Source organism: Nuphar pumila, chromosome 6, assembly GCF_984573655.1.
Source record: "Nuphar pumila chromosome 6, dmNupPumi1.hap1.1, whole genome shotgun sequence".
NCBI lineage: Eukaryota > Viridiplantae > Streptophyta > Magnoliopsida > Nymphaeales > Nymphaeaceae > Nuphar > Nuphar pumila.
The window spans coordinates 109,448,138-109,592,316 of NC_143254.1; the positions used below are offsets into that span (position 1 = coordinate 109,448,138).

The window sequence follows — 144,179 nt, forward strand, 5'->3', positions numbered from 1 at the left end:
TGATGTAGGCATCATTATTCTTCTTCTCTATGTGGACGATATGATCATCACCGGAGGCGACAAACAGGGAGTTGCAAATATCAAATCTCTTCTTAAAACTCACTTTGAAATGACTGACTTAGGTTTATTAAGATATTTTTTAGGCATTGAAGTTGCTTATTCCCCTCGGGGGTATTTGATATCTCAATCTAAATTTGCTCTTGATATCGTTTCCAGGTCTGGAATTACAGATGATAAGAAAATAGACACTCCAGAAGTTGTCAATGTTAAAATGAAAATTGATGATGAAGAACTTCTTGATGATCCTACTCCTTATAGACAACTTGTTGGAGCTCTTTCTTATCTTTCCATTACTAGGCCAGATATAACTCATGCGGTTCATACAGTCAGTCAGTTTCAGCATGCTCCCACCTCCGTGCACATGGGAGCGATTTTGCTTATTATTAGATACTTAAAATCCTCTCTTTCACAAGGACTCTTCTTGTCAGCTTCATCTTCATTAAATTTAATTGCATATACTGATGCTGACTGGGAAGGTGATAGACACTCAACTACTGGTTTTTGTGTGTTCCTAGGTGAAACCTTAATTTCGTGGAGGTGCAAGAAGCAGCAGAAAGTCTCTCTTTCCTCCACCGAAGCTGAATACAGAGCCATGGCAACCACCACTATGGAGGTTGTTTGGCTCAGACGATTGCTAGCGGATATGGGAGCTAAAGCAACGCAAGCTTCAAAGATGTGTTGTGACAACAAAAGTGCGATCTACATTGCAAGCAACCGGACATTCCATGAGCGCACTAAACACATTGAGATGGACTGTCACTATGTCAGAGAGGAATACTTACATGGAACCATTGATCTGCCATATGTTACATCAGAATATCAATTAGCAGACTTCTTCACCAAGCCTCTCGCTGCTCCCATATTTCACTTCCTCTTAGACAAACTTTCGCTCATTGTACCGTAAGTTTGAAGGGGAGTGTTAAAATGTAAACTGCAATATATATATATATATATATATATTATTTAATATTATTATATTTTCTTTTATTATTTTCTTTTTCTATTTTTTATTTTCTTTTTTAGCATCTAGTTCAATAGAAACTAGATATTTTGATCCAGTCAAGTTCCTGTTGGAACTTGACTGTGCAAGTAGCTGTTGGACTGTAGTCCAACAGCTATAATAAATGCTGTTGGACTGTAGTCCAACAGCTATAATAAATGCTGTTGGACTGTAGTCCAACAGCTATATTAAGAGACGTTGGAATCCAACGTCTCTTTTTGGAGAGCTCAAAATGAGCTCTCCTCTCTCTCTCATTTTTTTGTATATATAGGGGTGAACCCCTTCAATGTAAAGAACGATGCTTCTTAAGCATTTTGTTCATGAATAAAGTATTATTTATTTTTCAAGTGTTCTTCCCTTTATACCCTTTCAAGGGTCATGCTTGTAGTGTCTCCAATAGACACTTGTTTGTGAGTTATTTGTGCATTTGTTGAAGACCACCATTTTATTACAGTGTACACGATGGCTTTTATTTTTATTTCCTGACCTTCCTATACATCACTACTTTAGATTTATTCTCTTCAGACTATGCATGTAAGTTTGTCAAAATTTTCTGCATCATGTCTTCATACTGTTGTTTCAAATAGTTCTTCAACATGAAGTTCTATGATAAACGACTAGACTACTCAGTGCTTTCATGCCACATGTTTTCCATTTCCTTGGTGTTCTGATTTTGCTTTGAACATTTCACTGCAAAGGACTTATAATAGGAAAGTGAACACTAAAATCTCAAAATCTGGCATTTAAAGAGAAAACCCAAATTTTCTTGTGATTGTAGAATTGCAAAGGACCTTGAGTGAACATGAAGTAGCAAAGGCAAAAACATGCTAAGAAATAGAGGGAAAAAAGAAAACCAGTTCATTGCAAATCTATCTGAAATTAAATCTTGAAATATTTCTGTAACAATTGGTTTTAAAATTGTGGGGAAGGTATGAAGACATAATCTGTGGTTTAGTTTCAAATTTTCTCTCAAAACATTAACTTCATTAATCTTTTTTTAAGGGGTGTTACGTATTTATGTACATGTTTTCCTTGTTCACTTAAAAACACACCGTTGTTAAAGAGGCAAACCAATTGGAGGATGTCTTGGTCAAGTGTCTACTATCCACCACTTAATGAGCAGCGTAAGCTTGCTATGTGATTCATTCAGATGCTAAGCCTCTTCTTAGCCTTTGGGCTTAATCATTACAATCACTGATGAATCAAGTGTGTCTTGAAAATTGGACCTTTATCTGGAAAATGTTGCAATCTAGAGAAGCTAGTCAGTATCTTCCATTAGTGCATTATGTGAAGATCTTAACATAGTTAAAGCCATGAAGACTGTAGTTCTTAGGCCAAGTGGAAAGGTGGTATGTGATGATTCATCAAAAATTCAATATTACACTGATGATACTATAGAAAGAGTAAAAACTCACTTTTGTCTTCTAGTTTCAAGCAGTAATATGGACAAACTGTGGTCTAACAGTTGGTGCAATGGTGAATATTATGCTTGTTTTATCATTCTTTCTGCTTTAGAAATGATAACTTAGATGGGTTTAAATTGCATTCATTATCAGTTTCTCAAGGAAGAAGCCCAAATAAATAAATTGTCAAGATCTGTTAAAGCCAATTGTTGTAGTATGTCTGCAAAACTTTTTCTTTGAAGTGGAGTTAACCAATATTGTCCTTGACAATATCATGGCAAGGGTCTTTTTCAGGAGAATTAAAAAAGTTGTTTTTCTTGAAAAAATATTGTTTTTCTTGAAAAAATATTGTTTTTTTTAAAGATACTGAAAATTAAAATGCAAAAAGCCTATACTTCTTGAAAATATCTTGATATTACTGCAATAATATCATGATATTTCCAGTATAGAAATATTTTGAAAATATTATGACATTTTCCTTTTTTCAGAATATCAGAGACCTCGGTAACTATGCTTTGAAGCAAGCATCAGTAACATAGTTTTGAAAAGTTGGCAACACATCATTTGTTTGATGTCTGATATGATGAGTCTGTTTGAGCCTTTTCTTTCTCCTAGATTGGCAATGTAGAAGACCGATGATTCCATCTTCTTCCTGCAACACATATGTGATGGATGTACTTTCAAGATGTGAATAGATCATTGCAAGCCTCTCATGAGTCCAGCAGTTAAGGTGAATGAGCACTGTGTTTCAGATACCAAACGAAAAGTTTAGTGCTTTATTAAATGCTAAAGAAATTGAATAAAATCTAATGAATCCAATCTTGTGGTTGGCTTTGATGGTCTATGGACTTTTTCATTGATATGATGTTTATACTATGACATTAACATAGAGTTACCAGTGTATAATAGAAAGACCCTTTACTAAGTGATGTTTAAATTACAACCCTGAGCATCATGCTTAGTGCAGAATTGAAATACCATCCTAGCTGTCTTGGTTTGCTTGACTTTGTTAATTATTTCTTCATTAATGGTGCTGCTTTTCACCCTTGTATATTTCATAGTGCTGCACTATGTCCCAGAACATGCTTCTCTTCTGTACAGGTGTATCAAAGCAATTCTTAATTGCGTGTGAAAGTCCCTTATGATCTTTAAAGTTCTGATTTTGATGGATTCATCTGTGCAAAAAAGATTGACTTACATCTGATTTTCTCCTTATATAGATGAAAGGAGGATAAAAATTGTAGAAATGGGAGGAGTTCAAAGGCTTGTAAACATGCTAGAGGGAGCTAAAGATGACCGCACACGCAAAGAGTCACTTAAAGCACTCAATGCCCTTTCACATTCTGGTAAGATGTCTAGGCAGTACCATATTATCAAAGATAATTCTGGACTTAAATATCTTCTACATGGTTCATGTCATCCATGTAGTTTATTCCAATTTAAAGCATGAAAAATACAATTAGGACAGTTGCCGTGGTTTACCTGAGATTAATATGTTGCCCCTTAACTGATGCAGATGTAGCCATGAAAGCTTTGCACCATGCTGGTGCTATAACTGTCATCAATTCCACACCAAATTCTTCTGATGGTGAAGTTGCAAAATACAAATCCAACCTGTTAAAAAGATTCCAAGATCTGAAATATGAGACATCTGTGCTAGAGATGGAATAGGTAAGATAGCATCCATAAACACCGGTGGTGGCTGCCCAATCTCTTGATGTATTTATTAGTCTATTTAAACAGAAGTCTTTGTATCATGAACTAAAATCCCCCAACTCATCTGCAAATTTGCAGGCTTGAGCAATCATGTGACATCAAAATTCTGTACTGTATCCAGCAACCACATGGCTGAAGGCTGTTGTGCAATGGCACATAAACATTTCGAGCGAAGTCAATAACGAAGCTGTGTATTTGAATGATTACCATATGGTATTTGATAACGAGGCTGTTTATGTGAATGATTATCTCCAAACCTGTTCTTGTTTGTCTCACTTTATTAGAGACCTTATTTGGCTATATGCTTCCCACTGTTTTGAGGCAAAGATATTTAGTTGAGGCTATAATTGCATGGAATGATTTTAGTTGGGCCTTAAGTTAAACCTTGGAGACTTGGAAATACATGAGTATGAAGTTGCTGCAATTTGATGGCATGATAATTAAGAAATGAGTTTCAAATTATGCAGGAAAATATTACACAAGTGACGAGTTTAAAGATGCTTCAAATTACTCTTACTGAGCCTATGATCCTGAAGAGAGCATGATTAATGGTCATCTAATGCATGATAATCCATCAGAGCTTGAATACCTTGATATGACTCACAGATGGTTTCATGTCTCCCAACTTTCTGAGTAGTAATCTGATTGCTTTAAAATGGATGAACTTTGAGACAATAGTGTCTTGTTAAGAGAGACTTGGATTTCATCACCTTGATGTCATGTTTGAAAACCTGCGGCGCACAGTTCAGTGAAGAATCTGGTCCGTGTTTGATGTTCACTCGAACAAAGGATCTCAAATTGAGATCCCTATTTGCCCTTCTAAATCCTGTTTTTTGTCCAACCTGGGCGGATCGGGGCAGAGATGCACAATCTGGTAACTGTGATTTCAAATTGTTAGGGCTGCTAAACGAGCATGGAGTGTTGAAGCTTGGCTCATTCTTGTGGCAAGCAAAGTCGAGTTCAAGCTCATGGCGTTTAAGTTAAACAATCCAGGCTGGCTTGTTTACAAAAAATATACATTGTTTTTGGAGCTGGAAGTAATAAGATTAAAAAAAAATCATTGTCTTTGAAGCAATAAGATTCTATCTCTAAACTTATTGCTTGCCAACCAGATATTTCAATCATATGCTATATGATGTAAAATATAAAAAAATAACTGTATTGTCCTTGCAAAATAGCCTACTTTCTCAAAATACCTACTAGTTTGATAAAATCCTCTTCATATCCAAATAATTGATGCCTGACTTTTTAGGACATTTTGCCCTTTTCCCATGCAAACTTGCTAAGGTTCGCACGATATATAGGTATGTTGTACGAAGTTTGCAACCTTTGAATAAAAAGAAGATTTTAAGAACATTCACAAATACAGTAGGATATTCATGAATATAACATGCAAACCTCACTCAAGTAAATACTTCTCAAGGAGCTTCATAAATGTCTGTGATATTCACAAATACCTATTTCAGATGTTCTCGACATTCGCATTCTGATGAGACCTTCCCAACAAATACAGTACGACCTTCAAGAATATAACCTGTGAACTTCTTTTAACTAAATACTCATCAAGGTAGCTGAATCATCAAAATTCAATATGTGAACATGCTTTTTCGGCAATTAAAAATAGATTCTCATAGCATGCTCAATTTAAAAAAAAACAAAAAAAAAAAAGATAAGAAAAAACATATTCATTGAAGAAACACATTCCAAAGGCCAATTCCAATCAAATCGACCATATTGAATATATATATTTATGATGTTAGATTGAATCAGACCTATGAGACCCCGAAGCCACAATCATGTTCCAGTTTGTTTACCAAGGGGGCCCCACTTGTCTGGTAGAAACAGCTACTGCACGTCACCTTGTGTTGGGTCGTTGCAGGTTCAAACCCCAATGATATAGTTGTATAACTGGTAGGGGTCAGCCTAACCCCAGCTAGTTTTTTTTTTTTAAAAAAAGTCTCAGTGTTTGCGTCGTGTGCATGCGTGTATTTATATAAGAGTGCAGATGAGGTCAGAGGTACACTAATCTGTCAGAGGTCACCCTAATGCTGTCCATCCATGCGATGGACGGCATCCAAAACATCATGATTGGACTCGGCATCTCTTACATGTGTCCCATAGTTTTTTATAACTGTTGATGCCATAGATGAACGGCCTATAGAATTTGCAAAATGAATAGCTGAAAACATAGTGCAACCATGGCATTTTGGATGCCGTTCATTGCATGACTGATACATACTCTTTATATATAGGCCACTAGTGGTCATAGAAAAAACAAGACAATTATAGGCATTTATGTAATTTTCCTTACAAGATATTTCCATGCAAAACTTGTACAAATATCTTACTCTATCCCCCTCATGACCAAGGAAAAGAGGATGTGTGTAAGAACGGGCATCCTTGTTAATGGCTTTTCTTTCTCCTCTAACACACTGGGAAAAACCAGGCAATTCGGATCGGGTTCGATCCGAAAACTGCCAGGTTGCATTTCCTTTCGGAGTTCCAGAGTGACCAGCAACTCATGGAACAGTGTCGATTACGATCTCTGCGAGTTGCTTAGTGTGGATCCAAACTCAGACCAATCCATGATCCGGCAAGCGTACAGGTCACTGCAGAAGCGGTGCCATACCGACATCGCCGGGCCGGCGGGGCCATACCGACATCGCCGGGCCGGCGGGGCATGACATGGCCATAATTCTGAACCAAGTCTACTTTCGCCTCTCTGATCCAATTTCACGGTCTCTCTATGATCAGGTTGGTGTGTGGCTATCCTGATCTTTCTCCCTATTCATTGCACTTGTTGATGTTTCACACTCTTTGTTAGTGACCAAAGGTCAAGCTGTTTCACCATGAACTCATACTAGACTGGGTCAAAGACACCAAATGAACCTAATCACATTAACACATATAAATGATATTTTGAAAATATTGCACTTTTTTCACAATATTTTTTTAGAGCCGATACAATCCAAAAAAAAAAGGTGATACTTTCAAATATCATTTCACTAAAATAGCATGATATCGTGATAATAACTATTCTAGTCGATATATTTTCATATAAAAATATTTGTGGGGGTGTGCGTAACACTCTTTTATATATATATATATTCTTCAGATTTTTTCCGTGGAACAATTTTCTTTAATCTAATATATATGTGTGCACCTGTTTGCTAATCAACAAAATATATACAGATACTGAAGTTAATGCCTTATATATCTATATATGATCCATAGTGACAAATATCGTGAGATTTATGAAAAATTTTCGAGAAAATATCAAGAGAAATTCCCTGAAAGTTAAAAACAGAAATTTCTCACGATATTTTCAAACATAAATATCACGTTTTAAAATGTGATATTTATGTTTTTATTGTCTATTTATAGTAAAATAACATGTCTTTTTATTTCTTTATAAAAATTTATTTTTCTATTTTTATTTATTTTTTTTGCCAAAAAAACATGAAATTTACATTTTTTAATTTTTTGAGAGTTTTTGGGTGCCAAATATTGTGAGATTTATGAAAATCTTGTGAAAATTACCTGAAAGTTAAAAACAGCAATTTCACACGATATTTTCAATTTCTCACAAATTTTTCATCAAAAGCAAATATCTCATTTTAAATGCAATATTTATGTTTTTATCAGATATTTATCATAAAAAACATGTCTTTTCTATTTTTATTTCTTTATAAAAAATATTTTTATATTTTTATTGCAAAAAAACATGAGATTTACAAAAAAAATTATTTTTCATAAAAAACACGAGATTTACAATTTTTTTTTATTTTTCATGAGTTTTTGGATGCCAAGATTTTGCCATTTTTTTACTTTTGTTACTATGATATGAGCTGAGCTTCATTGGGTGAATCGAGCCTAACCAAGGTTGATTGCTTAATCGAGCTCTGCTCCTTTATGTATAAACATGCATGTATGTATATATATATATATGTGTGTGTGTGTGTGTGTGTGTGTGTGTTTTAGTACCTTTTTATGCATTTTTTGAATTTTTTTGTATAACCATTTTTCTAATTTATCAAAAGATTTTTCCTTTCTGAAAAAATGCCAATTCCAGTATTTATCACATTGGACTGAACCCCACTTCAAGGACCTGGGTTGAGTGTAACTTCACATCTGGGTACACGAACAAGCAAAGATGGAGTTCAGAGAGTACACCGGGAAGCCAATCTATTCGGTCTGGATGGGCTCAGAGAAGGAAGACCGAGCCGTGTTTGTTGACGAAGTCAAATGCGTCAGGTGCCTGAAATGTGCACTCCTTGCTGAACGGACTTTTGGGATTGAATCAGTATATGGACGAGCCTGTGCCGTGGCGATCTGGCCGACATAATAGAAGATGCTATTCGGGCATGTCCAGTCGACTGCATTTCGTAAGAACTGCACCCTTCATCCAGTAGAGAGCATAAAAGTGTGTGTTTGGATTCATGGAATCAGGTGGAATTGGAATACAGTTTCTTCAAAAAAAATTCTTTTGCTATAATAAAAAAGGATAAAATTGGATTCCAAAACCCCACAATTCACAAATCCAAACACACTCAAGCAAGCATTGAATTCCAAGAATGCAGAATTTCCTGCATTTATGAACTTAGTAGTATCAAACCAACTAAAAATTTACAAATCCAGGGCATTTGGATTCTAAGATCACCTGACTTTATGCTTTCCATTGCCATGCAAAATCCAGAAATTTCTGGGTTTCTGTATTTACAAGTAGGGGTGTCAATGGGTCGGATTTGACTTAGACCCAAGCCGTACCAAACCCTATAGGGACAGTGTTTGGTGATAAATAAGAAGACCTGATTAAAATCTGGGTCGGACTTGAAGGGTCCGATTAATACATGGATCCGGGTATGGTTTGTGAAATTTTATACCAGACCCGGGCCCAGCCCAAGTTCCATTTAAGATTCACAATTTATCAATGTAAAAATGATAAAAAATATTATTTTATGGTTCATGTAGTCCTTATAGGATCCGGGTATGGTTTCTCTTATGGTGGGTCTGATTAGACCCAACCCAATACCATCATCTCAAATCTGGTTTGAGTCTGGTTTCACTTGGGTCCTAACCAAACCCAACCCAACCCAACCCAACCCATTGACACCCCTTATTAGAAGGCAGAAAATGAAATATCAATGAAATCTTGAAAGCCTATCAGGTATGTCTATCATGCCTAATCAGTACTGACCTAAATGTCCCTCATTTGTATTATTACAGTATATTGTGAAAAGGTCAGACTTGTTGCCCTCGAATTCCTCATGTCCAAACAGCCACGAGAGTTGGTGCAAGCGGCACTGCAGGGACACGTGTTGCAAACATATTCGTGGATGTAAAAAAGTTCCAAAGCAGGTTCCAAGAGATGAAAAACGAGGCTTGGAAAGCGCACTCGCAGGTATTCTGGAAAATTAACATAACTGCCCTCATCAAAGAAAAGTAGCGAGGTAAAGGGATTAGATTCGGTTCAGATCTGGACTTACTGAATCCAATCTAATCTGGTTTGGTCTCATCGGATTCATTGAGAGTTGGATGAGAAACAATAATAATTTATCCAGATCCAATTAGATAATTACATATATTTCTATATGTAATTGGAGCTGATTACCCTGTGGGTTTTGGATTCAGTTTGGACTTGGATTTGGATGTAAAAATGCTCACTAAATCTGAGTCAAATCATGAATCGGATGCTATTTTGTATACTGAATCCGACATTACATTAGGATTCAGTGTGCAGCGAGGCAAAAAGAGAAGATAATTAAGAAATTGCTCAGCAGAGAAGACAGATAAGATCTAGTGTTATGTCAAACCAACGAGATGACTGATTTTCTGAATAGACTGATCGGAGATCTATAAGCTCCTTGGAAGAAAATTCATTCATCAAATACATCATAAGCATCCTAAAACGCAAATGATTCTTTCGTCTTCTTTAACCGATTGATTCGCCATGCCATGTTGCTTTTCCAACTCCCTAACTAATACATTTTGGAGATCTACCTTCAGTCAAATATGGGATCCAAACCTGATTCATTGACATCCTAGGAGAAAAGTCTAACAACATAGTGACCCAAAAGAAAAGGGGCCATGAATTCTGGAATGTTTTAAAAAAAAAATCACTTTCTTAGGTTTTTCAGGAAAACCTTGGCAAAAATAAGCATATTTCAAAATTTCAATAATAGCCCATTGAAGAAATAGTTCAAAAATATAAAAAAAGAATAAAACTGAAAAGCATGTGAAAACAGCAAATAAGAAAAATCCCCAAGATGCTGCAATAAAAAAATGAAAATATTGCTACAAATTTATTTAAATGATAAAATCACAATGCTTAAAAAACGTTGCCTTTTTTCTTTGACTGGCTACACTCTGGAAAGAAGCCATCCCTGCAACTATCTGGAACAAATCAAATAATCAATCTAGAAGTGCAGAGATGAGGTTAGTCCATATTTCGTCAAGAATGGATTTGATTCGGATAGAAAAAATGAAAAACAAAGAACGGATTTTGGAGACTAACCCTTGATTTGTCAATGGAAGTCTCTGATGTCAAAGGAATGGTGTTGCTTCTGTGATTTGGAAAAACCTAAAATCCCATTTGCCCTAATGTGAGTGAAACTTCGTTGTTTGGGTATACAGAAAATTTCAATCCCCAGCGGCCATGCTGCCGGCTACATTCCCTCTGCTCACTGCTATGAGGCGTAGAAGTGAGTAGTCCCTTAGATCACAAGAAAATTCAATAGGTATAAACTAAATAACTCCACAATAAACAAGGACAGATTTTTTTACATGCAATTTGGGCATCCCAAACATTTAAATACCAATGGGAAGATGGGTTCCAAATCTGAATCGTATCATGGTCATTTTCAACCATCATAAGTCATCGTCATATCTTCGCACCAAAATAGCCAGGAAGTAGCAGCAAAAGATGTTAGATTGAATTCAAATTTTTCATTTTCAATAAACTAGGGCGAGTTTCATGAGATTCATTTTTCCACCGAGGCGACATGGCAGCAAACTAGTTCTGTGGAGTTTTGCTACCGTGTTGGTGGAATTTAAACAAACTGTTCCACCTCAATTAGAATGGAGGTAGTGTTGACACATTTTTCTCCCAGGGGAGTTCATTTTCACCAACAAACACTGCCAAAATGAAGCGACAATAAACATAAATAGGATGCAGAAAAGGAAGAGAAGGAAAACATAAGGGAAGATAAGAAAAATGGTGTCCAATGCATTGTAAACAATCCAACATCATTTAACACGAGTTAGGAAATGAAGGAAAAAAACAGGGTAAGAATAAAAAAACATAACAGATGACAAATTAGTATTAGAGGTTTCTGATAGCATATGAGGGAAAAAGGATTAGAAACAGTAATTTTTACAAAAATGCTATATGGCCACTATGGTGCTTTGCCATGGACTGAAATGAGTTCGCACAAATGCCAAACAGCAACCTGATCCCCAAAGAGAAGCTAGAATGGCAGCCATACAAGCAATCAGACCAATCTCAGGCTGGTGGTGATGGCAATACTTCAAAACTGCTACAACGAAGAAATGGGACAACCACCAGAAACCTCAGGGTGGCATGGTAAGCAACTACCAGGAATCGACAGGCTCAGAGAAGCTGCAGTGAGGCGCCATGCTGGAGAGGATATAGGAGGAACCCACTGCACGAATCCAATATTGTCAAAAGATGAGTACTGGACTCCGATGCACACTCTTTCAGCACCATCACAGAGTTGTAAGTCTACTCAGAGTAACAAATCGATGAACTTCATAATGGAGACAAGCAAATTGAACAATCTTGCAGAGAAGAAAGAATTGGAAAAGTGAGAGAAAAGTATATAGACTACAGGATCACAAAGATTCCATTTGCAGTAGCTGGAATAGCAGCCGCTGTTACTGGATTAAATGGAGGAAGCAGAATGAGCAGTGGCCTAGAAGAGCATCTAGCTGGTCCTATGGCATTGGAGATCGTAAATAGCTTCTGGTTGCAAGTTCTCTTAGCTGCATCAACCTGGTATGTTATTGCGCTAATGGGGGCATCTGTGTCAGCAGTGTTGCAGAATCATGGGAGGAGAACAGAATAACAAGCCCACAAAATGATCACAAAGATACAAATACACAGAGAGAAATACATGGACATATAATGTACACTTATGGGCATGCAGAACAAGCATCTACAAGCTGGTCTTAGTAATGGGCCTGAACGAGCAAAATTCAGATAATATCATGTTTAAATTCACAGCATTCAGCTCTTTACTTCAAGGACCAAAAATTGTAACAATGGGCGCATCAATATGATTTCAAACAGAGGAAAGAACTTGAGTGCATGTATATATAAGCGATTTATAAGGCTATAGATTTTGACTACATGAAGCTCTAATAGAAAATCTGCAAGCACAAGTACCCATATACCATATATTTTGCTGAAAAGATAAAATACCAAAAAAGAGATCGGAACATATAGCACAAGCCATAGATGCAGATTTCAGGAACTAGTCATTCCAAGAAAAACAATGTTCTTATTAATAATGATTCCATGGCATAAAAAGAAAAAAGATGCACTATGAAAAAACATTGACATGCATGTGTAAACACATGCTCTATGGGCCTTAAAATTTTCATTAATCAGGCTCGAATAGTATGACTGCTCAGAAGTGCATAGCTAAACCACCTTCTGGCTTATGTAGCTTAAAATATAAGTCCCAAAAAGAGAGATCATAGCAAAATGGCATGTCCCATGGCCTCGAGTTTTCCATCAAGCAGTCATTCCAAGCCCATGAAATTTGTAATACAAAATCATCCCGGCAAGTATAACCATGAAAACATGTGGGAGTAATTTCTAATGCCCATAATTAGCAAGCAAGATTATGTTATAATATACTTGAAAGACAGAACAATACCAAAACATGGAGCACAAATTGTGGAAGATACTCAGTAGTCATGAATATTTTCATCTTCACATGTTTACCCATGTTGAATGCATGTTACACTAATTGGCAAGCATGTCACTAAAATTTTGCAACAGAATCTCCTGAGAAGGCCTTGTAGCAAATGATCAGTGTTTCCTGCAATGGCATATAAGTTAATAGCCATCTAAGAGAATGAGATCAGAGTCACATTTCCTGCAATGGCATATAAGTTACACAGTTACACTGTTGCAAAATTCCTCTAGCTCAACATATTTTTTGGACCACATCGTTCCCGCAAGAACCAGATTCAAAATTTTCACTTGCTTCACCACCTATTACTTGGTGGCTTAACTTTATAAATCCTCACAATCCAGTTTGACGTTGTGAAGGCTTCGTCAAGATATTCAAGCTTGACATCTTTATTTCCAATTTCCACTCCCCGGGCCCGGTCCCAGCTGCATGGCAATGCAAAGCAACTTGGAAATTTTGTACTAAATTGGAGTATTTTGCTAAAACAGGTCATGAGAATGACATAAGCAATAACAAGATAAGAAATTACCCTGCAGGTCTTCCATACTCTGTACTCACCTCCCCAAACCGATAGTAAGAAAGCTTATACCTGTTCCATAATTCAAATACAGTTGATTAAAGAAAAATAGGCTTACAAGATATGAAGTAGCAAGACTAATTTGACTGCAAACAATACTAGTGGCCTACAAACCTTCTGTAAATGCATATAGAAACAATTAAACCCTATTATCTGCATAGATAAGCATTTACTTGACATGCACATCTCAGAGATTGCACTATAGGAGATCGTACTATTTGTGAGATGATGTTGATAGTAGCACTATTTGACATTAAGCAATAAGTTAATAAACATCTAATTTGAATACCATGAGCATCATGACCTCATATATACACAAAGATGGAAGCCTCTAAAGCACAGAAGCTCATAAACATTTAGAGACAAGTCTAAGAAAAAATTTCTTAACAAAGAAATTTTAACAAAGTGCAAGACAGAATGCACAGAATCCTATCATCACGACTAGAAGCCAGAATGGTAAACATCCAGCAGAACAGATATAGCCAGGCTAGTCAATTTAGACACTTACAAACACCACCTAAGTGGTATGTAGAAATCCATAATACCGTATAAGCCATGAAAGTGGTACCAGATTACCAGATTCATTGTACAAACAAAATTGGCTCCTAATATCATAACAATAGAAGAGCTACATAGGCATCTCTCAAACATGATGTAACAGAAAGAATATTGGAACTGGCGGCATAAAAACCATTGGAAAATCATAACAAACAGAACTTATTTTTAGATGAGTAACAAAACAGAACTTATTGAGGTCCATGAAGTTGGATATAGACAACAAAACTTTTTTCAATGGCAAAAACACATGCACCATGACCATAACACTAATCAGTATCAAATAATTTAATGTTTAGACAGCAATGTCAGACACATCCCAGGTCCAATTTATAGCAAAAAATAAAAATGGACAGAAATAATCGCTAAAAACATAAAGGCAATTGGGTAAATAAATGAGAAAACTATATAAGGAGCTAAGTGTGCCTAAACTTCCAAGATGAGACAATCATCAGTAACAGATGGAGCAACAATCTAACAATTTCAAGCCAAGCTCCATTAAAAAACAAACAAAACATATAATATAACAACTGAAATGCCTAGAAAATGAGGTCCAAAACCACATATATCACCATATGGTATAAGTCAAATTATCACCAACAAAATTCACATGCAAAGAAGCAATAAGCCAAAAGATTAGTGGAAATCTAATTACTGTCAAGATAGGCTACAAAAGAAATCAGAATCTTTCATCAGCTCAACCATACATGAAGCAGGAATTCACAGGGATCACCATCAAAAGAAAATAGCAGGAGAAATTCTCAATTTAACTACATGCATAAAACTAATTTAACTGAAAAGAAACAAACTAGTTGATCTTATTTAAAACACTTGATCTTAATCAAAACACTAAGTTATCACATTGGTGAAGGGCAAATTAAAAAGTAGAAAATGCATTTTAATGTTATGAATTAAAAATATATAATAATGCAAACCATATTTAGTAATTCCATTTTGATAAGCTTAGGAAAAAATCTGAAAGTCACCTTCAATAAGAAAATTTGAAAGCCTAAAAAACCACATTTATAGGAACATAAAATCATCAAAGTAAAGCACAACCCAAATAGGTCCTGCAACAAAAAATACTGATGGGCATCAAGCTTACACAGGAGATAAATGAGAAGAGAATAACCCAAGAACTTGTTTCATGTGAGGATGCTGATGCATAAGCTGCTGCGTCAATGAGAAATTCAAACTACTTCCTGACAGAGTTTTCACTTAACTGCACATACTACATGAAGTGGTTTGCTTAAGTCAACAATGAAAAACTGATGCAACATGAACCATTGAGCATGGTAGAGTAAAAAACACATAACAAACACCTTTATAACTTTTAATATAAAATTCTGAGAGCATATCATAGAACAGACAAGGTCAGCCATATGCCTTCATTTCTTTTCGTAGGCAGACACCTTACAGCAATACTTCATGGTTTGCATGTTTCATCATCACATATTGATCATTGCCCTGTATGTGAGTGCCTTTATCCTATAGATGGTGTCTTAAGAAACTTAATGAAGATCCTATATGAGACGAACAAATTTTACAACAAGCAAATTACGGTAAGCAGCTTCTTCACTCAATGTTCCATTTATAAAATATAAAGAAGAAACCAAAGCTAATTACAAGCATTAGTGGAAGGCTACTTATATATCTAAGCTGCATGCATCTTCAGCTAAGCATGTCCATCAGCATTCAGTAAAAACCAGCAACTATCAAGCCTAATAAACACACACACATTTTAAAAAACGAAAAAGCCAACACTTTACTCATCATTCATGCAATTAAAAAGGATATATATAAAATAGGAAAAGGTCACAGAAGGGATATCGATGACTCCAAAAATTATATGGCAATCAGATATTGAAAAACCAAATCTACTACTATTTGATTAAGTCAGCCAGCAGTTGACATAAAGCAAAGAACCTTACATGAGACAATTCAACATCTTTGGAGCTGCCCCCTTGTCAATCCGATATTCACCATTCACAAGATAATCGGATTCCTTTATGACTGGAAAAACTCCTCCTCCAATTCGTACCATCCACAAAAATCTAATTTTCAATATAATGCAGTCTAGGTTAAAAGTTGCAGCAAGAATACAAAAATTTGTGGCATCTAACAGATAATAAAACAAGTGAACAAGTCAAAATTCATGAAAATCATCAACTGACTTACTTGTTTATATCATCGGAAGAATACCCGGTTACACCTCCAAACACAACAAGCACATAATCTACATCCAGTGATTGCATTATCTCATATGCCTCATCTTCGTATGATGACATCGCACGTCCAACAGTTGCAATGTGTGTATTGTTCCACGTGTTGTTATCTACGATTACAGTTCGATTGCCCATGGCAGTTATCTGGTACCCATAATCCCACCACGACATCACTTTAGCATCTGCTGGAGTATTCTGACGTAGCCAAAAGTAGGCCTCACGATAGTCATCAAAGATAACTCTGCCGCCATGGGCACCCCTGGCAGCCAAGACTATGGAAGGTGAAGAATATGCCTCTGACGTGACCCACGTGCAGTGTATAACATATCTAGACAGTAAGAAAAAAGCAGCCACAAGCAGAGCAATAGCACCATCTCTTTGGAAGGGGAGAGATGGATCAAGTGAAGCCTGTCACAAAAACAAAGTTCAATTTCTAATGTGATAATACATGTAACTTAGAATGAGACAATCATGCAAAACATAGAAGCAAAAAAGGGCAGAATTAGAAGCAACCAAGTTACATGGTTCCATAGAATAAAAAGCGCATATATGCAGCAGGCAAAAGATTTTGGTTCAGAAACGAAGCCTCGAAAGATTGTGAAGCACTTTAAATTGTCAAAAATAAAGTATCAAATAAATGGCAGCTGCAAAAGCCAAATTTGGATCAGGTGAAATCACATTGCACAAAGTGCATGTGCCACTGCACCTGACCACCACCCATCAGCTGTTGGGCCCCACAGCTCAGAGGCTGTGTCAGAAAAATGAATGGTGGCCAGATGCAGCGACACATGCACTTTGTGCAATGTGATTGCACCTGATCCAGCCTCCATCAATTTTTACATAGATAGGATCTAGATTCTAGATAGGATCTAGATTCTAGAGTACAAAAGACTCAAGTTGGAAACAGAACTTTTAAGAATTTCATCAGAGCGTCTGGAAAACATTATGATATAGCAAGTACAAAAAATAGAAAGCATAACTCTTAAAGCAGGCAATTACTGAACAAGCCTACTACATAGATTAGTGAAGCATGCAGCTTAGTCACCAGTCAAATTTCTCTAGTGTTGCCATAGATATGTTGAAAGGATTTAAGCTGTTTTTCATAACTTCAAAATATCAGAAATCTGAATTTTCCCACAAAAGAAATTGTAGAAATATCATTATAAAACTGTAAAAAAAACACATTTCCTTGAGACATCACAAGAAAATCATTAAAATTTTACATATTTGTCAACATTTTCTTTTTCTTCATCTTTTTGCTATTTTCTGAGAAGAACCCATGGTCTTTTCCCCAAGAAATTCCATGCTAATATTATCCCAGTAAAATATTGGTGGCTAACTGGCTATCAGTATAGCAAATTTGAAGGTAAGTAAATATATTATATACAATAAATGTGCACAAGGATTCACCAATCATGAATTAAAATGAATTTTTAGCATATTTGAAATTCAACCTACTTAAAAAGGCAAGTAAAATAAATGACAAAAATCTGTTTAAGAATATAAAATTATGATACTTGCCTTAGTTGAGGCTTTCTGGCTGACTGCTCCCTTGCTGGGACCAGAATGTAGAGACTTGGCTTTTGTCCGGATCAAAGATGTTAAATTTTTTAAAGTAGCAGACACTGCAATAGAACTGATAAGACAGACCGCAGGGGTAGCTACAAGAATCAACCGAACCATCACACCAGCAAAATACATGCTTGTGAGACCATATAAAACAATAAATATGGTGGCATCTGACAAGCGTTTAAAGCAGTAGTAAAGTCCAGCTGGGAACAGAATCAGCAGAATGTGAAAATCAAACATAAAAGATGACCAAGCTGTCGGCTGATGCTCAGACACTGAGGCAATAATAGGAATATGATCCTTTGCATATGTTGGATCGAGTAGGGAATAGAAGCGCCCTGTCCATGGGGAGATATAGCCTGATGCCATGCCAACTCCAAGTGCAAGAACACCCACTGCTACTGCACATGTTACCGTGAATCTCAAAAAGGCTTGAAATAACTTAGCATCATTTATAAGATGCTTGACCCAATCTAGGAAGTAAAATACCTGAATAAGGAAAAAGAAAATACATTCAAATCAGATACAATATCCAGTTTCCATTCATTTCTCCTCTAGACTTTCCTGTGGGCAAAATTGAATGAAAGAAAAAGGCCTATCTAGAGAGATAAAGTTCTTGCGAAAGCATGGATGAATTAAGAAATACAAGGTACATTTATAAAACATAAAATAAATAGATGGCACATGCCAATAAAGCAATGAGTAGTTTATCACTAAATATGACGAAAGCAGCTACTTGAGAAGTGAGATCTGAGTACAAACCCCCTTTCATCCATTCTCAGAATCAGGATCGCATTCTCACTCCCCTTCATATGAGGAATCTCAGATCCACAAACAATCTCATGATCTGAGATCCCACATTTGAGAAGCCTCAGATTTTGACATGAGACCAGCACCACAGCATGCCCATGCCACATCAAATCCTTGGACATGAGATCCGAGGCTCTCAAGTGACCCTTTAGTGTTTCTCAGTTATTGACAACTAGAAATACTCGAAGTGAGTGCACAATCAGTACATTAAATGCAGAAAATATATATTAACATTGTACAACATGGAGGCAGCAGATGATGAAGTGAATTTATTTCGGATGTGTGCATTCACGTGTGAATATTTGAGTGTAGTGCATGATGTGTGTGAACATGTGCATGTTTTTGTCGATCATAGCAATGAATAGAACAAGATATTTGAAAATATTTTGAAAAAACAAATGGTTTGCAGTCCCTGAAAACTGAACAGAAAACATTGTAAAATCAATGAAAGATAATGTCCATGAAACATACTGTATACACAATTTACAGCTCAAACTGGATTACATGAAACAGAAAACTGACATTGTAAGGCCATCAAAATAACAACACATTTATGAAACAAAAAGGACCATATGAATACCTTGAGGACATATTTGTGACTAGACTGCATGAGACAACATGGGGGTGTTTTGGTCATTTCAATCAGTTTGTATGTATATATATATATATAATTTATTTATTTGTTAGATCCCAATGTGAGTCCTAACCAGTTTGCAGTTTCTTTTTCTTTTTCTTTTTCTTTTTTAGGCTTAATCTGAACCCAAAAATGTGTTTGTCATTGCTTTATCTGCCAGAAAACATGCTTTGGATAATTTATAGAAAAAACTTGAATCTTTTAACATAAAGTTCTACTGCAATACAAATGTTTAACCTCTCATTGCTATAAAAATACATGTGAACATGTGAGCTATAGAGAGTAGCTATGCAAGTCAGATTAACCAAACACCTACAACTATGCCTTTTGAAACTGTTTAGGACAGTTAGGAGATAAAATTGGTTAGGACCCTATATATATATATATATATATATATATATATATATATATATATATATATATATATATAGAGAGAGAGAGAGAGAGAGAGAGAGAGAGAGAGGCCCGTAACAGTGGACACACAAAGTGTCCATTGTTAGTGGACGCTTCTCCGCCACTGATCCTGCACGGATCAGTGGCTACACTTTTTTTAACGTGTATAAGTCATTAACAGCGGTCGCAACCGTCGCTAATGACTGAAAATCACCCAAGATGAACAAACGAGCATCGTTTATAAATATTAGTAATGATAGAGTACTCCCGGAGCACCTACTCCCACCTAATAGAAACTAGAAATTTTCAAAATTTGAGTGTTTTTTCGTTGACCCTATAGATATGATCTACAAACATTATTTAGTGGAAAACAAATTTTAGATCATGTCATTATGGCACACATGTAGGTTTTTAAGATCTTAAAAAATCAATGGCTCACAATGTACCAAAATTTCATGTCTTAAAAAAACTTATTTTGATGTCCAAAAAAACATGATCCAAAACATGATTCCTATCAAATAAACTGTGTTAAGTACATCTATAAGGTCTGATTGAGAAGATGCAACCTCCAACTATGATTTCTAGTAGGTGGGAGTAGGTGCTCTAGGAGAACCGTAGCATTATTTAGTATCTCTTATTTTCCTCGGAGACTTCAAAGAAAACTGGAAAACAAATATTCTGAAATCTTTCAAAAACAGGTCCAACCCGTTCAGCTCCGCTAAATAATTGCTCATTATCATTGAAGTACAAGTGGAACATAGAAGTGTCCATAAAAGTGGAAGAAAAAGACCAATACAAAATTTAAACTTCCAAGATATGCTATTTTAGCACCAGCAATGATAACATTAAACAAACAATTAATCACAAAAAACTCAAGATAACACGAAACCCAACAGTGAGGTAAAGCAATAAAGCAGCAATGCCGGTTTACCTGCATCAAGAAGAAAACGCCCATCGCAGCCATATGCTCCCCTGACTGAACATGTTGAAACCCGACGAACCGAATCTGCATTGCAAGCAGCATCCCCAGAATATACATACAATTGTACGCAATGTACAACCTCATCGAATACCTCCCGGTGACAAGAATCACAAGAACGTAAAGAGGGATCAAATTGATTATGAAGATGTACCCTCCCCAAGCAGAAACCATGTAGAAATAGGCGAATGCCGCTGCCAAAGACCACGCCAATGACCCTGTATTCACTGCCTTCACAAACAGGAAGAACGTCAGCAGAAGGGCGAAGATTGCCACGCCCTCGTTATCGTATGAACCTGCAACCGATCTAGAGATGTAACCAGGGCAAATTGCGATGAGTGCTGCTGCCACAAGCCCAGCCCCCGAGTCCCATAGCTCCTTCCCCAAGAAGTAGGCGACCAAAGTGGTGTTCGAAGCGAAGAATGGCGCAGTCAGCACGCAGACTTCGCGGATATGAACCGCGAAGCTAAGGAACCGCAGCAGTCGGTAGATCGAGGCAGCGGTGACCATGAGGCCGGGGTAGAGGGTTCCACCGATGATCCGTCCGAGAGGGTACCAGCTCTCCGAATCGAACCAGTTCCAGAACTCGTAGAAACCGTTCTCGGTGAGGAAGACGGTGGTTCTGTAATTGAAATAGGGATCGAACTCGTGGATCATGCTCTCGTAGCGGAGGACGCTGAAGAGACGGACGACGAACGCGAGGACGTAAACCGACAAGAGGATCGCGAAGCGCGCGAGAAGCTCTTGCTGCTTGGTCTTGAGCTTCAAGTTCCTCATCGAGAATTTGAAGAAATCTGATTTCAGAATCGAAGAAGACGCGGTTTCCGCCATGGTAGGAATCCAATTTCCCGGAACCTCTAGGATCTTCCCAGTTCCGTATAAACCCTAGTTCGCGAAATTAGGGTTTGAAATCATGAAGTTACACCATTGTTTCAGCGATCACATGGAGAAAAGAACAATGTTTCCTTTGCTAAACCGGGGAAGAGATAGAAAGCCTGGTTTCTGGAATTAGGGTTTATCGAAACGATAGATTTTGCAAAATTAGGGTTTTGCGAGACTAGGGTTTTGGGGAAGGAGAAGGGCGAGAGCTCGAATCTTGATAACGGTCAATCTCGGGAGATCGACGGCGATCGGACGTCCTTCCCTTTTACGTTTCCCTACGGGGAAGGGAAGAGATGAACGGTGAAGAAGGGGTTTAGTGAGGGTTTTGGAGGTATCTTAAGGGTAGTTTTGGCATTTTTGTAATGTTGGGGCTTGAACCGGATAAAATGACTAATCCGTTTACCATAGACTCGGAAATCAATTCCTTTAGTCCCGAGTCTTATTCGAACCGGAATGGTATCTGGGTTAGGGTATGAATGGATCGGACTCGGTCGGGAACTCCGATTCGGATCCGATGCATTTTCTCTAATATGGGTCTTAAATGAGATCCGAAATGCGCAATACCATATTCAACTAATCAGATGTCGGTTAAACGGATTCAAATTCAAATGGTGAAAAGCTCGTATCAAATCTGTTTTTTTTTTTTTGCATGTAAACGGATTTATATCCATCGGATATTTGTCGGATTCTGTAGCAAAAAATCAAAACCATATCCACATACAATGTTAATCGGATATAGTTTTGGCTAAACAAATGCAGCTAAATGGAATTGAATTTAGTCAGATGTCAGATAAAATCCGATTCATTGACATCCCTAATTTAGATCAAATTCGGACTCATCTGTTTGGATCCTTGTGGATTCTGATAGGATTTGGACTAGACTTGTTTGTTGGATCTAAATTTGGATGCACATCAAATCTATTTATATTTATATATGTAAAAATGCTTGTTTTTAAACTATTTTTACATGATCAAGTATTGCCCAGTTATAATTGGATCTGGATTTAACTCAACTCCATCCGATCTTATTCAGATCCAGATCAGGTTGAAATCGTTGGTTATTATTCTGTTCAGATTTGGATCTACCATGACCCAACACATATCTGATTTGTTTACAACACTAGTTGTGAGTAGGGGGCATAAACGGGTCAGATTCAGTTCAAATGTATCTTACATAATGTGGCCTAATGGGTTCTGATGGAAAAAACTACTAAACCTGGTTTTGATTAGCGTGTATAACTAATTAGATATGCCTTTTGCGATTAATCAGATTCGGATTTGGATTTTATACATCTAAATCCAATTCAGTCGTTAATGTTTCATTGTTGAATATGAAAATCTGAATAAATGGATTTTGATTTAGTCAGATATCCAACCAAAATCCGTCTTGACAACTACAACTAGGACATCGGGCCAAAGATGAAATATCACACAAATGAGGACCGTATCCACTATTCCCCAGGTGGGTCCTGTACAAGGATGTAGGCCCCATCACAGCTCATCCCAAAGAGCTCTACGGGAAGTGAGTGTTAAGTAGAGTGAGATTCGTTTTGGAAGGAATTGTGGAAGCGTGTGAGAAGCGAAAAAGAAAACATGAAAGAAAAATATTGAAAAGCAAGAGAAAAGTTAAAAAATAATAACAATATGAAAAACGCCAAAGAAAATGAAAGAGAGGGAAAATGTGAGAGAGAAGCGATTTGAAAAGCGAGTGGGAATCACACTTCTCACAAATGAGATGCGAGTTTTCCCTTTTGGGGGAAGCGCGGTGCTTTACGCTTTGGAAGCACACTTCTTTCTTTAGGGAGGGGATTTTGGCAACCATGGTTTGGAGGATTTGAAAATTCCTCCAGATTATTTTAAAACTTTTTAAGGTCCATGACATGAAATCTAAGCCTAGTGACTAATGGATCGATAGTTTAGATCCTAAGCTTCTTTTTTTTTTTTCGACAGAGAAATCTGAGGTTAGGCAGACCCCTACTAGTTATACAACCATACCATTTAGGGTTCCAACTTGCAACGTCCCGACACAAGGTGAATAGAGGTCATCCACCATTGATACAAATTATAGTCCATATTTGCAGCGGTGTGAAAGTGGAATCCACTCAACTTGTGGTGTCTATGGAATGTAAGCGCGGAAAGCCCACGCGATGCAATGAAAGATAAGAAAGCAATCAAGCACACAAAGACACCAATTTCCGAGAAAAGCACAAGACAAATTTTATTATGTCAAGTATAAGAAAATGATAGAGCTCTTAAAAACAAAAAAGCCTAAGCCTGCACCTCTTTTTTTCTCCCTTATTGCAATCTAAACAAACAGGCATTCACAACTTGTGCATAGAACCCTAGTTAATATGTGCAAGAGACTCAATATACACAAAACATCAATCTCTCTAACCCTAGTTAATATGTGCCTCAGCCCAAGCCTTGGCGACTCACTGAGGGCTAAGGTATGCGTCATGGGTTTACACCATCAGAACAACTATCATATGTACGGCAGACTTAGCCAGTATGACTAGGGCTCTGATTGGGATGGTGGTTTCTCCGTCAGGCAAGGGAAAAAAACCTGGTGACGCTACCAATGTTATTTTCACCCTACCGGAAAACATCAGGACATCTTCATGAAGTGAAAAATCAGAGAAGATTTGTAATATTTTAAAATATCATGATTTTATTGCAATATATTAATATGTTTTTAATAGAGATGGCAGTGGACCGCAGGGGGGCGGGGACAAGGTCTCCACTCTCGCCCGGACTCAAAATCCTGCCCTCCATCCCTGCATGGGTTTTGATTTTAACCTCCATCCCTATTTCATGTCCTCCATTCCCAATCCAAACGGGGTGAGGTGGGGCAGGGCCCATTTCCCTTTGGTCCACTACCATCCCTAAAGAAGGATTGGAAATGAGGTGGGTGGGTGGGTGGGTGGGGGGGGGGGGGGGGGGAGCATAAATCCATCCCCGGTCCAAACGATGCCCATTTCCCCTTGGACCACTGCCATATCCAGTGTTGTGAGAGGCGTGCGCCTCACAGGCGAGGCGCACACTCAATACCTGAAGCGTTCTGGAATTGCTTTGAATACATAATTATCTAAAATAGTTTCAAATGTAACACTGTTTGGATTGCCCTCGCTATGATTTCAGCTAAATGTTTGATGAAAGTTTCAATAGCATTAATAGCTCCCGATTAATTGCATGGTGGTAAACCACTAAAAAACATATACCTGTATATAAGAGATGTGTGCAAAAGTGCATTGCTGAAAAACTATAGTTTCATGATAGTTCTATTGCATGTATGCATTTGATATGTCCAAGAAAAAAATATTTATATGCATCACTAAGATTTTTTTTTTTTTGTTTAGGCCGTTTATGATGGAAACAAATTCAAGGTTATAATTTAAAAAATTGGGAGCTATTTATTTTTCAAGTCCTTCAAAAACCTTATATTTACTAAATCAACCATCAAACAAACTCATATATGCATATTTATATTAAAAAACCATTTACCAGTGCTATTTTATTAATATTATATATTTTATTATTTTGATCATGAAGCTTACGCTTCAACGCCTCGAGGCGTACTTCATAACATGCTCGCTTCGCCTCACCGCATTTAACAGCCTTGGCCATATCTACTTTTTAATCCTTATGTTCTTCAAAATTCTTCATAAATGAGATATTTTTTAATGTATCATGAACTGCATGAAAGTCCCGATAACCATCTTTGTAGCATTGATGTTGACCCATCACAAGAGTAAAGCCCTTCAAGATGAGAAACTTTATTTTCCTTGCCGGCTTCAGATACAATAGCTACATTAAAAATAGTTGGATAATTTTATTCTAAGAATATATTTTCCAAAAAAAAGAACAATTTTTGGAAAATAAAATAACCAACATATAGAAAACACGCCGTTGCCGGGGATCGAACCCGGGTCACCCGCGTGACAGGCGGGAATACTCACCACTATACTACAACGACTTGGTTGAAATTATCTTCTTTTTTAATTTACTTACACATTTATTTCATTCCTTTACTTAAACATTTATTTCATTCCTTGAATTCTTTTATTAATTTATGCTTTGACAATTAACACGTCCCTCTGGCATTCGTGCATGGTTCAAAGAGAGACCACTAGACCCGTGTCCAGGCACGCTTGAATTGATCCATTCTAGCTTTTACATCAAGTTTGTAACTTAGTCGCGTCATTTTTGGCCGTGCTTGGGGACATGGCCGATGATACACTCATGACATATTACGGAAAATATTTTATTATTTTTAATAGTTTTAGTAATATTAATTTTCAATCATAAATAATATATGTTTGTATATTAAAATATCAAACAACATTTTTAATTAATTAAAATAATGAAAAATTGCGTGTCCTCGTCTCTTATTTTTCAAGAAGCTTGTAAACTCATGTCTAATATGGTTCATGTCCGTGCCTTTTGTGACATATATAGATAATAATAGCACGCCCGTGCATGGACCATTTATAAAGAATTGTTGAGGATTCGGTTGCATCATCCTTCTTGAACAATGGGAAACAAAATGAAATATGCCAAACAATCATGGTAGATGCACATTGTGACTTTTTTTTTTTACTAAATATAGATTTCATAAGGATGGGTGAATAGGCTTTTATATGGTGTGAAAAATCAATGGTTTAAAATTTTCATAAAATTTAAATGCTCAAAAAATCATTTTCTAAATTAAAAAACATGATCCAGGTGTCTAATCCCTAGCAACTTGACCATGTTCAACACATTTACTGTCATAATTGTAAAAAAAAGAAGACAAAAAAACTATTAAAACCCATTTTATAAATTTCATTTTGCATGTTTGTATTATTAGTTCATCCTTGGATTTGACCGAGGCAAGGAAGAGAAATGAGTAGGCACGTGATCAGCAATTCAAAAAATTTGATGAACAATAACAAATGGGCCAAGTACATCACTAGCTTATGGATTCCATGGCTATTCCTACAATAACTTTTGAAAAGGATATCAAACACTGTTTGGAAAATGGTAGTCTAAAGGAATTTATGCATAAACCGCCATCCTAGCTATCAATTCCCAAAGGTGACAGTTTTAAAACTTAGAAGATCGTTAACCAATATGTCAAAACAAGGTGAAGAACACAAATCAATCTTATACACGATTCAATCCATTTGTGGGGATCATTACCCCGGGGTATATTCCAATTAGAATGATGCAGGAGCATGAACTAAGCGGGTGCAGGATCCACTTGTGGATCCAATTTTATTTTATTTTAGTTTGTTTTTATTAGTTGCTTATAAATATTTGCTATGTGGATTTGTTGATGAATAAATTTGGAGTATTTTCTTTCAATTTAATTGCTTATTTTCCATTAAGTTTGAGTTTTCATAGTTTAGTTACTTAGTAATTGGTAGAAGTAGAGTTTCTCCTAACCTCAAATTTGAGCTTACATCAAAGAATCATTCAACCATAATTATCATTAGGTTAAGTTTTCTATGAGTAGAAAGAGAATATATCTCTTGGCCCAACACAGGCCTGCTCACACAGTTCGGTCCATGTATGATTGTTTGTTCTCGTTTGGTTATTCCATTAATGATTCTCCATATGGGCAGTCATGTTAAAAGTAACGTGAGCATCTTCCATGTGGGTAGGGGTGTCAACGGGTCGGGTTTGGTTCAGACCCAGGTGAAACTAGACCTGGACTTTGGGTATGGTATCAGGTCTGGACCTGGTTCTACTATAAGAGAAACTATACCCAGATCTGATGAGAACAACATGAACCAAACTCGGAACATACCCAGTAAAATGATATTTTATATCATTTTTACATTACAAAATTTCATATTAGCCTCACAAGCTCAACAAGTTTATTATACTTCATATTCGAATACAAGAAAGACAGATAGAAATTAATGATGGCCAGTTTGCAAGATGAAGTCTAAACTATACCCCGAGTATGATCAGTTACAGGAAAACAAGATTGCTGAAGAGAGTGATTACTATCAATCAGATAATAAGTATGACTTCTCTTATGGTCACGATGTCACACATGATCTGCATGTCACATCTCCATTGTCCGATGACACACGTATGGAAGAATGTGATCCAAATGATATACCAAGTGGATGAGCACCCAATGGAGAAGAAGACAAAGATGACGAAGAGGAGGAGGAGGAAGAAGAAGAATATGAAAGTCAAACAAATGATGAGAAAGCATACTCGAGCTAGTGAAATACATCTTGTAATAGATACCACATCACTTTCTCATATGCGCTTATGTTTGTATTTCGGAGACCATGCTATTCATGGTTGTAGTTAGCGGAATATTGGAGTTGAATGTATTGTAATGCTTGATGTGTCTCTATGCATGAAGTTATTTTCGATTTAATTATGTATCCATGAAGATATAGAGTTGTGTAGCTGATCCAAATAAAAGTTTTATTTGTTAGAATATAGTTCATGGAGGTCACAGTGGTCGAGCACCCAGTGATAGCTAGTCTCAGTCTTCATCTTCACGGGCTTCTTCGATAGGTATATCATTTAACTAATTGTATACTTGATTAGTTTAAATGTTCATTGTATGAATTTCTAACTCACTTTTTTATAGATAATGTTTTGTCTGCACATGACCCACCTACACCAGCTATTCATACACGTCACGAGACAACACCAGATGCAGGGTCTTCTTAGTCTGACACACGATGACTCATTCAAATAATGTATATCGATAGTCGACCGTAAGTATTTTATTTTCACTTATCCAATACTTATCTTATAAATGGTGTATATCGATAGTCGATTGTTAATGTGTACTAATTCATATGCAGCGTGAGGTTCGAGCCACAAGTAATACGAGAAATTAGGCAGTCACTAGTTCAACATCTTTCAGGATCGACCGCTCAATGAAAAGAGTACCCAAATGAGGTGTTTGACAGATTGTGATCCTCATTCATGGTATACAATCATTTATCATAGCTAATATGTTTTGTATTTAATTTTTTTATTATAGTCATGTATACTAACTTTTTGAAATTATTTATAGGCTTTGAATCGCTTCGCAACTGCAAATGAGGAGCAAGATGCAAGGCGGGTGTGGCAGAATGTGACTGTCAGTCGATTTGCAGACATGCTGCACAATATGAAGACTGCAACAATAAAAGCATCTGGTGGGATAGATGTTCCACTGCAGTGGAAGGGCCATGACCCTCCTACTATCAAGTTAGATTATTGGGATATAATGTGCGACAAGTGGGCGGGCCATGAATTTTAAAACCGCTCAGCAAAGCCTGCACAAAACTGAGTGAAGATGTCTGATGTCCATATACACACAGGTGGATCTAGGACTTTTGAGAGCCACCAGAAGAAAATGGTAACTCATCAATATATATTATCAAATTTATAAGTATTGTTGTATACTTTTTAATTAATTTTTTTTATCATGTAACCTCGCAAGAAGAAAAAAAAAAAGGCATTGTGCCTCACAAGGATGTATTTGTTGAAACACATAAACGTAAGAGCACGGGAGAGTTCGTATCAGAGAAGGTGAGAGTGACAACAATATGTATTTATTGTATTAATAAACATTGTAATAGACAAGTTACCATGAACATTATAATTCTTAATTATTAATCTATACTGTAATCATTACTTTGTAGGAGTCATATGTGCAACAGATGGTAGAGCGATATGACGATGACTCCAATCAGCATCCGCCTTTTGATCCTGGAGCATGAGTAACTACAACCGGTGAACCAAAAAAGACTCGTGTGTTCGGGTTTAAGAGTAATATAAACACCACACAAGTCGTTGCCTCCTCTAGCCAGGGCTCTCAAAGTTCTTCCGCCAGCATCAACTCCCAATGTTCGATTGACCCTGCTAATTCTTGGGATGGTGTCTGCCAGCTTGTTAAGGATACAGTGTGTGAATATTTATATGAAGCCATTTTCTATGTTATATGTAATGAGTTGTGCAACTTTTTCTGGGACAGGGAAACTTCGTCTGCAGGTGCCTGTCAGGTATGAAAGTTGCATGTCATTAGATTTCAAGCTAGTATATGCATGATTTCATCACATATGAACATGATTTCATCATTATGAAAGTTTTTTCACTGCCTTATAACACATATATGCATGATTGAATCACTCTGAAAGTTTTTTGACAACCTTAAAACACATATTAGCATAATTTCATCATTATAAAAGTTTTTTGACTGTCTTAAAACACATATATGCATGCTTGAATCATTATGAAAGTTTTTTGACAATCTTAGAACACACATATGCATGAATTCATCACTATGAAAGTTTTTTGACAACCTAGGAACACATATATTCATGATTTCATCACTATGAAATTTTTTGACTGCCTTATAACATATATATGTATGATTGAATCACTATGAGAGTTTTTTTGACAACCTTAGAACACATATAAGCATGAATTCATCACTATAAAAGTTTTTTGACTACCTTATAACACATATATGCATGATTGAATCACTATAAAAGTTTTTTGACAACCTTAGAACACATATAAGCATGATTTCATTATTATGAAAGTTTTTTTATTGCCTTATAACACATATATGCATGATTGAATCACTATAAAAGTTTTTTGACAACCTTAGAACACATATATGCATGATTGAATCACAATGAAAGTTTTGTGACAACCTTGAAACATATATATAAGCATAATTTCATCACTATGAAATTGTTTGACTGCCTTATAACACATATATGCATGATTGAATCACTATGAAAGTTTTTTGACAACATTAGAGCACATATAAACATGATTTCATCACTATGAAAGTTTTTTTACTATTTTATAACACATATATGCATGATTGAATCACTATGAAAGTTTTTTGACAACCTTAGAACACATATATGCATGGTTGAATCACTATGAGAGTTTTTTGGCAACATTAGAACACATATAATCATGATTTCATCACTATGAAAGTTTTTTGACTGCCTTATAACACATATATGCATGATTGAATCACTATGAAAGTTTTTTGACAACATTAGAACACATAAAAGCATGATTTCATCACTCTGAAAGTTTTTTGATTGCCTTATAACACATATATGCATGATTGAATCACTATGAAAGTTTTTTGACAACCTTAGAACACATATATAAGCATGATTTCATCACTATAAAATTATTTGACTGTCTTATAACACATATATGCGTGATTGAATCACTATAAAAGTTTTTTCACAACCTTAGAACACATATTTGCATAATTGAATCACTATGATTTTTTTACTGCCTTATAACACATATATGCATGATTGTGATACAAAACACATTTATTTGACAACCTTATAAACCATATATGCATGCTTGAATCACTATGACATTTTTTTGACAACCTTAGAACACATATTTGCATGATTGAATCACTATGATTTTTTTTTGTCAGCCTTAGAACACATCTGAATTTTGTTAACGTCCTTCACTTTATTGCTAGCTAGTCTATATGTAATTCATTCATGTTACTTTGATTGCCTTAGATTAGGTGCATTACATATAAATTATTTTATTATATTTTGTTTATCAATACTATTTTTTCGGTTCTCTTTTAAGATGATGAAGATAATCAGCGTAGAGGAGTTGATGGAGGCATGGATGAAGGGATAAATCGAGACAATGAAGAGGATGATGCTCAAAATCTTGGTGATGATTAGATTCATGTGTTGAATTCATTGCATCTTCTTGTTGTTTCAAGTGAAACTCTTTGTATATGTTCACTTGTAAATAATTAGAACTTGGCGAGGATTATAGTGGATCGATAAATTTTTTCACCTTGTATCTTGTGTTAAATTTGTTTCACCTGCTTTGTATATGTTTTTTTTAGGTGTACTTTATTTTTTATAGACATGATATATAAATTATATAACGAGAATTTTTTTCTCGATATTTATATTTCAAACAAATATTTTTTATTTTTTATGACAGATTAACGACAGATAATATCCGTCGCTAATTAATATTGAGCTTCAACTTAGCAATGGATTAGGGACAGATATTTATCCATCGCAAAACTGAATCGGTTGATGTTTTGCGATGGATTATAATCCATCACAATTCTGTCACTACAATAGCGACAAATGTGTATCTATCGCAAAACCAAATCTCTACAGATTAACGACAGCCTCGCGATGAATCATGACATTCACTAATCTGTCATAAATTAGCGATGAAAGTAGCGATATATATATGTTCTGACGCTAATTAACGACTAGAAAATTATGATAAAAGTTATCTGTCGCTAAATTGTTCAACGATGGATTTGCGATGAATTAGTGATGGATTATGACTGTCGCTAATACACAAATTTCTTGTAGTATGTGGCATAAAAGCTAGGGGTATTTTCATAATTTTTTACAAAGATGAAACTCTAAATGATAATACAAGATTTTTGTCTATTTTATATCAAAATTTGCGAGAAGGCTAAGGTTATTCCTTAGAATTAGAATTTAAGTGTTCCAGGTAAGTGAACATTTACAAATTCTTCCTTAGTTAAATAAAATACATGTTTGTTATTTAGGCATCTTGCAATGTAATTCCATATGTTATAAGTATGCTAATGTTATCCTGTTTTGAATAGAATAATTGAGTAGTGTGCTTAGGAATCCATAATTTTGATGTTTAGTATGATGCTTAAAAATGTTGACACATATTACATGTTCTTTGACTTGTGAATGTTCTTTGACTTGTGACGTGATTTCAATTATGAATGTATCTTGCATGGAGAAAATCATGACATGGATACATGTAACATGTTGCTAAGTATGGATGTTTGAGAGTAGAGTTCTAGAGTTTCAAGATAAAAATTGTCCTGAGAATGTCACACTTATGCCTTAGGAGGTGCATTGTAAGTGTCGTGACATAATGAGCTAGCTCTGTTGGGTTATTATCGTTAGATATATGACATGTATTGACATGTTAAAAGTAGTTAGTGAACATGCATTGGTTATTGTATAATGCACTAATGCCAATAAATGAAAGTTGGAAGAATAATGTGTATATGATAACAATAGAGGGGATGATAAAGAACTCTACTAGGAGAGACATGGTTTAGGGCATTATTTGAGGTGTGTGTACCTCATTCGTACCTTAAGATTTGCTAAAAAAATCTTAAGTAACCCTTAAAGGTTAAAAACAATGCTTAATAGACACATGTAGGATGTAACATGAACCACAAACTTTGAGGGCAAGTATACATCCTCGTGCACCTTGGGGTAGGTATAGCTTCTAGTGCACCTTGGGGGCTAGTATAGATTCTTGAGCTCTTCGGCTAGTTATCGATGAACATTTTGTAGCTCCTGACTTGCAACCAGTAAAGAAGCTGCAACGATTGTGAGTCCATAGTCTGGGCTGATTTAAACTATGTTATTGTGAGTGCATATGTCTGGCCATCACCGTAGACTCTAAGTTGTCTACATGGATTGCTACACCCAAGGCAGTTACTTTCAAAATATCCAATTAGAGTAGAATATGAATGTCTACTTTGAGAATGAGGATAGAGAAATAGTAAAGGGGGATAAAATCCATAAATACCATGTATGTTTAGTTAGTAAACTAAACTAAGATTAAGAGATTAGAATTCACTACAGTTGTAACAGTTGTGTCCAATTTGTAAATATAAACTTACTACGTTGTAGACTCACCCCTTCTCTTAATTACAACTGTAGGAGGTATTGCTGCCAATCGAAGGACGTTATCTTGGACTCAGACTCAGCTACTATCAGTTATCATAGTACTTAAAGTAATTTTCATCTTTGCATTTTCTTATCATTCAGAATGTGTAATTTAAATACTGTTATTTAAGATGATAATCATTGTGAATGATGAATGTATGGACCTTATAATCATTATGAAAGAAAAAAATATGGCATGATTTTTTAGGTTATTTTGGTAATTTCTCTTTGAGAACTAACATCCACAAACTTGGGTTCGAGAGGCCCCAATTTGGGTTGTTACAATTTCTTTGTTCTTTGGGTTGTTTAGACAAAGAGGTTTTTCAATTTCAAACACTTAAATCGGGATCAAAATACCAAATTCATGAATGATGTCATTGGTGATCACCCATGTTTTAAATTCTGTTGATTTCTTCTAAATTTCGTACATGGCTGCTCCATATATTCTCAATTGGAATTGTATGCTTCTGAATCAATATGTTCTTGTGTTTTATGATCCATTCCTCTGCTTTCCTATTCCTTTAAAGTCCATCCTTGATTTACTTTCTTGCCCATGACAGAACTTGGCATTCTTGGGGTGTTAATTCGAGGGTAGCATCCTTGATGACTTGGGACCATTCAAAATTTGTAACTCAATGGTCTTGACCAACTAGTCTCTTTATCAGGATGGAGATTTATATGGTTTAGAGTTGCTACCTAATTTTTACTTGAATCCTGAATTTTTTATGTGATTCATTTCTTCATTGTCAGTAATAGACCTAGAATTCTCCCTAGATTATGGGTTCAATGAAGGGGTGGCACTATGTTAGAGAGAGGGTGTGTATGTGCCAACCCTAACTTCCTGATCGCATGGGCAATGCCCAACCCAAAGGGGGTCGAGCCCCCTTTGGTTACACATTTCCCCAATTCTGCACCCCCCCTATTTTGCCCTTTCTCTCTATCTTTAGCACTCCACTCTCTATGCGAGCATGTGAGGCTCCGCTGGTGTCGATCGTCCACCTCTCTCTATCTGTAAGCCTGCGAGGCTCTACTGGCGCTGGTCGTCTGCCTCTGATGTGGTCCTCTCTCTCTCTCTCTCTTCCTCCGGTCGCCTGCCCCTGATAGGGTTTTGCATGTGTATTTTATTTTTTTAATTAACATTAATCATGAATAATGAATGTTTTTTTGTTAGAATATTAGAGCTTTTATTTGTTTTTTTTAATTAGCATAAATCTATGATTTCTATTAGGATTTTTGGTTATTGATTTTTTTTAATTATATGATTATATAATAAAGGTTTTAGGGTTTTTATAACATCCCTAAAAAAAATCAACCTTTTAAAAACTTTTCCAAACCTAAAATTTTGAAAAAAAATTAAAGCTTTTTATTCGATATAAAGTTTTATATGATTCTCTAGAGTAATATGTCAACGAGTTTATCTATGACCACATTTCAACCATTCTAAATACTGTATCAGATTCAGTACAAAATCACCCATAAACACAACTCAGTTGAGGTTATTACTCTAGGGATCCTCACACATAGGAAAATGCGAAAGACAAAACTCATTTAAGGTTTAAGACAATTGAGGAGTTATGTAAAGATTTACATTTTAAAATCATATGCACAACTATTGCATAAATAAAAAGACATAATTCATAAGTATTATCATTCTAAAATATTACAAGTCTTTAAACCTAAAGATCAATAAATAACAAGGTCAAATCGTTACAAGTTTATAACTATCAAAACTATCTGAATCCCTTAGAAATCGTAATAGGTAAGAGTAGAGCCTTCAACTGTGCAACAACCTGCACTTTGCCTCAGTCTTCTAAAAGGTTATTTGTAATATTATAAGGCATTAACCACTGGTCCATAAAAACCCAAAATTAAACTTGAAGGATACATATCAAGTTTATAATGGTATAATTAGAGGGTGATTCTCATCAATTATAAAAGGAGGGTCAATAAAATTCACATCCAAACATGCATTCATTTGCATTTACAATCATTCATTCTATAACATTCATAATTGCGTAAATTACATCCATAACATTCAAATTTTCATTCATTTTCATCCATGACATTAAACATTACATTCATTCATATTCATAACAAATATTTGTATAAAAGAATGACAATACACAATTAGAATATATTTGCACAAACATAATTAGGCCAAATTTTATTTGACCATGTCCAGCGTAAAATACACGCACATGCTTCTTAAATAATTCAGGATATGAGAGTCCCTTACCAACATAGCATATGCATATAAAAGAATGTATATGACCAATAGATTAAAGTTTCATTCAACCATCCCAGCGTACTTGATACACACATGCTTTTGACTGTAATGAGACATAATAATCTATAAAAATATAAGCATTCACATTTTGTTTTCTCTGAAGATGCATACTCATGTTCAACTCATGACTATGATATGCATTTATTTAATTATCAAATTATCATATCCATTCTTAGGATATCAATGCACTCTTATATTTCAAGTGATATAAGGAACATACCCTAACTCAACCTTTCTCGTGTGTCTCACACACACAAGCACTTCACGTGCATAAACAAGCACGTGACTTGCATCAACAAGTCTATTATCTGACCATAACATGCATTTTTTATTCACATGTGAAATTCATATGCAATGACATATGAAAACCTTAGTATTATATACATATTCACATCTATATGTTTTTGCATACGATAACAATGATTCTAAATATTAATGTATTGTTTGTCTTATTTATTCATACTCATCTAGTATAAAAGAGGGTATAAACATCCAGAAATGACCATAGAAGTATTTATTATTTTATATATTTTATTTACCCTCATATGACTTAGTTGGTTATTTCTCGAGCGATTCAACCCTACAATGCAACAGTGGGATAACAGACCCATGGTTTTTGGTTTTGGCCAATGTCAAACCAATATCACCGACAAAAATTGGGCATACATCCCTAACTCTGTAGAGTTGTAGTACTATCATCTAGGGACTCATTGGTAGACATGTCCCCTAACCTCCGTGAGACGGGGATAAGAAACACTTTCAACCCTCTAAAACTCAAAATATCCCATGAGACTTGTATTGTCCTTCTCTCTTCTGAAACGACAAAGAGATTGAGTATACACCATAGTATTAGGGCACTCCTCATTAACGCAGACACATATATGCATTAGGGGCTTCACTTTGCTACTGTATACATAGTCCAGAACCGACACCATAGTATCATAACCCACATCAAAGTCCTTGGCAAGATTCTTCATTTTATACTTATTCTTCTCCTTCTCAATGAAAACCTGTATGAAAAATGGGTTTCTCACTGCGAGTATACATCGGTGGACATGGACTTTCAGGCCAGCATCAACCATGATCTTCACGTCGTTGCAGAAATTGAAATACGATGATTGAAACAATGATTCAAGGTTCTCACTGAGCTTCTTGAATGATGAAATCTCAGGTGAGGTGAAATTTGAGAAAATGACATCATTGTTTTAGCTTGTATTTGGTGAAGAATAGGCAGGACAAGGTGGGTTTCTCATAATCCTCCATGGCAGCTAAAGAGAAAGAAAAAATATATGCGTGAAGGGGGTTGCTGGGGTGAGAAAGAAAGAGAAGAGGTAAAAAGAAGAAGAAGGACCTCGACTGTGTAGAGATGGGAAAGAAGAGGGAGAAATCGAGTTCCCTAGGTGGGCCCCACTCTTTCTCCTTTCTCCCCTTTAGGCGCAAATCAAAACAATTGGATCCCATTTAGATCCAAATAGCCTAAAAAACAAACAAAAACAATCAATCCTAAAAAAACTTTAAACTAAAATACATATAAATGTCATATTTAAATAATATTTGCTTAGACATTCCAATTAGGATTAAAGGTAATATTTGTTTAGTTGTTTAAAATCTCTAAAAGTTTATGTTTGGGTCGATCCCTTTGGGTCCAACCCGTATAGAGTTCGGGTTCATTCTAAATTCCATATTTTTTCTAAAATAATTTCTTACATTTTATTCACATTAAATGATTATACAAACTCTAACTAATTCATGGTTTTGGTATTTTCTAAACTATTAATTTATTTGATTAAAATATTTCTCACATATTATTTTATGATGAAAATGCCCTTTATGAGAAATTTTTTAAAAACCATCGTAATGCATCTAGTTAAGTTCAAAACACCTCGAAAACACAAGACACCTAGATGAGTTTGTGACCCATTAAAACAATTTGTTTTCATGATAATTTAAATATTTTAACAATATTTTGTCTGAAGTAATTATTAAAATAACTATTTTACCCTTACTGTTTAGAAAAGAATAGTTGAGCATGAAACATACCCATAATTGACATTTAAAAGATACAAACATATTTCTAACTCAAGAATAAAGTTAATCTCTTTAATTATTTATAATATAAAAAAAATTATAAGTTTTAAAAGTTTTTATCTAGTATTTTCTTTTTAATTATCATTATGCATGATTCTACTAATAAATGCTTGATTTTGGTTATCAAACCTTTAAATCTTTGATTTTTGTTAGGATTTATGTCTCTATTTTGGTTTTTTGAATGATATAATATTTAATTAGGATTTTATTTTTTTATTAGCATATCTATAATTTGATGTTTGTTAGGATTTAAGGTTTTTATTTGCTTTTTTTAGATTGAAGTAAATGTTTAGTTTATGGTTTTAAGGTGTGTATGTGTGTTTAATTACCATTAGGCATGAATCTATGAATATTATGTGGTTTGATTTTGGTTAGAATATTAAGGATTTTTTATTAATTAATCATAAAAGCATAATTTATAATGTTTGTAGGGATTAGGGTTTTGTTTTTTTTAATGACATAAATATTTAGTTATGGTTTAAGGGTGTTTTTATACTTTTTTTCAATTATCATTAGGCATGGATATATGAATATTGCAAGTTGTTATTTTGGTTAGAATATTAGTATTTTTTATTACTTAGCATAAATGCATAATTTATGTTGTTTGTAATGATTAGTTTTGATTTGTCTTTTTAGAATGATATAAATGTTTAGTTTATGATTTTAAGGTTGTGTTTTTTTTAATTACCATTTGACATGAATTCATGAATATTGAGTGATTTGATTTTGGTTAGAATATTAGTTTTTTTTTTTTATCTAGCATAAATTAACCATTTTTGTTGTTTGTAGAAAATAGGGTTTTGATTTGGTTTTTTGAAATATACTGTTAGTAATTACTTTTTTTACTTTGTATTTGTGCCCATCCTAAGTTAAAATCTTGGCTTCGCCCTTAGTTCAGTGGCTGATGATGAACCCCATGAACTGAACTGCTGTATATAGACTTTTTTTGTTTGTTTTGAAAGGCAAGTTTGGGTTAGACAGACCCCCACCAGTTATTATTCATCACACCACACTGGGTTTTGAACATGCAACGTTCCACCACAAGGAGATGTGCAGGGAAAGCAGGTTTCCCATATTTCAGAAGTAAATTACCTAATGATTTCTCCATTTTTTTTTAAAGGCATGCGCCCTAAAGAGAGATTATTCTGAGGTTATTATTTTGATTTTCCAATGGGCTTTGAACTTGCAACGTTCCAAGACATGGTGACGTGCACTAACAACTTTTACCAAACAAGCGGAGCCCCCCCTTGGTGTTCTGAGGTTATTTCCATTACAATGGCACGCATGCCGGGGCCGGGGCCGGGGCCGGGGCCGGGAAGCAAATAGGTATAGGCATCCTGATGTGAACCTAGGAGTCTTGAACCATACCCGACAAATTACTTAGTTGAATGAGATACAATTCCTACAATTTCGATCTGAATGTGGCTCACACATTCGTAATCAAATTTTCATCCCAGGCTGGCTCAAGTTTCTTCATATGGCTGGATCCAATTACTTAGTCCAAATTCCAGGTAAGGGATGGGAATTGGGTTGGGCAGCTTGACAAGAAGCCGACCTGGCCCACCTTGTCTCATATTTGGACCAGATATTTTGGCCCAAGTTCGACAAGACTAGGGTTTCAAGCAGGTCATACATGGACTGGATCATGAATATAATCTGGTATGGTAGAGAGGATCTTGATCTGGGGTTGTTAATAGTGGATTCGAAAAAAAAGGTTGGGAAAAGGGTTTTTGCAAGCGAAAACGCAAACCAGTAGGATTTGATCCATGGGCAAAATGTAGGTCCGATAGAAAGTGCCAACCTAATCTGATCCAACTCCAGAAAAGTCTCATGTAAAGCCGAATTCAATCCGAACATACGATTGGTTCTTATTTCAAGATCCATGTCGTAAAATAGATTGAGTGGATCCTATCCATTTGCATCCCTAGATAAGGCCTAAGCTGAAAGCTGACCCATTTTATTATTGGGTAAGGTCCGAGCCAACTCGATTGGCTGGCTTTATAGTTACTCGTTGAAAATATAAGAAACTTTTTTATTAATTTAAATTGGCTTGGCCTGTGTTTTGGTTCGACCCAGCCTAATTACCATGTTTTGGAGTCAGATTTGGAGTGAAATAAATAGACCTATATCAAATCTGGATCCGATTAAGGAATACAACCCTAATGGGATGTACACTTATATATAAACAGTTCGGATCTTGTCGAACATTGAATAGAACTCAGATGGGATTCAGATTCGAATGTGAGAATGCTAAAATTGAATCGGAGTCCGTTTATCAATTGATATGGTTTTCTTTACCAAATCCGACTAAATGGGCTACCTATCGGACAGAAACTGGACCCAAAATCTGAACTATTTCCATTTTTTGGTATAGGTAGGGGTGTCAACTATCAACAAGTCGGACCTTCACCGGACCCAGGTGGTTCTGGTCTTTGATCCGTCTCTAAGGTACTCGTACCCGGCCTGGACCTTACTCTACTCAGATCCTAAAAGGATTTCATAAACCAGATCTCATGCATACCGGGTGAAACAAAATAAATAAATAAATAAATAATTTTATATATATATATATATATATATATATATATATATATATATATATATATATATATATATATATATATATATATATATGAACATGAGTCTGTGTAGAGAATTTCATAAATCATACCTGGCTCTGCATGTTAATCAGATCTCACGGGTCCGCCCCGGATAGTTAATTGGACCCCTTCCTTTGATACCAAGCTCTCATCCTACTGGATACAGAACGGTAGCGACCGAGCCATACCCGTACCGTTGGCACCCGCTTGCTCGGATCCGGATCGCACCCACTGGAAAGCTCCGGTTAATGTGAAGGGACTTTCCGTCATTAAAATTAAATCTAGGGATACAAGAAAGAAAACCCTCTCCTCTTACTCCGCTCTTAGCTATAAAAGCCAAAACCCTACCTTCGCTTCGCTTCTCTCTCTCTCGGTGGAGAAGAAATCGCCCCAAAATGAAGGTACTCGTTCCATCTCCTCTGAGTATTCAGCGTTAGACGAGGCGATTTTACCCTAATTCAAAAAATTGGGGTTTTCTCACTTTCGTTTTTTCTACCTTCTCAGTTCAACATAGCTAATCCCACCACCGGTTGCCAGAAGAAACTGGAAATCGATGATGATCAGAAACTGTAAGTCTTTTTTCTTTTTTTGCGTTTCTTCATAGATTTTTAGTTTGTTTCCTGCGCATTAACGGATATCGTGGATTCTAGGTTCTCTTCTGCGTTTTTTCTTCATGTTTTTTTTTTTGCGTCGTTTCTGCGGATTAATGGATATCGTTCATTCTAGGTCGAATGTTGGGTGTGTCTTTGATTGGAAGTTGCAAAAAGAAAAGAAAACACCTAGTTTTCCAGCGATATGAACATATCGAAGTTGTTATCACTCCGTCAGATCATAACGAAAACACAATTTCTGTTTTTCTTCTAAACGAATACGATATTTAGGTCTTTTCCCGGAGCGGGATTGGTTTCTAAGATCGCTTGCAGATCTAGGTTTGTTTTACTAGTTAGTCTCGGCAAAGCTCCCAGCCTGCGTATAAGCCGTATTGTTTTTCTGATAGATTACTGAGTGTTCTAGTCTTAGTTTAACTCTCTCGACCAAAGTATTTTACTAAATATTATTTTCTTGCCGTTACAAGAGGAAGAGATTGATTTAATGAATGAGAACGACGTCTTATGATTAAGCAAAAAAAAACACCACGGAGTTGTCTTTTTGTTTGTGTAAAACATTCAATGGAAGTTGTTAGTGAAGATATCTAGGGGTTCAATACAGGCGGATTTTGATCTTTTATGCAGCTTAATTGTAGAAACAGTCTTTGTAGTAGTGGTTCATGAAGAGATTCATATGGACTGGCTTATGAGGCAGTCTGCGCCTGACATGTAGTTGGTGAATATTCATGATATCAAATGAGTGAATTGAAGCAGTGAGAGTTGGGAATCAAGCGGTTTCATTGGATGGGGAGGTCAAATATGTGCATCCTGTGTTGTTAATTGGCCTTTCGATGGGTTTATCAATATGCTCTGTGTCTTGGATTTCATGTGATTTCGGGCAACTTGAATGATTTTGATATTTCGATTGAGCATGTAGTGTTATTTAATGCCTTGTTTCTGCTTTCTGGTGTTTTCTAGTTCAAGCCACCCTCGACATGCCACTCTGACTGCACCAAGTATGAATAGCCTATATGAACGACCCATATGGTTAAGACAGTTTTTGTTGTTAAAGACAGCTTATATTAGGTTGCCATGTACTATTTTGAACGGAGATCATGCAAACAAGAGCATATGAATGACCTATATGGTGATTTCAAGCGCCAAAATTGTCTGGATTTTGCAACAACAACAACAACAACAACTACGCCTTCATCCCAAAACAATTGGGGTCAGCGATATGAACCAAAAAAGAAATTCATTTTGGGTCTTCCACATGAATCCTTTTCCTCCAATCATTTCTATCCAACGCCATGTCCTTGGTGAGGTTCAAAGCATTCATATCCTTTCCTATCATCTCCATCCAAGTCTTCCTAGGCCTACCCCGACCTCTTTTAACTAATATATTTTCCCATTTCTCTAACCTTCTAACTGGAGCATCATTAGGCCTTCGCCGAATATGTCCAAACCACCGTAAACGATTCTCTCGCATCTTATTTTCAATGGGTGCAACACCTACCTTCTTACGTATCTCTTCGTTCCGAATCTTATCTTTTATTGTATTTCCACACATCCATCTAAGCATCCGCATCTCAGCTACACTCATTTTTTGAATATGATGTCTCTTGGCAGCCCAACATTCTGTACCATATAGTAAAGCGGGTCTAATAGTCGTCCTATAAAACTTTCCCTTCAACCGCAATGTCTGGATTTTGCCTTTTTCTAAAAAAAATATCTGGCAACCGTGACTTGTTAGTTAAATGAAAATCTAATTCATATTTGTGCTCTTACAAGAGTTCTATGCAATCGTTCTCTCTCTAGTCTATCATCTTCATCTTACAAAATAAGGTTGATGCCTTTGGGCCGAAATATTGGTCCTTGTCTAGATGTTCAGAGTAGTTGTGAATAATGCTTTCATGAATGTACTTGCTGACCGCTGTCCATATCAGAGGATGCACGCTAGGCTTTTGGGAAGCTCTTTATGTTTTATGGTTGTCAAATAATTGTTTATGAGTGTAAAGTAATTTAACCAATGCAAGCTAAACAAGTTGCCCTTATTGACAAATAAGGTATATACCATTTGATCTATCATCCATCTTATTTATCTAGATCATATTAATCTTTTGTAATCCCCATGGTAGGTTCTGAAGAAAGAATATGACATAGAATCCTAGGTCACTAATAGTAATTTTACTGTCTGCTTTGTGTGGGGGCTTCCCATAAAAGGGAAACGCGCTTTCCAGCACATTTCGGAAGCGAGACGTTTCATGCTTCCGAAACGTGCTTCGGGGAAGTGCGCTTCCCCACTAGGATAGGCGCTTCCGGTAACTCTGGTTTACACTCTAGTGGCAGGAGAGTGAATGATCAACTTGGAATGAGACCCAGATTAAGTCTGGTGAATATGGCATATTAGCAACCCGGAGTGGCTGTAGAAACCAGTGTGAATGATTGTTTTGAGATTCTTAAGTTTTAAAAAGAATAAATCCTTGGCTATCACTTCTTCATTACAGAAAGAAGATTATGACCTAGCGATGTTACCCTTGACAAAAATGATTTGATGTATAGGTTATTAATGATGTCTTTTTGTTCCTGTATATTAAGTGATGTCTGTTTTTCATAAAGCACATGCATATGATATGACACTTATTCTATACCTATTCAATCTGATTATCGGTATGGTAGGATTTATTTCTGTGGCTGGTGAACTTTTATAATTTTGCAGCCGGGCATTCTTTGACAAGAGGATCTCCCAAGAGGTTAGCGGAGATGCTCTGGGTGAGGTATGGTTCTATAGCAGTCTATTGTGATGTACATTTTTGACTAGTGACTACTAGAATGAAAATCATACTGAATATCTGTTTTGCTTTCAGGAGTTCAAGGGGTATGTGTTCAAGATCATGGGAGGATGTGACAAGCAGGGATTCCCAATGAAGCAGGGAGTTCTAACTCCTGGGCGTGTTCGTCTCTTGCTGCATAGGGGTAAAGATTCAGTTTCCTGACCTTCATGTTTGTTATTCATGCACATCAATTAAGGATGCCTTAATTGGTAGACATAATTATTGCACAGGAACACCTTGCTTTCGTGGATATGGAAGACGCAATGGTGAGCGCAGGAGGAAATCTGTCCGTGGTTGCATTGTCAGTCCTGATCTGTCCGTTCTGAACCTGGTTATTGTGAAGAAGGGTGAGAATGATCTTCCTGGGCTGACTGACACAGAGAAACCAAGAATGAGGGGTCCGAAGCGAGCATCAAAGATCAGAAAGCTCTTCAACCTTTCCAGGGAAGATGATGTTCGAAAGTACGTTAACACATACAGGCGAACATTTAAAACAAAGTCAGGTGTGTCATTTCTGCAGTTCTTTTACCGGATCCAATGCTTCTGTTCAATAGTGGCAGACCATTTTGTGGTATCATGATCATCATTTGAAGCACACATAGTATTTTTGTTATACATGGATGATTATGAAAGTGTGAACCAGCCCACAAGGGCTCCGTTCATCTGGTAGGGGTGACTTGTGAATGCCACCAAATTGACGGGACATCAGAGGTTCAAATTGATCTCGTGGCGTCCCTTGCCACATGGTCAAAGCTGGGTGTACTCGGTGGGCAGGGGGGGGACCTCAAGGGTTTTGCCAACCAGAGCCCAGCCAATGGATTATCCCAAAAAGAAAAAAGTGTGAAACCATGAAATCGATGTCTTGCTGTTAGATGTTGATGGTTGATCTTCCAAAAGACAAGCAGCAGCACTGTCAGTGGTGGTAGCGGTATTATAGTAGTTTTTTGTTTTTGCTCATTTTTGCTGCAGCAGTTGTGGTAATAGTAATTGCTGTGCCAACGGCTGCTGTTGGAACTACCAAAATTGTACAATGCATGCACACTTTCAATTTGCCATCATTATCAGCATCATGGCCACAAACTACTGTCACCACCATGATTATATTTAGCAAATATACTATTACTCGTAGTTCATCAGTGCAACCATCATTTATCGGTTTTGGCAGTTATTGCAGTTCCTGCTGCTTCTGTTACTTCCAGTATTACTATTTTAATAATAGATGCTACTTCTGTTAAGTCTGAACTCACTGCCATAGTCATAATTTGCCTGGTCTATCTTCTCGTGGTACACCACTATATTATCACCATATTGTAGTATTACTCAAGTTATCAAACTGCTTCTCATGTGCTAAAATCAGTATTGTTTACATTTTCCTGAACATGATTGTGTTGTGTGAATAGTGTGAAAATGAACTTACAATGTTCCAGCTCCAATGTTTGTGTGGTAAAGACCCATCTCTCTCTCATTTGGGCATTTGTTATTTCATTATGTTGTACTTTATCGGTACTTAGGGTGTGTATTGATTTATTCTTGTGCTCTCTTTAATCGTCAATCAATTAATGTCTGTCAGACAAGAAGTGCAGCAAGGCTCCAAAGATACAGAGGCTTGTGACACCCCTGACTCTTCAGAGGAAGCGAGCAAGGATCACAGAGAAGAAGAGGAGGATCACCAAGGCTAAATCTGAGGCTGCCGAGTATCAAAAGCTGCTGGCAACAAGGTTGAAGGAACAGCGTGAGCGCAGAAGCGAGAGCTTGGCAAAGAAGAGGTCAAAGCTTTCTTCTGCAGCTTCAAAACCATCCGTTTCGGCTTAATCTATTCTGCCACATCCTCAGCAGGGAATTTTGTTCGAGTCAGGGTTTCTGCTTTAAAGTTTGAACAATCTGTCTTATTACTGCTATGACCTCAGGTAATTTTTTGGATTATTGCTTTTAATTTTGTATCTGAAAACAATGGAGACTAGTTTTCGCTCTTAAAATTCTGGGTTTATACAATTATGGTTTTTCTATTTCTGAATCCACAGGCGCAAGTGGTGCTGATCACATTAACGATGTCTTTTATATAGTTTGGTAGGAAACATGCACTGGTGAGGTATTTATCATGTTCAGATGTGTTTTTAAGTGTTAAAAAAATCAACGGATATCTAAAACTGGATGATAATAACCGATATTTTTAGTCGGGTCCAGATTAGGTAAAAAAATACCTGCGATTATGATTCACGGTATCCTGAACTTGTTTGCATCATAAATATATTTGATTTACTTTATCTTTTCTGTGCTTTTGTGTTAACTTTTCCATGCGCTTTTTACTTCTCAACTTGTTTAATTGGCTCTTGTTCCATCTGTATCCCTCAGTTGCTAGGTTTCTTCTCTAATGGACCAATCATCGCATCATGAGTCGACTAGAGGAATAGGATGGTTCCTATTCTTTATCCCTTGGAAATCTCATCAGGTTTTTGCTGCAGTATTAGCATATTCTTGCAATTTAGTTGGCCAACTTAATCTGGCGATTGCTTGGTTGGTATCTCCCCAATGCCCTTCAGGTCACCTTTTATGTGTAGGATGTAAATTTGCTACAATCGTATATACATGCAATCCAGTTGAAAAGATTATTTTCCAGATTTTTTCACCTCTTCTTTTGTACATCTAATTTTATAGATGTGATCTGCGTAGTGTCTTTGGTAGAAAAACATGTTTTGGATAATGTTTTTGCAACACGGAAGTTGGTTTTCTATGGGTTTCAAAAACAATGACCCAGAATGTACCAAAATTTCACAAATCAAAAAACCTTTTTTTTTTTTACATAAAAAAAAGATGATTTGGTGTTTGATCCTAACAAACAAATCATTCCCAACACGTACACACAATAGATGGTGGCAAATATACATCTTTATGTGTACGTTCTTATTGATGCTTGGTAGCTTGCTACAATTAAAGTTGTTTGATATGCTTGAGCTGAAGCATGTCTTTTTTTTATGACGAGGAATCCGACACCTTCATCTCAACACCCTCACAAACCGCCCTACTGCCCATGCTTTACATTGTTTTTAAGGTTTCAGCCTAACTCTTTAGGGGTGCTTTTGAATCTTTATGATCTAGGTACCCAACTCGATCCGACACAATCTTAGTAGAAGTATGGGTTTGGGTTGGTTACAAATTTAGACAGAGAAATCAGGTGGGGTCTTGGTTATAGTTGATGTAGACTTGAGCTCATTCGAACCTGACCCAAATGGTTCGATACAGTGTAAAACCCACACCTTGGTCCACGTGTTAATGTTGTGTTATTTTTACGAAAAAATGATTGTACTTTGTGGCAAAATGATGCATTTTCTAAAATGCTTTACAATTTATCAAATATGTCAAATGAATAATATTGTAGGTTAATTTTTTCTTGTTGCATTTGTATGTAAGAAAGAAGAGGGAATACTTTTGTGTCACAACTGTACATCTAGCAACGGTGTAGCTATGTGGATAACTGATGTCCCGAACAGGTTGGGCTGGTCCTTCCCCAATTTTAATATACTTCTTGTTTAGGCCGGTCTAGAATTTGGAGTCATTTAGGGAGCGTTTGCCTTCTGTAGATGTACTCTCCATGGCATGAATTTTGCGGTGGGTTCATCTGTGCAAAGCAAATCACAACCCCCTACAACAGGAAACATTTCCATTGAAACAGGAGACCCAACATTGATTTTTGGCACCCTTTCCTCACGGAAAGTGAACCAACCGTTTGCGTTGCCATAGTGGCCCCCGAAAACACATCAAAGGTTGTGGGTTTCTGTTGAAAGCCCCAACTTTTCGCAACACACAAATGTGCCCTTAGGGGGTGTTTCAATTGCATTGCATCCTGTCCTAGAGCGTCTATAGAGAGGACATGGCATGATGCATTGTCCTGCCCTTTTCATTGAAAAAATGATCGTATTGTCCTTGCAAAATGTTGTACTTCCCTAAATAGCTAGCAATTTAACAAAATCCTTTATATATCCAAAATTTTGATTTTTAAAATTTGTAGAATATTTTTACCCTTCGCACATTCGAACCTATTGAAGTTTGCATTATATATATAGGTATAATAATTACCAAAATTTTAACAAAAAATACATTTTTTTTTAAATTTCATAATTTTATTAATAAAATATGTTCAATAATAACTATTTTTAATTTTTTCTAAGCCCTTTGGTGATTTCTATTTCACATAATACTCCACCAATAAAAAGACAACAAATATAAGTTTCCAATCTCTAATTAGCCTTCAATTTCTTTTTTTATTCTCCACAACAAAGCCGAGGAATTAAGGTTCCCTTTTTCATAAACAGCTTTTAGTCAACCCAGCCAGCAGGAGGCCTGCTCACATTGCCAGTTATTCTGCCACCTGCGTACCGGTGGGGTTTGAACTTGCAACATCCAATCTCATTCTCATGGTGACGTGCACAAGCTGATTTCTCATTATTTTCTATTTTATTTTTGTCTCCATGGGTTGTTCCTCAAACTCTGACAAGTGGGCTCGAACTTGGTGCGCCTTAAGGTGGTTCAGCAAGCGAGCCAAAGCTTTTGTGTGGGGGATAAAGAGACGGTTCCCCTCCACTGTTCTCCCCTCTCAATCGAGGATCAAACATTCGAGAGTCGCAATCATTGTGACAAAAGTAAAAAAAACGGCAAAATCTTGACAGCAAAAAACTCTCGATTTTTTTTTTTTGTAAATCTCACATTTTTTCAGCAAAAAATCGACAATAAAGAATTATTTTTTATAAAGAAATAAAATATAAACATTGTGTTTAAAAACACGATATTTATGTTTCTGACAAAAAAAAAACATGGGAAATTACCGTTTTAACTTTCTTGCGAGTTTTTTCATAAATCTCGAAATATTTTTTTACTATGGGCACAATCACATAAACTCTAACTGCACTTAATATAAAATGTAACCACTTCCACCAAGGACCTGTTTTGATAAAACTAGAAAAAATGGGCCGAGTTAGGTAAGTTTTATGCTTTGGTCTTTAGAAGTTTGCTTTAAAGGAAACTCGGGAGTCTAGCTGGAATTCCTTCTCATGCATCTCCATGTTTCTCTAAACCAAAAGGCCAAAAGACAACGTTTTACCTTCCTGCGCTTTGATGCAGCAGCACGGATCTGGGTTTATTTCTTTTTTATTTGGGTTCATTCGTATTTGGATTGTGGATCATCATGTGGGATCCAAATGTGATGTGATAAGTTTCAGTTAATTAGAAGTTTATCAAATTAGGTAGTTTGGTTTAATTAGAATTAGAAAACCTTCATCTACATCAAGATGAGAGGTCTAAGAGTTTAGAGTGTTATGCAGTCCTTCCATGCCCTAGTTGCAGGCTTTCCAATAGAAGCTGCTAAAGTGCTGTCTAAGACCTATTACTGAGAAGCTATTAAGATTTGAAAAGAGTTGCAGCCTCCAAAGTTCATGTTTGTTTGCATACTTAATTTAAATCCAAACCATTAAAATCTTTGTTTGAGTATGGAATTTTGTTCGAGTCAGCGTTTAAAGTTTGAACAATCAGTCTTATTGCTGCCATGACTTCAGGTGATTTTTTGAATTATTGCTTTTACTTTTGTATCTGAAAACAATGGAGCCTAGTGTTGGCTCGCAAAATTCTGAGCTATGTCACATGGGTGCGGGTGCATCACTTTCAAAAAACTTCGGTGCGGGGTGCGAGGGTGCGGCAATATATATATATATATATAAAGTCCAAAAGTTGAACATAAATGATTAAGTGTGTTGACCACACCCAGAGTCAGGTTGACAGCATCGGGTGCAGCACTTTCAAAAAACTTCGGTGCGGGGTGCGAGGGTGCGGCAATATATATATATATATATATATATATATATATATATATATATATATATATATAAAGTCCAAAAGTTGAACATAAATGATTAAGTGTGTTGACCACACCCAGAGTCAGGTTGACAGCGTCGGGTGCCGCACCCACACGTGCACCCGCATCGCGTCGAGTCGACGCGGGTGCGGCACCTAGTTGGCCGAGTCCCTGTGACAGATTCTGTGTTTATTAAGTTATGATTTTTCTATTTCTGAATCCACAGGCTCAAGTGGTGCTGATCTCTTGTTAAGAAGCATACATTAATTAACGATGTCTTTTATATAGTTTGGTAGGGAACATTCACTGGTGAGGTATTTTTCATGTTCAGATGTGTTTTCAAGTGTTAAAAAAAACGGATATCTAAAACTGGATGATACGAACCAATGTTTTTTTAGTTAAAATTGATTCGATGTGAAAGTTTTGATAAACACCTTGGCAGGATCCAGATTAGGTAGAAAAATACCTGTGATTATGATTCACGGTATCCTGAACTTGTTTGCATCATAAATATATTTGATTTCCTTCATCTTTTCTGTGTTTTTGTGTTAAGTTTTTCCTTCTCAACTTGTTTAATTAGCTCTTGTTCCATCTGTATCCCTCATCATGAGTCGACTAGAGGAATAGGATGTCTAGTGGATCAATCCAGTTGAAAAGATTATTTTCCGGATTTTTTCACCTTTGCTTTTGTAGATCTAATTTTATAGATGTGATCTACGTAGTTTCTTTGGCAGAAAACATTTTTGGATAATGTTTTTTGCAACAAGGAAAGTTGGTTTTCTAAGGGTTTAAAAAATAACGGCCCACAATGTAACAAAACTTCCCAAATCAAAAAACCTATTTTTTTTACATCAATAAACCTTTTTTTTACGATAAAAAAAATTTATGATCTAGTGTTTGATCCTAGCAAACAAACCATGCCCAACACATCCATGAGGTAAGATTAAGTGGGTACATTAATTAGATTGTAATAACTACTCTTTTCTATTGACTGTTTTGATAACAAAATTACAAAACTATGACCACTGTGTCTGATGCATAGTGACAAATATCGCGAGATTTATGAAAATCTCACGATAATATCCCAAGAAATTGCCTGAAAGTTTAAAACAGCAATTTCTCATGCGATTTTCAAAATATCATGAGATTTATGAAAAAACATAAATACCGTGATATAAAACGGACATTTATCGCGAAAAGATTGTGTTTTTTTATTTTTAAATATTTTTATTAATATTTTCTTATAAAAATATGTGTTATATTTTTTAATTAAATTTTCATTGCCGAGATTTTGCCGAAAAAACATGAGATTTATGATTTTTTTTATTTTTCGCGAGTTTTTGAAAAACGAGAAATTGCCAATAAAAACGTTTGTCACTATGGTCTGACGGCATAAAACCCCAAGGCTGGCCGGCCCCTCTTCTGAAATAAAGTCTACTGATTCGGCCTTGTGACAAGGGATGCACACTTCGGATATCAAACCCACTATGTTCTTCATTTTGAATGCCTTAATCCAACCCACCTAGTCAGATGTGTGCCAATGTATAATTTGATATAATAATTACAAAAACTTTAACAAAAATACATGTTTTTTAAATTTCACAATTTTATTAATAAAATATTTGGAATAGTAACTATATTTTAAATTTTCTGATCCCTTTGGTTATTTCTATTTCACATAGTACTCCACCAATAAAAAGACAACATATAATAGTTTCCATTCTCTAAACTAGCTTTTTCATAAACATGCTTACCAGTGGGGTTTGAACTGGAAACAACCAATCACGTGGTGACTTGTTCCTACCAAACAATCTGAGCTCCCATTGGTGCTTTTATTTTCTATTTTTTTTTTGTCTCTATGGCTTGATCCTCAAAGTGGGCTCAAACTTGGTGCGCCATAAGGTGGTTTGAACTGGATGCAACACTTGATAGGCACAATCGTAGTGACAAAAGTAAAAAATTAAACAGCAAAAACTCGCAAAAAATAAATATTTTTTGTAAATCCCGTATTTTCAGCAAAATCTCAGCAATAAAAAATTATTTTTTATAAATAAAAACAAAAAATCATGGTTTTTTATGATAAATAACTGATAAAAACATAAATATCATGTTTAAAATGCAATATTTATGTTTTTAACAAAAGAATCATGAGAAATTGCCATTTTTTTACTTTCAAGTAATTTCTCGCTATATTTTCTTAAATCTCTTGATATTTTTCACTATCAGCACAATCACATAAACCCCAACTACACCAAATATAATGTAACCACTTACACACGCACCTGTTTTGATAAAACTCTTTTTAAAGTTAGAAACATTGTTGCCATAAAGAAAACCTGTTGGATTGACTTTAGCTAATTACATAAACAAGATGACTTTATTCATTAGGTTTTTGTGGGATTTGTTTCTTCTGCTTCTTATTTATTAGGTCACTATTAGGGTTAGGGTTTGGGTTTTTCAGTGATCAGATTTGAGTACGCAGGGCAAGATGGTGGGGAAAGAGAGGGGTCAAGCGATGCACCAGACGATGTCCTAGATCACATCTCCTTTCTTCTCATGAAGTGTGCCATACGAGTGCTACCACCAAACAGTGGAGGCACTTCCTAGCCACCCTACCATGCTTGGACTTTGATGAGAGAAGTTTCAACTATTACATGGTCAAAGCAAGGCAAGAAGCAAATCTCGCATTCCTGTTTGGCTGCAGTGATTGAGTTCAAGATCTCGGGCAGCGATTTTGTGCTCTAACATTTTGTGGTCACCAAGATTTGGTGCAATTTATGAATTTTGTGCAACTTGTGGATCGATTCCTTCTACTCCATGAGGGGAGTCTCCTGCGTAGGTTTCAGGTACAATTCGATGGAGACCGGCCCGCTGAAAATCATGTGAACCAATGGATCAAAGTGGCCACTGATAAGAGAGTAAAAGAGTTTGAGATAGAGTTCTCATGTGTTTTTCTTGACCACCATGTTTTGCATTTTGATTGTTGTAACTGCCAAAGTGTGTAGCAGAGTTACTGGAAGCTTCTTAGGTAGGTGGGAAGCTCACTTCCCGGAAATTCGCTTCGGAAATTTCATAGGAAGCTCGATTTCCCACGCTTCTTCTATGCTTCTCATACACATTGTTGCATACTATATGCTTTTCTCATGTTTCTTTTCATCTTTTCATGTATTTTCTCTCACGCTTTCACTCACTTTCCATGTACTTTCTTTAAATTGGTAACCATTATTGTTAGATTTTAACAAAAATTTAACTATTTTACAGAAAAATCATGAAATATAAGAATGATCAATTTCATTTTTGTTTTTATTTGTTTCTTGTTTGATTCCATATTACTTCATTTTTTATTCATGTTTTGCTTTTAAATTGAAACTTGGCTTCCTGCTTTGTATAAATTTTAAATGTCTCGCTTCATCTTCCCATATCGTTTCCCGCTTCCGCTTCCTAGTTTGGCAACCTTGGTGTTGAGCATATCAAGCTGCACGAGTGTACTAGGTTCAAATTAGATATGGATCCTCAGTTTGGATATAGGTATGGATCCAAATTACAAGTATGGATCTGAGCTTCAACTAAATTGGGATCTTAGTAATGGATTTGAACATTAACTTGGTCTGGATAGCAAATGGATCTAGATTCAAATAACGACTGGATTTGGATCCAAATAGTAACTAGATATGGATCCGAATAACAATTGAATTGAGATTCAAACATCAGGATATGGGTCTGATCAGTAATCAGATCTGGATACTAGATAGAGATCTGAACAATAACTAGATATGGATCCGAACAAAAACCAGATCTAGATTTGGGATAGGGACCCAAACAATAATTAGATCTGGATTATAGATAGGTATCTAAAAAAGAACTGAATTTGGATCATGACTATGGATGTGAGTGTGGATCTGGATCCAAACTAGATATGAATTCTAATGAGCTAGATCTAGGCTAACCGGATTGGGGCCAAATGAGTTTGGGCTAATTGAATCTGGGTTATTTAGATAGGGACCAAACGAGTTTGGGTTAACTGGATCAAGACCAAATGAGTTTGGGTTAACCAGATTAGTATAGCAACTGGACCTAGATTTGAATAATAACTGGATTAGGACTCTGAACTTTGAGAACCAAAAGAGAAAAAATAAAGCAATGCTCATGGAGAGAGGAGAGAGCACTCGTGAGAGAGAGAGAGAGAGATAGGAGAAGAAAGTAGTGAGGGATGATAAAAAAGGAAGATGGTTGGGGTTTATATAGGCCCCAACCCCCATGCCGCCATTAAGGCTATAAAGGGCCTTTAAGAGAACAAAATGGCCAGCTATAAATGAGTTGTGGCTGGCTAAAATGGCCATACATAAAATCCCAAATGACTGGGTAAGGAGGGTGCCCAACAGGGTAAAAAATGACCTTGGAAGGGTCAGGACCGACCTTGATCGAGTCAAAAGGTCAACAATCAACAAGTCAAGGGTAAGGGGTGACTACTGGACCGTTTTGGACTATAAATGCCTATACAAAACCATTGTGCTTGGTCTAAACAAATCCGGATAACATTCAAAAATATCTAAATAGGTTTAATGCATAGTCAAAACCAATAAATGGGTTGGTTAAAGTCAGTTTTAGATTTGAGAATTAAATTCGTCCCAAGTACTAAAAAGATAAGTCAATGACCAAACCCAAGCCCAAGGTCCAAGATTCAAGATCCAAGATCCAAGTCCAAAGTCTAGAGTCTAAGATCCATGGTCAAAGGTCAAGGATTAAGAGTCAAGAGTCAAGATCAAGATCTAAGATTTCAGATCCAAGAATAAAGTGATGCACAAGCCTAAGATCTAATGCCCTTAAGGACCTTGCTCTTTAAAGCACCACCCCTTTATATAAGGACAAGCATTTTCTAAAGAACCTTAAATGCAGGACTAGACTTTTGTAAAGAACCCATTACCCACAAACTTAGAAAAAAAATGAAAATTAGTGAGAATACGTAGGGATAATTTTGATTAAAATTCCAACAATGTATCACATGGATCAAAACTATAGAAGAGGACTACAAAGTTTGTTCGCGAAGATTCGGTGCATAAGTGAAGGTACCTTTTGGGTTTCAACACCCACATTAGTATCACTTAGTCTTAGTCAATCTAAGATCTCAATAGCATTAGCTTTGAATTGAGATTCCTAATTGATCTTTCAGACACCGTAACACATACTTTCACTTAAGGTAGTTATAGTGTGTCTACTAATACATAGAAACCACACATTAAGTGTCTTGTGTTGTATCTCAATTTCATGAGTACTCTAGAGACAAAGTCCAAGTCTCATAGAAGGTGACCTTTAGCTTCACACTCACGTATGTAAGTTCATCAAAGGTGTAAACCTACTTTAAACACCTTAGCCATAAGGCCTATGAATCTTATTAAGAGTTTAATTTGAACTCAACCTCCTTACATAGGTTTCGAGCACTTGACATCAAGAATGAGAAAAATATTAAGTGTTCAATTCATTCACACAGAGACTTGTTCTTCTCATTGAACCACTCGACATTGTTTGACCCTTATCATGTGGTTGGGTTTTTGTCAATGGTGATTACTTTTATAGAGTTCAACCTCATTCTCCTCAATGTCTTAAATGTGATATATTAAGAAAGTCCCTTTGTCAATGATTTTGCTAAGTTTTAACAAGATTTCACATATTCACTCGAGATTACTCATTGCTTGAGTAAACTATTCACATAATTTTGTTTTAGACTCATATGTCTCGATTTTTCACCATAAATATTACTTTATGTTTTGTATATCGTTGTTTGACTATTGCAATGCATAGTTATCAGAGCTACAAGCTTATCTCTTAAAGGTATCTCCATTAAGAGATTATTTAGTCACTCAACTTTCAGATTAGCTGATACTAGTGCTATCAATTCAGCTTTCATTATAGAAAAAGTTATCACAGATTGCTTATTGGATCTCCAAGCAATTGCTCCAGATCCAAGGGTAAATATTCAATCACTCATGGATAATGATTCATTTGAATCAAAATTTCAATTTGTATCACTATATCTTTCAAGTAGAATGGGTTCTCTCTCATAGAATATTCTATATTTTATAGTTCCTCTTAAGTATTTCAGGACTCGATATATTGCATCTCAATGTTATTGTCTTGGATTTCTAATATTTCAGCTCAACTTATTCATGCTGAAAGTTATATCTGGTTTAGTTTCATTCATAGCATACATGAGACTGTCAATAATACTTATATACTCCAATTGAGATATGTTTCTTTAAATATTAATCGATAGCTTAACACTAAGATCAATCAGGGTAACAATAATCTTATAATCATAATGATTATATTTTCTCAATGTAATGTGATTGAGTTAATGCATAACCATTTTCATATCCCATTAATTTAATACCAAGTATAACATCAGCTAAATTCATATCTTTTATGTCAAATTTAGATGAAAGAAAGTTTTTTGGATTATATATGCATTTTACATTATTACTCATAATTAACATATCATCCACATAAAGACAAATAATTATAACATGAGTATTTTTTACTCAACCATATATGCATTTATCAAAAGTCATGAATTCTAAAATCATATTAAATGATTAATTTATCAATTTTTTCCTAAGAATTTATAAACTTTTTTTTCTTGACTAGTATTTTGTATATGTATTTGATGAATTTCACCAAATTTAATGAACTCATTTGAAATATATACACTACCTCTATCATATCTAAAAAACTTTAATTTGCAATTATGAAAGCTTTCAACCTCAACTTTAAAAATCTTAAAATTATCAAATTATTTAACTCTTGTTTTCATGATATAGACATAAGCATATTTTATGAAATCATCAATAAAGGTTATAAAATAATTATTACCCCCATGAGTTGAAGTATTTTTCATATCACATACATCATTGTATATTAAACTTAATAATTTAGATATCACACTTTCTAACATGTTCAGATTTGCATTTAGGAATAAATCATAAATTACACATGCGTCTCAAAGGACCTATAATTAATATATCATAATCTAGCATACTAGAAATAATATGAGTCATGCATATAAATAGAAGAAGAAGAATCTTTCTTACTCAAATTGAGTTTGAACAACCCATCAGTGGCGTAGTCTTTACCTACAAACTTGAGATTCTTTGACAGTATAATACTGCCGGATTCTAACTCACAACTTTGAAAATATGAATTATAAGAAAATTGGCAGATACAAGATTTTTCATGATAGTAGGTACATGATACACATTTTAGAGAGTTAAACATTTACTGGAGGTGAAGTGAATTTCTACACTCACTTTTCTATGAACCTTAGCTTTATGTTTATTTCTAATATAAATCATATGGTCTTTTCCTATGGTTTCGTATATTTTGAACATATTTCTATCATTGCATGAATGAATCATTGATCCAAAATTCACATGTCACCCTTTATCCGAATTAATCATAAATATCTCAGTAACTACCACCATCAGGTCATCATCGTGTTTGCTAGCTTTATTGCCTTGAAATTTCTTCCTCTATCAGCATTCTCTTGCATAATGACCTAGTTTTTCATAAGTATATCTAGAAACATTATTTATCTTCTTAGCAATGAACTTAGATTCCTTGTTCTTGTTCCTAAGTTCGGGTTTAAACTTTGGATTGTGTTCAACTATGTTTACCTTAGCACAAACTTATTTTACTTCAGCTTTCTTATCTTGAGATTGAGCTTCCTCCTTGATTTTAAGATATTGAAGTTGTTCTAACTCATTCTTTAGTTTTAATTCATTTTGATAATCTTTTCAATACGGGGGCAATCTTCAAATTATTACAACCACTTGAAATTATTCATCAAGGTTCATACCCTCAATCTTGATCTGATTAGCCAAGATTCGCATCTCATGGACTTGAGGTAGAAGTGACTTATCATTGAAGAATTTTAAATCTATATACTTGTTAACTAAAAACTTGCGATTTCTTATATCTTCCAATTTCCATTTGCTTTCAAGGGTTTTTATAGCTTCTTTGCAGTGCTGACTTTTGAGTAAAGGTCAAACAAGGTGTTAAATAGTGGATTCAGTATGTATGCACGACACATGAAGTCGTCCCATTTCAACTTTAATCTCCTGCGGTTTTCTACAATGGTTTTATCCTTACGTTCTTATAGATAGTCCTCAGTGAGCATGTATACCACTTTTGCAATCATGAGAAAGATAAGCATCTTGTGTTGTCAACGTTTGAAATTAGTGTCATCAAACTGGGATAACTTGGACAACTTCTGATTTTCATCATTTACAGTCACCATATGTAGAACTATCGCTTGAAAATTATTAAAAATTTTACCTTACTTAGTGGGTCAAGCAACTTAGCTTGAACTAGGTACGCTTGGAGCCATGCATATACACACACTATCTTTCAAGCAATAGTTGCCCCACTTAGAATCCTCAGTGCAATGGGTACTCATGTAACTGTGCCCTGAGGATACAATTGAGTTTTTGCCTACTCGCAAAAAATTAGTTCACACCCTGCACTAGGTGAGACCGATAACCTCGACATGAACCATCTTGAACAACTTCTTGACTAGGTTAGAAATATCTAGGTTCAAATTGAATACGGATCTTGGGTTTAGATATGGGTATGGATCCAAATTGTGAGTGTCTATATATTCGAAGAACAACTTGATTAGAATCTTAATAATAAATTTGAACACCAATTGGGTCTGAATAGTAGATGGATTTGAATTTGAATAGCAACTGGATATGAATCCAAATAGTAACTAGATCTATATTCGAATAAAAATTGGATCAGGATTTGAATAACAAGATATGGATCTGATTAGTAACTAGATCTAGATACTGGATAGAGATTCAAATAACAACTAGATCTGAACCCTGGATAGGGATTAAAAAAAAAATTGAATCTGGATCTTGAGTATGGATATGAGTATGAATCTGGATCCTAACTTGAATATGGGTCCTAATTGGATTTGGATTCTAACTAGATCTGAATTCTAATTGGATCTGGATCCTAACTAGATTTGGGCTAACCAGATTGGGACCAAACAAGTTTGGGCTAATGAATTCTGGGTTAACTAGATAGGGACCAAATGAGTTTGGGCTAATTAAATATGGGTTAATCGGATCGAGACCAAATGAGTTTGGGTTAACTAAATCTGGGTTAACTAAATTGGGATAGCAACTGGACTTAGATCCAAATAGTAACTAGATCAGGACTCTGAACTTTGAGAATCAAAAGAGGAGAAAGAAAGCAAAGCTCGTGGAGAGAGCAATCGTGAGAGAGAGAGAGACAGGAGAAGAAAGTAGTGAGGGATGAGAAGAAAGAAAAATGACTGGGTTTATATAGGCCCCAACCCCCATGCCACCATTAAGGGCATAAAGAACCTTTAAGAAGCTAAAACAACAAGCTATAAATAGGTTATGGCTGACCAAAAGGATCAGCCATAAAATCCCAAACAACTAGCTAAAGGATAAAAAATAACCCTAGAAGGGTCAAGACCGATTTAGTCTGAGTCAAAAGGTCAATGGTCAACAAGTCAAGGATAAGAGGCGGCTATTGAACCGTTTTGGACCATAAATGCCTATGAAATACCGTTGAGCTTTGTCCAAACAAATCCAATTAAGATTCATAAATATCCGAATAGGTTTAATGCAAAGTTAAAACCAATAAATGGTTGGTCAAAGTCGATTTTAGACTTGGAGATTAAATCTATCCCAAGTACTAAAAAGATAAATAAAAGCCCAAAAGTAAAGATCAAGATCCAAGGGCCTTCCCTTTAAGGCACGACTGGCTCTATATAAAGACGAGTTTTTCCCAACAATGTAAGTTTAAACTTCAATAAAGAACCCATTACCTACAAACTTAGAAAAAAATGAGAAAAAAATAAAGTAGGAATAGTTTTGAGCCAAATTCCAAGGAGGCCACCCCTATGCAGTTCTCTCTCTCTCCATCTAGACCTAGCTCAAGGGGGAGGTTGGATCGTCGCCTCGCCTGAGTCAAGGTTCGCTCAAGGTGGAGGCTGAGGCGTGCTCGCTCACGGCAGAGGCTCACTTCCTACCCTGAGGCGATGCGTCACCTGAGGTGAGCTCTTCTCAGGCTCACGGCCTGGGTGAGGCCGCTCCTTAACAAGCTCAATCGAGCCTCCCCTCAGGTGAGGCCGTGCTCCCTTGGGTCTTGGGTGAGGTCGTGCCTCAGTAGGCTCAATTGCGAATCGTCCCGAGTTCGGCCGATTTGAATCGTATCGCTAGAAAATCGATAGGGGTATGAATCGCTCCATCAACAAATCGCCCGATGCAGGATGAAACGGTTTGGTACACTATATACCGTGAATCGGTACCACCTAAATCGGACTTCTTTTCTTCGTTTCCTAACCCCGACCCCAAATCGCACACCCCCTTTCTTCGGTTCTTCCGGCTCCTTGTTCAGTCTCCTCGCCTCTTCGCTGCTCGCGCTCCGCCGCTACGGCGGACATCGTCGCCGGCGTCTCCGTCGGTAATTCTCTCTCTCTCTCTCTCTCGGCCTCGCCGGTGCCGGCTCTTGCCGGTGGCGGTTGAGGCTCTGCCTCACAGACCGGCGGCGAGGTACCGCCTGTGAGCAGAGGCCAGAGCCAGAGGAAACTTCTTTCTCTCTCTCTCTCTCTCTCTCGGCCTCGCTGGTGTCGGCTGCCGGCGAGGCTCTGTTTCATTCTCACCGGCGGCGAGGTGCCGCCAGTGAGCAGAGGACCAAGGCTGCCTTGGCCCTACCTCTGGCTCCTTCTTCTCTCTTTGTTTCTGTTTTGGCCTCGCTGATGAGTAGAGGGCCAGAGGCTGTGAAATGCATGTGAAATTGGACTTCTCATTTGGTTTATGTGTTGCGATTTGTTTGAGACATTTGTGAAATTTTGAGTTGTGTTTGTATTTGTATAACTATGTGATCATGTTGGAGAATGCTATGAGATTACTATTTCATTTGGTATGAGATTATTATTGTTGCAACTATTTGTAGATTACTCATTAGATTATGTTTTGCTTGTTGTGAAATGCAATTGTGAGTTTGTGAATGCATGTGAAATTGAATAATTGTATGTTGTTTAAGGGAGATTGTGCAGTTTGCAAATGGCAGCATCAGTTGATCCAGGTTGGGATTTTGGGTTTATGTATGACCCTCCAAATATGAACAAGGTTCAGTGCAACTACTGTACTGTGGTAAAAAAATGAGTGGTGGTGTCACTAGATTAAAAAAACATATAACAGGGAAAAAAGGAGATGTTTCACATTGTAACGATGCAGGTGAAAATGAAATACATCGAGCAAAAGGAATCCTTGGACTCATTAGAATAAGAAAGGCTAATTAACAGAAAGAAAGTCTCACATTTTCTAGTGTTGGAGAATATAATGTTAATGATGGTGATGTAGTTGAAGAGTTACAACCTACACCGAAAGATAAGGGAAAGGCTCCTATGAATTCAGAGGCTAGTAATAGTAAAGTTCCATGAACTAGCCGAAAAAGAGGTATTACATCATTTTTTGCTCCAAGAACAACTCCTGGCTCCCAACTTGGTCCTTCGTTATGCTACAACTTCAAAGAAACAAATACAAGAAGCAGATTTGTGTGTTGCTCATCGATTGCTTTCAATGTTGCAATTTCATTTTTTTTCAAGCTATGGCATACACTATAGCGAATATTGGGACAGATTATAAGATGTCATCGTATCATGACTTGCGTTGTTGTTTGTTGCAATTAAGTGTGTCAGGAGTTAAAAGTTTTTGTGATCAGTTCAAGCAAGATTGGAAGCAATTTGGGTGCACATTTATGGCTGATGGGTAGACCATGTTTCACTTATTAATTTTCTAGTTTATTGTCCTAAGGGAACTACATTTCTTGAATCTGATGATGCAACAAAGATAGTTAATACAGCTGAAAATTTGTTCCACTTATTTAAAAGCATAGTAGAAAAAGTTGAGCCAAAAAGTGTTGTACATTTTGTCACAGATAATGCTGCCAATTACAAAGCAGCTGGAAAGATGTTGGAACATCATTACAAAATATTTTTTGGCCTCCTTGTGGTGCTCATTGTATTGACCCAATGTTGCATGATATTGGAAATATAGAAGATGTTGATTGGCTATTGAAAGATGCAAATAGAGTAACAAAATTTATTTACAATCACACATGGGTTTTAAACTTGATGAGCTATGTTACATGGGTGCGGGTGCATGGGTGCAGCAAAAATATATAAATATATATATATATATATAAATAAATAAATAAATATATATATATATATATATATATATATATATATATATATATATATATATAAAGTCCAAAAGTTGGACATAAATGACCCTGGGTGCGGTCAATGGACCCAGGGTCAGGTTGACTCACCGGGTGCCGCACGCGGGTGCGGCACCCACTTTGCCAAGTCCCTGTGACATAGTTGATGAGGAAGCATACAAAGAAGAAGAAAATAATCCAGCCTACTAAGACATGGTTTGCTACTCATTTTCTTACATTAGATACTGTTCTTGAACAAAGGGAAGGGTTGATGCAAATGTTTGCTTCTTCTGAATATCTAAAGTCAAAATATTCTACTACACCAATTGGAGAAGAATTGAAGGCTATGGTTTTGAGTAATTCATTTTGGGATAAGTGCAAAGAGATCATAGATATTTGTGAGCCTCTTGTATGTATTTTGTGTTTGGCTGATAGCGAACAACGGCCATCCATGGGTTATATTTATGATGCTATGTTGAGGACCAGGAACAAGATTGCACGTGTTGTGTTGAGAAAAAGAAATTTTGCATATATTGTAAAGGAAATAGATGAAAGGTGGAAGTCACAACTTCATTCTTGCCTTCTTGTCGTAGGATTCCATTTGAATCCCAACAAGTTTTATGATAAAAAATATGAATTGCCTATAGAAGTGAGATCTGGACTTCTTAATTACATTGAGAGATTGGCACCATGTCTGCAGTTACAAGATAACATCAATGGAAAGCTATATATGTACAAGGGGCAAAGTCTGATTTTGGAAGGGAAACAACAAATTGCAACCGATATAAAATGTGTCCAGGTATTTTATCTCATTCATTTATTATAAAATTTATTACATATAGCATTTTAATTTTTTTGACATGGATGTCTCTTTTGTATACAGTTGAATGGTGGACATAATTTGGTAGGGGAACACATTCTCTAATACCTCTTCAACAATTTGCAGTTCGGATATTGAGCCAAACATGTAACTCTTCTCGTTGTAAAAGAAATTGGAGTGTGTTTGAGCATATACATACAAAGAGAATGAACAAACTTGAATACTCGAGGCTCAATGATCTTGTTTTCGTCTATTACAATTTGAAGCTCAAAGAAAGGTTACTTTTTAATAATTTTGGTAGATAATTGATTATAATTATTGAAGTATTATTTTAATATATATATATATATATATATATAAATTTTGTAGACAAGCAATGACAATGAAAGGTAAAAGGGAGAAAGCCTTACTTGGATTCCATAAGTGTGGAAGCCATGGATCTGATTGAAGAATGAGTTGTTGAAGGAATGTTAACCGAGGAAGGAGTTGGGCCCTATTCAGGCCGCGGCCCACCCCGGCCTGATGGCCATCCCTATTTATGAGTAATTAGTAGTTTCGGTCTATTAATATGAAATGTTTTGCATTTTGTTTTAATTAGTATTAGAGATGGGGAGATCAAAGACCTTTGTAGGGAAATGCTCAAACATGATAGATTACAAGAACATTTATGCTAGTAGAATCATTCAATTCAAATATTATTATATGAACATATTTGAAAATGATGCAATTTCATGCATAAAATTAAATAAAGGATTCTATGCATAAGACCACCATTTTATGTGAACCATCTTGCTTTTAGCTTATACTCATGAATTAGAGTCTATACCAACAAGAAATCGCAGGTAAAATTTTTGCGTCATTCATTGCAAGTGGTTACGTTTTCCCCTCTATATGCATTTTTTGTTCTTCATCTTTAACTATACCAAGCTATGTCACAAATTCCTATGCAAATGCGGCGATGCAGCACTTTAAAAAAACTTGGGTGCGGGGGTGCGGGAAGGGTATATATTATGTTTAATAGTTTTAAGTTAACACTAATAAAATAAAAACAATTATCATATCATCAATTCATCATGCATAAATTCATGCAATAAATCAAATTAACAATCTGAAATTGCTATTTCTCATCAATAAAAAATAACACAACAATTAAATCAACCTAAATATATTAAAGGAGGAGGGGAAGGAAAAAGAAGAAAGAGAGGAAGAAGAAAGAAGAAAGAGAGGAGGTAGAGGCAAAGGAGGAGAAGGAATAAGAAGAAGAAAGAGAGGAGGAGGCGACAAAGGGAGGAGAAGAAAGATGAAAAAAGACATGAGGAGGAGGAAAAGAAAGAAGAAAAAAGGGAGGAGGGGGTGAAGAAAGAAGAAGAAAGACAAAACGAGGAGAAGGAAGAAGAAGAAAGAGAGGAGGAGTGAGGAAGAGAGAGACATACCTATTTCACCTTGCTATCTGTTAAAATATGGTGTATATATATATATATATATATATATATATATATATAGATTATGACACATATACATATATATGATATATATATGTCTACGTGTCTATCTATATATATAAATATATATATATATATTTATTTTGTAAAACCCGACAGGGGTATTTCTGTCATTTCACCTGTACACGCATATCATTGATATGCTTTTTCTTTTCTTTCTTTTTCCTTTATTCTTTTTCCTTTTAATCATTTGAGAGGGGTCCACATAGAGTCGTTGGACCCCTCCAACGGTCATAAATATGATCGTTGGAGGGGCTCCAACGACTCTATGGGAGCCCCTCCTTGGGTCCCTTGCTGTGTATAAATAAGGGGCACAGCCCCATGTATTTCCTAAGCTTCTTGTGAAGCATTCTATGAAGTGAAGAATATTTTTTACCTCCTTTTGTGCTTGACCACTTTTTGTGGTTTATTTTTGCCCCTTTGTGGCCTCTTGTGTATGTGCGTGCTTCTGTGCTTTCGCTTGAAGACTTTGCCCTTTTCATTGGGCACTTCATTACATGGTATCAAAGCTTGGTTAAGAAGGCTTCATCGGATTCTATCTTGACAAGTAATACCTCTCCTCTCTCTTGTCTTATTAATTTGTTTTTCTAAATGGCCAACAAAGATGCAAAAATCGATCTCTCATTCAAATTGGATGGAACCAATTACCGCATGTGGGCCGCCGCTATAAAGAATAATCTCAAAGGTAAAAAGCTTTGGGGTTACGTATGTGGAACCATTCCAGAACCACAATTGAAGTTAACTAAATTTGAAGGAAATGAGGAAAAAGCTTTGAATGAAGAAGAAAAGGAAAAAGCTATTCTTGATTACTCTTCTAAAATGGAAGATTGGGAAAGTGAACATGCTAAAATCTTAGCATGGTTCATGAATAATGTCGAGTTGAAGATTTGTGCAAACCTTGCAAAATTCAAAAAGGCTAATGAAGCATGGTTTTTTATGAAAGGCATGTACACCCAAAGAGACCTTGCTAGGCATTTTTTTCTACAAGAAAAGGTAAGAGCTACCAAACAAGGTGATATGAGCATTAGGGACTACTATAGTGCCCTATCCTCTTTATGGGATGAACTTGTCTTTCTCGAACCACAATGGGAAGGAAGTGCTATTGCTATGAGGCAAGAGCAAATGGAAAAAGAGAGGTTCTTTCAATTTATTCATGGGCTTCGTCCCGAATTTGAACAACTTAGAGGATCTCTACTTCATAGGGCCTCTACCCCTCTAAGTGATATTTTGGCCGATTTATGTCAAGAAGAAACCCGTTTGGCCTTGAAAAGAGATGTTGATGAAGTGCATGCCGTGTCTAGACCCGGCAACAATGTAAGAACATATAAACCACCACATTTTTGGAAGAATAATGGTGGTGGAGGAAGAAAAATTATTTGTCATAATTGTAATGAACCGGGCCATATTCGTCCCGATTGCCCTAGATTCAAGAAGAAGGTGGCTTCCGTGGGGGAAACTCCACCAATCATCAATGAAGATTCAAAGAAGGATGGTGACATAAAGGAGTCCATCGCTCATCTAACCGAAACTCTTCAACAATTTATAAAGATGAACGCCTCTACATCATCATCCTCACCTTCCACTTCCGGTGCCGCCATCTCCTCTTTTCCAAGTATGACCTCTTGGATTCTTGACTCGGGTGCCTCTTTCCATATGACTCCAAATGCATCACTTTTATCAAAACCAAGTCTCAATAAATTTAAATCATATGTATCCACCGCCGATGGAACATCTTTAAATGTTGAAGGTATTGGAAACCTTGAGAAAACTTATGACCAAAACAAAGAATTTTTTGTTCCCAAAATCCGAATTATTCCAAAACTTAATCTAAATCTTTTTTCCGTCTCTCAAATTACCGATTTTGAATGTAATGTCTCGTTTTCACCAACCCATTGCTATGTGCAGGATCTCCGGTCCGGGAAGCGGATTGGGCAAGGCCATAGAAGAGGGGACCTTTACTATATGGATTTTTTGTCTTTGCCATCCAAATCATTTTGTAATCACGTTCAATCCAAAGATATTGAGACTTGGCATAAGAGACTTGGACACCCTAGTATTTCCAAGTTGTACCTTTTTCCGTTTTTGGAAAAATTTTGTAATACAAATACATTTACATGCAATGATTGTATTCTTGGAAAAATTCACTCTCTTCCATATTCTCATAGCAATTTTGTGTCAAAAAGGCCTTTTGAACTTGTACATTCCGATATATGGGGACCGGCACCCGTTATGTCCAAAGGGGGCTTCTCTTACTATGTTTCTTTTATTGATGATTTTACTAGATATACATGGGTTTACATTATCAAGAATAAATCCGATGTCTTCATTAATTTTAAAGAGTTTCACGCTCTTGTTCAAAATCAATTCCAACACAATATAGCCACTTTTAGGTCCGACTCAGGAGGAGAGTACATGTCTAAAGATTTTCAAAATTATTTTAAAATAAATGGAATTTTGCACCAACGATCTTGTCCTAAAACTCCGCAACAAAATGGTCTTGCGGAAAGAAAACATAGACATTTAATCGAAACCACAAGAACTCTTCTTGTGTCTAAAAATGTTCCTAAAAACTTTTGGGCCGAAGCTCTTCTTGCCGCAACATATCTTGTGAATCGTATGCCCTCTTCTTTAAAAAATGTTTCACCATTTGAAAAACTTTTTAAAATTACTTCTGATTTTAATAGACTAAGAATCTTTGGATGCAAATGTTTTGTACTTAATCTAGGACAAGATAAGTTGTCACCTAAAGCTATTGAATGTGTTTTCATTGGCTATGGTGAGAATAAAAAAGGCTATAGATGTTATGATATTCGAAACAATAAATTATATGTGTCGAGAAATGTAAACTTTATTGAAGATCAAAATGGTTTCGATATCCACACATCTAAGGAAGACATCGATTATTCTTTTCTATTCGACTTAGCTCCTAGGATTGAGTCTCCTGAGGCAATTACTTGTGATACTAGTTGTGATGGAATTTCACATTATAATGATATACCACAACATGAGAATACTTCCCAAAATGATATAAATGTATATACCCGGCGGATCGGAAATGAACATCAACCTGCTATTAACAGATACTCTCAAGACCTCTCTTTAGAAGAATCTATTGATAACAATCCACCTAGGAGATTTTCTCGTACTAGTAGGCCACCACAAAAATTTGTGTCTTATGAATCTTTTTCGCCGAATTATAGGGTCTATCTCATGTTAATACATTTGTATTATGAACCTACCTCATTCAAGGAAGCTAAAAATTACCCACATTGGATTGAAGCTATGAAAATCGAATTAGAGGCTCTTAACAAGGCTCAAACCTGGAGTATTATTCCTCAACTTTTAGGAAAAAAAGCAAGGTCAAAACCAAATGTGATGGGTCTCTTGAAAGATACAAAGCTCGTTTGGTTGCAAAAGGCTACGCCCAAGAATATGGGATTGATTATGAAGAAACCTTTGCTCCTGTAGCCAGGATGACTAGTGTTCGAACCTTAATTGCTTTAGCATCCATTAAACAATGGCCGATATATCAACTTGATGTTAAAAATGCGTTTTTAAATGGAACTCTGTGTGAAGAAGTTCTTATGGACCCTCCGCCGGGTCTTGAAATTGGGAAAGGTAATATTCTAAAATTAAACAAAGCTCTCTATGGTTTAAAACAAGCACCAAAAGCTTGGTATGATCTTTTTAGCAAAGTAGTTCTTGATAATGGTTTCTCCTCATGTTACACCGATACTGCTTTGTTTGTTAAATCTTCTAATGAATACATAACAATTTTGTTATTATATGTTGATGACATGATTATCACAGGTAATGATAAGAAAGATATTGATCTTATTAAAAACATTCTTAAGAAAAATTTTGATATGTCTGATCTGGGTTTTCTAAGGTATTTCTTAGGAATTGAAGTTGCATACTCCCCCAAGGGGTATGTCCTATCTCAAATGAAGCTTACCTCTGACATTATTGCTAAGTCTGGGTTGACAGATGACAAAAGGGTGGAGACTCCAGAAGTGATCAATACCAAGATGAGAGCCAATGATGACACTCCTTTAGCAGATCCCACGCCTTATCGTCAATTAATTGGATCCTTAACATATTTATCTATCACCAGGCCTGACATTTCACATGCAGTTCATAGTACAAGCCAATTTCAGACTGCTCCTACTACTACTCACATGACAGCAGTAATGAGGATTATCAGATACTTAAAAAATTCCATAACTAAGGGAGTATTCTTCTCCTCTTCTTCACCTCTCACTTTACTTGCGTATACTGACTCTGATTCGGGGGGTAACCCCGATGATCGTATTTCTACCACAAGTTATTGTGTGTTTCTTGGGGAGTCACTTATCTCCTGGAGGTGTAAGAAGCAGCGTAAAGTTTCTCTCTCGTCTACCGAAGCAGAATATCGTGCGATGGCCACTACCACAACTGAGATTATATGGTTAAGAAGCTTACTTAAAGATATGGGTGTCTCATTCTCAACTCCTTCAAAGCTGTGTTGTGACAACAAGAGCTCCATCTATATTGCTAGCAATCACACTTTTCATGAACGAACGAAGCATATTGAGATGGACTGTCATTATGTTCGAGATGAGTTCCTACGCGGCACCATTCAACTCCCATATGTTCCTACCGAATATCAGTTGGCGGACTTCTTCACCAAAGCCCTGCCTTCGCCTCGCTTCTACTTCCTCCTTAGCAAACTCTCGGTGATTTCACCATGTGTTTGAGGGGGGGTGTTAAAATATGGTGTATATTTATATATATATATATATATATAGAGATTACGACACATATACATATATATGATATATATATGTCTACGTGTCTATCTATATATATAAATATATATATATTTATTTTGTAAAACCCGACAGGGGTATTTCTGTCATTTCACCTGTACACGCATATCATTGATATGCTTTTTCTTTTCTTTCTTTTTCCTTTATTCTTTTTCCTTTTTTAGTTTTTCTTTTAATCATTTGAGAGGGGTCCACATAGAGTCGTTGGACCCCTCCAACGGTCATAAATATGACCGTTGGAGGGGCTCCAACGACTCTATGGGAGCCCCTCTTTGGGTCCCTTGTTGTGTATAAATAAGGGGCACATCCCCATGTATTTCCTAAGCTTCTTGTGAAGCATTCTATGAAGTGAAGAATATTTTTTACCTTTTTTTGTGCTTGACCACTTTTTGTGGTTTATTTTTGCCCCTTTGTGGCCTCTTGTGTATGTGCGTGCTTCCGTGCTTTCGCTTGAAGACTTTGCCCTTTTCATTGGGCACTTCATTACACTATCGTCGTCACCACCTTCATTGTCGTCGTTGGAAGAGGAGGAGAGCAGTCAGAGAGGGGGAGGAGGAGTCAGGGAGGGGAGGAGAAGGAGTAAGGGTCCGGCGGGGGGGGGGGGGGGGGGAGGGATGGTGCGACCGTGCCCTAACCCCCTCCCCCCATCCCAAATTTCATTTTTTCTAAATTGGACCAAAATGGACTTGGTTAAAGTTGATCGAGTCTATTTTGGACAAATATAACCCTGGGTGCGGGCTGACCGCACCTCGCACCCAGGGGTATTTGACCACACCTGCATCGCGTCACGTCAACATGGGTGCGACGACCTTTTTAACACTTTCGTGTGACGTCGATACCAAGTAAGCAAAGTTATATATCAAGAGATCAACAACAAACTCCAAAGGCAATAATCAAAAGAGAAAAAAGTATAAGATGCAAGTATCAAAATGTTATATCATGAACAACTTTCTCTTGAGCTTAACTAAAAATGATGCATTTAAGGATGCAATGAGTACCGGTACAAATCATGTTCAAATCACTTCAAGATTGAAAAGGGCTAAGTCATATTTTCAAATGGTGTGGAAGTCTTGATCCACCACAATCTTTTCAAAATTTAAGTACATTGATAGAAGACAAGAAAAAGGCAATCAATATACCGATTTCAACAACTTGATGGTGCACATTTTTTGGTAACGATCACGATGGTGACGATGATTGGGTGTTTAGAATCTATGGCATTGACATAGTGGGATGGAACTTGGGCCTAGACAGGTGGTTTAGGTTCAAATCCCATGGGCGTCGCCACTTTTGCAAACCGAAGGGTGGCGACTTCCTAGGGGCAAGGAGTAAGCCCTTACAACACAAAATACAATCACATATGCACTCACACGAATGTGTTCAATGGCATCATAAAGGTTCCTTGAACCATATGCAAAATCATATATCACATGCATAATCATCATAACTTAGCTATTGCTAACATTTCATTACTTCATATATAAGTAGTCTGGTTTTCCAAAAGTTAATATGCTCGTAATTGAAAACCAACCAGTAATTCGGGAAATAAGGACTAGATTCATCACAATTAATAATACCCTTATCCAGTTAAACAACTTGTTTCTAGGTTCAAACCATTATAAACCCGCAACCAAGGTCAAAGGAGGGGTAATTTCAATTTAGGAGTCGACTCACAAAGTTTCAGAGGTAACTCTTGTTCAGAAGAGTTGAATCACAAACATACGGATGGTCGACTCAAAACATAGAGGGTCGACTCAAAATACAAATGGTTAACTCAAAACATAGAGGGTCGACTTAAAATACAAATGGTCGACTCAAAATATAAAGAGTCAACTCAAAACATAGAGGGTCTATTCAAAATACAACGGGTCGACTTAAAATACTGAGGGTCAACTCAAAATACAAAGGGTCGACTCAAAAGAACATCACAAAAGTATTTAGCATGGGTCGACTCTTCAGAGGTGAGAGTTGACCCTTGCTAGTTCAGATAAACATGGCCATCCCGAGAGTTGACTCTTCAAAAGCAAGAGTCACACAGCCAGGACAATGACTGTAAGTACGATAGGCACAACCATCGCAACTAGGTCTCTAATCCTAGGGTGGTTTCTCCGAGTAAATATAAAAAAAATAATGGGCAAATTCCATTTAGGAGCCAACCTTTTTGCCCATAATTTTGAAAATGAGTTTTACTTTTCTAAAATTTTAAAAATGTTGAAGTGGGAAGAAAGTGCTAAAAATAGTATGAAGTGTGAAGCATGATTCATTTTAAAAGCGTGTGAGAAGCGAAAAAGGAAACATGAAGGAAATTAGGGAGAAATGAAGGGTAAATGAGAGGGAAGTGAGGGAGAAACGGAAATAAATAAATAAAAAATAACATGAAAACACAAAAAAAGGCGAGAGGCGAGTGGGAAGCGAAAGGGAAATGAGTGAGCAACGAAAAGAAAGTGAGAGTGAAGCGAGTGGGAAGCATGGTTCCCCCAAATGGGAAGCAAGTTTCCCCCACACTTCAACTCTTTTGGGGGAGTGTGGCGCTTCCCCCTTTAGAAAGGCGCTTCTGGTAAAATTTGTGGATTTTCAACTCGTGGCATCTTGCTTCACACAATTTTGGTTAAAAATTCCACCTAAGATTTTTTTTAATTTATTAAATCTATTTTAAGAAAAAAAATCATTATTGACTAACCTTTTGACTCTAACTTTAAAAATAAGCCTTACATTTCTGAAACGTTAGATATACGCCTCTGTTTCCTTGGAAACTGCCAAATAAGGGCCTACATTTATTATTATACTTTAAGTCATGTTAGATCACAAGTCAAATTACAATAGTACCCTTCATCATTTAGAGATGAAATTGTTTACCTTCTCTTTTATGAGTATGAATCACATTTTTCAAGATGATAGATGTTGACATGAGGTCCCTATTCGACTATTTTTAAAAAAAGTAAGGTTAATATATAAAATTTTAGAAAAGTAAAACTCAGTTTTGAAATTATGGGCAAAAAGGCTGGCCCCTAAATGGAATTTGCCCTTTATTTTATTTTACTTTTTGCGCTTTGTGCTTATTCTGGGAAGAGTCCCTTTTTCCCGGTGCCGCACATCCTTGTTTTTGGCACCCTCCGCCACTGGAAACCGAGGTTCTTTATTTCTCTTTGTGTGGTGGGGAGAGGGGTTATAGAAAGGGTAATTCAATGAGTTGGGGTGTTGTCTTGACTGCTATGATCTTTCTAAAGCCTATGGGGAAGAAATCGTTGGGATGGTATCAATTGTATCGATCCTGGGTAAAATTTAGTGTCTGAAGAACAACCTCAAGGGTGTATCCGACTGATATAGTCTCCCCTCGCCCTCCCCATCCTTCCATTACTTGATGCATTTTCGATAAGTGGAGGTTTCCACCTTATTCAAGTCAATCAATTGCCTTCTTAAGAGCAGCTTGCACAAAGCATCGAGAGTCAAGACTCCAGGGCAATTAGTGGGTTTTATTAGGGCTTGAACACCAATTTTTGCTCTAAAGGTTGCATGAAAGATCCATCTGAGCAATCTGTGAATGAAGTGAGATAAAATACATATTAGATGATGCCTTTTGGAGAAGCCAAGCAAGTCAATTTTGGGCAGCAACAAGCGCTATTTCAACTTCTATGATATGAAGCAAATTTATTATATTGGTATTCCCTTCCTTTCCTTATTTTTCCTTTGATTTATCAACTTTGACTGTAGAAACGATATTGAGACTAGGACCAATATGGATTGGAATAAACACTTGGAGTTGAGTTCTTTATTGGCCGGTAGGTGTTCAAATTATTCATTTGAATAAATTGAAACCTTTCTTATTGGATGATCATGATACTTCCTAATTATCAAAATAGATTATTATGAGCCATACTTGGCATTCAGGTATCCACTGCAAAGGAAACTTGTCTAAAGTTGCCTATAGGCAGAAGAGTACAAGTTATTGATGTGAGATAGGGCTAGAAAAAGTTGGGTTCCTTCGTAGAAGCAGGAGGCTGCTCGCATTGACTTGCCTTCTTGAAAACCTGTTGCAATTCCGAATTAGAGGAAGAAGAAAATAGCCAAGACCCAACGAAAGGAGTGTACAATTGTTGTCCATGCGAGAAAGAATCATCCTTTCTATTTCATTTTATGAAGAAATTCCATCGTCTTTTGCCATGATGTCCCAAAATAAGGAAATGTCGTCGGTGGTGAACATGAAAAGCAGGAGTGGCCCACCAGTAATAGGAGGTGCAAAGGTTTCCTCGGGCCGGATGAAGATTGTCCCTCAAGTGCAAAGGCAGAAGGGAGCTTGACTGCAAGACCCACTCATTGAGCAATCATTTCTCATGGGCAGGATTCCGTGATTTGTTTTCCATCACCCACAATTGGGGAAAAATATACATTTTTGTGATTTGCATCCAAAAACTAGGATTATGGAATCACAAAGCATATTTTTTTTAGTTTTTCAATTAGATAAGTACGAGTAAAAGATTTATGGATAAAGATACAAAAGTGTATTTCTAATCGAACATTCTTCTTAGCAAGAATTATTTTAGTAGGATAATGGCTAGGAGGATTTGAAAGGCAAGCAAGACAAGCTTCGTTTTAAGCACGGGAGTGGATAACTATAGGGCTTTTCCTATTATAACATTGCTATCTCCAGCCCGTAGGGCCTTGTATAGTAAGCTATAACCTCTTAAGCCCTTAGAGAACAAGTATTGAATAGGTTGATGCCTAGGATTGACGTCCTTAATGGTATCTCTAACTATCTCCTTCGGAGTCTCTCGCCCTAACGGGCTCAAGTTGGGATGCTTACATTAACACATCCATTTCCTTTGTATCTCGCCCTACCAGGTTTGGAATCAAAACATTGATTTTTTTTTTGAACTTTTTGAACTGAAGCCTCATGTAGTCTCTTTATGACAGTAATTGCAAATTACATGTCCTACGAGTTTGGGATCTTTAGTAGATTTGGAACTTTAGCACCATGATCCCATCCTACATCTATTCCCATTGTTTAACTGCAAAAATGCATATAAGAAAATATATATTAACACAGAAATTTATAAAAACTCAAAGAGTTAACCAATGTTCGCACTTGTGGAGGGGTGACAACCAATTTTCCGATAACGGTTGGGTTACATCAAGGATCTGCTTTAAGCCCTTTCCTATTTGCGATAGTGATGGATGAGCTTACGAGATCAATTCAAGAAAATGTACTGTGGTGTATGTTGTTTGTTGATGATATTGTTTTGATTGATGAGTCTAGAGCTGGGGTTAATGCTAAGTTAGAATTATAGAGACAGACATTGGAAGCTAGAGGTTTTAAGTTGAGTAATGCGCCCAAAGTCTAGGGATTTGCTATTTTAAACATGATCTTCCGCTGAACTTCTGTTTCAAACTCTGATAAATGATTGATTTCAAAGTTTTCAACCTTTTTCATGAAGGGTTTCAAGTCCACGATTTTGGGGCATTACAAAAATAGACTCGGTCAAAGTTGACCGAGTCCAAAATGTGGACAGACTCAGCCTCGGTGCATTGACCGAGTCCGACACTTGGTTGACTGTGTCCGCTCTGTGTCCGAAGCCACACCCGTGTCAATGCAGGTGCGTCGACACCCTAGCCGAGTCCGTGTGACATAGGTTTTGTATCGGCTCAAAAATAATAAAAAATTATTGCATGTCAATAATTACATGCATGTGTTAAAATCATTAAAATAATATTAAATAAATATTTTTAATTTTTTTTTACATTTATTAAAAATTAGCCGAATCGGCCCTGCAGCGTATCAAAATTCTGCTGATACAATGCGTATCGGCCGATACACACCGATACTGATAACATTGATCATGACCATGAAAGTGCAGAATCCTTAATGGATTCTAAAGAGGTGGCCCCAAACGATCCAAAGGATTTGCTAAATCCATGACCATTATGGAATCCACTTTTTCATCCCCAAGAGGCAGTTTCCAAACAGAGCCTAAATAAATAAAGAGTTACAAACCAAAATTGAAAATTTATTAAAAATTCAAAATGAAATTTGTAAAAATGAAAAATAAAATATTATTTGACATGTTACCACAAAAAAGAATATTATAATTAATGAAAAACATAAATTTGAAGCATAATCTTGAGTCTTAACATATAATTTAAAGTTAGTCTAAAAGATAATAGAGTGATGTGCTATAAAAGGCAATGGTAGTCACATTACACCCAACTTCAAAAGGTATTATCTATCTAGTTTTGTAAATATACTATTAGTTAGTCTACTTCCAATTTTTCCTAGCTAAATGTCTAACATCTCATCAATGACTTTTTTCATGGATTTTTTTACACTTTGAGATCTCATCCAACTTCATATGTGTAATATACATCTTTTGGTGATGGGAGTTCCTCATGGCTGGTGTTGATGGTTTCTCTTCTTCACTGTCTTCTACCATGATTTTTGGTTTTCACTGTGACCTCCTCATTTCTTGCAAGCTAGCTACGATTTCTGTATGTATGTTATCTAGAAGATTAGGAGAGCAACATGACTTTACTAGTTGTTTTTCATATGTAAAGTGATAATTCCGCCTATATTTACCACCTTAAAATGTAGTGGCACATAGAATTCACTCTATCACTTCATGGACAACCCACTACAAACATCATGCTAGAACATTTGTAGATTTTATTTCTTTTGCCCTAGATTCCATCAATATATCGTATCAAATATATCAATCTATACTTTCTGTAACATAAACTAAGCCTTTTTTTGTACTCTTGTAAGTTGCAAAAATAAATTAAATAAAAAACACAAATTACCACATATAGAGATCTTAGAAACCTTAAAAGTATGTATTGATCTTGATTTAAAGGGTGTTAATGTAGATTTAGCATCTCATGTCAATGGTTTCACTTGTCTTTCATTAATTGACATGTCTGACGCCTTCATGCAATTATTACAATGGTTGGATAGTGCAAAATCTCTAAAATCCAATATCTGAAAAGGAAAAAGAAGACTTAGTGCTACAGTAGATACCTTCCATTTTGTTTTCAATTTTAAAATATGGTTGGTTGTGGCCTCTTCTGTCATTGAATTTGTAGGTTTGGTCATCTCACAAACCACTTTGACCTTTCAAAGAATGGATTGATAAAATGTGATCTGATATTGTTTTTCTTACATGGATTAGGGCAAAGTCAGCCATAAATTGAGCCCCCCAGGGTTGTATGAAGGAAAAATCTTTAAAAAATGGATTTTTGAGGCATAAGAAAATTCTAGAATTAGACAGGAAGGGGCCCTCAAAGGTTTTGGCTGTGAAAATAGGGTTAATTAGCCCCTCTAGAGACTCCAGCCAAAACCTGCTGGAAAATGCAAAAAACTTGTTAGAAAACTCTAAGGGGAAATTTCGATGATGCCCTTAATTAAGGTTATGATATGATATAGTGTTAATAAAAATTAGGTTTTTGGTAAACCCCAAAAATGATAGTGTTTTGATGACACACTGGGTTTTGCCATATCAGTTTTTTTCCCTCAACTCTTTTCCAGCCAACTGATGCCCAGAAAATGGTTGGCAGGTTAAGCCCATCATGGACAAGACCATCTTACATGTCAAAGCAGAATATTGTACACATGTTGAGCCACCACAACTTGACAACTAACATGTGCCTTTTTTCAGTTATGAAATATCACAATTCATAACCTGCTTGTGTCTACTATTACATATTACCATAGAAAATAGTTGCGATAATATGCTAGTTAATTTTCATCACTTAGTTCATTTTTCCCAAGAGTTGCCATCATTATAATAGTTTCTACATCTGTGATATGATGACATTACAATGGCAGTATAACTTTGAATTTGTGCTCTTTATTAGGTCCATTAGTTTGCAAGCCATTTGGGTTGCACTTTTATGTAAATTTATTAGTCCAAGGCAATATTTTTCATAAATATTTGAAGTTTGTCTCATAATTTTTTCATTATCTCTTAGTTTGTCCTTTTTAATATCTTAATATTTTTCTTTTATTTTATGCAGCAGAAAAAGTGTGTGATCTAGAGATTGTTTTTAAGATTGAGCAAGATGGCACAAAGGGTCATTGGGGAGAATGAGGATGATATGATGATGGAAGAAGAATTTGGTGTGACTGATGGGGGGCAACCAATAGGAGAGGATGTTAACATGGTCTTTGAAGAAGATGATGAAGAATATCATTATGAGGAAAATGATGAGCTTCATGGTGATGATGAGACACTAGAAATGGAAAGAGGGGATAATGGTGAGGGTGATGTGAGTCGGAAGGTTGAGGCCCATGTGAGTGAGGGTGTTGGCTCTAGGGGTTCAATTCTAAATACAGTTTTGTGGAACCATGTAATTAAAGGGAAGCAAAGTGGAAAAGGGCGCGGTGGTACCAAAATATTCAAATGCAAACACTGTAAAGGTATTTTTCATGGGACCTACACAAGAGTTTATGCCCACTTGATGGGAGTTGCAAGGGGTGGTAGTGTAGGAATTCGTTATTGTGATAAAGTGAAGAACTCCAAAAAATTGCAACGTGAAATCTATAAACAAGTAAGACGAGCAGAGAGTGCACCTGGTGCAATAAGTTTAAAAAGGTCTAGAACTGAAAGAGTAGCATCTTCCACTGCTTCTTCATTTCCTGGTAGTCAAAGCACTATTGTTGAGTCATTTAAAAAGCTTGAGCAACAAGATGTTGATCATCGGGTGATGAGATTTTTGTGTGCAAACGGCATCCCATTTAATGTTTTACGATCTCCATATTGGGATGATATGGTTCGTGGGATTAGTCAGTTGCCAAGATACAAAGCACCATCATTGGAGAGGGCAATAACAGTGCTTCTTGATAATGAAAAAGAAAGAGTGCAAGAAGAGTTGGATGATTTCAAGCAAAAATGGCCAATGCATGGAGTTTCTATTATTTCTGATGGGTGGACAAATGTAAAGAAACAACCATTAATTAATATATTGGCTTCAAATCTTTATGGTTCAGCATTCCTTTATGCTTATGATTTTGCTGCAGTGGAAACTTCTGGGAAAGATATTGCTCAATGTTTGTTAAAGGAAATTGAAGAAGTTGGACCATCTAATGTAGTCCAAATAGTGACAGATAATGCCTCTAACTGCCAGTTTGCAGGGGATGAGGTAAGAATTTCATATCCACATATTTTTTGGTCGCCATGCATGGTTCACACTTTGAGCTTAATATTTAAAGATTTGGCAGATGAATTTTCTTGGTTGCAAAACACATATACTATAGCAAAAAGTATTGTGAAATATATAACTAATCATGGTCAAGCACTTGATATGTTTAGGAAACATTCAAAGCTAGAAGTTTTGAAGATTGCTAAAATAAGATTTGCTTCGCATTACACTATATTAAAGCATCTGATAGATGTAAAAGATGCATTGAGAGTTGTTGTGATGACAGATGATTGGAATAAGTGGGGTAACTTTTGTAGAGATGAGGAGATGAAGAATAGGGCAAAGATCACTCATGAAAATGTCATGTCTGAGCAGTTTTGGGAGTATGTGCAATTGAGTTTGTTAATTACAAGGCCCATCTATCAAATGATAAAGCTTATTGATCGAGATGGGCCTCTAATTGGTGAAGTTTATGAAGGGATGGAAAATATGATTGGTCAAATAAAAGCAAATCTCAAAGATCATGATGACATGTATCAAAGAGTTCAGAAAATTGTTTGCTATAGGTGGGATAAGATGAGCTTGCCGTTGCATTGTCTAGCTCATGTTTTAACTCCCAAGTACTACAACATTGAGTACTTGAAGAGTTTAAGTCCAGGTGGAGCTCCTCGTATGCCTCCAGGTATAGATTTTTAAGATATCCTTTATGTTCAATTCAATATATCTTTTAATTTTCAATTTATTGTGACAATTAATTATGTAGATTATATTGGTTGTAATTCCTTTCCATGTTCTATTTTCTTGCTAGATCAAAATGTAGACATCATGGATAAGGCTAAAGAGGCCATTTACATGATAACTCAAGATGAAGAAACAACAGATGAGGTTATATTAGAGCTTTTGGAATTTATAGATAAAAAGGGAAGTTTTGGTACTAAAGAGGCAATACGACATGTTACAAAGCCAAATTTTTCTGTGTTGGATTGGTGGCGCCTTCACGGTGGTAAGACAAAACTAAAAGCAATAGCTATTAGGGTCCTATCACAAGTTGTTAGTGTGTCTTCAACAGAACAAGCATGGAGCACATACAATTACATTCATAATGTGAAAAAAAATGTTCTGAATGGACAGCGTGCTGATACACTTGTATATATCCATTCAAACCTTCGCTTGTTGAGTAGGTATGTGGCATTTGCGTGTGTAAACTTTTCTTTTATTTTCATTATATTGGTAGAAATTTACATTTCAATCTTATTTATTTTAACATAAATGACGTAGTGCCACAACTTATTTTCGTTTAAATGGTCTCAAAGGTACAAAAATAAATCTGATTACTTTCTTGGACCCCATCAAAAGTGGGATATCAATCCAGAGATTCCTATCATTGAAGAAAACCTATTCAAGCTAGAGGATCATCGATGGGAGGATCTTGAAGATCATGTTCGTAATGATGGAGATCGTACCACTTGCTCAAAAGAAAATATGTGGTTATTGACTTCAATTGGCGGGGAGGTCAAAGAGGGCCAGGACCAAGAAAATCCAAAAATGGCTATTACTTCATCTATTAAAAGAGAGACTAGAGCCCCAACAACTCGAACCCCTAATACTGTCCATTCTCGAACTCTTAGTATGTCACATGAATGTGGACCTACATTACGACCTCCTAGAGTTCCAACTTCTTTGACTAACTTTGTCAGTCGTGGAGGGAGAAGAGGTACGGATGTTGTTATTATCTAGTTTCTCCGCAAATGTATTATTTTGTTCTCTTTTGCAGATAATCTAATTTGAAAAAATTATTTGAACTTTTGCCAAATGTTAGGCAATGCTGGAGGGAATAGAGGAGGTGGAGCAAGTTCAAGTTATGGTACAAGTACTTATGATATGAAGGGGAAGGGAAACATTGTATTAAATTGATTTATCTTCATTTGGTACTTTTGTATGTGTATGTATAGGAGGGAGGGAGAACGGAAATAGCTTGCTGGATTGTGCTGGACATAGATAAACATTTGTTACATTGTGCTCTTTCATTGACTATAATTAGCTATACGGTTCCCCTATTTTTTTCTCCTTTTTGGCTTGCAACTATTCCTTATATTTAATGGATCTCATGTTTATTTTTGTAATGATATCTGAGACTTTGCTCTTCTATCTCTATACCTATGTCCCTTTCTACAGTTCTATAAGTTTTTTCTTTTTTGATCCTCAATTAAAATGACCAAAGTGGTGTATTTACGTGGTTTACAAATGGTGACTTGCTTGCTCTCTGAAATCCACACCCACTATTAGAAAAGTTAACTTTCATAGTTGGGTGCTATAGCATTTATCTCTGTCACACGGACTCTTCTAAATGGGCACCGCACCCGCACCCAGGCGGGTGCGACACTTGGACACACTTCCTTTGTGTTAGGTGAAGTCAACCACACAGAGGTCCATTTCTATTCAAAAGTAGATTCAGTTCCATTTTTATCTATATTATATATATAAATACATAAATGCACACAAATACACATAGTGTTAACTTAAAACTGTTAAAAATTATATATATATACTCCCCGTACCCAAGTTTTTTTAAAGTGCCACATCGCCGCATCCGTGCACCCACACCTATGTGACATAGGCATTTATTTATATTTTTCAATAAGAATGCTATAGCGTTTCTTGGAATGCAATATTGTTAAGATGAGCTTGGCCTTCTCCATTTGTGATGTTCATACAAGATTTTCTTTAGAGCAGAATATGCACTTGAGGTAGTTGATGCAGTTGCTTGTACTTAAATGTGTGATAGACTAGCGTTGGAATATGCAATGTCTTATTATGAATGCGACAGTTGAATCAATGCATGCGTGATGTACTTGAAATCTGCAACTAAGCACATATGCAAATAAATGAGGATGTGACATTTGCAACCAGGCAACTAAGGCCTTTAACTTGATGGGTACAGGTGAATTATAATATGACGCTTGCAATTATGCAAATGGATAATGTGTGAAACTTGCATTAGTAAAACTAGAGGTTTGGACTTGCATAAATGAGAGCAAATAATGGCATATTTGCAATTGTGCAAGTAGGGTTTTGAAAATGTGTAGTTCAAATGAAACACTTGCAATAGGGCTTTAGACTTACACAAGTGCTAGTTGTACTTACAAGTGCAAGTAAGATTTTAAAGATAGTGTACAAATATTTGATGATGAGACTTGATACTTGTACTTACAGAATTACATTGTGATTGCATTTTTCAACTGTGAGTAGGCAGCATGGCATTTAGGTTACACAGTTTATGGACAGGATTTTCTGTTGATCTGGATCACTTATATCCTTTAATATAAGTTTATGTTTCGTTTTATATCCTGCAATGGGGAGGCAGTTTTGTAATATTTGTATAGGGCAAGGGTATTCTGGTATTCTACCTTGAGTACAGAATACCATGGTATGTATAAAATTCTAGAGAAGTTTTATTGAGTTTGCCTTCCTCTGTGTGTGTGTGTGTATTTTGCGTTGACTGCCAGATTTGGTAACATCGATTCGTAAGAAACTGGTATTGCAATGAACTTCATAATAAAGCATTGCTTTAACTCTCGATACAGGTTGCTGATCTTCTTTCTTTATATCCTGAGTCCACCTCTAGGTATGATGGTTGTGTGCAGCTCTCCAACAATGGTAGCAGTTGGCCAGATTCTGTGGCAGTCAAATCCAAGAGACGTCTAACATCTAATACAGGGTTTCTTCTTGGGGACTAGCGTGCTCTCCAGGTGCAGATCAGGTCAATGGCCGTTCATTGCATGGATGAACATGACTATGTTGCTTTGTGATCAGCAGCCCATTCAACATGCGGTAGATGCTGCCGAGATTCACCACTGTAGGAATATTGTATGCATGCTTCTACCAGTTTTCGGATGCCGGTGAACCTAAGGTGTTCGTTGAATGAATTTCAGGAGCTACAGGCACAGATAATTTCTCTGTAGTCTGTTCTTCAGTGGTGAGCGATGAACCTACGTCAATGTTGCACAACCATCTATGTCGTACACCTTGAGTTTGAATGAACGTGGTTGATCCACCAATTTGTACATCCATAATCCGTGAGCGTTGGTCCAAGGTTTGTTGTTTCTATTCAGTCTCCATGAGTTCTTGAATGTGCTGGAAGTCAGGTAAGCCCAATGTTGCAAAACCTGGGTATCAGGGAAAAAAAGTTTTTTTTTGTTTTTTTTTGCGTGGGTGGAGAATTCTGGATATGTAGAAGATAAAAACTTTTAGCATAAAAATAGAGAAATGTTCTAGTCAGGTCCCATTTTTGTTAGGCCCCGGCAAAAAACGTGGTTGTAGGCATTTTTTGTCGAATCTGAATCTATAGTTGAGTTCACAATCAAGGAACATGTTTTGGATTGAATCAATTTACCAAAAAGATTAGCATCTTTCATCAAATTTTAGCACAATATGAACGAACCGTTGATTTTTCACCTCTAAAAAACATATATGTGCATGAAAAATACTTAATTGAATTCCTGTTATCTACCAAGTAAACCATGATAAATACATCAATTAGTTTAGATTAAGGAAAACTCACCTGCAGCCACATTTTTTGCTGGGGCCTGACCAAAATGGGACTTGACTAGAACATTTCCGATAAAAATATGATGATATAAAAAGTGTTTCTTATCATGCTAATATTGTGATAAACCCACAATGTTTTAAAAATATCACAATTTTTTTAGATAGTCTAAGTTTTTTAAAATATTACGTTAAAATCACACTGTTTTCAAATCATCAAATCAATTTGAACCAAATCATAGGCATATTGGTGTCGCCAAAGTAGGATGACTGCTTTTGGTGAGCCCATCTGATTTGGAAAAGTGCTCCAGTGAAACCTACATTTGTTAGAACCACAGAGAGAGAGAGAGAGAGAGAGAGAGAGAGAGAGAGAGAGAGAGAGAGAGAGAGAGAGAGAGAGAGAGTTATCGTGGTCTCGCGTTTAGAATTACCGGTATACTTGTGGAAAAAGCTTTGTATATGGCTGCTTATTTATAGCATGAATATATCTGCACTGTTCGGATTTGGGTTGGATGTGTCCAATTACTGATCTGACTAATTTATATATTGGTTAATTGGAGTTGGAATCGAGTTCAGATCCAGATGGAGAAAAACTCATAATTATTTTTTACATGTAAATGGATTCAGGTATCGGTCAATGCTACATGTGGATCGATTTGGTAACAAAACCCATATCTGAGTCCAATTAATAATTGGATACTATTTGGCTTCTTGATTCTGACTTTGGATGAAGTCCGTTGAGTACCTCTCTCTCTCTCTCTCTAATCTAAGCCATTGGGCTCCAACCAGACATCTAGAAAATTTAGAAGAAAACACTAAAATCACCTGCCTGGGTCGCCTGAGTAGAAGCAAGCCTGGTGAGAAGCTGCTGACCTTTTCGTCCCATGTTCGGCTCCCACCGAGTGTGTGGGTGCCTTTAACTGGTGGGCTCCCTAAGGGTTAGGGTGTCCCCAAGAAAAACCAAGAGTAGTTAAAATAAGCAAAACCACTTTCCTTTTAGTTGCATCACTTAGAAAATTCAACAAAAACTTGTGTACAATCACATAAACCTCAATTACACTAAATAGTGTGCAACCATATTTACTAAAGCAAACACAGTGTGCAAACAATGCAATATAAATATCAAACCATAAAAGAAATTAAAAGGAAATAACACATTGATTTATGTGGAACCCCCCCCCCCCCCCCCCCCCCCTAAACGAAGAAAAAACTACACGATCATTGCAAAAAATCTACTATGTAAAATCAGGTTACAATGCTTTCTTCTCGACCTCTCAAGCTTGAGGATGCATACACTCTTGCTTACAAGAATTTTTCTTTTATGCTCTCTTGGTGGTAGAAGAAGCCTTAGGTCTCTTTCTTTCTAAAAAAAAGAGGAACCTCACACTCATGTTTCACCACGTCTCTCTCACAAACAAACAGAGGACTCGAGACTATTTGAATCATCACTAAAAAACTAAGTTTGACTCTCTACAAAAGGAACAGAGGAGGTGGGGGCCACCCAGATGAGGGTGGGCCCAACCCAAACCCAATATAAGTGACTTGGTTCTCGGTAAAAGTTCCTCATCATTACAAAAAATGAATAATAACAAGTCATGGAAGTTAAACGCTAGCATAATTACTAAACCATGGTATAATATAAATGCAATGTGAAACAAACATTCTTTATGAAGTAAAGAACCCAGGAGTAACTTAACCAGCTAGGTACATCTGTTACATATCAACAGGATAGATCCCAACTTGGGTATGAGCAACAAACAAAGGCATGAGCCTTTCAGACTTTGTTTCACAAAATGCAAACCCACTGGTGCCTCTAAAGAAACCACACAATTACATATTAAAGGGAATCGATGGTTGCCACTAACAGATAAATGACTTGGCTTATTGTAACCAGGCAAGACCAAACAAGCTTGTCTTGCATGAACCCACACCAGAGGTGTCTTGGTGTCTTGCACACATACTAATAACAGCCTTCCCTTTTTTGGAGAACAACTTTCAGCCCATGCTTCATATACATGGTTAGAGCTAGCTTTGGCATGATTGGGTGGTCCGGGACGACTCGGACATGGAACCGAAAGATGATGGCAGCTGCTACCAATTTCATCTGATAGTAAGCAAAATCCTTGCCTATACAGAGATGCGGGCCACCGCGATGAACTTGTAGGCCGATTCGCTCACGAACCAGCCATCTCAGATCCATCTTTCTGGTTTGAATTCCTGGTTTGAACCAGCCATCTCGGAAGCAAAAACGCTCATGTTCAGCATGACCTGATCTGCTTCCGTAAATTCAGCATAGGTCGCATTCCAATCACTCTATATACATATATAGTGATTGGTTGCTGCTACACGGATGGGAGAGAATTGACAGTTTGATTTCCCTTTTTTTTTTTTTTATTCTGACCTTACAGACGTGATCTACATGGTTGGTTAGTAGGAATCCGATACTGAATCATCCGATTAAGTTATTTGAGTAGGTTTTTATAAGACTTCAAAAATTGACAACCTAAACTTTTTATAAACTTAAATGCTCATTAAATCATAGTTTTCATAGTAAAAATAAGATCCAACACCTGATTACTAGCAAACAAATCATTCCGAACACATCTGTGGGGTCAGGTTTGTAAAAAAAACAATGGAACACCATAAATTATAATTGTCCAACCCGTATGAGTGGTAGGAGGAATCATATATATATATATATATATATATATATATATATATATATATATGAGCAACGGGGCTGTGCTAAATGAGTTTTTCAGGGTTTTTTATTTTGTTTTTAAATTCTGACTCTACAGATGTTATCTATGTACTTGATTTTATGGGGATCAGCTTTTGAAGTGTTCGATTTCGACACATGGGCAGCTTTTTATAACGTTCAAAAAATCAACGGTCCAAAATCTTTGTAACTTTTTGAGGCTTCAAATATAATTTTTTTCATCGAAAACACATAATCCTGGTGTGATTTTCTAGTAAATCAACCCTGCCCAACACATTTATGAGGTGGAAACTGTGAAAAAAATACTGGAGGAGCAGAAAAACCCATTTAGCATGGACCCATTACTTATATATATATATATATATATATATATATATATATATGAATCCCTTAGTTGGAAAACTTATTCCAACTTATTTGGTTTATTCTTTATAATTTTTTATATCAAACCCTCTAGATGTAATGTAAGTGTTTGGTTTAGTTGGGATTGACTCTTAAATCACTTTTTTCTCAAATAAGGGGAGGTAAATCAACGGTTTACAATTTATCAAATTCTTATTTCTTAAAAGATTGTATTTTCTGTCAAAAAATTCAGCTATTGATTTCCATTAAATTGACTATTTTGAACACATCAAATTTGGTCAATACGACCTGCCGCTATGTGTTCCAACTGCGGGATTTCTTACCCACGAGGGTAGCAAATATATTTTCCCATAAAAAGGAATATATATATATATACACACGCTAATATGCACCAATTAACCATTAGATTGATAAATACAAACCTGCATGTTATGTACTAACACCTCTAATTAAAAATTACTAATATTGCATGTTATGTACCTAAACATGCATTAATGTACTCCATTTTCGTTGAAAAGCACTAGAATCCTGAATGCTTTCACTTGCTTAGCTAATTGTTTATTCGAACACTGCAATCTTATTATATTATTTTTCATTTGTGCATATTCTTCTTTAGCTAATGTAGCTTTTCTTAATGCCTCATTTGAATAGAGTTTGGTGCTTCTCCAAAAACAGCTTTAGATTTAAGACTCACTCTATATGTGCATATATACACGCCCATGATGATCTGATTCTACAACTTGAGCTAATATGTCATTATGCCTAACTTCATCTCTTCTGCACCCTCAGGCAACTGAAGCCCTTACTTCTAGCAGATGACTGAGAGCTTATTGGCTACCATTGAAGAGCCCTTACTTGATAGTTGGATCGTGGGTGGGCTGTTCACTTAACATTGGGTGCTACTAGGAATGTCTGGCCAGAGACTGTAACTGACCAGATAGACGTGCACACGAGCCCGGCTGAAGCTGAGCCGATGTTCAAGCTCGGCTCAGCTCGAGCTGAGTTGATTTCTTAAAAAAAATCAGATGAATGTATAGCTGGTGGGATTCAAGTCCCGCACCTCACCACACGATTTCCCAACACCCTACCCACTTGGGTGACACGACCTTTTATGATTTATATCCAACAAAACTTATACACATCCTATTACTAGTCATTATACAATTGCATTAGCCAAGCTTAATCTAGTTTGAAAGCTTGATCAAGCTTGACTCGTTTATGTTTAATGAGACTGAGCTTTTGTTCAAGCTCGGCTCATTTACTTACCCAGGCGAGCCTGAGCTCACCGTGCAACCCTCTCTCTCTCTCTCTCTCTCTCTCTCTCTCTCTCTCTCTCTCTCTCTCTCTCTCTCAATAACCAACGGAAAGGAGATGACTATGAAATTAGGGCTGGGAAATGAGACAAGTTATTCGTGATTCAGCTTGTAAATAACTTGTTTAAACTTGTAAAATGGGCTTGGTAAACAGAACATGACCAACAGGTGTTTGGTTCAGTTGGGCTCTTGCAAGCTCACTAAGTAATAACAACATATTTTGAATAAAGTTTATATCATACAATGTAGTGAAAAATAAATAGCCCAAGTGAACAATAGGTTTGGAGTTCAAGTATACTGCTTCGTGCTTTAAAACCAATATACTTTTTCTATAAAAAGAGTAAGCTTAAGTTTGGCTCAATGGGTGGAGTTCAAATGGTAATAATTCTAACTCTCAAACAATGTAATTTTTTTTTAATATAAACAAGCCAATTCAAACTGGACTCTAAATTACCATCTTACGTTAAATGAGAATAGGGATTATCCTGCCCCTTTTTTGTTAGGTCACTGTTAGGAGGACCCTCCAAAAATCATAGTTTTAAGTGTTTTAAAACCAATATACTTTTTCTATAAAAGGAGTAAGCTTGAGTTTGGCTCAATGGGTGAAGTTCAAATCGTAATAATTCTAGCTCTCAAACAATGTATTTTTTTTATAAACAAGCCAATCCAAACTGGGTTCTAAGTTACCATAAAAATGAGCCTAAGTTCAATGAGAATAGGGACTATCCTGCCCCTTTTTCGTTAGGTTACTGTTAGGAGGACCCTTCAAAAATCATAGTTATAAGTGTTTTATGTTAAAACTGAACTATTATATGTGTTTATCAGTGCTTACTTATTAATTATTAATAAGGCACTCATGTGGCAGAGGGATTCAAATATGAGCCTTCAACTTGTCACAGGACCCCACTTACCACATGGGATACCACCTCGGTGGTTTTATCATCAAATTTTAGTACAATATCAACCATTGATTTTTTTTACCTCTATAAAATACATATCTGAGCATAAATATGCTTAATCAAATACAAGTTTTCTATTGAGTAGATAATGACAAACACATTTAAAAGTTCAGATGTTGTATAAAACGCCTAAAACTATAAATTTTGGAGGGTCCCAACCGTGAATAAACTAAAAAGGAGGACAGGATAATCCTCATTATCTAGCTTCAACACCTCATGTTTGGTTTGTCCGGCTTGTTGTTTGAAATTTTCATATTCATTCATCTCCACTACATCAGATGTAGTTCAGATTCAGATCTTAAAATAAAAAGGAAGCCAACAGGTCTCTCGACCCATTTGGTCTGGTTTCACTGTGTTTATGTCTAGCCAGATCCAGATCAGATATTCGCCTGAATCCAAATCCATTTAGTCAGATACAGTAAAAGAAATGGTATCCCATCAAAAATCGAATCCAGATTTGTGTATAATGGTTACATCTAAATTCAGAGACGGAACTTGACAATATATCCAAATCCCAATACATGTAAATGTAACATCAACTTAGTGATTTAAGCTAGTCAGATTAGGATTCTGTTTAGCTTTTTCCAACCGAATTCAATCATGCAAAATCAGCTCAAGTCTGATTCAGTAATGCCCAGAATTGAATCTTATCCGTTTACCTCTGTATCGTGGATTCTTGTCCGACAGGGTTACAGATCCGGATCCTATTTCTAGAGGCTTCGTAAGTTCCTAAGTATACTCCAGATATTTTCAGAGAATCCAGAGGTGTCCTCGAAATATTCATTCTCTCCATAAATAACTGTCTATGTTTCGCGATTCTTCCAGTCTCTCTCCAGAAGCTTGTGTTTCTGTAGCAAGAAGGCGAGTGTCGTGAGGTGCGGTTTCTCAATCCTCCTTAGTTTCTTTCATTCGATTTATTTCTGATCGTTACCTTGATCGGAACGAGAAGCATTGCTCAGTCTGATTAGGGAAAATTCAGTTTACTCCCATAATTTCACTCAAATGTTACGTCCATCTCGTTTTTTTTTAATGATCTGGGTTCTTTTTTTTCCTTTCTACTTCTTTCTTTGTTTTGATTCTTTTGGTGGGTTGTGATGTTCCTGAGTTAGAGTTAATTATGTATTGGGTTCGAATTCTATGTGGGTTTTTTTTTTTTTGACAAAGGGTTCTGCTCTGTTATTTATTTGTGTGCGTGGTTTTTGGTTATGTTGCTTCTGTTCTCTTTAGTGGTTTCCGAGACTGTGTTTGTTTTGCGTCATTTGGAGGTCTTTGTGAAATTGATAAGTGGTTCTGAAGCTTTTCCTTTTGTGTTCTGTTTGTTCGTATGTCTTATGTTGTAGAGGAATCGTTTGAAGGTGGAAATTTTGATGTCCTTAATTCCAATAGAACTTAGATCTAAATTTAAGATCTCCGTTCTGCCTTGCCTCGCCTCCTCCCTGACTTATCCTTTAGTTTCGATACCCATGCAGTTGTTTATCTGCCATCTTAAGCTAAATCTTATTTAGTCCATTGAGTTGAAATCGTGTTCTAGGGAATTGGGGTTTGGGAACCTTGTTTTCTGAATTTAAATGGCATATCGAACCCATGAAACTTTGCTTTGTGCGTTTAAATGACATATGGTGTCCATGCTTGGCGGAAAGCTAAGAAGGGCAATGGCGTGATAGTGGAACTTTTATTGGAAAATGAAACTATAGTTCTATGTATTCGTCGATTACGGACATGAGAAAGTGAGGAGACTAGTTTATTCATTGCACGAATCGAACAGCAATACTGGGTTTTTTTCTTTTCAAAAAAGCAATTTTGTTTATTTCATATCATTCAGTGGATCACCTTATTCGAACTTTTCTATTGAAAACACAATAACCATAACTGCAAAAATCATTAGAGCACCTATACTTATGTGAGCATTTAAGAAATACCTGAAGTCGGCATTGTGCAAACCTTGTTTTGAAGGACACTTTAAAATTTGTTGAATTTGCTTGTCAGGATTCTTGAATTATGTGAGGTGTTTGATACATCGGGTCTTTCATAGCTGATTTTTCTATATCTTGAACATTCTCTGTCTTGCTTATATGTTTTAAAACGTTACACCTTCAATTTTTTTTTTTTGGGTGCTTTCTTTTGGTTAGATCCTGCATACTTTTCTATTCTGATATTTTTAGGAATTTTATTTTTGCTGGATACGTTCTTGTAATTAGTTAATCACAAAAAGAAAAAATATTTTTTCTACTCCCAGTATGTTCTCATAATTAGCTCCTCATAAACAAGAAAGTGATTTGCTTAGTAACTGCAACATGTTAGGTTAATTTGAGCTGGGGCTCTGAATGTTGTTCTCATTAGATTCAAATGGTCTTAACGTCTTCACCTCCTTAGAACAGTCTGACCTTTTAGACTGCGTTTCCTAGCAAGGCAATTTTTTCATGCAAGATGCTGACTTTAATTTGTCGGTCATAGATAGTCAAGTAGATAGGACATTCATGTAAAAATGAGAGTATATTTTAAATCATTTTGTTTATGTTTTGATTTCTTATGTTATAGTATGATCATATTGGCAGATTTTAAAATTTGTGAAATCTGCTATTTTTGGATCTGTATCGATAAAATGATGATGGAAGGAGTTAAAAAGAGTCTTCAGTGCTTGCTCTCTTCGATAGGCTTATTGATTCCAATCTCTGAGTTCTGGATATTTGTCCAGGAAAAAATGTCATACCTGCTTCCCCATCTTCATTCTGGATGGGCTGTCGTTCAAGCCATACTAGCTGAGTGAGAGAGGGTTGTCATCATTCGTTTTGGACATGATTGGGATGATACCTGCACGCAAGTAAATTTGGATATCTTTATTTCTTTTTCTAAATGGTTTCCCTAGATTAATTTATTCCTTGTCAATGAAATAGTAGTAGTAGTAGTTTATGAACGACTTGGTTTATTTGTATTAGAAGCTTTATAGGAACTGTGTGGACGGCTTGATGCGGGCCTACTTAGGTGAGTCTTCCATAGTTTTCATTGATCTTTTAACTTTTATGTTGGTTTTTTAATGTCTTTATTTGTGTTAGTTCAGCATATTTGTCTCTAGTTATATGGTTGGATATTTCTCCTTTCAGTTAAATTGTGTCTTCACACAGTTTTTGTTGTTTACTTCCTGGAAAACATTTTGAGATTGAATTAAAGCATCAGACTGTTGCACACAGAGAGAGAGAGGGAGAGCAAAACTGGTGCTTGTAAAACCCTAAGTTGGTAAATCAAATTGGAAGTGATACAGCTCTGTTTGCTTTCATTTCCTAACTGGCATGGATTCCTGCAGATGGACGAGGTGCTTGCTTTCAGTTGCTGAAACCATAAAGAACTTTTGCAGTCATTTATCTGGTTGGCATCACAGAGGTGCCTGACTTCAACACCATGTATGAGCTGTATGATCCTTCCACGGTGATGTTCTTCTTTAGGAACAAGCACATCATGATCGACTTGGGTACCGGTAACAACAAGAAGATCAACTGGGCTATGAAGGACCAGCAAGAGTTCATCGACATCATTGATACGGTGTATCGTGGAGCCAGGAAGGGCCGGGGTCTGGTAATCGCACCCAAGGATTACTCCACCAAGTACCGCTACTAAATCATACTTACATGAAACAACTCCATTCTATTTTTATGCCACCACATAATGCAATCAGAAATTTTTGTGCTGCATTGTATATGATGTTTTGGCACGGTGATCAATGGAAATCTAGAACAGTTATTGACTTTAGCAAAGTTAGAAACTCACTCTATTATGCGCATGGTGGAGTTTGTAAACAGGAAGCCCGTTTACATTCAGTTATATCTTATGCGTAAATTTATATAAATAAGGTCGTTGATGGGGCGTGGATCTTTTCCACGCCTCTTAAAATAGAAAGTAGAAAATACTATAACGTGGACCACAATATCAAAAACACGTACAACCGTGCCAAAAAGGTAATAAAAAAAATTTAATGGTGAAATGATACATTTCCAGTTAGTCTCAAAAGAATGAAAATAAATGAACATTCAAGGGGCAAGTCTTGGCATTGTGAATTTGTTAGGAATCAACCATTGGATCCTGTATTTTCGATGAAAAAATGTGATTTTTGAATGCTTGAATATTTATGAAGATTATGAGCCATTGATTTCAAAGCCTTAAAAAAATCTAGTTTATGCATCAAAATTGAATTATTCAATAGACCGTTCTTATAAAACCAAGTATGTAGATCAGTACAGTTTAGATTCAAGAGAAAAGAACAAAAAATCCAATAAAATCGTGGTTCACATTAGTTCTCATATTTTAATGACTATACAAGGCGCAACTCAAACACTGAACCAATCAGTCCTCTGAGATAATATTTGACACAGAGGAAGCTCAACGCATCACAAATAGAAGTCTGTATGCACACAAACAGCAGGACCGGGACTTCAGGAATCACCTCAAGATGTATAAACCACATTCGATCATTGATTAGAACACGAGGATGAGAACATCTAGTCCAGCAATTGCATGAACCTCTTAGAGGTCTGAACAAGTTCAACTGACGCATGGCGATAGGTCCCAACTTGCAAATGTGTTTGTCACAGGCGGTCCCTCAGCGCATGCCATCCCTCCACTCGCAGATTGGTACTAGACAGTAAAGTGCTTGACAAGGGAGGTCATAAATGAACTGATTTCATCGGACAGATATCAAGATACCCCTTCAACATTGCACAAAATATTCTCAACCTGGAGTCTGAATGCCACCTCCACAAAACCTCCATGATCCATCACTTTGTCTTTTCAAAGCATATCGAATTTGGTATGTACTGCATTTTTTTAAATGATAGCAGAAAAAATTATAGATATAACAGTAAACAAAAGAAGTGACATGAATTGAATATTGAAAGTAGAAACATGGAGATATTCTGAGCCTGTTAAGGACCTGTAATAGTTTGGATTCTTGGGCAAAGATTCATCAACAAGCTCAGCCACTTCTTCCAAGACTGCATCAATTTCTGCCATCTCCCAGTCGATTCCATCTGACACAATATTGGCCCGTAGAATGGACAATCGCAGTAGTACGAACCTCCAAAAACATGAGCTGGATTTCGCAGTCTCTGCTAGAGCATGCCACTGCATTCCCAGTAGAAATCACACAAACAAAACTACATCAGAAACCATAATAGCAGGCAACTAACAAGTAGAAATCACTCAAAAGTGCTGCCAAAAGCAATCATAATAGGTACAAAAGAAGCAGACTGACAAGCTAACAGACCTGGTCGAGCATGGAGTCACAAAGGATATCAGGAAGGCTTTGGACTTGATGGTGAGACCCTAATGCCTCTGCCTTGATTACTTGCCAGTGCTTTACCAAGGTCTCTGCTTCTTCTAACGGCATCTGACGTTTGTGGATCATACTGCCAGCACCAGCAGGTTCCTTAATAAGAGCTGAAAGATCATAAACAGGCCACAGGTTTTTATTGTCTAGTGCACGAGATTGAAGATTCAGTTGCTTTTTCAATACAGAAAAGAGTTCTTTCATCCTTCCTATGATGCTGGTTCTCTTTCCATGAATTACAGAGTCTGAAGCATGATCTGCTGTCCAGGCAAAAGCTGTTGTGTTCAATTTCAGTCGAGTTGAGTTCCATCCATACGGACCATTTTTATTCCCAAATGGTACATGAAATATCTTAAAGGTTGTGAATGTAAAACAGAGCACCAAAGCAGCCACAGTTAATCTGCCTTTTGTTTGTCTTGCTGCCCACCAGCTTTCCCAAACTTTCTTCTGCGACAGGTCAATGTGTCTGTTCATTTGCATGGATGAAGCACTAGCACCACCGCTAACACTATCTCCTATCAATGGGCTCTGCCAGCCAGCTGGTGCTAATTGTCGTGTTGCTGAACCCAAATGCCGCGTGGAATCAATTTTCTGAAAAGGATCTTGAGAAGCCCCAATCTTACGAGCAGGTGGGAGAACAAAGGAAGGTTTATGGTTCACAGTTGTAATTGTTTGATCAGTCCTTTTCCTCTGCCTGCCAACATGATTCTTCTTATCTCCACCAAAAAAGTTGGCCTGCAAACAAGATCATACAGGTTAAGCTACAGTAGATTTTAAACAACCTCACAAAAGCTAGAATCACACTAACCAATGATGGAGAGCAGTCCCTTGTATCTGCAAATACACCAAGCACAGAATCCTTCAGCCACTTTTCCTGGTCAATCTCAGTGAATGTTTCAAAGAGACTTTTACAACCATAGGACTTTAGCAAAAGTACTAAAGTTTTAGCAGAATACAGATGGCTAATTTTGACAGAACCTCAAGCAGTCCACATACCCAGAAACCAAGTTTTCATATTTGCAGTCCAATGCAATCATACATCTTGAACAAGAACAGTACATCTTATCTTGGACAGACAATGGCACTCTGTAAAATCAGTAAGTTTCAGCAGAAACCATCTCTATAAAATGTCAAAAGAACAAGGCATAGATTGAGGAAAGTGAAATGGTGACTCCATAGTCACAAATATTGGTATCGGCTATATCTCGGTGAGGCTATTATAGGTTTGGTGATAAATCAAAAGAAAATCTCGGGGCTTAAAAAATATAAAAATTAACAAAAAATAAGTAAGAAAATATCATGTTTAGACAAAAAATACATAAAAAATAAAAAATAAGTAAAAAATGTAAAAGAAAGAAGAAAAAATTATTTAAAATGTAAAAAAATAAATAAAAACAGTAAAACTAATTGATAATATTGTGATAATATCTCGATATTCTCAAATTGGTGATGTTTTCAAAATATCACGATATTTTACCTATATTACTGTTTGCAGAATTTATATTGACAATATCGCGATATTTTGAAAATATCGCCGATATTTGTGACTATGGGTGACTCTAATTTGCTAAAAATACAAAAATATGACATAGGTTACTACAGGGCCATTTAATTGGTGTCGATCATTAAATGGTTCCACATAAAAAACGGTTCCCAATTGATCTTTGTCATTATCATGGTTTATGAGCCTGAAGTGGGGCTACTGTAACACCTGTGACTTTGTTTTTAACTTTTAAATTCAAGTTAAAATCAGTTTTTAAATCAGGTGAAATTCGAGAGTCTAAGTTGGCTAAAGCAGTGTTTTGGACTCAAACCAGGTTCCAAAAGAGGCTCAGAGGGGTCACGTCCAGCCCAGTGGGGGTGCCAAGCATGGTCAGTGTGGCCCACAGGAGTTCAGGAGTGACTCAGTGCTATTTGAATCTCGGATGAGTTAGGTTCGGATCAAAACCTGAGTTTGGTTCCAATGTGGATTTGGATCTTATGTTTAGATATGGATCTTTAAATGGATTTTGGATTTGTATTTCTTTGTTTAGTTCCTAGATCCAACTCAAATGAAGATTGGATCTAGATCGAACTTTTGGATCTGGATCGAGTTTTGGACCCAAACCCAAGTGAGATCCACTCCAAACTCTAGAGACCTCATTAGGAGTCTTTAAAATCCTAGAAGGATCCAGAGAGGGTGGGATGCCTCTCCTAGCGGACCCCCTCAACTAATTAAATTAATTAGTTAGTAATTAAGATAAATTAGTGGTTAATTAAATTAATTAATTATTTAATTAAGGGGTTAGTTAGTGAAATTCTGGAATAAGACTACTAGGGATGAGATTAGGTTAATTTTGATAGGGTTTGGACTCTAAGGAGGAGAAGCCCCCCCCCCCCCTCCCCTTTGTAGACTTTCTAATATAAAAACAAAAAACATAAAAAGAGAGAAGGACTCTCTCCTATCTTCTTTCTTCTCTTCTTCTTCTTCCTTAGGGTTTTTCCAACAGCGATTGAAGCTTCTCCAAGGTGTTAGGACGGGAGACGAAGGTGTTGGTGGTTCCGAAAATACATTTCAGGTAGGATTCAACCTACGCGTAGCATAGATCAAATGCAAACGCATAAACCGTGCGTCTTGCCAATTCTACGGGTGGATCTATGGTGGATCAGATCTGGAACAGGTTTGGAAAAAGTTTTGAAAGTGTTTTAATTCATTATCATGCTTTAAATCAGATCTACAAAATCGTTTTTGGTAAATCTATGTTTGAACGGCTAAACCGGGAGATTGGGTAACCCGAAATGCATAGTTTCGTATTCTTACATAATTTTAGATGGTTAAATCCTTGTTCAAATTGGATGTATATTTGCTTTCTTGCATATGTTTACAGTATGAATATGTCTGCAAATTTATTTTATGCGTTTAATGGTGTTTTCGCATGCTAACATCTTAAAGTAGTTATTTTATGCAAAAATCATGATTTATTTTGATAGTTTAGATTTCAAAGCATGTATCATAATCATATGACATCTCTTTATGACTCTAGATGGTGTTTAGATATTGTCCATGTGATGATGCATGATTAACAATCGATATTTCATGTTTATGTTTGAGTTTTCTTATTTATCTCATGATTTATATTATATTTCTCATGTCTAGATTTTCTTGACCGATCGATCGTGGTAAAAATATACCTCTCAAATCAGATCACCAATGGCCAAACCCTTTTATGGAGACCTTCCAGGCATTTGAGAGGTGTCTCAGAAAAATATTAGGCCTTATTGGTGGTACGAAAGTGAGGGTTATGGTTGCTGCAACCCAAGACAGAAATTTTATCCTACGTGCAGAGCGATTCTTGACAATCAGTTTTGCAAAAAATCTAATAAATCAATGGTTTTGAGTTAATGGCTGAGTTTTTGATATTTCATTCACATCATATGAATAGATCTGAAAAAATAAAAGAAAAATACGTTTTGTTTTCTGTAAATCTTGAAGGTTCACACAAATCGTGAAAAAATCTAGATTTTGCAGAAAACCTGGATCTGAAACTGTCTCAGGCAGACTTCGGTTCAGAAAATCTAGAAAATTTATATGATAGAGTTTTTCGACAAACTCAAATGATTCTAAAAGCTAACAAGCATACCTTTCACCAGAAAATTTGGGATAACGAAATCCCTTTCGGATTTGGTCTTGTGACTACTTTTTTGGAAAGCAAGATTTTGGCAGGTTCTGTCAAGAACAGAAAAACAGTTTTGGGTCCATGAATTTCTATGGGCAAACGAAATTGTTTTTCTGAGATCTACCATTTGGAATTGAAAGTTAATATCCTCTGATAGGACTGTGAATTTTTATAGAATTATATATGTTCATTTTGATGGTATGTTAGACCCGTGAACAGGCATGCAAATTTTGATATTATACAGTTCTTGATTTGGATAATAACTTGACTTGTAAAATTATTTTTCTAAAATCATGTGTTGGATTATGATATGAAATGTTAATCATGTATATGTTAATGTGGAATTTACCATGAATATGTTTGTATGTATGTAGATTATTTAGACATGGTGGCATATAAGACTGCATGTTAATCATGAGAATTAAGCATGATAATGAGACCAAATGGTATGCATGATTATGCATGTGTTATTCTTTGAAACTCATGGTTCACGCTAAATTAAAATGAGTCTCATGCATCATGGAATGTGATACGTAGCATGTGATATGTTGTAAGTCATCTGAGGCATGCATACATGGGACTCGAAGGCGAGTCAGGTTCGGTGGAACCAATAGAGTGCTTGTGAGTATTTGGTTTAGCTTTGTTAAACATGCCCATATACATAAACACTTTAAGCGGACTCTTGGGTGCTCCTTGTTGTACCTTGAGTTGGGTTCAAATGAACTATGTTAGGACACCTCAGTGACGGTAGGAGGTGTGGGTTCTTGCCTTATGAGGTTGTAGTTTGAGCTGCTCATAGTAGAGCTTGGGGTCGTTAAGTCTAGCACTGAGTGAACTCAGTATTGTAGTTGGACCCAATATAAATAACACCTAATAGCTCATTTGTTCTAGTGGCCTATCTTGGAGAGGGCATGAGGTATAATCGTCAACCGACACATTTTGAGGGCATTGACACTTCTTGGGGCTCCAGTCGTCGGTGTAGGAGGTTGGGGCTGTCAATTTATCCTAGGTAGACAGTCAAGCTTCGCAGAGTAGGAATCGATTTCCTAGACCACTTTTAAGTTTCTCTTTCGATTAAAGACCGCTTCAGTGGATGTTTGGCATGGCTCTTCGAATTCGATAGATTAATTAAAATACATAGCATAATAAACCATCATCTGATTGTTGAATTAGGATTAGGTCCTGAGTGTGTACCCTTCAAGAAAGCAAAGAAAAACAATGCATTAGATTAGTTTCACCAGTAGTTAAATGATTCATTGAATGTTGGCATAAATTTTTATGCATGTCATGTATAATTTCTAATTCATGCATATGTTGGCATACATGGATCTGTTTGTTTATTATCTTGATTAGTAATGATACGATACAGGTACATCACTTGATGGTAAAAATGAAATATTGTGTAATCCTGCATAGTTAAATTATTATTGTTGTGATCTTTAACTGTGTTGAGTTTATATGCTATGACTTGCTATAATCTAATTGCATTGGGAAAGATGTATGTTTTATGTATATGTATTTTTTCCATGCCTATATGAAGAATACTTTCCTAATGGGGTTGTGGCTAATGCCCATACATTTTAATATTTTAAGTAAAGAATAAGCTAAGGAGAGATGACAGGAGGCTCGGAGTGGCGTCAAGAAGGTCACATTCCTTTAGGCTTGTTAGAAGGACTGAATGATTTTATTTACTTTATTATTTTTCTTTAGTCCTATAAACTCTAATATTTAAATACTAGTATTTGATTTATTGCAATTTAATTAATGATTTCATTAAATTATTCTAGTCTTTTAAGTATGTGTTGTTAACGGTAACCTGCCCAAGGTTTGAACCGAATAAACAAAACAAAAAAAGAGTTTTCGTTGTGTTCTTAAAAATCGTGTAAGGGAATTAAAAAAAATCCTAAATTTTTCAATTTCAAAAATTGGGGTGTTACGGCTACAGAAAGAAGTGTTTCTAGACCATTTCAATGGAAACATCCCCACTTTGCAAGATGCAAACAGAACCTACAAGTGGACTGCCGAAAAAAACAAAGGCATGGGAAACCAACCATGACCATATCCAAAATATCCACCAGGACCACCACAGGTAGCATTTGGTACATGACCTCCATGTTATGTAAGATCAACCATGTTTTTGCACTCATCATAAACAACGACAGGTAAATTCTTGTTCCACTAAATAAACACGAGGAAAAATATCTTCCTACATGATGGCAGATCTGCAGAGGATGTAATATTGGCCTCAACAATGTCAAAGAAAGGCAATTTCTGTATATTATAGGTTCTCTTGTAAATTTATGGAAAAAGAAAAATTAGAAAAATAAAAACATAAGAGGGAACTAGAGTGTTGTAAAGATTTTTATGATAAAAAAATTTACAGAAGGATATGAAGAAGAAAAGAGATCCATTTTTATGTTATATAAACCCAAACACTAAAAGAAGGTAACATGACCACAATATTTTTGTACATTTGAGCTTTATTGTAAAATGGCAATTCCTTTCCAAATATTTTTTTTAACGTATAAATATCAAATTATGATATTTTCAAAATTTCAGACATCTGTGACTGATTTATTGTCAAAACTACAAGACCCTAGTCTTGGCTCTGGTAAACAGTTGCAAAGAATTGGATTTGGCACTGAAAATCTATTCTTGAGCAAAGAATTGGAATTTGGCACTGAATGAAGTGATGTAGTCCTAGTTTGCACCAAATGAGTGTCAGTTTGGTCTCATCTAAGTTTCTATGGTGAGACCATGTTAAATACTCAGCTCATTTCAAGCCCACAACTTTCTAAATTACTATTTTTCTGTGTGAAAGAAACTGTTTGCATCCTTAACTATCCCATGCTATCAAAAATTATTTTGAAAGTAATAAGATCTTCAAGAATCCAAACCAGTCCATTCAACCCTTTTTCAGTCAAGTTTCCAAAACAACGAAACTGAATTTCAATATCTCACTGTGGATGATTTGAAGATTGATATGTTTATAGGTAAATGGTTAAAGATAAGTTGATGTCCAAAACATGCCAGAAAAAGGACATGAAAAGAAAACAGAAATGACTAAAAGCAGAAATTTTCTTCAAATTTTAACTCATGAACCAATCCCATATTTTCTGCCACTTAGTCACCAGTTTAGACAACTGAAATCAGAATCAATTAATGTGTCAAAGTTGCTGGGATCCAGAGGAACATTGGACATCATATGCATATACCAATCAAGTATCAGATTTGCTAAGATGAATTAAATATATCACAAGTTTCCTGATGTTAAGAAAACTTATTCACAAAGGACCAATGCTCATCATCTAAGTCATAAAACCAAAATAAAATGGCCTGACATCAAAGACAACATAATCCAATATTGAAAGACCAAAAAAGGAAAAGAAAGAGAAATTTAGTGAGAGCAACCAATAGGTCATCCTCAGGAAAACCCGAATGATGCTTAACCAACTATCCAATGAAGATTCCGGCTGCACAAGATCAGATAATGCACAGCAGATTGACAACTAGGGACTAGTTAAGGTTTCTGCTTCTCAACACACAACAGAGCCGTAAACCTTCAAAGAACTACCTCCATATGACATACAAACACAAACTGTCATGCCAACCTTGACCCGTTCACTTGAAAATTCTGAGCTTGTCATGAACATGCAAAAACCTAAAATGGATAAGAAAGATACCAATGATGGATAGATGTCGTCGCTATCTCTATCTTCCTTGTTCTGGCTAGGCTCAACATTCGGCAAAGGTGGATTTTGATTGAACTCAAGAAGTCGAAGATTTTCAGCCACAACCCTCTCGCTTCCCTGCCAATTTAGCATTTAATTGCAGAGAAACATGACAATAACAAAAAATGAAATGTAAATTAAGAATACTTACCATTCCAAGTAGAAAAGCACAAAGGGATTCATCAAACTTTAAATTTATGCCTTCAGATGCTTCCAAACACTCACAAATGGTTTTGGATTTATTTATCTGCATCAGGCAAATAACAAGAACTTTGAGAGATATGACGCTAATAAAAGAAAAAAATTTAGATTAACAGCACAAAGACATTACCAGATCCATTTGCCTACTGGAAAATCCCAGAGCAATGTGAGCCAACAAAGCTGTATAGAAACAACTGAAGTCAATCACAACTCGTTGGTTCTGTGATTCAAGTGATTTCTTGTTCTTACGAGTAACGGCCAATGTATCCCATGAAAGAAGATCAACTATTTCAGTGGCCATCAGTTTATTCATCGCCTGGCCGAGGAAGAAAAGCCAGTCCCGGACTCTGCATGAAGTTTCAACTTCAAGGCCATGTCTAAGCAACTCACGCAAAGCTGCAATTGCACCCCGGCGCCGTTCTGCATTCTCAGCTGTGTGTGGCATGCTAAGCAGCTCCAGAGTACAAGCAGGTGCAAGCTCCTCCAATGATTCTTCAATCTGAACCTCATTCACCAAAATTCATGTTAAAAACTGTTTGCAAGTACAAATAGCTCGAAGATGGACCATAAAGCATCAAATTTTGCATTCTACCTGAGTTAGAAGGGGCAGTTTTTCTAAAGAAATTTTACTCCTCAGTAGATATTGACCACGGGCTAGGGCCTCAAACCCTTGGGATACTTTTCCCATTTCAAAAGCATTCTTCGCAATTGAGCACTTGAAGTTGAAAGGAAATTCGTCATGAATAGTAGTCAATGAAAACTTGTATCAAAACTACACTCCAGTAAAAGAAAACAGTGTAACTGACATGTTTTCACCGTAAATCTACATTATTACCTCAGCTAGTGCCATAGATAGGAGCAAATCATGAGCATATGGCTTAGCATCAGGGTGCTGAAGAGCTGCTCGGCCCATTTCTAGCACCAACTTCTCCTCCCCAACCTGCATAAAATGTTATTTCATGTTATCCAAATCAAAAGAAAAAAGGTAAAAGAGCAAAGATTCTGACACGCTGGTAAAAACAAAACACGATGACAAATTTCACCCACATCACAAGCAAAATAAGAAACACAGAACAGTTTACCTCCTGCAAGAGGCAGAGAGTTCCAGGCAACCAAGCCCATGGTATGTGAAGAGAAGATAGAGGGGGCACCTTTTCTCGTGCATTACCAGCATATTCTGGCTCAAAGAGGAGCTTATCCCTCACATCCATCAATAGATCCTGTAGACTTCCCGTAACAGGTGATACTTCAGATGGAATAGTTTCGCTATTACAACATCAAGTTTCTGCACATACCTCGCGTGCTATGACTGCATCCACGGTATACCCTTCTTCAATCTCTGCATTTCTCAGTTCCATGACAGATTTAACAATCTCATCTTTCTCTGCTTGACTAGGAATCCCTAAGATCTGAAACATGAACAAGACAAGCATAACAAGAACTGGTTCAGAAAAAATAGAGGGAGAACAATAAAACTACATGTGAAACATAAAAATAGGCAGAATAGACTATATCAATTTTGTACAAGCACTCAAATCACATGCATGTAACAACCATGTGCTGTCTAGAGAAGTTCAAATGTGCTCTGAAAATTTTGAAATGGATCAGAAAAAATACACCAACAAAAGAACTTGTCTTTCAACCAATAAAAACTTCAATATTGTTCAGATAGAAAGTTCTGAGTGAAACATAAGAAACTGGAATAAAATAAAGCCTACTAGAATCCAGAGACTTGAGTAAAACTGGAAAACTGATCAGTCCAGAATCCTGAACCTTTAACTAACGGGGTAAGACTAAATTACTCTTCCTAAAGTCTTCAATTCTGTGGAATCTGTAAGTTTCTACACGTTTAATGATAAAGTAATGAAAGAATATGAAGGAGGTGAAGAAGAATGAGAAAGAGACAAGAAGGAGAATAGGCACAATGGCGAGACTAAGGCAAGAACTAAAATTCAATCATTCTCTTCTCCAACTTATTACAAAGAACTAAAAGCATACTTGGGGCATCACAGTAATAAAAATGCCCTTTAAACAATGTTAATATATCATGTACATACAACCATAAGTAAAGACTGTATATACAGTTAAAGTGGTAGAAATGCCCATGTATACTCCAAAACTCCCCCTCAATCGGTGAGAAGATATCAATCACCTCCAATAACATGTGTGTCTTAACCTTCCTTTTGCTTAGGAATATATCAGCAAAGCTGAAACTAGGTTTCACATGAGTGGCTTTAAATAATTTAATCCACTTTCCATCTGATTAATATCCATATGGTTTGTCTTCTCATAGTATACTAGATTTGAGACTATTTGACTGGATGCTCTGTGTGACAACATCTCCATATGCATCCTTACGCTCACTCCTCGCTCACCAAGAATAGACCTTAACCACAGTTCCTCACAAACCAAGTTCCATGGCTCTATACTTGACTTCAACACTAGTCCTAGGCACCATCATTTATTTCTTACTCTTTCAAGAGACTAATCGCCTCCAAGAGAAGTATAATAAATATAAATAAACCCTCTGCCTTCTAAAGAACCAGCCCAGTCAATATCAATATAAACCTCATCACAATGCCTATAGTTAACATATAGGATTCCTTTACTAGGATTGTTTTTCAAGCATCTCAAATGACTAAACACATTCATAGCATGGGCTACATAAGATAAGAAAAGGTTAGCCTATATGTCTTTTTCTACTAACCGTCAGTATCTTTCCACATCCCCAAACTTTTCGCAGTTGTTAATTCTCAGTTTATTATTCGGCTCAAACTGGGCTGCCCACACTTCTGCAATTAGTATTCCAATTTCTTTAAGCAAATTTAAAACCTTTTTTTGAAAGACAACATAGTAGCTTTCTTTGGACTAAGTAGTTTGCAGTCCAAAATGTATTGGAGGCTCTAGTTCCTTGATGCAAAAGACTTCATGTAGATGTTTCTTCAATCTGCAAGTATTTTGCTACATCATCACATGTAATGATGATAGCATCAGTACATGCCACCGGTATAGAAACTCTTTTTCTCTACCCAAATAATGCATGGTCACTGATGTATCTTTTACATTTAATCCATATTATACGCCAAGAAAATACATTTAATCCATATTACAGTTCTATTAAATCTTTCAAATGAATTTTGAGAACCATTTCGACCCATCTCTGGCCTTCTTAAACTCAAACGTTTTCTCCCGTCTCTATATATAGCTATAATGTAATCCACGTATGTAGACACACCCGTGCGCGTGCCCGCTCTTATTTATTTGGTTATTTACGTCCAATCAACAAAACGTCAAAATTTAGAACTAATGAGAGAGAGAGAGGATGGGGGAGCTTGCTTTCTGAATCAAACCCATAATCCCAAATTTCTCAATCGCCAAGGAAAGGAAAAAAACCAAATGAGGGTATCAAAAAACGGAAAAGGAAAAGAAAGAAGAAGGAATCAACCAGAAGAATTCCGACCTGATAGCAACTAACGGGGATGTCGACCCTGGCCCGCGCCTGCCCATTCTCCACCGTCCTCGTCTCCTCCGCCACCTTCAGCCTACCCCGTCCCTGCGCCTCCCACCTCCGCCGCCCCGCACCCGAAGAAATCCCGGCCGACGAAACCCTCGGCACGCGCAAACCTCGCACCAAGTCGGAGAACAAGACGCGCCTTCTCTCCTTCGGAGCGCCCTTCAGATCACAGGAAGCCGAGACGCCGAGCGCTACCCGAGACAACGCCATCGTTCCTCAATCCGACGCTCTGCCCCTAACCATCAGACATAACCGCAGCCGTTCTTCACCGCACCTGATCCTTCCATAACAATCCCCCGCAGCGAAGACCCCACGATTTCTAGATAATCGAGACAAATGCAGATCTTTCCTCACAAAATCTTGAAAAATCGCGGGAAATGGAAGGAGAATAAAGAGAAACCCTAGGGTACGAGCGTAGTTCGGTGATTTTAGTTCATAAAAGGATAGGTAGGGAGAGATCTTTTGCATAAAATACGAAAAAAGGGAAAAGCCCTAGAGTTTCGCTTCTTTTCTCTGCTTCCCATGGTTTCTGCTGCTTTCTGAAAGTAAAGGGACATTGGAGCCTTTCAGTTCGGGCCAGAATCCGTACGAAACCCGACCCGATGAAGGTGTGTATTGTAAGGAAGTGCGGACTTAACAAATACGGGCGATATATTTTCAAAACAGTCGCACGATATTTTCAGAAGATGGCATAAATAACCCCCTTAAATATCGCATTATTTTTAGTCTCTTAGTTATCGTGATATTGATGTCGTATCTACCATCTCTAGGGCTGAGGAACGAGACAGGTAGATTGTTGCTCAACTTTTGATAGAAAAAATTCTTCCATCCCCCCTCTCCCCCACACCACACACCCAGGTGGAGGAATTTTTCCTATAAAATAGCATACTTTTTAGAAAAACTTTTCTTTTGAACACAAGATGTACTTTTTTATTTCCTACTTATTTTCTCACTTCCAGACGTTCCCATAGAGAGTTTGTTCCAACTCATAAAACAGGCTCAGCAAACCATATGTATAAACAAGAAGTTTCCATCTCGCTGGGCTGGGCTTGGTTCATTAATTAGAAATAAGTATAAGTATATTTTATAAAGTGTTTGGCTTGCAAGCAATAAGCTTAGAATTTAATCATGTTGCTTACAGCTTTCAAATAATGTATTCAATTTGGTAAACAAGACGGTTTGTTCTTGTTCAGCAGGTTTAGAGTTGATTTTTATTATTTTCAATTTTTTTTTCAAATGTGTTTTTTGTTACCAATCAACTCAAATTCAACGTGTTCGTTTAACTCGGGCCTGTCATGAGCTCAAGCTAAACTCAACTTGCCACAAGAATGAGCCAAGCTTCAACACCCTTTGTTCCGTCCATTCAACTTTTTCTTATACTTTTTTTTCTTAAACATTTTATATTTGTCAAGATTTTGATAAAACAAAAAAAAATAGAGCTTGATTGTTTTATGTAGTTCTCATAGGAAAATGCTGAGCTGGCCTCCCTTTCTTATCACAAGCTAAATAAACATCAAAGCATCATGGATTGGCAGGAAAGTGTTACTCAAGCAAAAGAAAGATGAGGTTTTTCTCCACCACCTTCCTTTTTTCATATGAAAAGTCCACACCTTTTCCCATACGTATGACGCTGACAGGACTTTATGTTCTATTTCCTATTAAAGGATATATTTCCTCATGTGACAACCAAACAAACAGAACCTTAGGAAAAAGATGCAAAGGACTATGGACAAAGATCAAAAGTTGACAGGCGAGAGCAGAGATCAGCGAAACCACGTTCTTCTAAAATAGTCAGTAGATAGTGCGGCCATAGAAAAACAACTCATTTTCATCACTTGGATGATTGAATCCACAATACACCTTAGGACCTGTTTGCACAGCGCAGAAGGTAGAGAGCACCATTTACATTGTCCCCACAGGCTACCATTGAATTACGAGGGACCCTTTCTGAAAGAGCCCTCTCTTTTCAGTGGAAACGAAGTCAGACAAGGGCAGTCGGACTTCGTTTCCGCAGAGAAAGGCTAGTGCGGAACAATGCACGGAGCCTCTTTCTTTGCATTGCAAACACATCACAAAGCACTTGACCTGTGTTCTCAAACCGGTGTGATAGATTTGGGGACCATCCCAGCATCCACCAGGCCTTGACTGAATCACCATCTAGACTTGACTCAACCATCAACACAAAGAAAGAAAGGAAGACCCTGCAGGGATAAGAGGGGCCAGGCTTTGTTTCTGTGCTAACGCTGTCTAGAAATTTTTGTTTATGGTGCATCCGGAAACTATCGTGTTGTGAAATAGATGGAAAAACTGCTGTGACATAGATGGAAAAAATGATGTGACAATGACAATGGAAAACTGGAAGAATACCCTTTAATCAACAATGCAAAATCCACTTCTCACAAATAAATAAGATTCATTCATGCATTACAGAAGTTGGAACGGCTTCATAATTATCAATACAAAGGCAGATGAACATGTTAACCTATGATTACACCAATAAGACATCATAAGGAGTGCACCTCTCAGGAACAACAGAAGGAAAACGAATTCACTCCCCCGCAACCATCTCTTTAAGCCAAGTCCAAATTTATCACCACTACCTCTGACAGTAGCCACCGACTTGTATAGACATCTGCAAGCATATAACCTTAAACTATCATGGCCATGTTCCATGCCAGAGAAACAGAACAGACACCTTCAACAACTTTACAGTGATTTTTTTCCCCTCTACTCTTGAAAGCAAAGTCTGCAATTATTATATAGGCACAGGATTTCCATCCTTCAACCTAGATGCTGACAGAATGAGAAAAACGATAACCGGGGCGTTGACATAAAGAGAGCAGTGTAAATCCTGCCTTACATTTATCCATCTCAAAGGAGAAAAGGCTTCAAATGCTGCAATGCTTACGATCCTTTCTTCTTTTGGTCTTTGGCCTTTTTTATCTCTTTCGTAAGCATTCTAGGTGCAATTGCCATGGACATTAGCTCTTGGAATAACAGCTTACAGGCATATGGTATGTATACCTGAAAATTTTCAGATAAAATTTTTCAGACACAATAATAGATTAATGAAAGGTAAAAGACCACACTGGTCCCAAAGTCCAGCTGACCTCAAGGCAATCATCAGATGGAGAAATAACCAACAATCAAATTCAGATCTCTTAATATTGTACAAAAAAAAAACTCACAAAGAATCCGTAGATCTTTGTATACAAATACCCAAGGGTCTATGTCCTCAAACCTTCTTAGAATACCTTACACAACTTAAAAGTATTGTAGAACATAAGCACATTTTCTGTTATGCTTGTTCTTCGTATACAAATACCCAAGGGTCTATGTCCTCAAACCTTCTTAGAATACCTTACACATCTTAAAAGTAGTGTAGAACATAAGAACATTTTTTGTTATGCATGTATTAGCCTGAAACCTAAAAACAGATTCAAAAAACACAAAAAACGGAAAGCTGAAATGGGTGAAGAAGCTCAAACCTGAACAATGTCCGTCTTGTTCTTACATCCTCTGCACTCAAAGGAATTTTTCTTGAGATTGGCAATTGCAATGATCCCACAATGCTCACAGACATGGATCCTGTATGCATCACTTTGATCAAATAATCTTTCCTTGAGGAAATGTGCAGCCCCGTGAGCAATCATACAATCACGTTCCATCTCTCCAAAACGCAACCCTCCATCACGAGACCGCCCTTCAGCTGGCTGCCTTGTAAGAATCTGGACAGGCCCACGACCCCGAGAGTGAATCTTGTCATCCACCATATGCTTTAGCCTCTGATAATATGTAGGGCCAAGGAATATCATAGCTGTGAGTTTCCGACCAGTGTGACCATTGTACATGGTTTCAAACCCACGCATCTGGTATCCACATTTATGAAGGGCCTTGCTGATATTATCGACCTAAGAGCAGTCAAAAGATTGCAACATGAATATTAGCTCAATTTCCAAGAATTTTAAGCAAAAACTGCAGACCACTGAATGTCTTAAATGTATTCCTGACTCATATATATAAAGGACATCTGAACATTCTACAAAACCTAGTCAATCACTATTTGCTAGGAAATGCATAAAAGTAGCACTGTAGTTTCAGGTTTCACCCATTTTACTTTTTTCAAGCCCTCTAGCTACCACAGGTGCTTGGGCTATTAAATAATGGATGATATTGTTGCATGAGGGTAATCAAGGAATTAGCATAAAACTTGCATTTCAAACTATGGTACCCAGACACTCCATTTTGCCCTTTGTACCTGTGTCGACGGGCGTCGACACACGGACACGCCACTTTACCCTCCGTACATACAAGTTTGTACTTAATTTATAAATTATAATTATATTTTCAGTTTATAACTTTAGATTTTCAGTATATAATATATATTTTGGATATAGCATATATATTTAGATTATATTCAGTTTATTTTGTATTTATGTGATCTTTAATATATATAGCCGTGTCCCCGTACCCACATTTTTTGGAATTTCCATGTCGTACTCGTACCCATACCCACACCTGCACCTGCACCTGTACCCAGGTGACATAGATCTCAAACTATAAATAAATGATAGTGCAATTTTTAAGTTCTCAAAAACAAGCTTAGAAGTCTAGGGACTATGCAGCATCACATACTGTGACATCAGTAAATGGAGTAGCATCCCCTTCTTTCCCCATATGAGCTGCCACTTTGCCCATGATGCACTCAATCAGCTGCCCGATTGTCATTCGAGATGGAATAGCGTGTGGGTTGACAATTATGTCAGGGGTAATTCCCTCCACCGTCCAAGGCATGTCCTCTTGAGTATATGTCATGCCTACAGTCCCCTTTTGGCCATGCCTGCTACTAAATTTATCTCCAATCTGCGGAATACGCACAGATCTCATCCTAACTTTCACGAACCTCAAACCATCAGCATTTGTTGTCAACAAAACCTGCAGGAGTAACCACAGAATGGTGAAAGAAATAAGAAGGAAGCAGCAAAAGATTAAACTATACAATCCACGAGGAATCCAACAAAATGAAATCTAATTTCCATTTCATGTGTCCTGATAAGCCAGTGAGCTACTAAAGTTTCATATTTTCAAAGAGTCTGATTACTGAGGAGTCAGAGAAAACTAAACCGACCAAAATCCACACCTAGCTACAGAAGAGAGCAGGCTCATAAACGCTCAATTAATTCACCCAGTTCACATCTCCCATGAACATAGCCAACTTGATGACCATATTCAGTTACAAAATTCAGCACACCTACCTCAGTCGACTTGTTGAACAGCTCAAGGACCTTATCAGTCACAAGTCAAATCATCATTTTGGAAAAGATCAACAAGGAACAACAATGCTAAGCAATTTATCTACCTGATCGACCATGCCACTTTCACTATGGCGCAAGCTTGTGCTATGATCACGTCTTGTATAGCGTGATGCTTGTCCTTGTGCTTCATCCTGAGAAATAGGTGATGTCTTCCCAATTATCACATCCTCACCTGAGACCCGTGTACCCTAGGGAATAAAGAATAAATCTGTTAGACGCAAACAAATTACACGTGGCTTTATGTTATTATGGACAATGGGAATCAATACTCACGGGAGGTGCAAGACCATCATCATCCAATTTGTCATATGACCCATGTCGCATACCCTACAAAAACAGAAAAAGAGATGAATTAAGATTCATGGAAAATATGGAAAAGAAACGGAAACAGAATTCTTTCAACACTCACCATGGTGTTCTCACGATTTGGACGTCCGAAATCCTCTTTAACAAGTGTCCCCATCTTCTTCTCCTCATCCCTAAACAAGAAGACTAACAGACCGATTACATCTCCAGAAATATGTTTATACACAGAAAAATATGTGAATAATAAGCTTTTACCTGTATGAACGGAAAAACAATGACCGAAAGAATCCACGATCAATTGAAGATTGATTCATTATAACGGAATCTTCTTGATTGTATCCCGAGTAGCATGCAATGGCAACAATAGCATTCTGGTGAAACACACCAAAAGATAGACTTGTAAGGGGTTAAGCAATTGACAAAAATTAATGATGACCAAAAATTCTACCAATGAAGACAATAACACATCATCTTACAATTCCAGCTGGCAGCTGCCTGAAATGTAAATGTTCCATGGCTCGTGTGGTAACGAGAGGCTTCTGAGGATAGTAAAGAACATAGGCCAAAGTGTCCTATAAACAATGAAAAGATTCAAAATCATTACCTCAGAAAATTGGGAGAGGTGGAGAGCATGCTGACCAGCAACTTACCATCCGTAGTTGATAGTTGGTCACATACATTCCCATTGCTTGTTTACCCATCGCTGACTGGTATGTGTTACGAGGAGACTGCACAATATTGCAAAATGTAAAAGGTGTGCACTATTGTAGCAATGTACACACAGATATTTGCTCACAATACAAATTTTATTCAATAAAAACCAACCTGATTATGATCAGGAAATGGGATTATAGATGCACAAACACCCAATATCAATGAAGGATGGATTTCACAATGAGTGTAGGTCTCTGAGTAAGCTTCTTCAGGGTTGATCCTTGCACTGACAAGATCCTACAATCAAATACAGGTTTTCACTTACCATTGCATCACACTGATTCACACAAAATCATTAACAAAGCATCTCAAGGGCATGCAAGTAACAGACCTACTTAATTATAGAACCCAATGGTTATACATTGACCCACAACAGTAAGATACTTTACAAGATGGCTGACAAAAACCCACTAAACTTGGATGTAATAAAACCTACGGAAATAGTCATTGATATCATTGTAGTTTCTTCTTCTTCTGTGTCTATATATTCTATGAACCCTTTCGCCACAAGATCATGCCAACCTTCTTCCTGGCTTTCCTGAGAAAAAATAAACAAATCCAGAGTTAAAACAATCCACCAATACATGTTGAACAGACACTAAAAGAAGACAAAAATGTGTGCTGAATCAGATTTGATATATACTCTCTGCTGAAGAGCTTGAATATCTTTTTTCTTGATCAGTAATCTTTGTTTTTCTACTATGAATAAAGGACGACTGCAGCGACCATAGTCAGTATATAGGCGTAGCTCTTTTAAGCGGATATCTCGAACAACCCCAACTTCAGTATTAACATCGACCTGCCAATCAAAGTAAATATCATCATGATGAAACCAGAAACCAATATGAATTCTACAATGGAATGAAAGAATAGCTTTGTCTGTAGCATCAGAGTATGAAGATAAAAACCAATAACTAAAAGCAAATAGCATATGTGGATGCTTCCCAGCAGGATGTTGATAGTACAAGCCCTGAGCAGGTTTCAAGAGCAGGACAATAATATAATACAAACCTAAAGAATAATCAGATTAGCACCACAACTACATGGAACTATACTCCCCTCATTACAGTCATTGGAACATATTGCCTACGGATCTTGAAAATGTTCTTTTTGGATAAGCATGTTTTCTAACATAGAGATCTTACAAATAGGTCAAAACAGGGCAACCTCCCTGACATTGTGAGAAATATCTGAAAAGAACAGTTTGTAGGTTTAAGCAGGCTACTAATCAATTCTAAAACATGCATCACTGAGTTAGTTAGATAGCTTACACAGACTTGGTTCATATTCAAGATAATCATTCATTGCTCATTATGGCATCAAAGGAAGGGCAGTAGAATCAACAATGTTAGTCCTACATGCAGGACACTATTTCAATAAGAGTAGAGAAGGTACAAATACAGATGCAAAAATGTTCCAGCCCAACTCGTTCCTTGAGATGCTTCTCATGGAATTAAAATTGTTATGGAAATAGTAGCAAATCCATCAACCAGAAAAGACAACATATAGGATAATATATTTCATATGACACAAACACAACCTTTAAAGGAAGCACACCCAGTCAACTTCAACTATTACAGACCTGTCTCCTGAGATCTCGAAGGGTTTTCACCAAAAGCTCAGGATTCCGATGAATGCCAACCCAACAGCCATTGACAAAAATTTTAGTTGCTTGCAGAATGACGGCAGGAGATATTTCCTGTAAAGAATTAAACAATAAGACTTCCTCATACATATGCACACAGTGTGTGTGTGTGTATATATATATATATATATATATATATATATGTGTGTGTGTGTGTGTGTGTGTGTGTGGGGGGGGGGGGGGGGGGGGGATTGTTAGTTCACATTAGGATCCTCCAAAAATCATAGTTTTAGGTGTTTTATGCTAGATCTGAACTGTTAGATGTGTTTACCATTGCTTATTTATTAAGAAGGAAGCTTTGTTTCGAATTGGTTTGACGTAAAAATGTAAATATTTTATCATCAAATTTTAGTACAATATCAACCATTGATTTTTTTACCTCTTTAAAATGCATGTGAGCATAAAGATGCTTAATCAAAAACATGTTTTCTATTGAATAAACAATGATAAATACATTTAATGGTTTGGATCTAGCAGAAAATACCCAAAACTATGATTTTTGGAGGGTCCTAACTTGACCTAACAAAAAAAGGGGCAGCACAATCCTCTCTCTCTCTCTCTCTCTCTCTCTCTCTCTCTAGAGAGAGAGAGAGAGAGAGAGAGAATTCAAATGCATAAAGCACTATCAGAAAGGCAACCTCAAAATTTTCAGTGCTCCACTCTTCCAGAAACTCTAAAATTGGATTTGCTGCTGAACCCACTGTTATATACACCATCAGAGCTAGATTTTTCACCAATCCACAAGCCTGATACAACAGCAGAAGTTCCCATTAGAAATTTAAATCAGGCAAGAAACATTAAAACAAATATGAAACAAATGCATGAAGTAAGCCCATGCATGCACATTATTTACCTGTCCTTCAGGTGTTTCTGCAGGACACATCATTCCCCAATGTGAATTGTGCAACTGACGAGGCTTTGCCAATTTCCCTGGGTAAAAGGAAAAAAAAATGCCATAGATTTATGGGTATCAGACATGCAAGAATCCAAGATAAACCAATATCAATAAGGTTCAAAATAGAAGTGGACAGTAGATATGGTTTGCCAAGATAAAAAAGGCATAACAGATTAGCAGGAACAGATACTATAATCATAACAATTAGGCATCATGGGAATCACCTTCACGACCAATTGGGGAGTTTAACCTTCGCAAGTGGGATAAAGTGGAAGCATATGTCAAACGATTCAACACCTGTGGAGGCAAGGAACAAGGAATAACCAGTTAAAATCAAAGAAAAACACAATTAGAAACTAGAAGCTGCTCAGAGGTAATATTCAATGAAAACTGGATTAAAAACGGATGAAAAATTATCACAGAAAATCCATAGGATAAAAAATAACCTGTGAAACTCCAGCCCTCGTCCCAGCAGCATTTGCTTGGCCCCAATTTCCGGTAGCAAGAGAATATTTCAGGCCACTAGTAATCGTTTTAGCTTTAATTGCAAATTGGAGATTTACATCTTTTCCATTATCTACACACTGTTCAAGCAAATTTACTTAAGCTTAAACCATGAAACAGCAGATAAGGCATCACTAAGCAAGCAATAGCAAGGACGAGAAAAAGAGAACCTTTTGGACATAGGACCTAACATCCCTAGTCAGCTTCCGGAACAGCTGAAAGTGAGCGAAAAGCAAAACAAAGTTTGAAGCGAAAATCAATATCCAATACTTGGGCCTTAAAAACACATGAAATAAGGCTATGATTAACAACCATTCTGAACAAGCCTCCAAGCAAAGGACCTGCAAGGTCCAGTCTCTTGTTTCCATAGTGATCCCTATCATCCTCTGGCCTCCGACCAAGAGCACATAGTAGAAGACGATGAATGATATATCTGACACAGATAGTAGTTGCATCATTAAACATGAAATAGTGATGAAAACATGTACAAATAGTAAATGGCATACCCAAAATAATATGCCTTTTTTGTTTCACAGTGTTCTCCAACCCCAACATGAGGAAGCATTTCCTTCTGTAGGATCTCCTTGGCATACCTTGACAAAAAATGAGTTGAGCATAACTTCACATAAGAATAACACTCGAGATATATTGCAGAGAGCAGCTTAATACGACAGGTCAAACAGATAAGAGATAACTCAATAAACTCATGTTCATGACATCATAGCAGAGATATTCAATGCCTACTTGATCCTCTTCTCCTTGGTAACACCTACTGTAGATCCTCGCTTTCCAATGTAGTCCAATGCTACCTAAACACAACCCAGTACACTTGGCATCAGGGGTGCCAAATCAAAATAAAACTTACTAAAAGGATAGAGCTAAATAATCAGCAATAGCAACTTAATAATGCGACCCTCCAAAACAAGGAGACATTGGAAAGGTAGCACAAGCAGGGATAAAGACCAAATTATACTTGCAAGACGGAACAACCTGCATGATACATTTCAAATCCTAGTCTACAGTAAGAATGTCTAATGTTCAACAAAACACATGCACTAGATGCCAGAAGGAACATTTTCATGCTTCTAAGCTGCCTCAACATCTTGTAACAGAAAATGACATAGTTAGGAGCTGCTTATACATTTCGATAAAGTCAAATTCAAGTCCATTGCTATTCAATTATGCACCAAGAACATCCATTTGAACAAAAGAAATCATATAGTCAGCAAGGCATCTATTAATTAGCAAGGTCCCAAGTATAATCCTACTACAAATAATAATTATCATACCTGTTGATTTTGGATAACAAATGCTTCCTCCAGTGATGGGCGAAGCAGCTCCATCATCTTTGTGTCAGCAAAGTCATAACATATATGTTCTAGTATGTCCTTATCAGCAACAAAGCCAAGTGCCCTGAACACAATAATTATTGGAATTTCTGTCCTAATGTATGGAAGAGTAGCTCGAATATACTGCCCAGAGGATCCCTACAATAAACCAGACGATAAAGTAACAAAGAAATGTAATAAAATAGGGCAAAGATAAAAGAAGAAAACGCACAATCATTTACAGGGATACTTTTATTTCTATTTGTTTAAGAATGATTAGGACAATAATAAGGAATAGATGGTTGCAAGGGCTCAGAATGCATGATTCTCAATGTGGAAGATGTTCCTATTCTTCTTCTTTTATATAAAGAACATAAAATGTCATAACTTTGCCACCATAAGTGTATAGGGGCAAAATACATAAATACCCCTAGTGTTAATATATTTTACCAAGAAAATGAAACTGAAACTGATCCTAGTAGCCCCAAAGTTCTTGGGAAAGAATTTGCTTACTTATCTTTTCCCATAGGACCAAGGGCCAACCCCAACGTCCTGTGTAGATAATGAGGCCACCTTCACAACCTTCTCCCTTTTGTCCCATGTACATGTATTTTAACTATGGACAGCTTGGATTTTATGAACTAAAATCTTTATCCTGTCAGACCTTTTATGAATAAGTCGGCAATCTGTTTACAAAACCCCCGTCTTGTGAGGATTTTTGTAAATAGATCAGCAAATTGTCTCCAAAATCTCTGTCATGTGAAACCTTTTGTCAATGCAAGCAACTTCATTCTTAGTCCCAAAATATTTGGCCTGTCACCATTGATCATCAATCTTTTGGTTAATGAAATGGTGATCGATCTATATGCTTCATTTTTCCATGTTGAATCAGATTCCTATAACAAAATAATAGAGATATTGGAAGTCTTTCAACCAACTTATATAATTGTCTAATCCATAGGTTGTAAGTGGATCTACAAAATAAAACGCCATGTTGATGGGTTTATTGCTAGATACAAGGCCCGACTATTGGCCAAGGGGTACAATCAACAAAAGGGAGCACATTACATTGAAACTTTTAGCCCGCTAATTAAACCTACAACTATCCGGACAGTGTTCTCCATTGCCATAAGTTCTAGATGGCAAATACATCAATTGGATGTTAATAATGCTTTCTTACATGGCTCTCTAAAGGAGAAAGTCTTCATGATGCAGCCACCGGGGTTTAAGGATAGGTGTCACCCTAAATACGTGTGTAAGCTTAGTTGTACTCTATACGGGTTGAAGCAGGCCACGTGCATGGTTTAAAAGGCTAAAAGTATACTTGGAAAAACTGAAATTTGTTGAGCCTCGTGCTGACTCATCGTTATTCATCCGTCGGACTAATGGAATAAAAAAAATTGTCTTGATATATGTTGATGACATTATTATTACAGGAAGTTCCTATCGAGAAGTCAAAAATATCATTCAGGCTACATTACTTTTTGGGTATTGAAGTACTGCAATAACTGGCTGAAATAGTTCTAACTCAAAGGAAGTACATCAGATACCTTCTCATTAAGTCAGGCATGCTTGATTGCAAATAAGTCGTTACTCCTGCAACACCAAACGTTTCTCTTTCAAGGTATTTCGGAGAACTTATGAATGATGCCACACAATACAAGAGTATAATGGGTGCTTTACAATATGCAATGATTTCTCGATCAGATATTGTCTACGCCATCAACAAGGCATGTCAATTTATGCATGAACCCACACAGGACCATGGGAGACATGTTAAGTGTGTATTAAGATATTTTAAAGGAACACTTAATTCTGGGGGATTCTCAAATGCCGATTGGGTTGGATGACTGAAAGTCCACTAGTGGATATCTCACCTTCCTTGGACCAAATATGCTTTACTGGAGCGCGTGCAAGCAGCACACAGTTGCACGGTCAAGTACTGAAGCAGAGTACAGAGCCATAGCAGGTGCAGTTTCTGAATTAATGTGGCTAAAACAACTCCTGAAGGATCTAGAGTCTAACACACCTGATGTTTTTGTCCTGTGGTGTGACAATCTGGGAGCTATATATTTAATGGCTAACCCATTGTCACATGCCAGAACAAAACATATAAAAATTGATTTTCATTTTGTCAGAGTGAAGGTTGCTCACCAAACCATTGAGGTCAAATGTGTTCGTTTTGAAGACCAAATAGTTGATTTTCTAACTAAAGCCCTGCCTGGACCAAAATTTCAGTATTTCATAGAAAAGCTTAATCTTGGAAAGATTAGCTTGAGAGGGTGTGTGAAGATAAGTCCAGATCCAGCCATAGCAGATCCAAAGTCAGACCCAACAAGAATCCTTCATCCAGCTAGTCTCCATGTTGAGAAGGACTCTCCTGAGGAAGCCCCACGTGTTGGAGAGGAGAGTCCTCCTTCTAATGGTCATCCCTTATAAGAGATTCAGTCTCATAAGGAGACCAAACCGATAAAGAAGTGTCTTGTATTAGAGCAAGTTTGTATACAGAGAGAGTTCAACCTTAATATGGACTCCTTGTGTTTAAAGAGTTCTACTTAATGTAATCTTGAAAATATATAGAGAAAGGAAGGATGCCTCCTCTCTCGCGTGTAAGTCGGAGAGAGAGAAAGAGGGACGCTCTATGTCACAGGGATTCGGCCAGACAGGTGCCGCACCCGCATCAACGCGACGCGAGTGCGGCACCTGGTGTGGTCAACCCGACCACACCCACTATCATTTTGGTCCATTTTTTAGATTTTTTTTTTAAATTGCCCTATGAAATGGGCTGCGGAATTTTAAAAAAAAATGGGGGGGGGGGGGGGGGGCTGCCCCCCTACAACCCCCCGCCAACGGCGGCCCCCCCTAGACCTCCGCCCATTGACCGCGTAGTGGGACCCGCGGACCCCCCTTTATATATATATATATATATATATATATATATATATATATATATATATATATATATATATATATATATATATATATATATATATATATATATATATTTTTTTTTTTTTTTTTTTTGCCGCACCCCCACACCCAAGGTTTTTTAAAGTGCCGCGCCCCCGCACCCTCACCTACGTGACATAGGGGACGCTCAATAGTGGACATAGGTCACATTGACCAAACCACTATAAAATTTTGTGTTTTCTTGTGTGTGTGTGTGTGTGTGTGTGTGTGTGTGTGTGTGTGTGTGTGTGTGTGTGTGTGTGTGTGTGTGTGTGTGTGTGTGTGTGTGATCCAGTTGGAAAAACGTCTCAGCCTGGCCTAAACTTTTTCAAAGGTTGATACCCATGCAAAGTCCTTATCTTTGTATTCATAGCCTCTTCCCTTCTACATTTTCTTGCTTCAAAAGGCTCATCCTTTTGCCTTTGTGTAACAAAAACTTGATGTTCCCTACTGAAACTTTTACAACTCACCCAGATATCAATTGGATGTCAAATTCTACTTGATTCTCTCATTTGTTGGCCCTTTAGATTCAACTTCATTTTGATTTTCTTCTTTTTGGCCTCTTGAGTCTATGCTCAATGATCGGTTTTTGCTAGTTACATGAAGGATCTTGGGTACATTTTTTGGTTGTTGAAGTTCAAAGTGCACACTTCCCAATGTGGGAGACATACTTACCATTATACAATCGCAAGGTCAGGTAGTTTCTTGGTCCTCCACCAGTACATGCGGATTCAATGGCACAAGAAGGGGTACCCATGCTGATCCTATACCAACTATGAGAGTGAACTTCTTCAACTTCCCTATGATATTCAACTTTTTCAAAATTTTGCCCTAACAAATAGTCTCTTTGCCTTAAGAAAATTGAACAAGGGATATTACACACACACTAATAGAACAATGGTCTTCTACTAAAACAACCAACTGAAAACCTTTATGTGGGCATCTATAGAGACATGTGTATTCATACATGCACTCAATAAATTAAAGATGCAGACATTTCCACAGTTCCACTAACTCTACTTATAGTCTGAAGTTATAGAATCTCTTGATGTATTAAGAGAAATGACTGGAATCATAGTTACAGTAAAACTCTTCAGTAGAGGTTTTCACAAATACGTCAAGAGATACTTAGTATGGATAGTGATAAGCTTACCCCTTTGGCACTAGTCCGAGAAAGCATTCTAACAAACATGCTGCTTGGTGGTCTATTTTGTGACTCAGCCATAGATCGTACCTCGGCTACATAGGCATACTTGTTTGGCTGTCTTTTCTTGAAAACATAGACATGGTTTGTACTCATCTTCTCTTGTGCAATCAGAACTTTTTCACTGCCATTGATGATGAAGTACCCACCTTGGTCATACGGGCATTCTCCAAGTTCTGTTAAATCTTTTTCAGAGATCTGATACAATGTGCAGTAACTAGAACGCAGCATAATTGGAACCTAAAAGAGACCATGAACCACAATAAGATGAACGCATACCTAAGAACTTAAGCAGGAAGATGAAATAAAATAAAACCAACAAGGCTTTACATATGTGGGCGTGTACATGATTGCACATGTGTGCAGTGTGGATGAATACACGCAGAATATTACCTTCCCAATAAAGACTTTAGTGAAATCCTGCTGTTCTACAAGCTCTTCAGAGTCGTGCCCTTTCTTTATTACCCGTTTTGTAACATCCACATATAGTGGGGCTGAGTAAGTCAAGTTCCTCAATCTAGCAGCCTTGGGAAACAAAGTTGCAGTTTCTCCATCTGATTCTGTCATCATGGGCTTACTCAGGTATATCTGACCGAAACTGATCTTGTAAATCGTCTGCAAAAGCAAAGAGTGCTTAATTTGCAGGTTTAAAATTAACCAAATAAGAAATATCAGAATCATGATAAAGCAGGAAAATAAGTGGACTGGAAAACGAAGTGTATTATGATCAGAATTTGTCTTCATTGAATTGTGTACTTTAGAATTTTGTATGCAATATTCCAGTCACAAAGAGGAAACACTTGCTACAATATTTCTCAGACCTATGAAAAAACATTCATCAGCACCAATTCATGCTTCTCACGCAACTAAAATCCCCCCCCCCTACACACACACACCCCGCCCTCGCAAAAAAAAAATGCCCCTAAGATCCCTTACGAGGAAGAAGCCGACCCAACCTACCTCGGCGAAATCCGACTGACGCCCGGGGTTGTGCTGCGACTCCGGCCGTATCTCGATATCGGCCGACTCGTCAACGATCTCTTGCATCGTGTTCTGGATGAACTCGTCGAAGGAGTCGAGTTGCTGCCGCACCAGCCCCTTCTCCTCGAAGTAGGCACTGATGACTGCCCACGCATCCTCCTGCGTGATCTCGTCGTCTTCGTTCTCCACCTCAACATCCTCTCCGGCGTACATCCTCTCGACCAAACCCTCGATTTCTCCGCCCAAAGGCGCGACCCAACAAGCACGCAGAGCCTAGCGTTAGGGTAACGCGAAAGAAAACCGACGAATAAGAGGATGAAACAGTGAAAGATTGATCGGATGAAGAAGAGGCGATCTCCGGAAGAAAACCCCGTCTTGTTTTTGTTGGATTAATCGATTATTTTTAACTCTTTCCTTTTTTATTCAAATGTTTGGAGATCGAGGATTTTATCGGAAGGACACAGAGGGAAAGCACCACGCTCTCTCGACGGCGTCAAGATGAGGGAATAGGGAAAGAGAGACAACGAGAGTTTATATAGGGACGAGGGAAGACCGAGACCGACTCTCTTTGCCTTTCGTGGATCGAGTCTCCGCAGAAATGGATACGGGAAACAGATTCTCTATTAGAACCGGTCCTGTATGTCATATGGGATCTCATTTCTGTCATTTTTTTATTTACAAAAAGACGCTCAATGAATGCTATATTTACAAATACACGCTTATTATTTCAAGTGTTACGTTTAACCACCTGGGTTAATAAAACATCTCTCAAACAGCCTATCCACAGTCGGTAAGAGTTAAGTGTAGGCAAATCCTGTGAAACAAAACGCAGGAAGCATACCTGAATTCGCCATGAATCGCAATTGCGTGTAGAGAATTCGGCATTCTCTTCAGCCGGTCGACGCCCACAATGAGCCCAGGCCTTAGGTTGACGGAGAGCATGACCCTTCCACGATATCAGAATATATAATTGTTTTGGTAGGATAATTGCTATGAATCACTCATTATCTGCATAGCTTCCTAACCCCTTTATATAATAAGAGAATAAGGCAGTTACGTGAATGTGGTCTCTCTACATTCACGTAACTCCCACCCACTAACCCCATTATGTGGTCACTAATGTGACCCACTAATGGCTGTCAAATCGGGTCACACTGTGGGCTGGACCCTTAACCCATAATGTTCAACATTCTCCCACTTGACCCATTGACACCAAAAGTGTACTAAATCGAGGTGTATACTGTTATCTCGATTTAATTCTTCATGTGGGTTCACATGCCACCCTTTATCACAAAGATGAATCATATGAGTCATGGATATGAACACTCCTTTATGAAATGTCATATTCTCATGTACTACACTACAATTCACCTTCAATACTTAGGCATGTAGAAAATTACTTTTATGAATAGGTTCGTCTCTCACCTATTCTATTGGTCCTTTAATATTGTTATTCTGTTATTTTCTCTAACCCATATGAGAGATTCTTTATGCAAAATCAATAATAACACAAAACCTTAGAGAATCAAAAACATAAACACAAATGTGATCACATAATGTATTGTCATACATCAGAAAGAATAAAAAAGACCCATTCCCTTTACATGTTAGGAATACAATCCCGGTGCTAGCCCTTTAGTAAGGGGATCCACAGTCATTTCCTTCGTCTCAATTGTATCAATATATACCTGATGATTCTCAGTCTTTTCTTTAACAACAAAATATTTCAACTCTATGTGTCGACACGAGATTTAGCTCTTGTTATTTGAAAAAGAACATGGCTACTTCAAAAAGATCTTTAGTGGTCTCTCAATAGAGTCCACAATCCCAAGATCCATAATGAAACTTCTTATTCAAATGGCTTGAGATAAATTCTCGTATAAAATCAATAATTTTTGTCCCAATGGATTTCAGAAATTCCTTCACTGTCCTACGGTGAAAAATAACACCTCGAATATTCTGAGTCACTCACAATTTCAAAAGCAACAGGCTAAGATATTTGCATACTCTCACTTCTCATAGACATCATTTTGAGCGCTCCAACTTCTCATAGACAACCTTCAAAATGGTTGTTCTATTCTCTATATGAGTGAAAGATAAATCGCTCTATATGAGATTCATATTGAAAAGGTAAATATGAGACCCCTTATTATTCACCTTTTCTGACACAAGCACAGTTGAGTCATTATCGTTCCACATTTGTGAAAATGACAATACTCATAGTTGCTCCATCTATTCAATTCTCAAGGAATTGACTTTAGTTGGTGAAACTAGCAGATCATATATTCAGAGTCAATTCAACATTGTACCTTTGCGTACGAAGATGCTTCATGGGCTGGAATACACATCTACTATCACACCTTGTATAAATTTGAAACACAATGACTTACCTTCAAAAAATTGATGTTTTATAAATTCACACATAATCCTAATAACGAATCTCAATACAGTCCAAAGAATCCTTAATTAACACGACTCAGATCACTTTGGTGATTACATGAATCGGTCAATCAAGATCTTTTACCGAAGACCTATTCGTATTATGGAGCACACTCATGCACACATTTTAATGCATGTATATTCATGACATAATACAAGTTCATGCTTTAACTAATATACATAAACTAATTGTCATGAATTTAGTCATAATTCATGCTTAAAGTCACCATGCATAACTTAACCAACATGAAACACATAAATTAATATGCATAAGTCATGCTTTCTATACAATAAACACTTTATAAAGCATAAAAAATAACTAAAGCATGCTCATATAGGTAAAACCCAGGGTCCTCAAGTAGGAACCGGTCTGAAAACACCATGACTCGGTCTGAAACCGCCCCGAACCGATCATCAAAGGGTCTGAACTGGTTCTAAACCGTATGAACCGGTACCAAATATGAACAAAAGTTCATAAAACCCCTATGACCGAAAGCCAAAATCATTGTACCTTCATAGATCCATGAGAATAGGGTCTTAGCATCTCGGAACCAGTGAAAAACTGGAATGAACTAGTTAAAAATGACTCCAAACCGGTTTCGGAAAGGGCCAAATCAGGTTCCTGATCCGGTTCAAGCCAAATAGTGTTTGGATCCTGCTTAACATGGATCAGACCCGGATCAAACTAGATCTGGGTTAGATCCTGTTCGAAAGAGACCCGAGTGTGAACCGGTTTGAACTGGACCCGGGTTAGACCTAGCCTGAAACAGACCCGGATCAGACCCGACTCAAAAAGTACCCGGGTAGGACCCAGTCCAAAATGGACCGGATCTAACCCGATATGAGAGGGACCTGGATCTTTCAGGATTAGACCCAGAACCATTATGGGTCCATGTCAGATCCAAGAATAAATGGCAGACCCTATCCACCCAAATGGGTTTGGATCGAGTCTGTCACCGAGTCACCTCGCCGGACCCGATCTGGTACCCCAGTTAAAACAAAAAAACAGAAAACCCGATGGTTTTCTGTTTGCGGTTTTAAGAGAAACCGAAAGGGTTTCTCCTCTGAGAAAACCCTTCGTCGCCCCACGGCGACCGACGTCGGTGCCCAACCAGCGACGGTCACCTCCCCCGGCGACGTCCATCCGGCGACAACCCCCCGTCTCCGAGTGACCCATATGGCGGTAGCAACCTGTGCTTCAGAGGAGTACCAATACCCTCGGCGACACCCTAGTGGCGCCAGCAAGGTCGTCAGCGATCGATGGCTGCCCATGCTGGCAAATCACCCCACGGTGATCAACCCGGCGAACCCACCCTCGGCGACAGGTAAGGGATACAATTTTTTTTTTGTCACCGGAGCAGCCGGTAAATCGATGATTTCATTGGGCAGTCTGTGGCACCGGTAAGGCCATCGCTGCCACCTGCAGCTCTCTGGCAAAAGCTTATCAACCAAAACCCCCAACCCGATGGCTGACGGGTTTTGGTGAAAAGGGGGTTTTTAACCCCGCTTTTTCCCGGCGAGCAGCACAAGAGGTAAGGGGCTTGCCGCACTCCGCTCGCAATCCTGCGGTCCAGAACCCCCCCCCCCCTCCCTCCTCCCGCGACATCTCACTATGATCCCGGTTCTGATAGAATTTTCCTGCTACCCAACGACACAGATTTAACTCTCAACCTCCTGCCAGGAGAGCTGTTGCCCCACAACGACAATTTCCCTACTCCGGCAACCGTCATCGCCCCACGACAATGGACGATCACCGACGGAAAGGCAGTATCGTCGCTGAAGGTTGTCGCCCCACAGCGATAGTCTGTCGACCAACTTAGGAGAACGCCAAATTCCCTACACAACCACGCGCAACGGAAGCATGGTGGGCCCATAACCCAATGTAGGCAAATCTTGTGAAACAAAACGCAGAAAGTGTACCTGAATTCACCATGGATCACAACTGCGTGTAGAGAATTCAGTGTTCTCCTCAGCCGGTCGACGCCCACAATGAGCTCAGACCTTAGGTCGACGGTGAGCAGAACCCTTCCACGATATTAGAATGTGGAATTGTTTTGGCAGGATAATTGCTATAAATCACTCATTATTTTCATAGCCTCCTAACCCCTTTATATAATGGGAGAATAAGGCAGTTACGTGAATGTGGTCTCTCTACATTCACGTAACTCCCACCCACTAACCCCATTATGTAGCCACTAATATGACCCACTAATGGTTGTCAAACCGGGCCACATTATGGGTTGGACCCTTAACCCATAATGTCCAACATTAAGTGGTTACTTAGTTGCTTTTTTATGGTTTTACTCTTGCATTTGCAAACCTGGTTTTTTACCTTGATCACTACCGCACTTTATCCTTGTCGTCTTTGCTCTTATTGACCACCAGAGTAGCTGATTGGCAGTGCTTGCCAACCGTTGGAGCAGATGTTTTTAGACAAACTCTCTCTCTCTCTCTCTCTCTCTCTCTCTCTCTCTCGCTGCTGCTCTCGAATATGGCTTACCGTTGCTGCCTCCGGCATCGAGTGCCATCTCCGGCCGATCTACCCCTCTTGTCCTCTCTCTGTTTGAAGCCCACCCCATCCCCTCCCCACTCTCGTTCTCACTTGTTGGAACCCCCTATCTAACCCACTCACAGACATTCCATTATCCCCCACCCATTCTCTTTCTCTTTGGAATCCCTAATCAAACTCACCCACAACTTCATGATATCCCCCTCCTGTTGCATATCTACTGGAACCCCAATCGAATCCACCCACTGCTGCACAATATATCCCCTTCCCATTCTTTCTCTGCTGAAACCCTCATTGAACCCACCTCCTCTGCAGCTACGCCCCATCGTCGCCCAACCTTTGTTTCATCCTCTGCAGCATCGTCCCTCAACACATTGGTGCCACCGTCGCCCGACCTCCTCTGCAGCGACGCCCTCGCTACATTAGAGCCACCAACTCGAGTCTTCAAAAAGGGGTTTTACAGAATAAAGGGGGTTTCGGCCACCGACATCAAGGATTTCGGGGTTTCGGCGACCGACGTCAAGGGTTCCAACCGCCGCCTCAAATCCAATGGAGAGTTCAATAAGCATATATATATATATATCGGCTTTAGAGGTCATTCATTACATGCATGCGAGTTGTACTCCTTACTTTGTGTTAAGCTTGACTTTAATAAAGCATATGATTCTGTGTACTGGCCTTTTCTTTTGCAAGTGGTGAATCACATGGGATTTGGCAGCTGTTTTTCCAGATGGGTGTCAGAGCTCCTTACTAATGCACAAGCCATGGTGTCCATTAACGGGATAAAGGGTGACCAGTTTTCATTATGGCGCGACTTACGACAGGGATATTCGTTATCTCTGCTTTTGTTTAATACAGTGGCAGAAGAACTTGCGGTGGTTCTTAGACGCGCGCATACAAGGGGCTTTGTACAATCGTTGGATATCCAAGGTTTTTCTGGGTATATTATACAATATGCAGACGATATGCTAGTCTTCGGAAGGGCTTCACTGCAGCAGATGCTCCGCGTAAAGCTTATTATCATGTTTTTTGCAGCTTTGTCCGGGCTGAAGCTCAATGAAAATAAGTGTTCGGTCACGCTTCTGAATGGCGATCCGACCAGTCAAAACACAGCGATTTTTTTTTTAACTACGCTTTAGGGCCGTTGTCGATTAAGTACTTGGGGCTGCCCCTACAAGTTAAGCCATCCTCTAAAACATCATGGGCACTAGTTGTTGATAAGGTGTGTCTTAACCTCCAGTCTTGGCGTGCCAGATATTTGTCTTTTGCAGACAAAATTACTTTGATCAGACATGTTTTGTCGGCAATTCCGGAATTCTTCATGTCGGTTTGTGTCATGCCAGTCAACGTTGAGCAACAACTTAAGCGTGTCCTGTCCAACTTTTTATGGCGTGGTGTAAATGGACCTTATAAGAGGCACTTGGTGGGATGGGACTCCATCGTTATGCCAAGGACTATGGCTGACTTACGAATTTTTGCTTTGCGTAAAAGGAGTGTGGCATTGGCCGTGAAGCAGTGTTGGTTGGCTCATACTTCACAGGATGCATGTTCAAACTTACTCCGACTGAAATATGGTCTAATGGATTCACTTGCTGTTCGTCGGGGGACTCGTGGACCATACACATCACATTTGAGAAAAATGTGGTTTAGGGCATTGCGCTTGTTTCTTGACAGAGATTTGAATGTGGGGGGTAGACGGATCTTGGCTTCAATGGGCAGTCTCAATTACAGGAGTTTTCCAAGTCCACAAGGTCTACCGTTCTCTTTTACCTCCAGGTCTGGGCTGGATCCCCAAACATGTTTTATGGGCGAAGGGACCACCTCCGAGGACCAAGGTATTGACTTGGTTGATTGTTATGATCGGATACAAACCCAGAACAATATCAAGAGGATGGGGTTTCAGTTTCCCAGTTGGTGTGTGCTTTGTCGACAGACTGAAGAAACCACACATCTTTTTTGGTCCTGTGAAGTATTTCGAGAATTGTTTTTTAAAACTTGAAGGGCTCCATCAGTTGTTGTGCAGAAGGGTTGCTTTGCGTTAGATCTTATCATCGGCCCAACTATAATTAGATGCAAAAAGAAGTGGAGGACTATTTGGAGAGTTTGATTATTTACAGTGTGGTGGTTCATATGGATGGCCAGAAATGATGCTACTTTTCGGGATGTTCCGTTCAACCTTAACCATTTGACTCATAGGGTCTTGGTTGATGTGTATGCTATCTTACGTATATATCTCAAAGACCTCCCTCTGTCTCCAACCGATCCTCATCTAGATGTCTATGGTCCTTGATGAGTTTTCTGTTTTGTGTTCGGGTTTTTCTGTTTTTGTGTATAAATGGTGTTTTCATGTTGTGCTATTGTGTTTGTGCTTGTGGGACTCAACGCTTTGTTGAGTTTCACTTCTAAGTAATGTTGATCACTTTTCAGCTCTCTTTCTCTCTCTCTCTCTCTATATATATATATATATATATATATAGAGAGAGAGAGAGAGAGAGAGAGAGAGAGTCATGGGTATGTGCTAAAATGAAACGTACTAAATGAGTTTTTTAGGGTTTTTTTGTTTTATTTTTAAATTCTGTACAGATGTGATCTATGTACTTGATTTTATAGGGATCAGCTCTTGAAGTGTTCCAATCCGACACATGGGTGGGTCTTTATTAGGTTTAAAAAAGCAACTGTCTAAAATCTTGTAAAATTTTTAGGCTTCAAATATCATTTTTTTTATAAAAAACGCATGATATGTAGTTCAAATTGCGAAAAAAAAACACATGAAAAGATCAGAAAAAACATTTAGCACATACCCATTACTATATATATATATATATATATATATAGAGAGAGAGAGAGAGAGAGAGCCTAACAAATCATCAACATTACTAAGACAAAGGTTCAACAAACGTTGAGCCCGCGAGCAAACAAACAACAGACCCAAACCAAGGGCCGAAAATACGAAAGCAAAAGCAGAAAGACATAAGGACAGAATATATATATATATATATATATATATATATATATATAGAGAGAGAGAGAGAGAGAGAGAGAGAGAGAGAGAGAGACTATTTAGTCTGGATAGAATCTTGTGGTCCAACTTGCAGAAGGTCGTCTACCCAAGAAGGATATGAAGAGAAGGGAACCCGTTCAAATAGTGAAACTGCCTTATAGAGGTTTTCCTAGTGAGGTTGTACCTAAGGCATCAAGGCCTAATATCGTGGGAGTGGCCCCTAAAATAAGGAAGAAAAAGTCCAAGCTTACCATGTATTCAATAATTAAAATCATTCAGATTCTTTGATAAACAATAGCAAATTGATTATTTGTGAAAAACTTGCTGATAGTATGCAAGCTAAGTTTGTAATCTCCGAGCCTTGTAAAGGGGTGACAAATAAATAAGTTGTCTCCTCCTCTCAAGTGAGAATAGAGAGAGACTTCTGTGAACCACGTATATTGTGTCTTGTGTGTGCATTCATTATTGTCAGGAACATGTTTCATTGTCAATTCATCTTATTTTGGAGATTCATCAACATCAGTTGGTATGTCTCCTCTTTCATCCCTCATGAATATTGTTTATCATCTTCTATTCATAAAGTTAACAAAATAATCTTCTCTAGGAGTCTTAGTTTACTCTCATATTGTTGACCCATGATCTTATGGGATTTGTTGATTATAGTAATCCTGCTCCTCATAAATTATTGAAAGGGTCTTCTCAAATCAATCCAGTCAAGTGGTTGAAGCAAGAGCAACTCTTGTTAAGTTGGTTGATCTCTTCATTGTCTGTGCTCAAGTCATAAAAATGAGCTATCTTGCTTAATAAATCCAGATTTAACTAATTCTCGATTAAAGTTTTAAAAGCAAGGTATTCATTAGGCAAATCTCATAAAAATTTGCATAACTAAATCTTATTTATCAATAAGCTTTGAGGCCACAGCCAATTGATGGGCTAATGATTTGGCATTCCGAAAATAAGCATCCCTAGGAAAGGTCCATTTCTTCAAATTTTGCAATTGAGATTTCAATTACATGATGCAAGCCCTGGAATGGGCACATGAAGCACATCTTATGTAGGGGTGGCAAAACCTGACACGACCCGCCAACCCGCCTCTTAGGCGGGTTCGGGTTGGGCTTAAGCCAATCCGTTTAATAAACGGGTCAACCCGCGTAACCCGTTTATTAAACAGGTCGGGTTCGGGTTGGGGGTATGCCAACCCACCAACCCGGCTGACCCGTTTAATAAACGGGTTAGGTGGGTGAGTCAACCCGCCAACCCGACGCGCCAACCCGACCTGTCGACCCGCCAACCCGACCCGTCAACCTGTCAACCCGACCCGCGAACCTGAGAACCCGCTTACCCGACCCAACCCATTTATTAAATGGGTTGGCGGGTCGTGTCGGGTTACCCGTTTATTAAACGGGTCGGGTTCGTGTTTGCCACAACCGACCCGTTTAATAAACAAGTCGGGTTCGGGTTGAGGTATGCTGACCCGCCAACCCGTCGGGTCGACCCGCCAACCCGACACGATTGCCACCCCTAATCTTATGGACATGAGAGAGAGTGGCTCTAAGTCATTTGGACCCCACCTCATATTGGTGATGCCGAGTGGTACTCGGACACAGATGCCACTGATCACATCACACATTAAATAACTTAGCCATTCTTGTTGATTATCAAGGGGTTATTAAACATGTTTTTTTCGTTTATGATAGCAAATTTTGTTTGAATGCTATTCTTTATGAGCCTAACATAGCTATAAAACTGTTATCAAAGAAGAAGTTTTCTAAAGACAATAATGCTTTGTTTGAATTTCACTTGTATCAGTGTTTTGTGAAGGACAAATTCACAGGGAAAGTGCTTCTTTAAGAACAAAGTGATGGAGGTCTATATGGTACGCTATTTTAGTGCAGGAGACAAGAGTGATCTTAAATGGAGAAAAGATGTTGATCGGACAGTGGCACAAGCAATTAGGTCATCCCTATTTACGTATAGTTCAACAATTAGTTGAGATATTTAATTTACCAGTTGAACATATTTTTGAACATATGTGTGAAGCATGTAAGAAAGAAAAGAGTCACAATCTTTCTTTCAAAACTTATGTTAATGTCATTAATGCTCTTCTTGACATTGCTTACTCTTGTTCGGGGGTCTTGCATCGGTTTTGAGTACTAATAGTAATAGGGATATGCTTAATAGTCATTTGAGAATTAGTGATTAAAAGTAATTTTTGAAAGATTATGCCTGTATTTATAAATATTTCAAATGTTGAGTGCTTTTTTTGTAAACTTAAAAAAAATAAAAATAAATCAATTTTGAACCTTATAAACGTGATCTGCGTTGTCTGTTTTAGTGTTTGAATTTATGGTCTGACTTTTGTGTGGGATTCTTTAGATCTAAAAATCAAGATATGTAAAAGCACTAATTGTATGATTTAAAAGAGAATTGATTCAGTCTAACCTTAAAGATGGGTTCAACATGATTAATTTAGTAAGAATCGTCTCTTGAATAGTGTTTTCTTGATGAAATAATACGTTTTTTTGTTTCTAAAGATTTTAATGCCTTTACAACCATCATATCCATCTCTACTAAGTAAAGCATGTAAATTGCATCTGATTAAATTACCAACAAAACAAAATATGAAAAGATAGATCTTGCTAACTAGACTGTAAGAACGGTTGATTGTATATCAAATATTTATTCTTAAAAAGTAATATATTTTTTATCAGAAACAAAGGTTCTTATGATCTTTATGAAATCAAGCTGGCCTCCATCAATTGTTTTATTGTAAATAATCACCCAACGAAAACCATAAGGAGCTGTATTGGCGAGATTCATCTGCCCAAAATCAGAGCCCCCTGAAAGTTCGAGGATCTTTAGTACCTGCCCCCAATACTTTGGGGTATAGATTTGATCAAAACAACTTGCAATAATGAGATTCCAAAGTGTGACAAAAGTCTCTCTCTCTCTCTCTCTCTCTCTCTCTCTCTCTCTCTCTTCTGCTCTTCTTGAATCGGGTCTGAATCGATACTTCTGTGGCAGGATCTAATCCGAATATAAGTCTGGATCTTGTTTTAAGATCTACATCCGATAAAAAAAATCGGAGGACTCGGATGAGTCCGATCCATTTTGCCCTAGTCAACGAATCGCTGACGCTGAGTCAGTCTGCACTCCAGAAGTCCAAAGAGAGGGAGAGAGTCCCGCGCAGACCCAGCAGCGGCACGGATCGGACCACGCAATGGCTCGGCCGTCGAAGAAGAGGGAGAAGGCATCGGCAGGCGGCCGCGGCGGCGGCGATGAGGCGGAGGAGCGGCCCCGTCCGCCGGCCGTGAGGCCGCTGGAGACGGCCGCGGCGAGAAGAAGTTGGCGCCGGCGGAGGGCAACGAAGCGCGGGAGCGGCCCGGCTGGCCCTGGAGAAGGGCCTGCTCTCGCTCTCCCCCGCAAACCCCAGCGAGCCGCTGCAGCCCTCGAAGGCCGCCCTGAAGCGCGACGGCCGCGTCGTCGTGAAGAAGGCCGCCCACAAGAGCCGCTTCCTCTTCGCTCTCCCCGGCCTCTTCGTCCCCCTCTCCGGCGGCAAGATCGGCGAGCTCGACGGCCTCCACACGAAGAAACCCGTCCTCTACATCGACTTCCATCAGGTCTCTCTCTCTCTCATTTGTGTTTATCATGTGCAGGGTCGAATGAAGTTGTTTGGTACTATCATTTACCCGAAGAACAAGTATCTGACCTTGCAATTATCCAAATCATAAAAAATCATTTCATGTGAGGATTCGTTTGAGAATATGGTCAGTACCAACCTTTCATCTGTAGCATTTCACCATTTGTTTCTATTTCATTCTTTTGTTTTCCTGAACTATTGATTGCATTGCATAGTGGTAGGATTATGGAAGAAATCGAAGGACCTGATGAGCTATCTAACATGCATGATTAGCTAAATTTGATATGAAACCTTTGCTATGTATTCATTTTCGGGGGAACTGATCTACTAATTCTTTTATTCCAGTTAAGTTAGTAAGATGGTTTTTTAACGAAGAAATAGACCATAGAAGCTAAAAGAGGATATCCTAAGCAATTGCAATAATTGGGTTCATTGATATTCCCTGTATAATAGATGCTATTACACATGCAATCATACTTGATTCAATGGAATTATTTGATGTTGAAGGACGTCTTCTATAATTTTACAACAACAACAACAACGCCTTCATCCCAAACAATTGGGGTCGGTGATATGAACCAAAAAGAAAATCATTGTGGGTCCTCCACATGAATCCTTCTCCTCAAATCATTTCTATCCAATGTCATGTCCTCGGTGAGGTTCAAAGCATTCATATCCTTTCTTATCATCTCCATCCAAGTCTTCTTAGGCCTACCCCGGCCTCTTTTAGCTAATATATTTTCACATTTCTCCATCCTTCTAACCGGAGCATCATTAGGCCTTTGCCGAATATGCCCAAACCATTGTAAATGATTCTCACTCATCTTATTTTCAATGGATGCAACGCCTACCTTCTTACGTTTGTGCAATCTTGTATATCACCCTTATTCTTATAGAGAGGCACCAAAGTACTTTGCCTCCACTCATTAGGCATCTTATTTGTCCGCCAAATCTTGTTAAAAAGATTTGCCAACCATACTAAACCTTTCTCATCCAAGCATTTCCAAGCCTCGATATTTGTACATGAATATTTGTTTGCTAGCACAACCAAAGTTTGTCAAACATTATTAAGGGCGTTTTTGCTTTGGTCACAGGTGGAGATGAACAGTCATAACTTAGAAAATAGAAGTTGTGATTGTTGGTCACAAGGTCACTCTTGTGACCAACTTTCACAAGATTCAAGGCAAAAACAGTGGCAACTGACAATCGCAATCACAACTTGTACTTTTCTCATGCTTCACTAACCTTGAGAAAGTGTCGTGAACTTGTGATTGTGACTTGCAATCACAAGGTATTGAGGAAATCCAAGAATCACAAGGCATTACAAACATGCCCTAAATATCATGGACATGACAATTGCTTCTGGCAGATGTATTGTTTCTTGGACATGATGTGATGCATTACTGTCTCCCTGATCATTTACTTGAGACAAATGTGTGATACAACTTAGTCATGTCCCTTCCTTTCACTATCTTTGCGAGAATAAGATATGGTTAGAGTTAGGTTTTCTCGTATTTAATCTGTTACAAGTTTTTTTGTAGGTTGTTTTTCTGATGCTTGGTGGATTGGGACCAAAGAAGAAAACCCTGATGAACTTAAGCTCGAATTTCCAGAAGAATTGAAAGAGGTCTGTTTGTGTCACACTTTTTGACAAGAGTCACTTATCTTTGAAAGAGGATGGTGAATCAACTGTCTGTATGTTGTATTCTTTACAATCAGGTGAAGCATGCAGAATACAATTTTAAAGGTGGAGTTGGTGCCGCAATGTAGGAAGAATCTCATGTGGATAAATCTGCTCATGAATATGCAGTGGCAGTTTCTCCTAAAACCAAGTTAATCAGTGATGCTTCTGAGGATTCTGGGCCTGTAACTGCTAAGACTATGAAAGGTGCCTTGGAATTGATGCCAACTAAACACTCATCCAGAACAGCTGGAAAAACAGTCACGTGCTTCTGATTTTCTATCATAGATTTTCCATATCAATTTTGTCAGTGCTTTAGTAATTATTTGTTATACTTTGGCCTTGAATTCCTGTTTTCTTTTATGGATTCAGATAAGGCTTCACTGCACTTCTTTTCATGCATCTTCGCAACAATAATAAATTCAATCCTTGTTGCTTCTGTAACCTCCTGTAGTGTATAAATGGACTTCCTATGGATGACTGGTTGTTGCCATCCCCATCTTCTTCTACCTCTTTGTGCTTTTGAATGAGGTGTTAATGTTTCCAGCGTCAAACTTTCTTCACAAAAAAGAAAAAAATATCCTCAAGGAAAAAATTAAAGTTTTATTGGAAGGGGGTTGACTCCTCCTGGTGGTAAGCTATGTCACATGGTTTCCAATGCAGGCACATCTAAACGAATGAAAAACGTGGAAAATATAAATAGGTAATCATGAATAACTATATGTATCTATTTATGTTGTATGCTAAGAATTTTAAAGCACCCAGAAATTGTGAATGCACCATTACTGTCAGCACACTTGCATATATTTCATCCTTGTTGCAATTGTATTTTATTGCATGATTTTGTGCTGGACTCAGTTGTAGGTTGTTGTGCTCAAATGCACATAGTTTTCTCATATACCTCTTGGCTTTGTCATGGAGAGACAAGTGTGTTTGCCTTCCATTTTTTCTGCATATAAGGAACCTGAATCTTAATTGTTAAGTAGATAAATATCTCTATAACTAGCATGCTTTTGTTTTTCTTCTGTTGTAGATATGCTGAATCTTCTTCAGGGGATGAAGATGTTGATAGTGACAGTTCCATAGAGGGGTCTGATTCCAATGGTGTGTCCAGGATGAAAGAAAAGAAACTTGATCAACAGGTTGGAAACAAATTTAAGAACAGCATGATGAAATATCCAAAAGTTCCTGCAAAATTTTGTGTCAGACGTTAAATAATTTTTGTTATAACTTATGCATGGTCTTTTGGTTTGGTTGTGCTTTACTTCCTGCTTTAGCTTTAATCCTGTCCCGTGCTGAGGATATCTAAATGAACGTACAGCCAAAAAATTCCAATAAGGCTCCTGTTGGTGAAAATGCTCATGTAAGGGCACAGAGCCTTCTTTCAGCTAAAGCTCAGCAGTTATCTGCAGCTACAGAAAGATCAAAAGAAAGTTCCAAGAAAAAACAAGGAGGATTAGTGCAAGCAGCTATATCTACTTTATTTGAGAAAGTGGAGATAAGGGTCAAACACAATCTCAATGTTGCTTTAGAAGTAAAATGAAATTGTATGCTGACTATCCAGAAAAAAAATGTTTTGTTTGTTTTCATTTAAATGTTATTTTGATATTTTCATGAATATTTTAATGCATGGTCACTGTCAGTTGTGCTACCTTTGTCCGTCTCTGTTGTCCTTTTTAAAGTATGCATGACAATAACTAAATAATTACTGATTAAATTATATATATCTAGTCCTCGTTACCATGAGTACTCCAAAAGTGCACCTTCGTCTGTGGTGTCAAATTTTCAAATCGTGCATATGGTTCTTCAAAATTATATTATGGTTATCTTAATTTGCACTAATCAGGAGAACATGGTGGTGGTTTGCATATGTACATGCTACAGATGCCAAAATTCTGCAATTCTACGGCAACTTCATCAAGTGTTAACTATAGACATTGAAGCATCAAGGTCTTGTGCCTGTGCGATTTAGAGATCTACATAAGCATATAGAATTTTAATATCAGATACTGGTCCTGTCAGGTTAGTTCTAAATCTAATCCAGCCTGACCAACGATTTCCCTAATTTGGATTCAAATTCAGATAAGGTCTGCCAGATGTTTGTGATCTGAATCCACATTGGGAAGAGCGTGTATGAATTATTTCAAAAGGACTTGTTACACATACTATAATTACTATTGTTGTTCACTTATTACCAACAATGGCAAGAACTTTTTGAAATCGCAAAGCGAGAGGAATATGCTTTTTCATTGTTGTGCAACTCCGTTATCCTTTGGTATTCATTTGTGAACAGCTTGGATGAATTGACTTAAGATACAGTTCATTCCTTTCCAACGATAAGTATCACTGAGATCCTTTCCAACCATAAGTATCGCTGAGAAGATTCCACTCTCCATTGCACATTGTTGTCCATTTTTTATTCTCCCTTACAACCAGGACAAAGAAAGAGAAACAATTGGATGTTTTCATCTTTTTCATTGACTGGTACCATCCAGCATCTGCTTATGAAGAGGAATGAACCCCCAAAATGTGCAAAAGATGCATTACTATTTTCCTTTATTGTTGAAGATGAACCATTTACTAGATAAAGTAAAATCTCTCTTAGCATGGTGATTTTTTCATAACATGAAGTAACATAGTGACTGCCTATGTCTTTCGTTCTCCTTTCTCATACTCAAATCCAGCACAAACTCCTAAAAAATGTACCTAAATGGCTTCACCTGGTTTGATCAGATATCCAAGAAGAAATGTAAGCCAAGTTCTGCCTGGCACAGTTTTCAGCAACTGAATTGAATCTTGAACTAATCAGATCTGTTTTATGAAGTCATGTACTAGTTAATCAGGTAGGTATTGCTATACACACATACATCAAGTTTAGGTGCTGATGCCCAGAAATGACACAAATATACTACTCACTTCCAAAAGGTTACAATTATATTCCTTCTGTTGCACGAGGAGACACATGAATGTGCATATCTGCAAGAATTAAGATAGACCATGCTTCAACATATTCCATGTAGATGCTCCTCTCCATCAAATGCTATCATATGCAGTTTCATTTGCGACATCCATTTAGCTTTATCTTCACATGTGCTTCTTTATTTTCAATAACTTGCAGGGTAAATGTACATATATGAAAAGTATTAAGTATATAGCTTTTATAAAGTGATGCATGCAAAAATGTCTCATGGGATTTTTCTTTTCTTTTCCTGTCAGAAGTCAAGGAAAAGCATAACAATGTCCCCAGCATCAAAAGGTTGTCTGCTTACCTAAAATTTCCCTTTTTAGTTTGTACATCCCTACAGAAGATCTCTCCTTTACCTTCTGCAAATATGACTGTGTTCTATGATTTGACCTATGTGGTAGCAGCTTGACTTATGTTGTTTACCAGGATCTGTTCACAAGGTGCAATCCACAAATTCAAAGAACAAGGCCAGCCGTGAGGAGGTATGCTTTCATTTTCTCTTTTATTTAAATTATTTTTAAAGGATCAAATTTCTAGCATATTGAATTTGAATTTAAATTTAATGTTTATCTACAGGTTAAAGGGAATAATCAAATGCATAGCAAGAAAGCAAGGCTGGTTAGTATATGGCCCCTTTTGATGTGTGTAATGCTTTATGGTTCAAAGTGTAAGAAAGTGAAAAATGCATTATAACAAATGTCTCTCAACAAGTTCTCACAAATACACCACAAGAACCACAAGGGTTCACAAAGAGAATTCAAGAATACACACTACCCGAAAAGGGTTCAAAATTCACGGGTTGGGTCGGATTCGGAGCGAACTATGAACCAAACCCAACTGGGTAGGCTGGGTATGGGGCTGCCAGACCCGGACCCGCTCCTGAGAACCCAAAGGGTGGTCCTCGGTAATCGGGTACGGACCCGATTAAAATAAGTTCCTGACCGGTCCCTGAGGGGTCAGGTCCGGACCACAGGGGGTCAATCCCCTTAGTCTTCGAGTTGTCGGCGAGCACACCCCCGCGCGCGGGTGCTGGGAGGGTTGACAGACCCATCCCTGCACGAGCTGATGCTGGCAGCTTGGCACACCCACGGACTGATCCGACGTCAAACTCGGGCCATGTAGGCTGGTCCAGCCTGCATTCCCAGGTGCGTGGGTCGATGCCAGGCCTGTGGGTTCACGCCAGTGAGGGGAGGATCTCCAAGAGGCCCCGGGGTCGGCTGCATCGCAGTCGCACAAGAGTTCAGGGGAGGCGTACCTTGCTGAAGCGTCTCTCGATAGATAGTCCGACGCAGACCTTCCCCAAAACCCTCCTGAGATACCGCAGGCTGAGGACCCAGTTGGGCTGGGTCGATCGTTGCAGCCGTGATGATACTTACGGCGCCATCGCCTACGGTGGTACCCACTGGTTGGGTTGTCGCTGGGTTCGATCCTGCAGTCGATTCGATGGCGACGAGTCGACAGTGAATCCCATCCATCCTCTTTGTGATCCCAGCCATTTCTCTCTTCATGCGCAGCATATTCTCTTGCATCTTTGTCATCATCTCCATCATGCGCATCATTGGGTCTTCGGTACCGACTTCTTCCCGTTCCTTGCCGCGTGCCGGATCGTCCCTCGCCTCTTGAGCCATGCGACTGCCGAAGGAGGATGTCTGGGCTCTGATACCAAGTTGATGTAGCCTTCAGAGGGCTGCGATAAGGGCAATGAAGACACGACTTCTTGATGCGAACACCAGCTCTCGCGTGACCTTGATGGAGGCTGTGAAGGCACGACTGTGTACAGTCGTATGCTGAACAGGCTTAAAAACAATAAAGCTCACCCAGACGGTGATGCTGGAACTTATTTTTATTAAATGCCCAATGTCAATGACAGGTTGCTGATAAATAACTTGAAGGAAAAGGCAAACAACGAACAGTAATGAAAAAAAAGAAAAGAATGACACATAAAGAAAACAAGGCTGCTGAGAAAGAAAAAAAAACAAGTTGTAGTTATTCTCCAAAAACTGCTCTCACGCAGCCCTAAGCAGTGCTTTTTAAAGATGGCCATCGGATCCGGGTCTCGGGTCTGAACCCGGACCCGAGAAGGCTTCAATTTGGGACTGGATCGGTGCTGAGCCCGGTCTTCCCTTTTCTGGAGTAGGTGGGCGTTATCTTCCTGCATCGAGTCAACTCAACTGGGGTCGGATCCTGCTGCTGGATCCGATCGTCCATTCCAAATGGTGGGTCGGGTTCCCTGGCCGTGCCAAGGTCACATGGTACTGGTACTAGGGGTGGCGATTTCTGACACGACCCGCCAACCCGACCTGCCAACCCGCCTCTTAGGCGGGTTCGGGTTGGGCTTAAGCCAACCCGTTTAATAAACGGGTCGACCCGTGTAACCCGTTTATTAAACAGGTCGGGTTCGGGTTGGGGGTATGCCAACCCACCAACCCGTTTAATAAACGGGTTAGGCGGGTGGGTCGACCCGCCAACCCGACCCGCCAACCCGGCTCCCAACCCGCCAACCCGACCCGCCAACCTGCCAACCCGATCCATCAACCTGCCAACCCGATCCATCAACCCGCCAACCCGACCCGCCAACCTGAAAACCTGTTTACCCGACCCAACCCATTTATTAAATGGGTTGGCGGGTCGTGTCGGGTTACCCGTTTATTAAACGGGTCGGGTTCGTGTTTGCCACAGCCGACCCGTTTAATAAACGGGTCGGGTTCGGGTTGAGGTATGCTGACACGCCAACCCGCCAACCCGACCCGATTGCCACCCCTAACTGGTACCGCCTGCTCTACATCACAATCCATGAACAAATTTGATCTATGGACAGCATCAACATGACATGAGTTTCATCCTTCAATGCCAACCAGTACATGTTAGCTCCCAAATCATGATATGAAGTCTGCCTCCCTCACATTGCTTCAAAGCTCTCATTTTCCCACAATTGATACATTCCATTGCTGATCAGCGCAAATCTAAAAAAAGAAATCATCTGGATTATGAATCATAGATAGTCGGTCAACCAACAAAAGGATATTCTTTTTTATAAGTTGTATAAGCTGCGGGCTATACCAGTACCAGATACGTATAAGTGCAAATGAAATAGGTCCACATCCATTTTTTATTCCCATTTTTCATTTATTTCCAGCCTTAGGAACTCGAATCCCATTGATGGAATTGGTACCACTGACCCGAACCCCAAATAGAATCCAAAAACCCCTATTAGACAGAATCTAAATAAATGAATTAGCAATTGGAATTTGGAATAATTATTAAATGAGATTAGATTACCATATCTGCTTTACCATCAATTAGAAGTCAGAAGATAGAACATGTTTCTTTCACAGTTCGACTCAGAATGGATCATGCAAGAACAAGAATTCCATGGATCTAAGCACGAAGCCTCTTTTGACTAACTAACTTCAATATACGATACAGGCATACACAGAATAATCCAATTTGGAGACATGATATAAGCATCATCATCTGATGCCAGTTAGTACATGCTAGCTCCTGTGTCATGCCATATATTTCGCCACACTCACACTGCTTTCAAACTATCAGGCCTCACATTCAACTTGGAGCTGACTTCTCAACCAACATAATAACTCAAGCATCACCAATTGAGCTTGTCGTTGCATCAATGTAATTCAAACAAAACATCAATGCCAGAGCGAAACAATCCAGTTCCTACCTCAAACTCTGTCTTCCTCGCACTCCGATTCTGAACTTTCGTCAATGATTTCTGGATTCTGATCATATTCACCACAACCAGTACCCCGGCGGCCCATCATAACAAGATCAAGTAGCTTTCTTCTCGCGACATAGACAGGATTCGGATCGATCAGGCAGCCACGATCGTAAGCCTCTCTGAGGAACACAGTATGTGTTTTCCCCTTCGTCGATAGATAGAATATCCCAGGGTGGTCCAGGAACAAATCCCTTATGTTGAGATCAATCCTGAACCATTTCCTGAATTGGCTGATCTTCTCCACCTCCACCATCTTCTCCATGGTTAGGCTCAAGAACTCGTGAATGATCCCGACGGCTCGTTTCTCCATCCTCTTGATCCCCGCCTTCGATCGGCTCGTACTCTTGCTGAAATCCACATGCCCAATATCTTCATAGGGACCCCAATAGGGCAAACTTTGCCATTCCCTAACCCTAGCCTTGAATTCCTTGCTCAATCTCATGCCAGGAGGGAAGCCATGCCAGAACGCGAACCTAATCTCTGTTGGATCCAATCGGTTCTTCCGATACTTTACCTCCCTCCACCTTTCGACGGCCGGAACCAGAGAAATTCTCGGCCTTTCCACGAGTTTTAGCAAATGGGTGTTGGGCTCGTTAGGGTTGTCGACGACGACAAAGACGCTAGGGTTCTCAGAGATGATGGAGTCCTCGAAATCATCAGGAAGGCCCAACTCTCTCCAAACCTTGAAGATGGCTCGGAGGGGGAGGGCTCGGGAGGCAGACATGGAGAGCAGCCGCCGAAGGTGATCGATGACATTGGGTTTCAACTGGTCGATGGCATCAGACTCCTGGCGGAAGACATCGGCTGCGGGGGCGGTAAATCGAAAGGAGCGGGGGTAGTCGGAGGAGAAGGCGAAGATGTGGGGGAACTTGCGGAGGAAGGAAGGGGCACCCTTGGAGAGGCGGAGACGCTGGCTGAGCTTGGAGAGGAAGGGGACAGGGAGGGAAAGGTCAGGAGAAGCATAGACAAGCGATTGGATGGTGGCGATCTTGGTGGCGTGCTTCTGGTGGCTCATGAGCTTCTCGAAGGTCGCATCTCGGTGGCGAGACTCCACCGACTGTGCGGATGTTGTCTTCTTCGTCCTTCTAGGAACGAGAAGGAGGAAGGAGGAGGGCGAAGGACATCGAAAGAACATGCGCCTCAACATGATTAATTCTTTGTCTTCGTCGTTGCCATCGTGTTTCTGGTTCTAGCAGAGCAGGAGAATGGCTTTTTCATAATATTTCGAGCGCCTTCAATCCGTGATGACAAACGTTAAAAATGTAAAAAAAAAAAAAACGACGGCAAAAAAACTCGCTAGAACTTTATTTTTTTGGAAAACCGGCATTTTTCAGCAAAATATCAGCAAGAATAAAGAAATTAAAGATTTGAAAAACTAAATTCTAATGAACATATACAACTAAAAAATATTTAAAAATAAAAACATGATTTTTTCACGACAAATAGTTGTAAAAAACATAAATATTGCGTTTAAAATCCTATAGTTATGTTTTTACGAAAAATGCTAAATTTTGAAAATATCGTGAGAAATTACAGTTTACAATGTTTAGGTAATTTCTCACAGTTTTATGCGATTTTTTAAAAATATCGCCGATATTTGTCACACTGCTTCTATCCCGTGCTTTACCGAACATGTATTGCATTCACAAACATGCCTGACAGAATCACGCACTACTTATGATTGAATGGTGTTCCAATCAATCTATCTCTATACGTAGTTTCCAATCTACCACAGGTTTCAACCAAAACATCGATCAATTGCTGCAATTTTATTTACTGAAGATTCTGTAAGATTTGCCCTACCACCAACATCTAACCAACAAGTTACAAGTTCTCAGCTAATTTCCCACTCGGCTACTGGCTAAACATAATGAAGATTTAAAAAAAAAAAATCAATTGCAAAAGGCCTAGCATGCCCCCAGTGAGGAAAAATCAACCAAAAGCACACAGAAAATAGAAAATACAAATAACATAACAGTAAATTCCGATGGGAGTAATCTTTAAGAAGCCCAAAACACAAATACCTATCACACAAAAGGCAAACCCCACAAAAACCAACCCGTCAAAAGAAGGAAAAATAGCTCGAAAAAGCTTTCTTTCGAGTTTTATTTGATTGAACCCAAATGTTTTCACCATGTCTTTCGCAGACTACATCAAATTCAGATCTTTTCTTGGGGCGCCCAGAAAAGATAAATAAAAATCAAGAGGGTTTTGGTCTTCAAAGACCGATGGATCCTTGCCCATCAGTTCATCGTTTGAGAGAGAGAGAGAGAGAGAGAGAGAGAGAGAAACCTGTTTTCGGGTCGTCTTCTTACTGCAAGATCGAGAATAAGGCGGAGTCAGGCGTCCTCCAAGAGACGGAGATCGAGAGAGATAGAGGGCAGTGTCACAAAAAGAAAAATGGCCGACCCGTCGAATATGAAGATTGTTAAGCAGAAGGAAAATTTTCATTTGAGGCCGACTTTTTCTCCTGATCACGAAAATGGGCTTCAGTAAGCTCCACCACTTGTTTCATACCAGGCGATTGTTTCACTGCTCATGGCTCTTTCATGTGCTCAGGTTTTGTAGTGAAACAAGCAACCACTAAGGGCACATTTGGAAGCAAGAAATTTTTTATAGGAAAATAAAATTTTGCTTACGAGAAGTTTTGATATCATATTTGTTTTTTAAATAAAAATTTTTCACTTATTTGTGTAGCATGAGAAAAATAAAATAAAAAATGGTAAAAAATAAAAGAGAGGAGTGATGGTAGTGGAGCAGCTTCTCCACCACGGTTGCCCGGCGAGGAAAGCCAAAAAAAAAAAAAAAGAGAAGAAAAATGAAAGGAAGAAAAAGAAAAAACCACATGAGGGGTCTTCTTTGTCATCAAAGGGCATGCTAACATATTCGCTAAGGAACTCCGCCATGGTCAAACCGGCGAGCTCCCCATGAAAAGCCTTGCAGTACATGTAAAACACTGTGTTGGTTGCTATACTCTACAAGAGCAAGATTGTGATTACTCCCCAAGGAGAGAACACTCTCATAAATCAAGGACATCATACCCCAACCCTCCTTCGAGCCCAGCTGCCACATACCATTCTAGGCCCACAACAGCACAACGGTGGTGAAGCCAAACAACACCAGAGAGAGTGAGAGCCCTAGACCCCTTAACAAGATTCGAGCTTCGGCGCAGAGGCTCCAGGCCCAAACTTCCCTCGACGGTGGCAATTGCAGCGACAAACGCTCAATTCACCTGAAGGTAGAGGCTCAGTGCGACGTGAACAATGGAGAGCACCATGACAAACGATGCAGGGGAAGAAAGTGTTGGATCATATTTCAGATCATATCATTTCACAAAAATCAGAACAAAGTATTAATACGATAATCATGATTAACAGTCGATCAAAACAAATATAGGGAGCAAACATGTTGATTTCTGCATAATACCAAAATCCAGACAAAAGCAAATGATCAAACAAATGCACAGAACATAATAAAAACAACAGAAACATGTTAATATTATCTAATAGGCTAAGGCATACGAAAGTACTCCCCTTAGAGAAGATTCGCCTCCACATACGGTGTAAATAGAGTTCGGCGTCCTTCCCCCAGGATACAATAGGCTTGACGATCCGGATCAGTGCACTTCGACGGTAAATCATCATTCGAAAACAATATCTCGGAACCACTGTTGCAGAAGACTCCTTTCTGAAAAAACTCAGAAGAGCGAGAGAGAGAACAACAGGGAGAGAGAAAACGAAGAGTCAGACTTCCTATGTGTTCTATATTCGTAACCCCAACCCTAACCATATTTTTATAACCCATGAACAGTTACAAAAATGTGGAAGGGACTCATTACGGAATT

General features: G+C 37.6%; 8 protein-coding genes, 1 non-coding gene and 1 pseudogene across 19 annotated transcripts in view; 5 read left to right on the forward strand and 5 right to left on the reverse strand.

The window, feature by feature from the left end:
* Window positions 1-4,478, forward strand: part of LOC149835651 (uncharacterized) — a 15,545-nt gene extending 11,067 nt beyond the window's left edge. For both annotated transcript variants that reach the window (XM_090008669.1, XM_090008667.1), the window contains exons 6-8: window positions 3,684-3,809; window positions 3,980-4,134; window positions 4,258-4,478. In XM_090008669.1, coding sequence (XP_089864795.1) covers window positions 3,684-3,809; window positions 3,980-4,134 — 281 coding nt within the window. In that variant the 3' untranslated portion in view covers window positions 4,258-4,478. The remainder of the gene's footprint in view (window positions 1-3,683; window positions 3,810-3,979; window positions 4,135-4,257) is intronic.
* An 8,619-nt stretch (window positions 4,479-13,097) lies between these two features.
* Window positions 13,098-22,016, reverse strand: LOC149835652 (dolichyl-diphosphooligosaccharide--protein glycosyltransferase subunit STT3B-like). Its single transcript, XM_090008670.1, has 6 exons — window positions 20,813-22,016; window positions 17,997-18,533; window positions 16,429-16,883; window positions 16,182-16,304; window positions 13,648-13,707; window positions 13,098-13,543 (listed from the first exon to the last, which is right to left on the reverse strand). Exons 1-6 carry the CDS (start codon window positions 21,689-21,691, stop codon window positions 13,414-13,416), a joined length of 2,184 nt encoding a protein of 727 aa, XP_089864796.1. The 5' UTR covers window positions 21,692-22,016; the 3' UTR covers window positions 13,098-13,413.
* A 3,627-nt stretch (window positions 22,017-25,643) lies between these two features.
* On the reverse strand, window positions 25,644-25,715 carry TRNAD-GUC (transfer RNA aspartic acid (anticodon GUC)). Its single transcript has one exon. It is a non-coding gene; the product is annotated as a tRNA-Asp (tRNA).
* A 15,078-nt stretch (window positions 25,716-40,793) lies between these two features.
* LOC149835654 (small ribosomal subunit protein eS6-like) lies at window positions 40,794-46,108 on the forward strand. Of its 2 annotated transcripts, XR_016432343.1 has the most exons (7): window positions 40,794-40,826; window positions 40,930-40,994; window positions 43,732-43,789; window positions 43,880-43,988; window positions 44,077-44,349; window positions 45,417-45,753; window positions 45,868-46,108. XR_016432343.1 is itself a non-coding variant. In XM_090008671.1 (6 exons), the coding sequence occupies exons 1-6, from the start codon at window positions 40,821-40,823 to the stop codon at window positions 45,656-45,658; spliced, it is 753 nt and encodes a 250-aa protein (XP_089864797.1). In that variant the 5' UTR covers window positions 40,794-40,820; the 3' UTR covers window positions 45,659-45,852. The 2 variants fall into 2 exon arrangements, 1 of the variants encoding a protein (XP_089864797.1); XM_090008671.1 differs by lacking the exon at window positions 45,868-46,108 and having other exon boundaries at window positions 45,417-45,852.
* Window positions 46,109-60,049: 13,941 nt separating this feature from the next.
* Window positions 60,050-80,354, forward strand: LOC149835655 (uncharacterized). Of its 4 annotated transcripts, none has more exons than XM_090010608.1 (5): window positions 60,050-60,182; window positions 77,078-78,884; window positions 79,011-79,383; window positions 79,516-79,916; window positions 80,022-80,354. In XM_090010608.1, exons 2-5 carry the CDS (start codon window positions 77,123-77,125, stop codon window positions 80,114-80,116), a joined length of 2,631 nt encoding a protein of 876 aa, XP_089866734.1. In that variant the 5' UTR covers window positions 60,050-60,182; window positions 77,078-77,122; the 3' UTR covers window positions 80,117-80,354. The 4 variants fall into 4 exon arrangements, with proteins under 4 accessions (XP_089866734.1, XP_089866737.1, XP_089866735.1 ...); XM_090010609.1 differs by having other exon boundaries at window positions 60,077-60,182; window positions 77,081-78,884; XM_090010610.1 differs by lacking the exon at window positions 60,050-60,182 and adding an exon at window positions 63,027-63,043.
* Window positions 80,355-90,802: 10,448 nt separating this feature from the next.
* LOC149835656 (thioredoxin-like protein YLS8) lies at window positions 90,803-92,805 on the forward strand (annotated as a pseudogene). Its single transcript, XR_016432344.1, has 2 exons — window positions 90,803-90,922; window positions 91,403-92,805. The product of XR_016432344.1 is annotated as a thioredoxin-like protein YLS8 (transcript).
* On the reverse strand, window positions 92,286-105,042 carry LOC149835657 (plastid division protein CDP1, chloroplastic-like). 2 transcript variants are annotated; one of them, XM_090008673.1, is made up of 12 exons: window positions 104,467-105,042; window positions 102,302-102,415; window positions 102,089-102,226; window positions 101,842-101,946; window positions 101,599-101,721; window positions 101,137-101,505; window positions 100,957-101,052; window positions 100,758-100,883; window positions 94,227-94,292; window positions 93,356-94,153; window positions 93,023-93,213; window positions 92,286-92,906 (listed from the first exon to the last, which is right to left on the reverse strand). In XM_090008673.1, exons 1-12 carry the CDS (start codon window positions 104,728-104,730, stop codon window positions 92,822-92,824), a joined length of 2,475 nt encoding a protein of 824 aa, XP_089864799.1. In that variant the 5' UTR covers window positions 104,731-105,042; the 3' UTR covers window positions 92,286-92,821. The 2 variants fall into 2 exon arrangements, with proteins under 2 accessions (XP_089864799.1, XP_089864798.1); XM_090008672.1 differs by having other exon boundaries at window positions 94,227-94,301.
* A 1,845-nt stretch (window positions 105,043-106,887) lies between these two features.
* On the reverse strand, window positions 106,888-120,777 carry LOC149835658 (DNA-directed RNA polymerase II subunit RPB2). The gene is made up of 26 exons (XM_090008674.1): window positions 120,341-120,777; window positions 119,774-119,995; window positions 119,330-119,620; window positions 115,189-115,386; window positions 114,644-114,708; window positions 114,406-114,492; window positions 114,212-114,332; window positions 114,070-114,114; window positions 113,842-113,979; window positions 113,620-113,692; window positions 113,354-113,430; window positions 113,139-113,246; window positions 112,438-112,554; window positions 111,499-111,654; window positions 111,292-111,393; window positions 110,967-111,092; window positions 110,792-110,869; window positions 110,618-110,713; window positions 110,397-110,512; window positions 110,245-110,314; window positions 110,109-110,162; window positions 109,880-110,023; window positions 109,156-109,455; window positions 108,009-108,431; window positions 107,381-107,544; window positions 106,888-107,152 (listed from the first exon to the last, which is right to left on the reverse strand). The coding sequence occupies exons 1-25, from the start codon at window positions 120,572-120,574 to the stop codon at window positions 107,425-107,427; spliced, it is 3,561 nt and encodes a 1,186-aa protein (XP_089864800.1). The 5' UTR covers window positions 120,575-120,777; the 3' UTR covers window positions 106,888-107,152; window positions 107,381-107,424.
* A 10,717-nt stretch (window positions 120,778-131,494) lies between these two features.
* LOC149835659 (uncharacterized) lies at window positions 131,495-135,246 on the forward strand. 3 transcript variants are annotated; one of them, XR_016432636.1, is made up of 5 exons: window positions 131,495-132,077; window positions 133,492-133,577; window positions 133,670-133,838; window positions 134,665-134,773; window positions 134,953-135,246. XR_016432636.1 is itself a non-coding variant. In XM_090010613.1 (3 exons), the coding sequence occupies exons 1-3, from the start codon at window positions 131,531-131,533 to the stop codon at window positions 133,718-133,720; spliced, it is 537 nt and encodes a 178-aa protein (XP_089866739.1). In that variant the 5' UTR covers window positions 131,519-131,530; the 3' UTR covers window positions 133,721-134,029. The 3 variants fall into 3 exon arrangements, 1 of the variants encoding a protein (XP_089866739.1); XR_016432637.1 differs by lacking the exons at window positions 134,665-134,773; window positions 134,953-135,246 and having other exon boundaries at window positions 133,492-133,669; window positions 133,761-134,029; XM_090010613.1 differs by lacking the exons at window positions 134,665-134,773; window positions 134,953-135,246 and having other exon boundaries at window positions 131,519-131,930; window positions 133,670-134,029.
* A 4,649-nt stretch (window positions 135,247-139,895) lies between these two features.
* On the reverse strand, window positions 139,896-142,827 carry LOC149835660 (Ubiquitin carboxyl-terminal hydrolase family protein). Of its 2 annotated transcripts, none has more exons than XM_090010614.1 (2): window positions 142,628-142,827; window positions 139,896-141,524 (listed from the first exon to the last, which is right to left on the reverse strand). In XM_090010614.1, exons 1-2 carry the CDS (start codon window positions 142,784-142,786, stop codon window positions 140,280-140,282), a joined length of 1,404 nt encoding a protein of 467 aa, XP_089866740.1. In that variant the 5' UTR covers window positions 142,787-142,827; the 3' UTR covers window positions 139,896-140,279. The 2 variants fall into 2 exon arrangements, with proteins under 2 accessions (XP_089866740.1, XP_089866741.1); XM_090010615.1 differs by having other exon boundaries at window positions 139,896-141,567.
* Window positions 142,828-144,179: the final 1,352 nt, after the last annotated feature.

What these genes read in the sequence shown, in the direction of transcription:
- LOC149835652 (XM_090008670.1), bottom strand. Translation starts at nt 21,691, where the DNA reads ATGGCGGAAACCGCGTCTTCTTCGATTCTGAAATCAGATTTCTTCAAA. An exon ending in GCGTTTTCTTCTTGATGCAG is followed by an intron (nt 18,534 to 20,812) that starts GTAAACCGGCAT and finishes TTCCTTATTCAG; the next exon opens with GTATTTTACTTCCTAGATTG. An exon ending in TCTTCCGATGATATAAACAA is followed by an intron (nt 16,305 to 16,428) that starts GTAAGTCAGTTG and finishes ATTGAAAATTAG; the next exon opens with ATTTTTGTGGATGGTACGAA.
- LOC149835654 (XM_090008671.1), top strand. An exon ending in GCGGAGATGCTCTGGGTGAG is followed by an intron (nt 43,790 to 43,879) that starts GTATGGTTCTAT and finishes TTTTGCTTTCAG; the next exon opens with GAGTTCAAGGGGTATGTGTT. An exon ending in TCGTCTCTTGCTGCATAGGG is followed by an intron (nt 43,989 to 44,076) that starts GTAAAGATTCAG and finishes ATTATTGCACAG; the next exon opens with GAACACCTTGCTTTCGTGGA.
- LOC149835655 (XM_090010608.1), top strand. Translation starts at nt 77,123, where the DNA reads ATGGCACAAAGGGTCATTGGGGAGAATGAGGATGATATGATGATGGAA. An exon ending in AGCTCCTCGTATGCCTCCAG is followed by an intron (nt 78,885 to 79,010) that starts GTATAGATTTTT and finishes TTTTCTTGCTAG; the next exon opens with ATCAAAATGTAGACATCATG. An exon ending in AACCTTCGCTTGTTGAGTAG is followed by an intron (nt 79,384 to 79,515) that starts GTATGTGGCATT and finishes ATGGTCTCAAAG; the next exon opens with GTACAAAAATAAATCTGATT.
- LOC149835657 (XM_090008672.1), bottom strand. Translation starts at nt 104,730, where the DNA reads ATGGCGTTGTCTCGGGTAGCGCTCGGCGTCTCGGCTTCCTGTGATCTG. An exon ending in TATCTATGGCACTAGCTGAG is followed by an intron (nt 101,722 to 101,841) that starts GTAATAATGTAG and finishes TTCAACTTCAAG; the next exon opens with TGCTCAATTGCGAAGAATGC. An exon ending in CCAGTAGGCAAATGGATCTG is followed by an intron (nt 101,053 to 101,136) that starts GTAATGTCTTTG and finishes TGCCTGATGCAG; the next exon opens with ATAAATAAATCCAAAACCAT.
- LOC149835658 (XM_090008674.1), bottom strand. Translation starts at nt 120,574, where the DNA reads ATGTACGCCGGAGAGGATGTTGAGGTGGAGAACGAAGACGACGAGATC. An exon ending in TTGTTATCCAAAATCAACAG is followed by an intron (nt 114,709 to 115,188) that starts GTATGATAATTA and finishes GGTTGTGTTTAG; the next exon opens with GTAGCATTGGACTACATTGG. An exon ending in TTAGGTCCTATGTCCAAAAG is followed by an intron (nt 113,980 to 114,069) that starts GTTCTCTTTTTC and finishes TTGCTTGAACAG; the next exon opens with TGTGTAGATAATGGAAAAGA.
- LOC149835659 (XM_090010613.1), top strand. Translation starts at nt 131,531, where the DNA reads ATGGCTCGGCCGTCGAAGAAGAGGGAGAAGGCATCGGCAGGCGGCCGC. An exon ending in TCTACATCGACTTCCATCAG is followed by an intron (nt 131,931 to 133,491) that starts GTCTCTCTCTCT and finishes GTTTTTTTGTAG; the next exon opens with GTTGTTTTTCTGATGCTTGG. An exon ending in TTCCAGAAGAATTGAAAGAG is followed by an intron (nt 133,578 to 133,669) that starts GTCTGTTTGTGT and finishes CTTTACAATCAG; the next exon opens with GTGAAGCATGCAGAATACAA.
- LOC149835660 (XM_090010614.1), bottom strand. Translation starts at nt 142,786, where the DNA reads ATGAAAATTTTCCTTCTGCTTAACAATCTTCATATTCGACGGGTCGGC. An exon ending in AGAAGACGACCCGAAAACAG is followed by an intron (nt 141,525 to 142,627) that starts GTTTCTCTCTCT and finishes CTGCTCTGCTAG; the next exon opens with AACCAGAAACACGATGGCAA.